We start from the raw sequence: 144,179 nt of genomic DNA, 5'->3' as shown, positions 1-144,179 counted from the left end.
TGAGCTGAAGCATATTCTGTGTTGCAGGTATAAGCTAATCAAAGACTAATTCTGACATCCCCAACCTAAGAAGTACTCTTTTGCACAAACTATTGAAATCAGTATATTTTTATCTACAGAGTTGTATGATGGAGACTGGCACATGGCAACAGCATCTGTGTCCTGGGTTCAGCAGTAGCAGTCATTTTTTCTCCTTCTTAGTAGCTGGTGCAGTGCTGTGTTTTTGACTTTCCGCCTGGGAACGATGCTGACAGCACCGATGTTTTTAGTTACTGCTCAAATGTTTGGTCTGGCCAAGGACTTTGTGAGCCTCATGCTCTGCCAGGGAGGAGGGGAAGCTGGGAGGAAGCAGAGACAGGACACCTGACCCAAACTAGCCAAAGAGGTATTCCATACCACAGCACGTCATGCCCAGGATGTTAACTGGGAGTTACCCAGAAGGGCTGGGAGACTGCAGGGTTGGAGGAGGTATCAGTCAGTGCTTGGTCAGGCTGGGGAGGTGAGTTATCAGTCAGCAGGTGGTGAGGTGTTGTATTCTCTTCCCTTATTTCCTTTATCATTATTATTATTAGTGGTAGCAGCAGTGGTTTGTGTATACCTTAGTTACTGGACTGTAACCTGTGGGAGTTGCATTCTTCTGATTCTCCTTCCCATCCCTCTGGGAGTAGGGGGAGGGCAAAAAGGGGGGGGGAGTGAGAGAGCGACTACATGATTTATGGCTGACTTTGTTTAAACCATGACAATCTGGAATCAGAGTATCATCAACATCTGTCTGGTAATTAATATTTAAACTCAATTATAAAAGCCAACACACAGATATGAGCTATCTAGTATTATTTATGTCTACATCCAAGAAGCACTTTACTCCCAAGGAAACTGAAATATGGGGACAAGACTACAGTGTCCATCTAAATATATGGAATGAACCAGTCATAGTCCAAGTCAGGCATAAAAAGCAGAACTCTGTTTTCCAGTGCTGCACTGCACAATCATAGCTCATAGTCAGATATGACAGCCTCTGGAGTTCATGTTTCTTTTAGCTGAGATAGGCACCCAAGCTGCTTTTGCTACATTTTACTTCTTCTGTCTTGCTGCTTTACTGAACTGTCCTGTGACAGTAGGTTGTACTGAACAACCGATGAATTTGTTTCGAATGTGCTTAAAGAACTGGAAGTCTGTGCAGATACTGTGACAAGGATGGGAAAACTCTGCAGCAAGGAGAAAACTTGTGAAGGACTTTTAAGTAGTTAGATTGTATCTCTTACAAACCAAACAGCACACTAATATAGAATATGGTTTAAAAAATATTTTAACTGTTCATAAATTGAGATGCAAAATGATCTGAATTCTAACATAACTTTTATCCAGTAATAAAATCTGACATTAGTGACTCACCTGTTCACTGCCTGTTCCTTCAAACTTTTAAGAAGATTTTGTGACAGGAACAAATATTGGCTATTCACTTTAAAGCTCCATTCCTCTGAAACCCACTGATGAAAAAGCATAGTGACTCATCATTCTTGTATGTGGTTCTTTAGTGCATAATATTTGTCGATAATGTGTGAAATGCTATAGACTCAAACCAAAAAGAATAGGCCTCTTGTTACGGTCTGTTGGGGTCAGGTTGGAGTCATAAATCGTAAAACACTGGTAAAAATACAGTGACTTTCCACAAGTAAATGAAAAGTGTTTCACCGTTTCATCAGTTGCTGATGCCCCTGGGTAATTAATGACTTGGTTTAAAAGGACGTGTGGATGGATAGAAAAACAAACCTCCCTTCTTGTGAAATATCTGATGGCACTTACTTTACAGGGGTTACACAGAAGTCTATCAAAATAGAGAGAGGAAAATAAATCAACTGCAACATGTGTATAGATTTTCCCACAAAATAATTCTGATCAATGCTCATGAAACTTTCAGTGGAGTTCAACCCCGAGTAGCAATAAATCGCTTCTGACATTGCAGTTGTTTATATATCATTTTCATTGGCTTAATGAAATATATATGTGTATGTTCTCCCTTGTCTGCCCTTGACTCTTCCTAGTAAGTTCATCTTTTTCTAGCCTTCATTTGCTATAACAGCCACCTTAAAGCAAATGGAAAGAAATACAAACCATTTGATAAATGCTGTCAGTTAAACTTCATATTGGGTGCATTCTAGGTATTAGATACATTCTAGGGTTCATATAGCTGCCCAGTCAAGCTATCTGTCCTAATTCTGCTTATGAAAAAATATAAGGTGTCAGTGATAAAAAAGAATTTGTTAGAGAATATTGTTTGGCCATAATTATTCTGATCAGTTTAATAATTATTAGTAGTATTAAAATTTGTAATCTACACAGATTTTAAACTAAAATATGGTCTTATTTTAGGCCTGCAAAGTGAACATTTATTTAAAACTTTTCCAATACCCATCTCTACAGACCCGAAGTTTGTACCCATCTGCGCAGATTTTAAACTACAGTGGGGCTTTTAACTGCTCCATCTTCCCCATTATGGTTTCTTTCCTTTCTAAGTGGTGACCACACATTGCTCAGGTGTGGTGACCACACATTGCACAGTCACATCAACAGAAAAGCTGGCTGCCATTAAAAGTGACAATCTCTCCATTATTCCCTGCTTTGGCTGCATGTCTTGCTACTCCCTTTGGGTTAGTGCTAAAGGCTAAATAGGTAAATGAAAACTGAACCCTTTTCCTTTCCTTTGATTACTTTTCAACTGTTTCAGTGTCCCGGCCCAGCTTGCTGTAGAGATGCAGAAATCCACCCAGTCACAGCATGGAAGGGGAGAGAAGGAGGGCAGAAAGACATATGACTGGGGAGGAGGAAGAAGTGGCAGGAGCTTTATTCTCATGTCTCAGTTTTCCTATGAGAGATATACTTACTTTGCGTTTACCTGCAAAAGCCTTTGTGCAACAAGGCATCCTGTCAAGACCCAGATGTAATACTGAAGTTCTAAATTCAGGTTCTTCTATGTGGCAAGAATGGAGACACACATCAGATTCTTTTGGCATCAGATGTTAAGATCCCCCTTTGATTTAAGTAGAATAAAGATTTCACTTTGGGGAACATGGAAAACAACGTAGTCATAGAGTCATAGAATAGTTAGGGTTGTAAAGGACCTTAAGATCATCAAGTTCCAACCCCCTTGCCATGGGCAGGGGTGTCTCATACTAGACCGTGTCGCCTTAGGTTCTGTCCAACCCGGCCTTGAACACCACCAGGGATGGAGCATTCAAACTTCCTTGGGACCCCCATTCCAGTGCCTCACCACCCTCACAGGAAAGAACTTCTTCCTTCTATCCAACCTAAACTTCCCCTGTTTAAGTTTTAACCCGTTACCCCTTGTCCTGTCACTACAGTCCCTAATGAAGAGTCCCTCCCCAGCATCCCTGTAGCCCCCCTTCAGATACCGGAAGGCTGCTATGAGGTCTCCACGCAGCCTTCTCTTCTCCAGGCTGAACAGCCCCAACTTTCTCAGCCTGTCTTCATAGGGGAGGTGCTCCAGTCCCCTGATCATCCTCGTTGCCCTTCTCTGGACTCGTTCCAACAGTTCCATGTCCTTTTTATGTTGAGGACACCAGAACTGCACACAATACTCCAGGTGAGGCCTCACAAGAGCAGAGTAGAGGGGCAGGATCACCTCCTTCGACCTGCTGGTCACGCTCCTTTTGATGCAGCCCAGGATACGGTTGGCTTTCTGGGCTGCGAGCGCACACTGAAGCTGGCTCATGTTCATTTTCTCATTGACCAGCACCCCCAAGTCCTTCTCCTCAGGGCTGCTCTGAATCTCTTCTCTGCCCGACCTGTAGCTGTGCCTGGGATTGCTCCCACCCAGGTGTAGGACCTTGCACTTGTCATGGTTAAACTTCATGAGGTTGGCATCAGCCCACCTCACAAGCGTGTTGAGGTCCCTCTGGATGGCATTCCTTCCCTCCAGGGTATCAACCGAACCACACAGCTTGGTGTCATCGGCAAACTTGCTGAGGGCGCACCCTTGCTGGTTGCTTTTAGACGTATCTTTAAATCTCTTTAAGCATACTTAAAGTGCTAAGGCTGGAGAAGACTCAAAAAGCAAAATTGATTGGAACCTGTATAATACTATAGTTTTTATATGCTTTGGACACAGTAGCATGGAAAATCAAGATAGTCCCACTGTTAAAATACATTTATGAACACAACCCTCAGTTTTACATTTGAGTGTACAGATGGTTTCAACTGTGATTCTTACTTTGCAGACATGTCTACACTGAAGATTTGGTAAGTTACCTCACAGCAGTGTAATGGTGTGTTGGGTTGACCCTGGCAAGACACCGGGTGCCCAGCCATTCTATCACTCCCCTCCTTAGCTGGATAGAGGGGAGAAAATATAACAAAAGGCTTGTGGTGGGTTGAGATAAGAACAGGGCAAAATTCTGTTGAGGGCAAACCAGACTCGCGTGAGGGAAAGAATTAATTTCATTTTTAGTAGAATAATGAGAAACAAATCTAAATCTTAGAAAGATCTCCCTTCTTCCTGGACTCAACCATGCTCATGAGTTCTCCCCCTCCTCCATTCCCAGCAGCCCAGGCTGATGGAGAATGGGGGTTTCAGTCAGTTCATCACACATTGTCTCTGCTGCACCTTCCTCCTCAGGGGGAGGATTCCTCACAGTTTTCATGGCTATGAGTTTGTCAATGACTGCTTTGAAAAGTTTATGTGAAAGACTGCTCTTCAGATTATTAATACAAATTAGGTACCTTATCGGGTATACTACTCTTTTTCAGCTTCTTTCTGTGTTGGCATAAATGGAACTATCTAAATATATGATAAAAATAATGTTAAAAGCAATGTAATGGAGAGATCACATCGAATAGGATTTGTGAAGATTTGGATTTGGAGCTTGATGTAAGTACTCCTTAGAATAACGATTGTGTTTGGCCCTTTCCCACATGCCATGAATAACTCCAGAAAGAATGATGATGAGATTTTGGAAGTGATCTAAGAAAAGAACCAGTTAAGAGCTGTATGAACAAGGTTGCAAAAATTTTAGCCTATTATTCTTTCAGCACAGAATCACAATATACAGTTCAAAGATCTAATTCCTCAGTGGCAGCTATTTCATACTTTTTGGTTTCTAAGAGGTCCACTAATCGTGATGATGTGAGAGTTTAACGCACTAATGATTGTTCACTGTTTAGGGTAATCCACTGACCTTAAGCAGCTTGAGCTGAAGACACTTATAGTTTGGCACTGCCTGAAGTCTTGGATGTTGAATGGGAAAGCAGTAAGTGCTTCCTTCAATTGTTCATTTCAGACTATCAGCTTGAACTCCTGGCATTCCATCAACATCTGGGAGCAGCTGGCCTATTTTGTCTTGTATTTTGTCTATGTATGTAATGTTGATAGAGTGTTCAGAACTACATTAGTAAGAATGGTCTGGTGACAGTACTGTGCTACATGACCCATGATCCAAGCTCAGTTTCCAATTTTAAAGCATTACATCAGAGGCAAGTGCAGGGCAGTACCACTTTGAGCAGTTCTAGAGACACTAAATGGGCTCTGAAATACCAGTCAACAGAAGGAAAGGAGCATCTAAAGACACCAGCCTAAAGCAAGTCATTATTCTTCAGAAACAGAAATTAAAGAAGTAGTTTTTAATGCTTGGAATAGTTCATTGAAGAAAAGAACCTGTCTGGGTTTGGTTTTTTTGAGGGTGGGTTTGTTTGGTTTCTTTTTTTATATTTAGTTTCAAGAACCCAAATACAGTCTTGGGGGAAGACATGATTCTTTACTGCTTCCATCTCCCTTACAACAGGCCTGAGTTTCTCACTCAGCTTTAAATTCAGTTTGCAAAGGAAAGTGTGCACAAAAATGGGTCTTCCTTTTCAAATGGACATTTAATTTAAAAAGCATAGACCAAGAAGTAATAGAAGCAGAGTTCAGAGTAGCATGTTACTACCCTGTTGAATTTAATAATGTGCTGATCAAGGACTGCATCCCTGAAAGTTTAAAACCATCTTTTAGAAGGTCCCTCAAGTATGCAGAGTGAGGTACCCCCTCTTATTAGATATCCAGACTAGAATACTTGAAAAAGAAGTCTTCTGCACAAAGTCATTAAAGCATCTAAATGTACTAAAATTTTGCCTGATTTTCCCAAGCGTATCCTTTGTTCTAACAACCTACCTACAAAATATGCTTTTGTGTATTTTAACAAAATATCATGTGTCCTCCATCAAATACAGATCACTTTTACTATTTAGATATATGTTGTTTATCACTTATGGAAGTCTCACTGGGACTTCAGCAAAGCTTAACTACATTTGTTTAAGTGGGAGAGAAGACACCATCCCTTTCCTAAAATGTTAACCAGATCTATTTTTCTTTTTACTAACTCATCTGCTCTCCAAAAGCATCCTCAGCCTGCCATCTTTCTTCCTCACTCCCACCTGATATTTCCTTTAGAAAGTGAAACACTTTCCAGCAAAGGTATTATTTTAAAATGTTGAGTATTTATAACAGCATAGTTTTTATTGATTTTGAGGTATTGTTTCGACAGTCTAGAAGAACCTCAGTGTAAATTGATGCTATCTATAAAAGATATTTACTGATCAGTAGTGAATGTGGCATCAGTGGCAAAGAGCACAGACATTGTACTGAGTACAAGACTACAAATGATGTTTCTTTCAAGCCATGAGGGAAAGGTATGATTAGAAACAGATTTTTGCTTCCAAAGGCATCCTACATTTTTTAGTTATTAATTTCTTACCTCAAGAATTTTTCTTCCAGATACAATATGCTGCAGTTTAACCCAAGCTGTCAACTAAGCCCCACCCAGCTGCTCACTCACTCCCCCCTGGTGGTGTGGAAGAAGGACTAAAAAGAGTAAAAGTGAGGAAACGCTAGAGTTGAGATAAAGACAGTTTAATAGGTAAAGCAAGAACCACACACACAAGCAAAGTAAAACAAGGCATTCATTCACCACTGCCCATGGGCAGGCAGGTGTTCAGCTACCTCCAGGAAAGCAGGGTTCCATCACGTGTTATGGTGACTTGGGAAGATAAACACCATCATTCCAAACATCCCCACCTTTACTTCTCCTTTCCCAGCTTTATAAGCTGATCATGATGCCATATGGTGTGGGATATCCCTCTGGTCACTTGGGGTCAGATGTCCTGGCTGTCCCCCCTCCCAATTCCTTCTGCACCCTCAGTCTCCCTGCTGGTGGAGTCGGGTGAGGAGCAGAAAAGGCCTGTGTAAGCACTGCTCAGCAATAACTGAAACATCCCTGTGTTATCAACATTGCTTCCAGCTTAAGGCATAGCCCCATGCCAGCTACCAGGAAGAAAATTAAGTCTCCCCCAGACAAAACCAGCACATGATGTAAGCAGCATCCAGTTCAAGTCTTGCCTCTTTAAACTTGCTATGGAACAGGAAATGTAGTCACTTACAAACTAAAAAAAAATAATAGTAGTTTAAAAAAGAAAGAGTTTTACAACAAGTAGCTGCAGTCTTTAAATGCTAAATTAGACTGAAGTGTATCTGAAATAGCTGCAAACTAAAAAGCATAATATTACTGAAAAAAAAAAAAAGAGAAGGAACTTCCATATTACAAGGATTCACCAAATATTAAAATAGGCAACACAAATTAAAATGCTTCTATCTCTAATTATTTCTCTAAATAGCTCTTCAGTCTCTCTCCCTCCATTATTAATGTATTTAATTAAATAATCCCTTCATAGTAGATTGCAGATTCTCTGTATGAAAGGAATTGCATCCTGTGGGCTTATGAGGTAAGTTGTGAAACCCCGTCTGAATTCTCTGCCTTGACAGCCCAACATTGTCTGATATGTGAGTGCCAGTGATTGGTTTAATCATAAAACCTCCAGACAGCAAAAAGCAGAAATATCTGTTTACATCTGTACCACTATGAAAATCTGTCTTCTGCATATCTTTAGTACTTTTAATGAAAAAGTACCCCTCCATCCACCCTGTCTTCTCTTGTCCTCTGTCCCAAACAATGCTATTGCCACCTACTTTCAGGCATCTGCTTTATAAAAAGTCTACATCTAAGCTGGCTGTCTAGATAACTTAGAGTTCATTGAGAGAACAGGTGTATCTGAAGGCAATTAATGCCTTCTAAAAGCAGACAAATACATGAGGTAACTTCTGCTGTGGAAGTAAATATCTCCCTTTGTTAGTTAAAAAAAAAAACCCTGTACACATAGTTTAGATGTACCTTCAGCAAATTCGCCAATGACAACAAGCTGTGTGGTGCTGCTGACATGCTGGAGGGAACGGATGCCATCCAGAGGGAGCTGGAGAGAGAGACCTATGTGAACCCCATGAAGTTCAACAAGGCCAAGTGCAAAGTCCTGCATCTGGGTTGGGGAAATCCCAAACACAGATGCAAACATGCATGGATAGGGGGATTGAGAGCAGCCCTGAAGAGAAGAATTTAGAAGTGTTGGTGGACACAAAACTGAGTAGGAGCTGGCAATGTGCACTTGCAGCCCAGATATCCAACCATATCGTGGGCTGCATCAAAAGGAGCATGGTCAGCACGTCAGACTCCACCTAGAGCACTGCGTTCCTTCAGCTGTGGGGCCCTCAGCATGTGAAAGACATGGACCTGCTCAGGCTGGTCCAGAGAGGGCCATGCAGATCGTCAGAGGGCTGGAACATCTCTCTTATGAAGAGAGAGCTGGGGTCATGTAGTCTACTGAAGAGAAGGATCCAAGTGGATTTTATAGCAGCATTCCAGTACCTAAAGAGGGCTACAGGAAAGATGCGGAGGGACTCTTTATCAGGGAGTGTAGTGACAGGATGAGGGGTAAGGGGTTTGAACTGAAAGAGGGTAGATTTAGCTTAGACATTAGGAAGAAATTTTCTCTGTGAGGGTGGTGAGGCACTGGCACAGGTTGCTCAGAGAAGCTGTAGCTGCTTCATTCCCGGCAGTGTTCAATGGCGCTTTGAGCAACTTGATCTAGTGGAATGTGTCCCTTCCCATTCCAGGGTGGTTGGAACCAGTGATCCTTAAGGTCCCTTCCAACCCAAATAATTTTTTGATTCTATGATTTATGTCTCTACTGTATATATCTAAAGCCAGGTGAGAAGAGTACTAGTCCTGAATGTTTACAATTTTTTCATTATTTTTTTTCTCTTATTTTCAATACAATATGCTTACATGAATCGAAGATACTCATTTCTTTCTACCTTAAGGATTTCCATAGCCCTAGTACTGCAGCACCTTCACGCAAATCATAGTTGCACTGATTTCAGCAGAATGTGGGTTTGCTTGTACCCAAAGTAGAGGAAGAGTAGCCCATCGGAAAACCTGGAAAAATGCTTATGAGTTTGCTAAACACTGTGTCTGTGAACTGTACAATCCACCACTAAATAGTAAAAGACACTTTTTTTGCCTAACTTCTTTTGTGCAAGGAGTGGTGGTTTGAATGTTACACAGATGGTGGCACAAAAATAGAGAAACGTGGTTATAGTGTGTGGAAAAAGAATGCATGGTTCTCAAATTACAGGTGGAAGTGGTTGTGAATCTTTACAATAGCGGATATTAAACATCTGGCATAAGCAGGTTCATAAGAACTAGCTAAATTCTGTATTTTCCTCAAAAGCATCACTATTGTATCCTGGAATAAGGATGTTTGTTGTGGGCGTATATCCTGGATTTGGTACAGAAAACACAAAACTAATTTCTAGCTATAATCCAAATGGGAAGGGATGAAATGAGCTAGCCAGTGCCCCCAAAGAGACCATGTATCACAGAATCTGAGATGATTTTATAAAACATATGCTAGATTGTGGCATAACTCCAGCTCTGGTGAAATCTACCAAGTGCTAAGCAGTAACTTTCCACTCTTTTACTCCCTTATCATCCCGATTTAGCAAAACTACTAAGGGTTACAAATATTCACACTGTTTGGTCTGTCTTTGAGATGCACATCCTGCTTTATTTTGCAAACCGCCTGCTTTGTTTTGCAAACCGATCTTTACCCTTCATTGTTCTCTTTACAGTTCCCAAGGCTTAGGCCGGAGCAGGGCATTAACACCTCGTGTTTTCTTCACGGTTCCCAAGGCTTGAGCCCGTCCAGAGCAACAGCACCTGGTATTTTCTTTACCGTTCCCAAGGCTCAAGCCGGACCAAGGCGATAACGCCTGGATCCATTTAGTTAACTATTTCTATCAGTCACCCATATTAGATAATATATATGACCTCTTTAGACTGCTCAGCAGAGGATGGGTTGGCTGACAAGTCTGCATGTTGCTCATGATTCACTCTTATTGCCTTTTTCTGCCACTTGTGGGGCATTTACATTTGTTTTTGCAGAGCACTGAACACGTGCGCTTCTATCTACATTATTGCACTTCTGGAGCTAATGACATCTACATACTGGAGCCTTTCTAAAGAAACGTACTCCAGTAGGAGTCTGCTGCATGGTTTTATGAGGCTCTGTCTCCTTTACAATGCTGTGCAAGCTCAGAAGAAGCACTCAGGAGCATTGCCTGTTTCACCCCGCCTGCTCAGGCTGCAGTGACACCCTCACGCAGGTACAGAAAAATTGTAAGAAAAATACAGCAAGATAATACCACAACATTTTTGTGAGTTATTCTGTCACATTTCTGGGAAGAATGCCTGAGAAGCCCTGTAGCACAGGAGCAGACACTGTACGGAAAAGAGAAGTAATCTTTGTTCCCATGGCTTGAGACCAGACTGCTTCTTGGTTTATATAGTGAAACAAGGAGGCACAAAAGTACAAAATGTAATCAGTTCTAAGTAATGTTAAGTTTGATGGCTTTGAAATGGAAAGTAACAGCGGTGCTTGAAGGTAGTCGACATAGTTTCAGGCCCTCAGGACCTCAGTACAAAAGGTGTGAGAAAACCAGAACAGAAGGACAGGACCAGGGGATGGGGAGTATCTGGGACTAGCAGATGTCCAGGGTGGGCACAGATAAACTAACTGATAAGTAAAAGGACAGGATGATTGCTATGTTTGGGGTGTTAATAAACCCATTAAGCTGGTGTAAGCATCTACTAGGGAGTATCCCAGACTAGCAGATGTCCAGGATGAAAGCAGTTAAAATAACTGATAAGTAGAAGGCCAGGATGATTGCTATGCCTGTAATGTTAATTAAGCTTGTTGGGAAAAGTAAACGACCCAAACTCTGCTGGCAAGTTTGTTCCTGGAGTTTTCTCCGAATCAATAGTCAGTGAAGGTGGGGACTTTTTTGTTACCCATTTTGCCTGTGTAGAAACAGCACAATTCATTCCTTTTTTTTAAGTCCTAGTTTAAGCCTCGATGTTAGTCCAAACTGTGATTCCTAACCAATTATATAATCCAGTTTCATTCATGGTATGACTTCACTGTAGCCACTGGCAATGCACTGGCAGCCAAGTCTTCTCTCTCTGTACAAATGCTGTTATAACTTGAGTCTGATCCTACAAATGGGACAAAACCCCCTACACCGGAGTTCTGAATGCCCCTCTTGTGCAGAGAAATGGTGGGATATTAATCATCTTGAGAGCTGAGACAAGTGTACTGGTTACTTAATTGACAGAAAAGAACCTATAAACTGAAAGCTGTCTGGGTGATGCCAAACTTTGGTTTGGATGCTCTCCCTGTTTCAGATTCTCTTACCCATCAATCTATGTGAGTTTGTTCACTAAGGGGAGGGTAACACAGGACTAAGAACCTGGAGCATCTTAGGCTCGTAGTAACACAGGTGCTTCTACAGTAACAAACCACGTGAGTGTAGGGATATTCCACTTAATGGGGGTATTATGCATGCTGCATAGCAAAGGCCCCTTTCTTTCCTGATTGAACACCAAGGCTAGACAACTCAATGCACTTGTGACTGTGATTAAGGTCCCTAGCTCAGTACTCAGTTACAGGGTACACTACACAGCATTCTTAGGTGATAATCCCGGTAATCCTTATCGAAATACTGAAGAAAAAAAAGCTCGGTAAGGAAGGAGAGGTTTCTCAGCTGAAGCCTTTGAATGTACCAATCACCCTTTCATTGCATCTATTGTCCCTTGTCTGGCCTTTTTGATCCACAAAAGTCTCAGAAACATTCTGCAATTAGACCAAACTAATGTTAATTTTTGAGTTTGCACAGCCATATGTTTGTGTTAACGCCTTAACGTTATTCTTGCATTAACTATCTCTAGGGACAGGTCATAACATCTGTGAACTTCATTACCAGTCTGTGTCAAGGGTGGCAGATAATTCTTCTCAGTAAAGATGGGATATCCTCTAAACCTGTGAACAGCAATATGAACAACTGGACACAACGATTTTCATGCTGTCTGATTACAGCTATTATTGGAAATTCAATAGTACAGAAGAATCAGCTGGTACGCAAAACCTCACACAGATTTGTGACAATACTGTGAAACACAGGCATGTGGGCAAGAAATTGTGCATTTTGTTGACAGAGGTTAAGAGTTAATGGCGTATCACTGAACCTGAATTCACTGCTTCAGCTATTGCTGCAGAGCTGGAACAGCTATTTGACCATTAAAGCTCATATTCTAATATTATTTGCTATGAAGGTATTTCATGCTGACTGCACGGGCAATTTAAATCTCTGAAGATATCACCTAGTACTCTCCCTTAAAAAGAGTTTCTTTAGAAAGTCTACATTAGTTTCTATTAGCTGCAAAGGGATCCCAGTGAGACAAAGATAACAGGCTTTAAGTTTCTAAAGGTTAAAATACTGAAAAACATTTCCAGTGGACTGAAAATAGAAGCAAATATAAAATGTTCACTTAGATACAACTGGATATATAGCACAGACATGAAAAACTTTGCACATATATCTTAATCCATCCAAGCAATTGTGATGAATTCTCATTCTGCAGAATCGCTATCTAAACAGATATTTATCTATATGTAATGTAAGCTGTAATGAACCAAACAGATGAAATATATCACAACGCATACATTAGATTAAGTTACTGAAACAAGACTGCTTGCTGCAGTGCTTTATTTATGACACCCTTGCTGATACAGTACTGTGAGGGACTGCCCACCAACACAGAAATCACAAGAAATACCCATTAATTTCATCAAGAACAAACTACGATTACTTACCTTTTTGCTATGCTTTGCCTTCTGGGAGTAGATGTGTCCATGTAGCTGATAGTTTGTTGCAAATAGGCAAGTCACACATTATGAGCAATTAAGCCTGACTGATTAAATTTTCCATTCAAAAGTCTAACCTATCAGCAGACCTAAGGCATGTTTCTGTTCTGCTGCACACAGACAGACACATGCATGTGCAGGCATGCCCATTGTGTGCACAAGGAACAACCTGAAGGTATCCAAAATCCACTCTCACTGCTTCTGTTTTACTAAGACACCAATGCCTAGACAATGCAGCAAGTATATAAACAGAGCAGCTGTGCAAGGTGTTCTGGCATCTCAGAAATTAGGTTATTCTGGCTGCTAGCTGTCCTAGATAAAAACTAGTGCTAGATCTGCCGGCCAAAGGCTGTGTCTTGTCTGTAAGCATTTTGCTAATATTCCTTGGTTGTTATAATGAAATGGTGCTGGTGCTACAAAACATAGATACAAACCACTACTAAAGAAAAATTAAGGTGGCTGAAAATTTACTTCATTTGTGTATCTTAAAGATCTATTTATTATCCAGCCTAGCCAGCATCCAGTGAATGAAGGTTTTAACTACTTATTTAACTGCTGGCAAAGTAGAAATTAAAGGAGACTTGACGCTTGAAAAGAACCAGTCTGTGCTATCTCTCCATAACCAGTGGAGCAGTTCACAGAAACTTACTAGCTGGTGGTAAACTACAATGATGTGATTCATAATTGCATTGTCCTGCATTTTTCCAACGTGGAATTTAAATGGACAAGGCAAGACATATGTAGAGAACAGCAGAATTAATATACCTCACTCAATATGGAAGGGAACTACATAAGTATCTTTGGGAACAGACTGGACAGTGCTTAGCAATAATCTTACCAAAAAGTGCTGTTATAAAAGGCTCTGATCAGCTAAGACAAATGAAAAAAATGCTTGTTAGCAAGGTACTATGGAAAGAACACAGATCCTTTTTTTCTGTTGGGCATGGTGACAAAAATCCCACAGTGCCTTAATAAACACATTTTGAGGAAATATACTTTCAGAGTATTGGTACTGTGTCCAATTAAGCTTTGTGTACTTTTAGAAAGAAGAACTCTTGGAATTCATAGGAAACCTCATCTGTCAATCATCTAGCAAGAAAAAAAAGGAACTTGTAAATCCATGAGATTGGAAATGGATGATTTGGAAGGGTAAATTGCTGCCAGAACTCAACCTGGACAATCTATGTCTTGAAACAAACAGGAAAATTCAGTTTTTTAATTTGTAAACCGCTGTGCTTGTGTCAAGTGAAATGAAACGGCTTCCATAATTTTAACATAAGGATGATGTGTTACACACATTTGCTTGCTCCTTTGCTTGCTAGATGTTTCCATCTTCCCTTGCTTGGAACATATTGTTTGTGTCTTCCGTACTTTCTTAACTTCAGAAGCTGTCAAGACATTTCCTAGTCAATAGAGGAATTAAGTTTTTAAAGAGATAATGCAATATTGGATTTTTTGTTGTTTGCTTGTTTCCTTTATATCTCACACTTACATGGCCATGATGTTTCACCCCTTTTCAAATTAAGCATTGGTTTAATGTTCATTCAATTATTCAGTGCCTGCTTATTTAGACTCCATGAAATCACTCATCCTTGCTAGGTGACCTATAGTACAGCAGCTCAGACTAGGTTTCAAATGAGGACTCTGTTATGGTTTAAGCCCAGCCAGTAACTCAGAACCACACAACCGCTCACTCACTCCCCCCCACCTTCCACCAGAGGGATGGGGAGGAGAATGGAAAGAATGTAACTCCCATGGGTTGAGATAAGAACAGTCCAGTAACTAAGGTATAACACAAACCACTACTGCTGCCACCAGTAATAATAATGATAAGGGAAATAACAAGGGAAGAGAATACAACCACTCACCACTTGCCAACTGATACCCAGCCCAACCTGAGCAGTGACCTAGCCTTTATGGGTAACTGCCCTCAGTTTATATACTGGGCATGATGTGCTGTGGTATGGAATACCTCTTTGGCTAGTTTGGGTCAGGTGTCCTGTCTCTGCTTCCTCCCAGCTCCCCTCCTCCCTGCCACAGCATGAGGCTCAGAAAGTCCTTGGTCAGAGTAAACATTACTGAGCAGCAACTAAAATCATTAGTGTTATCAGCGCTGTTCCCAGGCTGAAAGTCAAAAACACAGCACTGCACCAGCTACTAAGGAGAAAAATGACTGCTAACTGCTGAACCCAGGCCAGACTCTGATACATAAGTTTTAGTTTCTGGTTTAATTTCTGACTGAGCTACACAGCTCCTGAACAATTGTGTGTGATTGACTAAACCTTCCCATTTGTAAGGCTGGTTTATGTTTTTCTGTCTTATATAACCATTGTGAGGATAACATCAACACAAATTTCACATAAAATCTTTGACAGAGCACCATAAGTAACTTCATGATTTTCCAAATTCTTCCCCAGTGAAATGTGAATGAGCACTCTATTTTGGTATTTATGTGTTACTTATTTTTAAAAACTTGTATTCATAACAGCTGATGGTTCCTCTTTTTATTATGTTGACCACTGGTTTTTCAATTTGATTTTATTGCCAGGTGCTGAACATAGTGATTTGCTTCCACTGCACATTCTTTGAGGACCTAGAATATGCAGCCACACCACCTTCTGGTATTAGATTTTGCATTCTTTGGCTCAAGTACTTTACCTTAATGTTTATATTGTATTTTTAGCATTTTATTTTATTAGGCAACTTATCAAGTGATATTATTATGCCTTACAGCCCTTTGTGCTGTTGAAATATAAACTGAGTCTTAAAGAAAAAAAAAAACAAAACCAACCCTTGTAAAAAGGAGCTTGTATCAAAAAACTGTACAGATCAAATTCTTTGGGATCTACTGAAATGAATTTTCCCACACATTTCCTTCACAAAATGACTTGCAGAATGAGAACACCTTGTATAGTAGCAACATAGCAACATACAGTTTCTAAAACAGTTATTTAATTTGCTCAGAGTCTGGATGTGAGATCTACCAAGCAAACTTAGGAGAAAATGGTGCCATTCTTCCTTTATACTGAAGTTCTCCAGTGTAAGTTAGTGAATTACTAACTGTAAATACTGCTGCAGATTCAGTTCTTCCTGGCCTTAGTACCCAGTTTTGTGCAGCAGCATTGCATCTTTAAAACATCTATTTTCAAAACGAGTCACAAAAGCATAGCAGCTATTCTGTCTGCCCTGGCTGGGATAGAGTTAATATTCTTCCTAGTAGCTGGTACATAGAATCATAGAATAGTTAGGGTTAGAAATGACCTTAAGATCATCTAGTTCCAACCCCCCTGCCATGGGCAGGGACTCCTTACGCTAAATCATATCACCCAAGGCCTCGTCCAACCTGGCCTTGAACACTGCCAGGGATGGAGCATTCACGACCTCAGGGGGCAACCCATTCCACTGCCTCACCACCCTAACAGGAAAGAATTTCCTCCTTATATCCAATCTAAACTTCCCCTGTTTAAGTTTTAACCCGTTACCCCTTGTCCTATCACTACAGTCTCTAATGAAGAGTCCCTCTCCAGCATCCCTATAGGCCCCCTTCAGACACTGGAAGGCTGCTATGAGGTCTCCACGCAGCCTTCTCTTCTCCAGGCTCAAACTGGAACTGCTTCTACAGGAGAGACTTAATAGCTTGGTACACTGAATATTCACCCAGGATACAAATATCATGGGCTTTAGTTCCTTCCCTGGACAAGGAAAAGCCCATGTGTTTGAATGTGCAATACCCAGACGTTCAGTTCATAGAATCATAGAATCATAGAATTATTAGGGTTGGAAAGGACTTTAAGATCATCTAGTTCCAGCCCCCATGCCATGGGCAAGGACTCCTTACGCTAAATCCGATCACCCAAGGCCTCCTCCAAACTGGCCTTGAACACTGCCAGGGATGGAGCATTCATAACCTCCAAGGGCAACCTATTCCAGTGCTTCACCAACCTAACAGGAAGGAACTTCTTCCTTATATCAAATCTAAACTTCCCCTGTTTAAGTTTTAACCCGTTACCCCTTGTCCTATCACTACAGTCTCTAATGAAGAGTCCCTCTCCAGCATCCCTATAGGCCCCCTTCAGATACTGGAAGGCTGCTATGAGGTCTCCACGCAGCCTTCTCTTCTCCAGGCTGAACAGCCCCAACTTCCTCAGCCTGTCTTCACACGGGAGGTGCTCCAGTCCCCTGATCATCATCGTGGCCCTTCTCTGGACTTGTTCCAACAGTTCCATGTCCTTTTTATGTTGAGGACACCAGAACTACACACAATACTCCAGGTGAGGCCTCACAAGAGCAGAGTAGAGGGGCAGGATCACCTCCTTCGACCTGCTGGTCACGCTCCTTTTGATGCAGCCCAGGATACGGTTGGCTTTCTGGGCTGCGAGTGCACACTGAAGCTGGCTCATGTTCATTTTCTCATCAACCAACATCCCCAAGTCCTTCTCCTCAGGGCTGCTCTGAATCTCTTCTCTGCCCAACCTGTAGCTGTGCCTGGGATTCCTCCAACCCAGGTTTAGGACCTTGCACTTGGCATGGTTAAACCTCATGAGGTTGGCATCAGCCCACCTCACAAGTGTGTCAGGGTCCCTCTGGATGGCATTCTTTCCCTCCAGGGTATCAACCAAACCACACAGCTTGGTGTCATCACCAAACTTGCTGAGGGCGCACTCAATCCCACTGTCCATGTCACCAACAAAGATGTTGAACAAGACCGGTCCCAACACCGATCCCTGAGGAACACCACTCGTTACTGGTCTCCAGCTGGACATTGAGCCATTGACCACAACTGTTTGCATGCAGCCATCCAGCCAGTTCTTTATCCACCGAGTGGTCCATCCATCAAATTGATGTCTCTCCAATTTAGAGACAAGGATGTCGTGTGGGACAGTGTCGAATGCTTTGCACAAGTCCAGGTAGATGATGTCAGCTGCTCTACCCCTGTCTATCAATTCTGTAGCCCCATCATAGAAGGCCACCAAATTGGTCAGGCAGGATTTCCCCTTAGTGAAGCCATGCTGGCTGTCACCAAGCACCTTGTTGATTTTCATGTGCCTTAGCATGCCATCCAGGAGAATCTGCTCCAAGATTTTGCCAGGCAGGGAGGTGAGACTGACTGGTCTGTAATTCCCTGGGTCCCTCCATTTTCCCTTTCTTGAAAATGGGGTTCATATTTCCCTTTTTCCAGTTCGTCTCCTACAGTGGGTGCAAGGTCTTCATTCTCACAGTCCCTGCGTCTGTCTTTCAAGACTTGGGTGGTTTGGTCAGAGCCTTTTACAGTGAAGACTGAGGCAAAGAAGTCATTCAGAACCTCAGCCTTCTCCAAATCCTGTGTAGCCAGTTCTCCTGAGAGCTTCCTCAGAGGGCCTACATTCTCCCTAGTCTGTTTCTTATTTGCTATGTACCTGTAGAATCCCTTCCTGTTATCCTTAATACCTCTAGCGAAGTTTAATTCTAACTGAGCCTTAGCTTTCCTAACCTGGTCCCTAGATTCTCGGACAACATCCCTGTACTCTTCCCATGCCACTTGTCCTTGCTTCCACTTATTATAAGCCTCTCTTTCCAACTGAATTTTCTTCAGGAGCTCCTTATCCATCCAAGGAGGTCTCCTGGCCCTCCTGCTGCACTTCCTTCTGGTTGAGATGCAACACTCCTGAGCTTGCAGCAGGTGATCCTTGAATATCAACCAACAGTCCTAGGCCCCTCTGCCCTCTAGGGCTGTATCCCGTGGAACCTTCTGAAGCAGGATCCTGAAGAGGCCGAAGTCTGCTCTTTTGAAGTCCAGGTCAGTGAGCTTGCTGCACACTCTTCTCACTGTCCTGAGGATCTCGAACTTGGCCATCTCATGATTGCTGCATCCAAGGCTGCCCTGGAGCATCACATTTCCAACAAGCCCTTCCCTGTTGGTGAGCATGAGGTCAAGCATGGCACCTCTCCTTGTTGGCTCCTCTATTACTTGCAGAAGGAAGTTGTCTTCTACACAATCGAGGAACCTCCTGGATTGCTTGTGCCGGGCCGTACCGTCCTTCCAACAGATGTCAGGGTGGTTGAAGTCACCCATGAGAACAAGGGCCTGCGAGTGTGAGGGTTTTCCTATCTGTCTATGGAGGGCTTAATTGGCAGGTACTTCTTGATCAGGCGGTCTGTAACAGATCCCCACAGTAATGTCTCCCATAGCTATATTCCCTTTAACCCTGACCCACAAACTCTCTGTCAACTGCTCACCTGTCCCAGACAGAGTTCCATACTCTCCAGCCTATCCCTAACATAAATAGCAGCTCCCCCTCCCCATCTGCTGGGCCTGTCTTTTCTAAAGAGCCTGTAACCTTCCATTCCAACACTCCAGTCATGGGAGCCATCCCACCATGTTTCTGTGATGCCTATTATATCATACCCCTGTAGACGTGCACATATCTCTAATTCCTCTTGTTTGTTCCCCATGCTACGGGCATTTGTATAGAGGCATCTGAGCCGAGCTCCAACTGAAGCCGGCTCATTGGCTGGAGCAGCTGGGATATCTCTACATTGCTCCAAGCATTTATTATAGGTTCTGGCAACTGACTGGGTGTGTTGGAATGGAATGATGCCCCCCTCCCCCAGCACATCTAGTTTAAAGCCTCCTTGACCAGTCTGGCAAGCCTCCTACCAAAACTGCTCTTTCCCTTATCAGACCAGCTCCACCAGCCCCCACTAGACCTGGCCTACAAGCTTGGGTCCCGTGTTCAAGGCACCCAAACCCCTGACTATGACACCACCCTTTTAACCAGTTATTAGCCTGGCTAATCCTCCTAGTTTTTTCTTAGGTCCTCCCCTGTATCCTGGAGAATTGGTGAAAAGACTGTCTGAGCTCCAAAGCCCCTAACCACCTCCCCCAGGGCTCTGTAGTCCTTCTTTATGTTCCCCAGGCTACTACTATCTATATCACTAGCACCCACATGTATCACCAGGAATGGGTAATAGTCCGTGGGACTTACTAGAGCAGGCAGCCTTTCTGCCACATCCCTGATCCGTGCCCCCGGTAGGCAACACACCTCCCGTGAGACGGGGTCTGGCCAGCAGACAAGTGCTTCTGTCCCTTTCAGTGTAGAGTCCCTGTCATGGTTTAAACCCAGTCAGGTAACTCGTTCACTCACCCCCTCCTTTCTTTCCCTCCCCCTGCTCCTGGAGGGATGGAGAGGAGAATCGAAAAGAATGCAACTCCCAGGGGTTGAGATAAGAACAGTTTAGTAACTAAGGTATAATACAAATCACTACTGCTACCACCAATGATAATAATGATAAAGGAAATAACAAGGGAAGAGAATACAACACCTCAGCACCAGCTGACCGATAACTCGCCCCCCAAGCCCGACCAAGCTCCGACCGATACCTCCTCCAACCCTGCAGTCTCCCAGCCCCTCCGGCTAACTCCCAGTTACATCCTGGGCATGACGTGCTGTGGTATGGAATACCTCTTTGGTCAGTTTGGGTCAGGTGTCCTGTCTCTGCTTCCTCCTGGCTTCCCCTCCTCCCTGGCAGAGCATGAGGCTCACAAAGTCCTTGGCCAAACCAAAACATCACTATCAGTTCTGTTCCCAGGCCGAAAGTCAAAACACTGCACTGCACCAGCTACCAAGAAGGAGAAACATGACTGCTACTGCTGAACCCAGGACAGTCCCCTACTACTATGACCCGCCGCTTTTTCCTGGCAGCACCAGTAGAGTGCATTTGGTGCTGGTGTTTTGGCTTTAGTCTGAGAACAATGCTGATAACACCCCGCTGTTTCAGTTGTTGCTCTGTAGCACTTACCCTGATCAAGGACTTTTCAGTCTCTCGTGCTCTGCCAGAGAGAAGGGGCACAAGAACCCAGGAGGGAGGACACCTGACCCAAACTAGCCAAGGGGGTATTCAATACCTAAGCACATCATGCCCAGTATATGAACTGGAGGCAGTTACCCAGAAGGGACTGATCACTGCTCGGGTTGAGCTGGGTATTGGTCAGTGGGTGGTGAGCAATTGCATTGTGCATCACTGTTTGTTGTTTGGGTTGTCTGGTTTTTGTTTTGTTCTTTAATATCTGTCTCTTTTTGTTATTTCCATTTTCATTAGTATTGGTTATATATTGTATTAGTATTATAACGTATAGTAGTATATTGTACTAATACGAACACATTAGCATTAGTATTATATTTTATTCAGAAAGTGGGTTTTATGTTTTTTCCAATTCTCCTCCAAATCCTATTACAGGGCATGAAAGGGAGTGAGTGAGCATCTACACGGTATTTTGTTGCCAGCTTGGGTTAAACTATAACAGTGTCTTATGCCACTGCTGTAAAGTTCCTAGATTTCTACCTCTATCTTTGTTGATAAGACCTTAGCAGATATGGTATCTCTACAGGCTGAAGTTTTCTGCAGCTCTGTGATGCATCTTCATCTGACACTGGAAAGCAGACTGACCCCTAAATCCCCAAGAATGACCTAGTTGTGTTGCCCCTTTATTCTCTGTCTGTAAAATGGGTTTAAGTTCCTTGAAGAAAATATGAAGCAGAACTTGAGAATCAGTCTAAGAATGGCCAGGCAATAGGCATGAATCATCACTATAAAAGAATGAAATGAGGAGAGAAAACCCGGGCATGTTAGGTTCTCTATACCCAAACAAAGTAACACAGACTGAAAACAGGGTGCAAACTGACTGGGGGAAGGCTTAGACTGTGTATTAAAGAAAATATTGATGACAGCCACCATGCTAATGTTGCAAAAGATTAATGGAAAACCTGTTCTGCTATTGGGCTTAACATTGTAGTGAGCTGCAAATCACTACCCTAACATTTATAAGGAATTCATCTGCTAACTAGATAGCCGTACAATATTTTTATATGATGCTTTGCTGAGCAACATAGATATTCAAAGATATTGTGACATTTTGTGCGTTCTTCTAGAGAAAAACAAGGTAGTTTTCAGAAATGTCCCAGTAGCTCTGACAATGCTTACTTGTCAGAGGTTTTGAGTATCAGGCACCTTGAATCAGCAGCTTACATAAGAACTACCTCAAATTAGCTTCTCCTTTGAAGATCAAGTACAAAAATCATTTAAATTTTTTTTTCCTGTTTTTTTTTCTCTGCTTGCTTTAAAAAAACTGAAGAGTTCACGACTGGGCAACTGGCAGAATGCAGAAGAATCTCATTCTTCCAAATTCTTTGGAATGATGTTTTTATGTAGGTTAATAAAAGCATTTCTTATGTGATCTTTACCACACCATCAGTATTTACAAGGTCACACTACAGCTCCTCAATAATCAAAAATTCAATTCTTTCTGTGACAGACAGGTTATTTCCTATGTACTGTTTGCCATTGTACTTGCATGAAAGGTTTAAGTTACTAAAGACTTTTGCTTTTAAAGTCATCAGACAATGCAAACTGGTGGAAGAGTAGCATGCAGCTCTAAACTTGCAGAATAAACTACGTGTTATGTAAGAATGACAGTGATTAACAACCTAAAGTCATAACAATGTGCACAAAAGGCAGGATAAGGCTTGCACTTTCTGCATTTGGTTACTGCTTGGATATGCAACAATGACATTTTCCTTATTTATTTTATTGTTAGAATTTTATTTTGCCATACAGAATAAAAGGAAGTACTCACCCTATTACATTTATACATGTTAACATGGGATTCGGAGTTGGAACATATATAGATACAAATATTAGATCTCATAAGTGCATATAAATATTTTAAAATGAGATATAGGCAAACATAATTTGTCATTGTTCACTACAGTTTATTAAAGAAAGAATTCATCTCACTGATGCTGATTTCAAAGCATTATTCATGTGGATTGTTCCAGCAGAAGTCATAAATGACATGAAATACTGAAGAGCAGACAGTAAATTAAGTTCTCTTTGGCCGACAAGTGTCATCATTTAATTTATCCAAAGTAGCTTTAAGTCTATTGACACTGCCACACATAAGTTGTGCTTTAATAAAGACAGTACTTTCCACTCCCAGGAATACAGATGTTCTAGAAAAAAAAAAAGAAGTGTGAGCACAAGTAAAAGTGTTAGATTCAGCTGTGAGAATACAAACAAGCACAGTCAGTAATATAAGGTGAGTCAGGGCACTGAACCGGTATTTGGGCTGATTTATAGCCAGGCAACATACCTGTACTTTCAATCAACAAGAAGTGGGAGCTGCAGGGGCATAATATCCTTGAAAATGAGGCCTTGCATCTACAGCTTATCACCCAGAAACTGAATGTGGTGGACCTTTCTGTGCCAACATTGTCTCTTATTTATTCTTTTATTAATGTAATTTTAATGTAAATTTTGTAGCAAACAGGAATGTTTTCTTTTGGAATAGCCAACAAATGTGCGATCCTTAAACATAATCATTCAGTTACAGTTATTTAGTAAGACAGAAATACTTTATTTGCTTTATTTGAATGACATAATTTTCATAGGGCTATTTTTTACCTCTTGCTGTGTTTGCAGACTAAAAAGCCCTTTCTCAAATGTAGGTACAATGGAAGTTTTCTGTCAAAAGCACAATGGCTAGCATGAGGAACTCCTACGCCTCTTCTGGAATCTCCATGCAGTCTCATTTTTCATCCTTTAAAATAATATTAAATAGCTACAGGTTGGGCAGAGAAGAGATTCAGAGCAGCCCCATGGAGGAGAACTTGGGAGTGCTGGTTGACTAGAAAATGAACATGAGCCAGCTTCAGTGTGTGCTTGAGCCCAGAAAGCCAACCATATCCTGGGCTGCATCAAAAGGAGCGTGACCAGCAGGTCGAAGGAGGTGATCCTGCCCCTCTACTCTGCTCTTGTGAGACCCCACTTGGAGCACTGTATGCGGTTCTGGTGTCCTCAACATAAGAAGGACATGGAACTGTTGGAACAAGTCCAGAGGAGGGCCATGAGGATGATCAGAGGACTGGAGCACCTCCCCTATGAAGACAGGCTGAGAAAGTTGGGGCTGTTCAGCCTGGAGAAGAGAAGGCTGCATGGAGACCTCATAGCAGCCTTCCAGTATCTGAAGGGGGGCTACAGGGATGCTGGGGAGGGACTCTTTGTCAGGCACTATAGAGACAGGACCGGGGGTAATGGCTTCAAACTTAAACAGAAGAAGTTGAGGAAAAAGTTCTTCCCTGTGAGGGTGGTGAGGCACTGGAACAGGTTGCCTGAAGAAGTGGCAAATGTTCCATCCCTGGCAGTGTTCAAGGCCAGTCTGGACAGAGCCTTGGGTGGCATGGTTTAGTGTGAGGTGTCCCTGCCCATGGCAGGGGGGGTGGAACTAAATGATCTTAAGGTCCTTTCCAAACCTAACCATTCTATGATTCCAATAATACTAAAGTGGATGGAAGTCTTTCTACACAGACTTGGGACTAGGCCAGAAAGCTGTGCCCCCCAGCGTGCCTAGGACAAGGATATTATAATTTGCCACTTGATAATGAGCAGAGGGTTATTCTTTGCTATTTGTCATGATGACGGCTTTGGTAATGCTTCCAAAAGCGCTGATGTGACTTGTGTTTAAGATCCTTTCCCTCACTGCAAGTTGCTTCCAAGAACTGTATCAAGTCAGTAAAAGTCAGCGATCTGGAAGCATCGCTCTGCCTCTGGATGGCCAGGTACATGGTATAGTTGCATCTCCCATACATCATGGAGCTGAGAAGACATGTGGGCCTGAAGAGTGTGGCAGTGTAGCTTGGCTGGGTGCACCAAGCCTGTGTAGTGCACCACAAGTCCACGCATAGCTTAGAAACAGCTGTTGGTACTTCTGAAAATGCTGTCATCCCATTTAACCAGCATGTGTTGACTGTTTGCTGTGATGGAATTAAAAAGGCAGCAAAGCATGGCCGCTTTCAACCAGCTGGTCTGGTTTCAAGAGAGCTTTGTGTAAGTGTGCATCTCAGTTATGCTAATTTTCAGCACACATACACAGTGTCTCCTCCAGACTGCAGAGAAGGCTCACTATATTTGGACCACATTGCTCATGTTGCCTAGCCTTTTGCTGGCAGTCTAATTACCGTTAATTACTGTTCTGATACTGTTTATAACACTGAACTGCTAAAGTACATTACTTTTATCTGTTTCCTAGGCTTCTACCTTCAAGCCAACAGCTGCACCAGCAGGCTGCAACGGGCAGGCTTTAGCTTTGCTTTCTATGCATCGCTGACATTACATGGGAGAAGAAAGCACTTTTTGAGGGATCCCGGTTAGCCAGGGTTCGGCTAGCATCTGCGGTCCCAGCCAAATGCCCCTTAAGAAGACGTTTTGGCTACAAACGTTTCTCCACATACCCAGACCACGTTGATGCCGCTGAGGGAGGGAGAAGATGGCCGGGGAGCCCCCCGTCTGTGGCCACAGCGGCGCGGGGGGTGGCGATGGCAGCAAGGGGGGGGGCTTGCAGGGTGACCGCAAGCCCGGTGCTGGAGAGACCGTGAGCAGGGGGGCACTGAGGGGCAGGCGGGGGTGCCGGGCAGGGCTTCCCGCAGCCAACGACTGCGCAGGGCTGGAGGCCACCGGAGCTGCCCCCACGTGCGGGAGGGGGCGAGGGCGGCCTAGCGCGCCCCGTGGAAGGCGGTGCATCCCGCCCTGACGTCACAGCGTCTCCGCACCGTCGCTGCCGCCGTCTGGCATCCGCTGCCAGGTGTGCGAGTGCGGTCAGTGTGCTCCGGTTGCACGGCGGTTGGACCTGAGCAGCTCCCAGCGGCTGCGCTCGGCTCCCCCGGGCTCTCCCCGGCTCTCCCCGGCTCCCCTCTTCTCGTCTCGGCCGCAGCGCCCTGTCCTCGCCATGTCGGTGGCCGGGCTCAAGAAGCAGTTCCACAAAGCGACCCAGGTAGTACCTCCCCCCCCCCAGCCCCTCGGCAGCGGGGTGCGGGGGGCTCCGTGCACACGTGTGCGTGCACGGGTGTGCTGCGTGCGCGGAGCATGAGTGTGCGTGGGCAGTCACGCGTGTGCGCTGCCTGTGAGTGCGCGCGGGGTTTCACTCGTGCGCGGGACGTCTGAATGTGCACGGGGTGCGCACACATCCAGGGGTACGCGTGGTGCGCGAGGAGTTCGCGGGTTTGCGTGGACGTGCCGGAGCGTGCACGGTGCGTGAGTGCGCCCGCGTGCGGGGCGGCTGCACGGGTGACCACGCGTTTGCACGCGTTTCCCCGAATGCGTGTGCTGCCCTCCCGCCCCCGATCCCGGCCGCGCTGCGGCAGGCGGGGAGGGGCTCCCAGAGCGAGGGAGGGGGTGTTGGGCTGCCCCGGGGAGCCAGCGCGGTGCTTCGAGCTAGCGCGGGAGGCAGTCGTGGCAGACACTCGCCGTGGGCTTCCCGTTCTTTTACCGAGGGTTGTTGCCGTGTCTCCATCTGCGTTTCCTGAGTCTAACTGTGTAAATCAACAATAAACACGACCTTCTTTTCTTTCTCTTTATTCCTCTTCTGATTCCAGAGTACGGCTGAAATCTGAATAATGACGTTTGATCCTGTTGCTTTAGGCATGGTGTGATATTGCGGGAAGGTCAGGGTGGATGTTTCACCAGTCTTTGAGTTGTTTCATAATGTAAAATCTGTGTGTTAGTCTGTAAGGGCACAATTTCTGAATCAGGTTCTGACTCAGCGTGCTTTGTCGATAAATCTAAAATAGTTTCACAGAACTCAGGGGAATTTCTTTCGATTTAGAGATTTGAGACCAAAACCAGTGTGGTATGCCTTTTTGTTTGTTAGTTTGCAACTCAGTGCAAAATCCCCCTTTAGTTTCCTACTAATCGCCGTTGCAGGCGTCTTCAGGTAACAGTAAGCGCTGGTAACTGTAAGCAGTATGTAGGTGCCGGCATGTAAGATAAATCTGCCGTTACACCTTCCCACACCTGTTTTTCCTGAATGCAATGGGATATGTCAAGTCCTGTGTGGCCCATGCAGGCATTGAATGAGATTGTGTCTCACTTTTCGTACTACATTGTGCTGCATCATTGGTAAAGAAAGCTTCACAAGAAACCTGTTGTCCTCATGACAGGTGTGGTAAGGAGCAGTTAAGGGCACATGAGCCCATCCTGCAGTGCCCATCTGCTGCTGCTACTTGGTTATTTCTCCCACGGCTACCAACAGTGCTGTCAGAAGTCTAGGAATCATAATTGCTGTGCTGAGTTCTGGTACCAGAAATAAGAGTTACAGTGTCTCTGTCATCCAGTTTTAATAAGCAGACAAGATGAAGTTCACTTTTTGATAATAGAAGTCTTAGTTCTCCATTATTGTAAGCTAATGTGTCCTCAGCAGCAAAGGTAAATAATTTTTTTTGAAGGGAGCATGATGTGAAAGGTCTGTGAATGTTGTTCTGTCCTTCAGATGACACTGTTGCAGTGATTGTGAGCAATACTGTAATTTAGAAGGAAGGAAGAGTTTTAGCTGGCTGGAACAAAAATACAAAGTTCCAGATGCCAGATTTAGCAGCCTGGCATCAGATGACCCAGGAATTTTTGGGCCAAGCCTGACTTTAGCAGAGTGTTTGTAGGCAGGCCATGAAGACACATTCATGTATGAGAATGACTCACAAGTACGTTGCAAGACTGATCTGTTTATTGGCTTGTTTTCAGTATGAGTGAGAAATCCACGACTTAGTCGTGCTGACCTTGCTCTAGAGAGTAATCTTTTTGCCTAGGGATTAATCCCCAGGTGAAACATGGATTGATATTCCCAGTGTGAAGCTTTCCAGATAGGACTAAACAAATGTGAAGTTTTAAAAATTCTGAATTATTCCTTTGGTTCTTATTCATGTAAGAACTTGTGTATGATGTGTTATTATAATAGAGTCCTAAGTCATACTAGAAACAGTTTCAACTTATTTTGCAGGTTGCTGTGTCTTTTAACCCAGTTTAGCATTGTGAAGTCTTGAAGTCTCTGGTTTAATTTCTTTCACGCTAATAACACTTGTTGTAACATTAGTACCCCTTAATCACAGTTTACAATGGATGCCTCATTGTTGGGGCACGCTGTTGTATGGCCCATCTCTAGAAGTGTTCAAGGCCAGGTTGGATTGGGCTTTGAGCCACCTGATCTAGTGGAAGGTGTCTCTGCCCATTCCACAGAGGTTGAAAGCAGGTGATTGTAAGGTCCATTCCAACCACAACCCTTCCGATGATCCTTATTATGAATATAAAATATTATTAATACAAAATACAGTTCCAAATAGAAGTGTAAAGATTTGTGTCACAATTTAAATGCTATAAAAAGTGTGCTTTTTTGGGGGGAGGGGGTGTGTTTGGTTTGTTTTCCATCTGGAATGGGTGAAGCAATCCTCTTTTATACATGTTTTCTACAGTTGCTAAACTCATACTGAAACAAATCAGTTGTGACCATCATTTCCCTTCATCCTGAAAGAGCATGTTGGACTTAGCTCACTCCTCTTGTGGTGTGGAAACTTGTGAACAGGTAAAGGAAAGAGGAAAGAGAGCCATTGGCAGGGTGGCGTGGCTCTGATAGAGCCCAAACAGGCTTTTAGAAACCATTCTCTGTTGGTTTCTCTCAGTGTGGAGTGGTAAATTTTAAGATGAAGGAATGGGAGAAAATTTTTGATCTGTGAATAAAGACTGGTTTTAGAAAAAATACTTAGTTGTGGAGGGGTTTATTTCCATAGCAGGTAGGGAAATTCTTTCTGTTTGTGCACTCTAGCTTGGTTGCCAGATACTGTATTTACATTTGGCATCATTCTCCTGTGTCCTTTTATTGATATTACATAATTGAAAGGGTGAAAAATTGACCTTAATCTTAATTGCCCTTTAGTTGAATACTCTGTAACCCTTCTGGGTTGTTGATGGCTTAAACAGTCTGGTCCAATTTCTAACCCTGTTTCTAAACCTAATAGATGGAACTTCTGCTTTGTGTACAAAAAGATACTGAGTTGGTTTCTTGGGGGGGGGGGGAATTTCTCAAGCATCTGTCAGTGCAGTATCCACTTAGTATACGCAGTTTCCCATTTTATGTATGTATATATAAAGATGGAACACTGATTGACATGCATCTGCAATTTTTTGTGCATCTGTGGAGGCAAATATCTGTGGATGCTATGCTTAAAACGCAGCCTGCATCATGTTTTATGTCTTGACTTCCATTTTCACTGGAAGTATTACACAGTGAAAAAGAAGTGGCTGCTCTTTTTCATTCATGCAAAACAGCATATTTAACATATAAATATGCCCTTCGGCCATCAGCATACTGATTGATGGCATGCGTCATAAAAGTGCTAAAGCAGCATAAACAGGTTTAACTGATGCAGATTTTGCAGAGGTTAACTGTGCAGAAAATACTGTAGTTTTATGTAGCTGTCAAGTGCAAATGTAAGGGAGGTGCTGGGGTTGCCTTACACATTTGTTGTGGAGAACGGAGGGTCGAAGAGCTTGAACGCTGTCACAACCTACTAGTGTGTCAGAGAAGTCTTTGAGTTTTCAAAGTTCAGCAGGAGGGAAGGAGTTGAAAATCTGCTTTGCAGGCCTCAAGGAGCTGTTGTCACTCTGCAAGTACATCTGAAGAGAACTGGCAGCATTTGGTGGGAAGTGCTCTGATGAAGCAAGCCTGTGGCCCTCTTCTCCGTGGAGGTCTGTGATAGCTTCAGGGGCAGCTGAAAACACCTTTACAGCAACTTTTTCTTCTGGAACTAGAAAGTCTTGCTTTGTGCTGCTTTATAGCAATTTCTGTGACTCTTGTAGTCATTATCTTTTCACTTAGTGGTCCCTGATGGACAATGATGATGCTGGTCCTCTCTTAAATATATGGAGGTATGCTGACAAAAGAAAACTGAGCTACAGCATGGTATTATTGTCATGATCTTTGCCACATTTGAATTGTCTAGCCTTCAGTGCTTATCTAATCCTGCAGTTAATCTTGGAGACAAAACAGTAGCTTTTTCTAAACCTAAGGTTATAGCACATGTCATAGGAATCCATCCAACCTGTCACAGAAGTGATACAAATTGAAATAACTTTTTTTTTTGTTTTTTTTTTCCTCCTGGGGAGGGAAGACGGAAATTCATATTTACTGTGCTAACATTTTTCACAAGCTTTCTCTTTATAGAGGCTTTATAGACCTGCATGGGGGAGAATAAAAAGTAAGAATTGGGTGTTTGAAGTTCAGCATAATTTCATTTGTCTGTGGAAGGAAAACTCAGGCAGTTTTGGACAGAATGGTTCATGGATGTGTAATTCTAATCAGTATGATACTGATGATGACATTGTGCCCATGATGGAGGCCATATCTATAAGAGTAGATGGCATTTAAAATATTTTTCTATTATGTAACCTGAAGTTGGGGCACACTGAGGGGCAGCAATCTGCTCTTGCCTCCTTTCCCCATCACCATTCCCCCACCAAAGAAGGGGTGTTATTTCATCCCATCAGAGGTGCTGCTGAGGCAGCAGCAGTGTAATCTTGCTACTGGCAGCCTACACCGGCAGCTTGGTGTGATGCCAGAGAAAGTCTCCTGAAAGAATGAAAGTTCAACCACTGGTTTGGCTAAATGGGCCTGTCACCAGACGAGCGTTGATGAAGTGAATCCACATCTATTTCAGAATAGATAAGTGCCACTAGCTGGGTTCATTGTCAGCAAAATAGCAGGTTTCATATTGATATAATTTCCATTGGGCTGTGTTTTGGTCATGTGTTGCTTGGGTTTGTTATCACTTTGTCAAATGGGGATACCATACTGAATCCTTCATAAGCAAAAGTTCTAAAATGGAGCAAAATGTTGCCTCCCCCCCACTTCATCCCCTACTCTGATGTCAGGAAAGTGTTTTACACTGTTAAAATATTTACACCCTACTCTGCCTTCTTCATATTTTCATGGATTTCAGTTTGATTTTTTTTTTTTTTTAGTAATTTGTGCAATTTATTTATCCATCAATTGTTATTTTTTGACTAAATTTCAGTTATTATTGGGTGCAAAAGCCTTTAAATGTGAAGACAATTTATCTGAACATCTTGAAATAGGGTTTGTTTTTCACCTTTAGTGTTGTGTAGTAGCACTGAGGACACAATTTAAGTATCTTTGAGCACTGGAAATAATTTCTGTTCTGCTTCTGTGGGGAAGAGTGCCACCACAATAAAACTCTCATGAAAATTATTCTTGATTTGATCTTTTATGACTTTCAGAAAGTACAGGACTTGCTCTTTTCAGTAGCACTAGCCAATTATTCAGAGTTCTTTTCCAGTCTGCATGATTTTAAGTCTTCAAGGTATGTGCCAGAAACTTATTTTCATGCAAAATCGATCTAGGTGCAGCAAGCAAGTTAATAATTCATAAGGTATAAATATCAAAAGTAGTGTTTGTCTTTCTGGATGAGTCAGTTAGAGCTTGTTTGTCTTGGAAAGTTAAGGTATCATAATCTAAGGGCTGAACTTGATGTGCTGCAGTTTTACAAGTATAACTCTTCAATGGATGGGGTTTCTTCTGCCAGTAGAACAGCTTTTCAACTTAATTGTTTTGCTTTGGAAAGGGTTCTGAGGACAGCCACCTAAGCCCCATCCTTCTATTGGAATGAGAGTGTTTGCACAGAAATGGCCAAGGTCTAGTGGAAGGTGTCCAAGGGGTTGGAACTAGATGATCTTTAAGGTCCCTTCCAGCCCAAACCATTGTATGATAATTTTTTTAAGATTTGGCTACTCTTTCCCAAAGTTCTCACAAAAGCCTGACAAATTGTAATAAACACTGCTTCTCATGAATAATACTTTATCAAGGAATTTATAGATTTGTTAATATATGTGGTGAGAACCATGCTCTCTTGAAACAGATTGGTGTACCTCCTCTTTAGTTATGGGTTTGCTTAAGACACAAGAGGTTACAGTTTTTTTTCCACAGGGACGCTTCTGGAATTTGCTTTTTTGTGTTGATTTTTTTAACTTGCTAGATGAATGGGTGGAGCACACTTGGCCCTGAGATGTATGAATGTGATTTTCAGGTTTGAAATCAGATCAGAAAAGCACTTTAGGGTGTCTTCTATTTTATTCACGCAAAAGCTATGTCAGCTAGCGTTGAAGAGGTGTGTTCTCATTGAAAGAGTGGAATGTGCATCAGAGCACCATTAAGGATGTGTCTGTCAGCAGTGAGTCTTGAAGAAACCCTAGGTAGTGAGGCTATGTTTTTTACAGTATTTGCTACAATGAAAGGAAGAAGTCATTCCTTGATACATAGCCTTTTGTGCACATCTTGCCCTACACTATCAGGACTGCAACCACTCAACAGAAATGGAGCTGTGGCAAGACTATGGGATATTTCTTCTATGTCTATGCTGGCCAAGTGGTTCAAGTACAGAAGTCCTACTGCTACTATGTAAGTGAAACAGTGCCAGTCTGTGCAATTTTAACCATTGTCCCCACCCACAAATATATTGTTCCTGATTTTTGAACTGGATTCTTTGTTTTCAAAAGGTTTTAAAGACCCCTGGTCAGAGAACAGCTTGAACGAACTTAGGATTTTGTATTTTGACCATGCAATTTTTGGGAGACTTTTGTTTTTGGATCATGATTTAAAAAATAGAAGATAAAATGATTTTTAATGTCAGAAATTCTTCTAATGCATGCAGGGTCTAAATGGTACACCACAAATAATTTTGAGAACAAAAAAAAGCTGAAATTCAGGATTAAAAAATGATAGTTTTTTTTTTAACACACTGTCAACATTCAATGCTAAAGAAGAAGTTGAAGGAAAAATAAATTAAAATGCCCTTTTTTAAAAACCTGTTACCAGTTTGCTGTACTGCCCAAAAGGATTAAAAGAGACACTGACAATTCCCTGAGTAGTGTTAGAGCTATGCTGTTGTTCTTGATATGTCAGCTTTCATACCTGTGCTCCTTGCACTTAATATTTTATTAAGTTTTAATTGTGTGGCTTTTGTGCTTTCATTGAGGCATGCCATTAAACTATATAGGTAGGTAATGCTTTCCATGGGTCAGTTAGATGTACTGTGTTTGGTTTAGCCTGTATTTACTATTGACGATACTGACAACCAGAGCTCAGCATGCACTGAAGCCTGCATATACTGATGAGTGGGGTGAAGAAATGATTAACAGTTCTCGTAAGTTCTTTTCATTATGTGATGGGACATTTATATCCCTGTAATAAGAGGATGTGGTGTGTAGGGGTAACTGCAGCAAATATGCTATTTTACTGCATGTATCATTATATGTCTCTCTGGTTCTATATAGTCTTTGTGATCTTTGCAGTCTTCCATGGTAGGGGCATGTAGATGTAAAAATTTTCTAGGCTGCATGGATCTTTAAATTTTTCAGAAAGCCTTTTTTGTTACAGTTTAACTGTTTGTGTAAACTGGATAGTTTGGGTTTTTTGTCCTTAAATCTTTTTAAATCAAACATCAGCTTCATGGTGTACTTCACTGTCACGTTGCAGGAAGGATGCTTATCTGTGCTTATACACAGAAGGCTCTGTGCCTTCTGTTTACTTGTGTTTTCTAGGGCTATTATAATTTTCTGCGCGTAAGACTTAATGCCATTGCAGAGCAGCATTGCAAATAATAATCTTTGTTCTTTAATATGAGCTATTCACTAGCACAGAATTGTCCAAGCAAAGGACTGCAACCTGAATATAACCCATACTGTATTTTTCCAGGGGAGTGTTCAAGGGGGCTGCACACAGCAGAGGTCCCGGAGGGCATGAGTCGAGGTAACAGCACAGATTGCCTTGCCCTCAGACTGCTATAGCTCATGCTGCAAATAACTAAGGCAAATAGATGTTTCCCAGTGTCATCCTACATATACACGCAGTCCTCTACCTGTGTCCTTGCTGCTCTTAGGACAAAATCACAGTGGAACAGACACTTCCTTTATACAATGCTAACTTGGTATGCAAATTTTATCAGCTCAGTTGCTTGAGTGGCATCATGAAAAGTAGCTTGCAGCTGAGACTAACCCAGCTTTTTGTGTTGTCAGATGCCTTGGCAGTTTGCTGTTTTTAGGGTGATGCTGTATGTGGCAATTACTCTTTCTCTGTTGTAGTCCTGGTTTTCTCTCAGAGACTGTGAAGCTCTTAGGAGCTGTATGAATGCATTACTTGTACTTGCTTTTTTACACTACAAATGTGTTTGTTTTTTAGCAGTTCTGCCCACATAACCCTCATCTTCCCTGCTGATTTCACCTCCACATACTCTGTGGAAAGGCTGGTGAGTCATTCCCTGCTTTCTCTGCATTTGGAGATGGATTTAAAATTCTTGAATCCAATTAGAGTGTCCCTGTAGACATGTAAGCCTTTTTCATTTCATGTTCCTCTGCTGTACTTGTCCTTGTGGTGCTAGCAGTGAAATTACTGCAGTGCATCCCCTATTCACAGATCTGTATATGATATGTATCAAGCACTCCCAGTTATGAGGTTGTGCACATTATACTCAGACAATGGAGATAGATACATGCTTTTGTGTATGTGTCCATTTTTTTCATGTGTCAGCATGGTCAATACTTAAATGTGTATCTCCCACCTCTGGTAATCTTCAGTATCTCTTTGGGCAGACTTTAGAATGAAGTAGTAGGTCAGAGAAGATGACAAGCTACTGCCAACATCTAATTGGTGCAAAATGTAAAAAAAATGGTGTTTCCATTGTATATGTTTGCTTCAAACACAAACAAAAGGGGAAAATGTGGATACTAGCTGCTTTTTGGAGCTGACTTAAGGAGAGCATTATCTCTTACAAATTATAGAATGAAAGTGGCTTTTGAAGTGGTGATTAATATTTTATGTTGCATATCCAAGTTGCAAATTGTGGTAGTTTAATGAGACAGCATTACTATTTTGATACATAGCATAGTCAGCTGTGAACACTTAAAAATCATGAGGTGAACCATTATGATACTGGGAGGCAGGATTAAAAGCATGAGTTTTAACAAAATACTTCTGGACTGGTTTTGTATTGTTCTTGTTTTGAACCTTTGGATGGTCATGTTTCCAAACCTTCCAACAAGTGCAGGGGTGATATGCTCACCTTCAAAGACCATGAAGTAGACATTTTCAAGTAATTATTTGCCTCCAGGCTCTGTAGCTTTTAGGAAAATACTAAATAAAATAGAAAGATTTCAAAATCAATAAAGTGAACTCCCCCATAGAGTAAGTATGTGGCCTTTTTGTTCCATTGTTGGTGTTGGGATAATATCCTTCCCAACAAGTGACCTCAGCCACTTTTCATCAGTCTTTCCCTTGAGTCTTTTCACCACCTTGGTCACTCTTCTCCAGACACGCTTTAATGGTTTGTTGTCCTTCTTATACTGAGGCACCCACAACTGCACCCAGCACTCAAGGTGAGGCAGGGCAGTGCAGACAGTCACCTCCCTCGACCAGCTAGTGATGCTGTGCTGGATGCACCCCAGGACACAGTTGGCCCTTTCAGCTGCCAGGGCATGCTGTTGACTCATATTGAGCATGCCATCAACCTAAACCCCCAGATCTCTTTCCAAAGGGCTGCTCTCTAACATCTTTTATGTATAACCGGGATTACCGCAGATTCCTGCACTCGCTCTTGTTAAATTTCATACAGTTGGTGATTGCCCATCTCTAGTCTATCTAGATCACTCTGTAAGGCCTCTCTATCCTCGAGGGAGCCTACAGCTCGTCCTAACTTAGTATCATTGGCAAACTTAATGTACGTTTGATTCCTCTGTACAGATCATTTTTAAAAACATTAAAGAGCATGAAATTAAGCCCTCTCAAACCCTACTGGTGACTTGCCACCAGTGCATCCATTTACTATAACATTTTGAGCCTGACCTGTCAACCAGTTGCTTACCCAACATGTTATGGACTTGTCTAGCTGTATGCTGGACATTGTGTCTAGAAGATGCTCTTGTGAGACCTCACTTGGAGTATTGTGTACAATTCTGGTGTGCTCAATATAAAAAGGACATGAAACTGTTGGAACAAGTCCAGAGGAGGGCCATGAGGATTATCAAGGGACTGGAGCACCTCCTGTATGAAGACAGGCTGAGAAAGTTGGGGCTGTTCAACCTGGAGAAGAGAAGGCTGCGTGGAGACCTCCTAGCAGCCTTCCAGTATCTGAAGGGGGCCTATAGGGATGCTGGAGGGGGACTCTTCATTAGGGACTGTAGTGACAGGACAAGGGATAACGGGTTAGAACTTAAACAGGGGAAGTTTAGATTGGATATAAGGAAGAAGTTCTTTCCTGTTAGGGTGGTGAGCCACTGGAATGGGTTGCCCAAGGAAGTTGTGAATGCTCCATCCCTGGCGGTGTTCAAAGCCAGGTTGGACAGAGCCTTGGGTGGCATGGTTTAGTGTGAGGTGTCCCTGCCCACGACAGGGGGATTGGAACTAGATGATCTTAAGGTCCTTTCCAACCCTAACTATTTTATGATTCTATGCTAAGGATACTGTGAGAGACAGTATCCGAAACATGCATAATAGATGTGTTAAGTACTACACATCCTCTCTTTTGCATAATATATTTTTAACTATTTATGTTCACAACAGCTGTGCATGACACTTCTTTAACCAGTTCTTAAGACTGTCAAGAAAATTATTCTTGAGTCCCCTACAAAGTTTGTTTTAAATCTCATATCCTCCAGTTCTACTTTGTGAATTGTCTTCCCATGTATAAAACTGCAGAGATGATTAATGTGTGCTGGGGGAATATCTTGATGCCAGTGGAGTAGTCTTACAAAATTGGCAGGCTGCAACTCAGTTCTTCTGCACTGCATGGAGGGAGTGATCTCCATGGGAGGATGATCATGTAGTATCACTCATACTGACTAAAGAGCCTGAAGTAATAAGGAGTTATGGCTAGCTTGGGGGATAGACCAGGCTCAGGGGTACAGTGTCTACGTATGCCTTAGAGATCAACCCAAATCTCCAGGTTCTTAGAGAATGCATGAGCTGGTATTCAGTGCAGGTGATGAAAATGTAGTACTTGGTGAAACATTCAGTTGTGCTTTCAAAGTTTTTATCTAGGCTCAGGGTTTTGACATAAGGCTAGGAAGACAGAATTTGATACTTTGAAGTAAACAGAAGCTTGTGAAATAAATATTTATACATAACTTAGCAAACATTTTTGTATAGGTAAATTCTGTAGTTTAATTCGTTCCAAGTAAAGAAGATGTATTTAAATTTTTAAGCTCTTAAAATACTCATGTTTATTATTATTTTATTGTAATATGTTACAGATTTTTTTTTTTGTTCTGCGTATTTCAGGGAACTAAATAGATTCTTCTTCTGATTCAAGTTCTGCATAGTGATTTACTTTGAACTTGAATTTTCAAATAAGTGATTCTTCCTGAAGCTACTTCTGACATATTTGAAGAATATTCAAAACACAAATACATTAAAAATTTGGTGAGGACATTAAATAATTTATCCAGTGATGATGCGAACTACTGTGGTGATAGTGAGAAAAGCTGTCTGTGATTGTGGCGAAAGAGGTAAGTCAAACTGAGAGGGTTATGGTATGTTCTTTCACTGGTAAACAATAATTGAACAATAATTAAAGCTCCGTTAGGCTTGTGATTTGTTTAAAGTGCAGATATGTGCTTGGGAGGAAGTATTCTCCATATTATTAAGTGAAAAAAAAAATATATGTATGTGGCTTTGTATATTGCAAGGCATACATCTCTTACTGATTTTCCTCCCTGATCTTCACTGATGTAAGCATGAAATACTCCAGTATTTCTTCATTTTGCTGGTGAGGCTACTGGCTGATTTGTCCTGTGGAGGTGGTTCTTGCTAATACGTAATCATGTGATAACAGGAGTAATGCTTTAACACCAGCTACAGAACGGAGCAATTTTTGCTGATTGCTACACATTTTCACAAAACTTTTGTCAGGTGTTCGTAGACTGCAACGTTTATCCATGGGATGTAGAGGATGTAGACAGAAAGTCCTTGTAAGTATTTGATTGGAGCACAGAATTTTCAGTTTGCAATTGCAAGCGTTTTTTTAAGCCTGGGATTCCTTGATTGTTTGCTGTTATTTCTTAAGCAGTTTCAGTTTCTTAGAGGAAAAGAGGCTATTCAGAAGTGAAAGGCTCTGAAAGCAACAAAGACATCCAGTGACACTGCAATCCACACACCGGATATAGCTTTGTGAGAGCAAGGGAGCCTACCTTATGAGCAGTTCTGTCAACTCCTTTCGCAATGGCATAGAGGACCACATCCTCTGGGTCTTTCCCTGAAGTTCTGATGCTGCTCAGTCAGCAAACTCGGGTTTGATTTAGATGGCTAAATGAGGGACCCCTGAACATCAGGGATGCAAGCAGTAGCAGAATTACTGTTGGGGAAAAAAAGAAAGGCACAGCTTTGATGGAGTATCACTCTGCAAAACACTGTGTTCATGAAGCAAGAACAGTTTGAAGGTAAGCACATCAGTGAGGATTAATAGGCGAGACTGCTAGGTGCTGTCTCACTGGCATTTTAAACCAGGTAAGAGTCTTTTTTTGTCCTTCTTCTCAGAACTTCCTGTGGAAGCTCTCTGGTTGCGCAAGTATGAGAACTGGGGATTTAATTTTCTTAAAAAAGGGATGTTAAGTAAGTGATTTCACATAAATAATGGCTTTTTCATAGGAACAGAAAAAAGATATCTTGAAAATTTAAGTTTCTGTTGTAAGCTGTCTAAAAAGGAGAAACAGACATTCAAACACAAATTCTGGGTCTAAAAATTACATATCTTCAGAGTTGGTCTGAGGGAGGAAAATTGCTGATGCATTTCCAGGTGAGGGTGCAGTCTTGATAGAGAATGCTGATACATCACAATAATCCCCTTTATCTTCACGTGAGTAACTTAAGGAAATGGTGGTAAACAGTTAAGAAATGAGTCATCTATAGTAATACACACATATTTTTGACTGTACAGTACAAATTACGTTAACAACATTAGTCTTCAGTCTTGTTTTGTGTGATGAGAGTGTCTTTGTGATGTGGTGATGGCTAAACTTCTGACACATCTCAGGCTCTAACACAGTTGCTGGAACTCATTATCAAAGTGCCTTAGCACATCTAAGCTGTTGCATTGCATGCTACTAGTCTGCAGCAAGCACAATTTCAGCTGCTTTTGAGCACTAACCTCAGCAGAGTCCAACACTGTCAAAGGGATATCTGTTCAAGATAAGTGTAGGAATAGCATGCCTGATTAAGACAGAAGGGGAAATTATTTGCAGGGTACTTTGAAAGTTCAACAACATTGGTAAAATAACAATTTTGTAATTTAACTTTATATAGAAAAGTGAATTTGACATTTCGGTCATGTTCAAAATACCCAAATCTCAGTGTGTGCATGCGTGAGTTTTAGGTACTTGCTATGCCAAGTACCTAAGGGTTAAATGAGGTCTGATTTCTTGCAGTCCATAGGTAGAAAAAAAAGAGAAAAAAGTTAATTCTATTTGTCAAGGGAGTTTTCAAACGAGACAGTAAAAATAAGTACATTGATCTGTTGGCTTTATGGCTGAGACTATATTAGTATATTTATTTTGAGCTTTGGCAGTTTGAGAATCACAGAAGAAGATAACTCAGCTGAAAAGCCAGTACTGACCAGAAATTTGCATGAGTATGTTAATGATGCCTATCTGTGGGACATTACAAGGTCACATTTCTTCTAGGCTTCCCAGGAGCACTGCTGATTTTAAAATTGATCCTTCCCCTGTTCTTTCCTTCGAGCTTACTTGCACACTGATCTGTGACATTGAAACAGTGATGCCTGTTTCAGAGTTTTCAGTCGAGTCTGTGATTTCCAGCATAGAGTGTACTATATGGTGTTGTCCCAGAGTGTATTGTTCCCCTGTGACTTCTCCTTGAAGGGAAGCTGCATTTAGTCTCAGCTCTTGCTAAGCGTTTTTGTTTATTTCTGCTGGAGAAAATGCTCTCTATAAAGAAGCTTGACTGTAGTCGACTTCTGTCTTTCTTCTAGCAGAATACTAATAAGTTTACATCCCTTTTCCATTCAGAAATACTTCAAATATCTGCTACAAGAGGGGGAGTGAAAGGAGTCTTGTATTTCCGTGTTCCATCTTTCTTTTCAACTCTCCTGATACTGATCTTAAAGAAGCACTGAAAAAAAACACTGATTTTCAGGAATTAGCATCACGTGTTGAAAGAAGAAAAGAAGTTCAGACTTTTTTAGAAATCCATCCTGGCATAATCATGTTGCTGTAAGGTGGTGGAAGACAAATCCAATACTGTTCATATATCTGGTTTGGTGGTGTATAAAGACAGCAGCATACGGGAAAATACAGACTGTTCATACAAGTATCAATGTGACATCTGCTTTTCTCTGAAAACAACAGTAGCCTTGCTGAAATAGGCTGGTCATGGTAATAGTATGTTATAGTAATAGTCTCATTTAAGATTGATTTTGCCATGGTGGTGAAGTCTAGTGAAATAATAGGAACTTGAATTCCTATCATGTGACATTAACTGTTTAGTTCTTAAGTCTTTTTATAGTACCTTCTCTAGAGCTCATTTTTGGTTTTGATGGAATTGTATGCATTTCTCACTAACAGGTACTCAGAGGAACAGTTTTAACAACGAAAGAGGAACTTGCCTAATTGGCACTGTTGAACTAGTGGAAAATAGTCACCATTTTCAGCAGTAGATAAAAGATTTAATTTCTGTTTTTTTCCACTAGGAGGTTTATTTTTAAAAAAAATAATACTGTAGCAGTGCCTGGGATTGCTCCGACCCAGGTGTAGGACCTTGCACTTGGCATGGTTAAACTTCTGTCGTGGTTTAAACCCAGTCAGGTAATTCGTTCGCTCACTTCCCCCCCTTTTCTTGCCCTCCCCCTGCTCTCGGAGGGATGGAGAGGAAAATCGAAAAGAATGCAACTCCCACAGGTTGAGATAAGAACAGTTTAGTAACTAAGGTATAACACAGATCACTACTGCTACCACCAATGATAATAATGATACAGGAAATAACAAGGGAAGAGAATACATCATCTCACCACCAGCCGACCGATAACTCGCCCCCCCCCCCGCCCGCCCAAGCTCCGCCCGATACCTCCTCCAACCCCGCAGTGCCCCAGCCCTTCCGGCTAACTCCCAGTTACATCCTGGGCATGACGTGCTGTGGTATGGAATACCTCTTTGGTCAGTTTGGGTCAGGTGTCCTGTCTCTGCTTCCTCCTGGCTTCCCCTCCCCCCTGGAGAGCATGAGGCTCACAAAGTCCTTGGCCAAACCAAAATATCCTTGTTATCAGCTCTGTTCCCGAGCTGAAAGTCAAAACACTGCACTGCACCAGCTACCAAGAAGGGGAAAAATGACTGCTACTGCTGAACCCAGGACAACTTCATAAGGTTGGCATCAGTCCACCTCACAAGTGTGTCGAGGGCCCTCTGGATGGCATTCCTTCCCTCCAGGGTATCAACTGAACCACAGAGCTTGGTGTCATCAGCAAACTTGCTGAGGGTGCTCTCAATCCCATTGTCCATGTCAGCAGCAAAGATGTTGAAGAAGACCGGTCCCAACACCGATCCCTGAGGGACACCACTCGTTACTGGTCTCCAGCTGAACATTGAGCCATTGACCACAGCTCTTTGTGTGCGGCCATCCAGCCAGTTCTTTATCCACCGAGTGGTCCACCTATCAAATTAATGTCTCTTCAGTTTAGAGACAAAGATGTCATGCAGGAAGATAAAGTCCATAAAGTCTTTGTTCAGGGTGTCAGCAATATGTCTGCTGTCATTTCAGTATGTTCTTAGACCAAACTAACCTGGACTTCTTGCTTGTCACAGAAGCCAGGAAATGAAAAGGACTTTGTTATTGTCACCTAGGGCTGTAATTGAAAGTGGTGGGGAAAATTGCACTTGTCTTCAGTGACAGGGCGCTTGCTGAAGGACTAAATGTGGGCTGGTTAGAAATGAAGGAATTTTTATTTCATACCAACTCCCCCAGGCATCTTGTGCCATAGTTTGTCTCTCTCATGAGTTGTGAGCCTGGTAGCCCAGACCCACAGTTGGGGATCTCAATATCCAGGGGAAGCTGGAAAATGGCTTAGGAACAAAGTTATTTAAGTGGTATTTTATTGCATTAAAAATGTGTCCTAATATTTTGTGTATTCTTTGACTAGAAGAGTTAGTCATGCTTTGAATAGTGATGTGAATTGAGACTGCCCAAGGGAAATGGTGACATTGGCAGTGTAAATGTATTTTCCATTTAAACCTCACACTCTTGTAAAGGAATAAAAAGTTAATAACACTTTGCTCTTCGGACATGGCATTTTTAGCATGCAGAGGAAACAGCTACAATTTCTTATGCTTGCTATTCCTTCTTCTTTTCACTACTTATAGTTTGGAAGCAGAAGCACTTGGGAATCTGAAGGCAGCTAAACACTGGTTCCCGCAATGATTCACCAAGGAAAGCGGGTATTTCTGCACTACTTTGTCTCTCTTTGCTCTTCTGGCTATAAATGAATGAACTTCTCACACAACATAACATCTTGGAATGAGAAGTTCAGTTTTTCAGTGTAAAACAATAAATTCATTCTAATATGCATATAAGGGAAAGACTTGTTATAGTCCCAGCCAGAGATCTTGGCTCTGGCTCCAGCTTAAATGGTGATTGTTATTTTAGCTGACTGTTCAGTGCTAAATGACAAACATCCGTGACTAAAGTGCCCCTGGTTCAGGTTAATCTTGGATCCAGAAGCTACCTGGATGGGGTTATGGCCAGTTTACATGCTGTAGAGATAGAGGACAAGAAGGAGCTGTTCTAAGTGCATCAGTGTCGAATCATTCTGTCCATCCCTTCAAAACAAGTTGTACTCTTTTTATTGATGTTTGGCTTCAAACAGGGATAAACCCTGGGACAGTGATAGCAGGAAAAAAGAAATGTCCATTGTTTTTCTAAGAAACACAAGTAGTTCAATTCCTGATGAGCTGTACTTGGAACGCATCGTTTCTGTAGAGGGTTTGTCACTCTCCTCATCTCTAAATAGTCAAATATGCTGTTGAGAGTGTCTCAGCAGCACTAATTAGCATATTCTTTCCTGCTGGGACTTAAAGCAACTATGCTGAACTCTCATTCTTCGAAGAATCAGGTTGGTTTGCATCAGCCCGTTTTTAAGGTGTAGAGCAGCACGTCAGTGTAACAGTTAGGAAAGTGTTAAAGATGTCACTGCTGACACCTGTGACGTCTGTGCCTGCGTGCAGTTGTATGTCTTCTGTCTTGCACTGGGAGCACCCCCTTTGTGCTTGGTGTGATGTGAGCCAGCCTGAGGCAGAGGGATGACTGCGGGGGGCAGCACTGCATCCCCCCACGGAAAACGCTGCCCTGTGGGATCCATGGGGGTTGGGCCCTGCGTGCTGGTGGGCCGCTGGTAGCTGCTCAGTGATTTCAGCACAACACTGGATCAGGCCCTCACTTCACAAATTGCAGTTACTGTCAGTTGTAAGTGCTAAGGGAGGAGGGGGTGAACGAGCTTTGCTTTGCCAGTGTCTGGCCTTCCTGGTCAGTGTAAGAGTATTACAGTGGTTACATAACGCTGCTGTGGCAGCGCCCCAGGATGCACGGGCAGCGGATTGTGTGGCGCAGGTCGCCTGGTCAGACAAATTACAGCTTATGAAGACCTTTTAGGAGGGTCTTGTCCCTACCCTTCTGAACTGCTTTATTGCCAGGTCATAAGATGGTACAAGCTACTTATTCTTTCTATTTGCCTGATAAGAAGTAAGGCTGTGTTTAGTCAGAGGGTATGATAAGCTGCATATGGCTTATCTGCAGGTTACGTCATGTCCCACAGACACAGGCAGGGGACACAGCTGGTCTTGGGCTGGCTGTGCTGGGCTTGTGCTGTGGCACTGCTGTCATGGCCTGTATTTATCCATTTGTTTAGAAACAGCTTTTCCATTTCATATGACCTTTTATAAAAGATGTTAAGGACATCTCCTAAGAAGCCAAGGCATCTAGAATAAAGTAATTTTTTTCATTATTATTTTTTATTTATGGTTGCATACATGGAAAGTGAATAGATGATATCATTAGATAGTTGTTGTCAGTGTTTTGCCATTTCTAAAGTTTCATGAACCTTTATGAGACATGGATTTTACCTGAAATGTCTCCAGTTCTTTTTGCTTAAATACTAAATACTAGTAATTTGTATTATAATTTAAAAATACCTAAGAGCATCATTGTTACCAAAAGCTGACATAATATTCCAGTAACAAAGACTCTGGAATTCTTGGATGTTTGACTTAAAGATTGTCATTAAAATTGAACCATGAAGGGATTTCTAAACTGTTTTCTTTGTGCTTTATGAACCCTGCTGTTTGGTGTTTTAATAGTCCTTTTAATTATAGTGAAATTCAATCAGGTAGTGCTGCAGGTGTTTGTGAACTTTGTATCCCTTCTGCAGTTTATATACCTTATTTCCTTTATTAAGCACTGTTTTTTTTTAAGGCAGTATCAGTGTTAAAAGTGCTCAAAGGCTGCTTACAAGGCTTTTGCTTTTAATTAAAGGAATGAGAACAACAGGAATTGAAAGATTCTTAGGCTAGTGCCATGCTTTGTTTAAAGACAGTTTTCCTGCAAGAAGCTTGTATATGGAAACTCTTTACTGGCTTCTGATTGTAGACCTGTTGTCAAAATGCTGTGTCTGAAGTACGCTTCTCACAGCTACAGCTTCTTATGACACAACACTGCTGTAATGACAGTACAAAGCAAGGAATTACATTTGAGTTTATCAGCCTTGACAATGTCCCTTTAAATGTATGGTCTCTTACTAGTCCCTTCAGTCATTTCTCCTGGTCCCTCATCTACTAGAAAATGGTGCCTCAGATATGTATCATAATACCAGTGTGAATTCTGTGGAATATCAAGGAATCTGAGAATATACTGCTGTAACACAACCAGTTAACCAGTAGACAGCAAGTTACCAAACGTTGCTTTATCCCAGGGTTACTTCCATTGCAGTCATAAGCAAGGATAGAACAGTGGCCCTTGTGTAACTACTTAGAGATGGTAAATAATGTTTCAAGAGCGTTCAGATCTTGCAGAAATTCTTTTCATCATGTTTTGTCAGGGGAACTTTTGATGGCTGTAAAACTAACGTGCATTGGAAAAGCAGAGTATTTAAATGGATGTAGGTTACTTATCTTTAAAGGCTTACCTGTGTGCTTTCACTGCTTATTTATGCCATGAATATGCTTGCTAAGAGTGTCATTTTATTGAAAAGCTTCTGTTATGAAGATACTGTTAAACGTAGTGAGTTTCCAGGGAAGTGCTGCTGGAACTTAAAAATAAGAACTAAGGGTAAAAAGTCATTATCATACTATTAGCTGATTCTTAGATTCAGTCCTAGATGCCAGTTAATAGTGGAAAGACTATTTGTTTCCATTTCTGAATATACAAAAACTTTGCAAGTTACAATTGCACTGAAGTGTTAATTTGTCAAGAATGGACTTAATATGTTAGGTACCAGGAAATGCTTGGCGTCAAATATGAGTAATTGATGAACGCATTTCACCATAAACTGTCTGTAAGTATTTCAGCAGAATCTGGGATCCCATTTATTATTCAGATGGAAAAAAGAAAAAGAAAAACCCAACCCACTAAAATAAGAAATTGGCAACTGTGTACTAAAAAATAGAGATTTTGATTTTAAGCCTATATGGAATCATATCAAACCCTAGCACTTGTACTTTGAATAAAGATTTCTCTATGAAAAACATGGCAGAGAATCTGTCTGTGCCTTTGTACAAGTCAATGTGTCATCAGTTGAGATTTCTGACAGGAAAGTAGTAGATAGAAATTGAAATTGAGACAGCTGGAAAATGGAAGTACGTAGTTTGAGATGCTACACGCAACCTCAAGTAACCCTACTTGAGTAGCTGTTTCCTACTGTAACGCATTTATGAGCTAAATAAGAAAAAAATATTCCATTATCTACAACAGTAGTCCCTTCCCAAAGTCTTTTCCCCACATGGAATGATTCTAGGCAGGAAATGGTGAACCAGTTAAAGAGTTAAATATAGGAAATGTATGCATAATGCTATCAAAAAACGTTGAAAATGTCAAATGCGTGTGCTTTTAATCTCTTTAATTTATACTAATCTGGCACTTCAGAGTAGTAGTTATATTTTGAGAATGAATTGTTATTCTTTAGAATTTAAAATTATGTGTGATTTGTTTGGATTTTGTTTTGCTTGGATTTTTTGTATGTATACGTTTTTGGTGGTGTAGTTTTGGATTTTTGTGGTTTTTTTTGTGGTTTTTGTTATTGTTGTTGCTGTTTTGTGTGTGTTTGGTTTTGGTTTTTTTGTGTTGTGTTCTTTTTTTTTCCCACCCTGGAAAATAGTAGCCTTTTAAAAATACTTCTTTAATGTCCTCAATAGAAAAAAACTGCGCTTAGCAATTAAGTTCAGTGATAGCAGCAGTACTGGATTTCACCAGCTTAACAGTGGTTATCTTTTGAATGATTGAGTAATCCTCAACCTAAATTGAACCCAGCTGTCTTAGCTTGTTATTTAACTGCCGCAGATTCTGGAATAAGCATGTGTTCAGCTGAACCTTCCTGGAGATTATCTGTGCTAGTGAATAGGAAATTGTAAAACTCTGAAGTGTGCCTAACACTACCGGGAAAAATCATTTGCAGTCTAATGATCTGGGTCAAATTTGTAAAGTTGATTCAACTGCCTTCTAATTTTGATGTGTTACGATTATGTCACTAATCTTGAGACTGTTTCTTTACATGTCATCTTCATAGGTACTTAGGTGGGTTTTGTTTTGTTTTGTTTTGTTTTTTTTTTCTTTTTGTAGGAAATAAACATTCAAGACTTTTTGAAGCATACTGAAATTGGCAGAAATGCTGGTCAGTATTTTTCAGCCTTTAGCAAAGTATGTGCAAAAATGTGCTTCAAAAACTAATGCTTATTTCTGAAAAAAGAATGAAGTATAAACTTTGAAATTTCTGTGGTTGACAGAAACCAAAAATCATGGAAAACTGGTTCTCTGTGTCAACTTATATCAAAATGGAAAGACATCAGTAGTTTCCACTCCAAAGGGTTTGTATGATTTGATTTTAAAGCACACAGGAAAGTGCACATCGTTGGAATATTGTGACATGCTTTCTAGTTTTACAAAGGTATAAACACTATTTTTTATTTTTATTTGTGGGTCTGTGAAACCTACCCAAAACATCCATCCATCAAAAGAGATATATGCAATTTAGAACGACTTGCCTTTTGAATGGCTTTTGTTGTTTTCCTAAGTTCTTGTACGTTAATTTCCTGAAAGGATTATTCCCACTCTGCTTTCTAGATTTCTCATGCAGTTTAATTTTGAAATTATATTTTATGACAGGAACTGTGTGGATCTTATGTCAATCCCTTACCAATTAGTGATGGCTTGTAGTTAATTATAAAGTCTTACTTTGCCACTCTCTTATTCAGTTATCAGCTTGCCTGTGAGTCAGGGGCCCAAGAGGATGCTGTCCCTTCACATTTTAGTGGATTCTGAGTTAATTTTCTTCTTAGTTAAAACCATAACTGAAGGACAAGTTAGGAGGAGAACCATACAGTCTTGTCACTTCACACTGATAACTGCTTTTTACTGTCATCGTAACTGGCATTCTTTACCTGATAAGAATGAGAATGGAGCTTGGTATGTGACAGAAGAAAAGACTCAGTAGTAGCCTACTTTTTCCCATGGTGGTTTTGATTTTATAAGCAGAAGTCACAAAGCCGATTTGTAGCATTGTCATCTCAGTGTATCCATACTTAGGTCAACTGTACTGCAATAGTTTGAAAGGTGTTAGATTGTGGGAGCTTCAGTATTTTGAAGGAATGTAGTGTTACATTGAGCATAGAATTACATAACGTGCCTAAATTTCAGTACTTTGAAATATGCTTGTATGCCAGAAGCAACCTGTCTCTGTTGCTTTATGCAGACATAGGTAAGAAAGAAGCACAGCTAATGAGAAGAACTTTTTTTCAGTATCTAATACCAGTATCTCAGACTCTAATAATGGCATGTTGCTGACTTTTATGTCTGAGAGCTAACCAAATCCTTTTCCCTCAGTCTCCCCTCTTGAAAAATTAGCGGGATATCAGTCATTCATCTTGGAATCCAATTTGCAGTAGTAATTGGATGTTGTCCATTGTGCCTCTGAAATAAGTCTTTTACCACTTTCTGCAGAGAAAACCATAGGCAGAAGAAATACTAATGAAATTCCTCATTACATCATGTAATATGGTCATATCATGAAACCACCAGGGTATATGCGGTAAGGAGTATCTGTTAGGTAAGTAGTTTTAATTACTTGCTTATACAACTAACTGTACCCATCCTGAGCTTCCTCATAACTCCTGTTTTATTGCAGTGGTGTAGAGTTTACAAATAGACAGTATCCTTGCACCATCTTCTGATACAGTCATTTCTAAGCTTCTCTGAGGTGCAGAATTTCTGCCATCTAAGGATTTGGTTAAATGTTTATTTTTAATTAATGACAATGAGGAACAAGTTTGAAACATGAATACTCCAGAACACATCTCTATGCTCTAGAGTAAGAAACCTTTTGCCATAGGTACTCTATCAACTGGTAACACGGCTTACCATGCTTCTAAGTAAGGATCAGTCATTTGTTATGTACTGTTTTTTTTTTTTCTTTTTTTTTTGTGCGTGTGTGTGGACTAAAAGTACATTTCTGAGATGCTTGAAGTTTTGTCAAGCAAAATAAAAATACACTGATTGCAGTATTTCAACAAGTGCAAAAAAAAAATTAGTAAGAAGTTGGAATCTATAATAACTCCTTGTCTCATAAAAAACTGTCAAGTTTTCTTGTTAGCTACCAAATTAAGCTGAGATGCTTACAGGTCTGCAGTCATGTTTTCTTAATGACTCATTCTAATTATGCTTACCTTTGTGTTACCTAAAATAAGTATCTCACCTAGCCATTGCTATATATGACATTCATCTGCTTATTATACCATTTCTTCAGTTTGAATTTCTTGCCAGAAGATACATTTTCAGTTGTATAATGGGCCTCTTAGCAATGAATCTTCTTAAATTGTTATGTCTTTAATTTCAAGGGTGAATGTTTGTAACCCTGTTTTAGATGGTAAAAAATGTGCTTCTGAACTGCTTACAGGAGCACAGTACCTGCCTAAGCATGAAGTTTTGAATAAAAATTTAGAATTTCATAGAAATGTGATAGTTGCACAGTGCTTTATAATGTAAATCCAATGTGACCTGAAATGGTAGATGCAGTAGAGAGGAGCATTATATTCTGGTACTAAGGAATAAGAACAGAAAAAAAGTGTCTGGATTGCTAGGCTGGATTCCCCTCTGATTCCTCCTGGTCTGTTTAGATGCAGTTTGCACTAGTCTTGGACAGCAAATTATCACAACTTTTGGGCACAGTCATGTGAATTTTACTTCCTCCTTTTGGGCACAGTCATGTGAATTTTGCTTCCTCCAGACCGAAGAGGAGTTAGCAACAGTTCCCTCCTAGTTGACTTTTAAGTATTTCTGCAGGCCACACTTATTTCCTTGACTGAAGAGCTTTGTGCGTAGGCATTGATGGCAATCAAAATCAGTAATGAAACAGCTGATTGTTATTATTTGGGGCACATCACTGAAAACGAATCATCTAATTACAAGCCATTTTTGTTACTGCATAGATTTACCATTCTCTGGGGCTAGGAGAGGATCTTGAAATTCTCTATGTAATATGACTTCTTAACTAACAAAGTTTTATGAATGTGCTGCATTTTAATGCTAAGAGATGTTTACAATTCAGCTGTGTAGTTTTACTTCACAAAGTAGCTAAAATAGTCTTTTATGCTTTGGTGTTTGTTTGTTTTTTTTTTTGGGGGGGGGGTCTGTATGGTTTTTGGTTTTGAGGGTTTTTTGTGTTTTGTTTTGTTTTTTTTTTTTTTTAGCATCCTAAATGCAAGGATTTATTACTTAACAGTGTTGGGCTTCAAATTTAAATTGAGAAATAAAAATCAAGCAGATTCTTTTCTCCAGTACAGATGGTAATGATACGTATTTTGCAGACTGTTTGTCCTTACAGCTGCATGTAAAAGCAAATTTAGCTGAAATCTGTCCCTGAAATTCCAGAATTCTTGAAATGCTGAAAAATCCTATTCAGCTTACCCCTGGGACAGAATGCATCCAAAATTTTACTGCCTTTTAAAATCTGTCCATGACTTCAGTTCTGTTTCTATGGATAATCAGCTGAATTCTAGCCTTTAGACAACTTAGTAGCTGAGCTGCTTGCTTCTTCTGATGCAAGGGTTCAGAAGAGCTACGGTTAAGAAACTTGGTGTTTATCTGTCTGAAGTGGTCAATGCTTCATGCCTTCCATTTAGTGAAAGATCTGAGCCCATAGTCACTTTGGGATGGTCATCTCTCTTTTTGTGGTGGAGTCATTGTACCACTTCTCTTACCAGGACTTAAACCAGTCATTCAGAAAACGGGAGAATTCTTGAGGCTTCCAAGATTCAACATCTGCATCTCCTATTTTTCTTGTCTTTCAGTCAGCAAAACTGGGATGTTACACCTTATTCCTGAGACAGATTTAACAAATGAACAAGTGATCTTTTGAATGACAGGGAGCGTGGCTGTGACATGTGATGTTCTGCTACCTGGTTTGAGCATATCAGATTTGGAAAATTCCTGTTGGGGAGTTGAGAGAAGGGCAGGGAGTCAACATTTGTAACACCTCTTGCTTAATTTCTTTTACTGCCATATAATATCAATCATACAAAATTTCTATTTAATGGTATCCAAGACTCTCCAAAGAGTTTTAAATGTTAGCGTTATAAAAAAAACCTAACTGAAGCCATAGGAGTGTGTAGCTATTGAACATATTTTTCTCTGCTCCCTTCCCTTAACCAGTCTCTGAGGGGTTGGAAAGCTGCTAATGGAATAGAACCCCAGCTTTGGATGGAAGGTAAAACACAGGAAGAATTAAAAACAAGGCTGAAAATTGACCTCTCTCTGGTGCACATGTGTGGTAGTAGAACTTTAAATGGTCTCCAGATGAGTGGATTGGTACATTTTCCTTTCCAGCAAAACACCATGGACAATTCATTCCACAGGACACCAGGGCCTGCTGGCATGTCTAGGAGCAAAGCAGGTTTTTGCAGTAACTACAGTAAAAAAAACTGGGGGGGGGGGAGGGAGGTGGTCAGGCAGAGGAGAAGGAATTCTAATATTTTAGCTTCCTCACAAGGTTTTTGTGTTCTGGACCAGATGGTTACAATTAACCCTGTGCACTTAGAGCAGTCAGGTTTTGGAGGCATCTGCTGCAGTATAGAAGGGGAGTGAAACTGGGAGGGAAATCAGTTTACAGAATATGCATTAGTGTGCCCAGATATCATAACCAAGAAGGTAGCTTGTCTGTGAAATACAGTCAAACAAGATGTTTATGTGTCTGTTCATATGCTCTTTATCATGCTGGTATAGCTAGCCCCCACAAAGCAGAACTCAACAGCTGTTTTCTCTTTCTGAGGGGAACATGTGTAACATAGCATCTGTTGAGTCTAACTTCACCCACATTTGTCTTTACATTAAGAAGATGCCTGTAATTTCCGTTGCTTCCATGAATATTTGTAGATGCAGAGTTCTTAAAGAAATCACATTTTTGTAAAAAGCTGCTTTCAAGAGGAGAGAAGCATGTGGAGAAAATGGCCTCATGGGGGACCGGGAGATTTACTTGAACAAATCCTCTTTCATACAGCAATAGCATCATTACTTACAGTGCCTCCATGGCAGCATCAAACATTTTTATCTGTTTTTCATAGATGAGGAAACGGAGGCAGCAGGATAAGCAATTTACTTGTGTCAGATTGTAAGACAGCTCTCCTGTGCAAATGCGATTTTTATCAGGTGTGCATTTTACATTAATGAAATGAAAGGCCGTTCTGTTAATGCTTTCAGTGGGAGAATGGATCATCCAGAGCTCCCTCAGGACTTTGGACACAGCATTACTGAGATCCATTTAGATGCAAATAAAACCTGATCATCAGTTTTCTTGGCAAAGTTCTATCATTGCCACTCATGAGCTTCTTACGCAGTTGTTGCTCTTACAGCTTCACCTGTAGAGTTAAAAGAGGAGTAAGCCCATGACATACAAATGGCTAGCACATTATTGTTGCCCTCTTGGACTTACAAAGCCCTTCATAGAGAAAAATATATTGGTACTAATATTTCAGTCTTCATCTGTAAGAGATTATGTGGTGAGAAAGGGAAGAACTCTTACTGATTCTGGTTTAGTTACAAAGTTGAGCTTTTCATTTTTGTACTGTTGTCATGATCACATACACACCTGCACATTTATCGCTGTTTCAGTTAAGCCACATAGACTTAACGTCAGGCAGGATCATTCTAACAAAAGTTTTATTTAAAGACTGTTGCGGGCATGATAAAATCTGGTTTTGGAGGAATGGGGCAGAGACATAAGGATGAAAGCGGTGGTGTAACTATCTCACAGCTACTTACATCTGTATTAGTCAAAATCCCTAGTAAACTATCCAAACACTTGTTCCCTTACAGATCAAAAGATACTGGATTTAGGTGAACAGCTTGTGTTAAGAATGTCTATCTGCTAACTAAACTCTCCATTACCTTTCACATTTGTTCCATTTAATTTCTCGGTGAATATAATCCTCATACATATCTTGCAAAAAGAAAATGTACTTTGTGAAACTCCAAGTCCATGACAGACCCAGAGAAATCAGTGGCTCTTAAAATCCAAATATTTATCTGTGTAAAAAAGAAAAAAGAAATTCTGCAAATACTTGGCATTACATTTCATTCTTCATGTAGCATCTGTAATAAACAGAAGCAATAAATAATCCCCATCTCTTGTGATCCTTCATATTTGTACCTTAAGAAACAGGTTCCCACCTTAAAATATTCTTAAAATAAACACTCAGCAAGTGACAGAAGGATCTCTCTCTTTTGTGATCATGAACTGTATCAGTGAATTTGAAATTAACTAGCAGGTGGCACTGAGAACTCATAAAGAAATCAGTGTCTTGGAAACTGAACATGAGTGAGGTTCCCCTCAAGAGATTGCGTTATGCCTTTCGAATGTGACAATAACAGACCATGATCATAGGAGTTACCTTGTGGTGGAGAGACAATGCTATATAATTAAAGACTGTGTCTGGGTTTCTTTGAATGACAAAGCAGTATCAGCACTTGTCAGCAGAAACTAACTTATTTTTACTTGAGTTTTAAAGAGAATGAATATTCCAAAACAAGTGTGTCAAGTAATTTTAGCACATGCAATATCACAGGAAAGTGTGGTGTATGGCTAATGTTATGCAGAAGGGGCACCTTGAAAAGTATTTGATTTCTTTTGGAGCTGTCTTTAGGAGAATGATTGCACCTGTTTTATTTCAAGGAAAAATTAAAAGACACATCTCCCAAAAAATACTGGGGACTAGTAAGGCGTGTTTTTTCACCACTTGCTCTCATGCTGTGTGTCCTTGGAAGTACTCTTTCTTCTCTAGTACACTATCTTTTGATAGCATTATTCCAGAATAAAAGAAAACTTAAACATTTATGTGGGAAACCTGAAAAGTGTGTTTCACCTCATCCTTTAAAATGTACTTGAACAGGTATGGAAAGAGCATCTGCTCTTATGTTATTATGCACAGCTTTGTATGTATCATTAGATGATTAAGAATTCCATTTTTATTGTTACATTTTGGGATGATTATAAAAAATAGGAGCACTACTTTGTATATTATTCTCTAAGTAAATTATATTTGAAGTTACAGCATTGTTTTCCATGGTTGCTGGCTACTATGGTGGGTGGCGTATTTCCACTGAGGAGTAGGTGACTTCGTATTTGGTCATTAATCCTTCAGGAAGAAGGGGGTGACCTCAGATAGGCTTTTCTTCAAGCTCAGTGAGGCATCCTTGGGAGCTAAATCACACTGGTGTAAGTATAAGGTTTCTCTGCAGCTGCAAGGCACAATGCCGTGGGTCTGCAGCCTCCAGATGGCTTATGTGGATGTCCAGGAAACATTTTAATACAGATTTCAAATGACTGACTGTATGAAAACTCAGCTGAATGGTAGGCAGCATCCTTGACACTGACTTAATTTAAATGTGGAGACAGCAGTTTGCCTGGACTGCAGGTTGCTAGACCCTAACGAGCAGCCTCTTTGCTTCTGGCAGTGAGTGCCAAGCTGCTGCCCCGCTTCACTTTAAGGTGGTATTTTAACTTTAATGGGTAAATGGTCCGTGGCCAAAACTATCTCTTTCTGAGGCAGTTTACGTAAGTTGTATTCTTTGGCATTTCTAATGGAGAATACCATAATAGTGTATATAGCATGAAAATATATTTCATGGGCTAGGTGTAGAACTGCCCATAGCTGTACAGCAATAATGACGGTATGTACTGACGCATTTTTTTGTACCGATTAGTTATATATGGAAAGAAAAACAATTTTGGTGGTGGTGCCTCCTCTTCAGGGCTTTCATGGCTAACTAAGACCCAAGCTTCTCATTTTTATGTGATGCTACATGTCTGCGTTAGCTTCTGGGTCTGGAGCATGTGGGTTTGGCTTTGAGTGTTTTGTTCATGTTTATACTAATAGTATTTTGAGAATCTGTTTTCCTTTGTTGCTGCATTCTTTAAAAATCAACTTTAAAAAGCAGCTAAGAATTTAATGCTGCAGAAGGATATTTGGGATACGGCTAGTACCTTGTATAGTTCTTTACAGTAGCACCAGACCAGATGATCTAAGAGGGCTTCGTAATGCACGTTCTCACTAGAACTAATGTGAAGCTGCATAGTCAAATTGAAAGTGCCAAAGGTAATGGCAGTAAAGACAAATTCAAAGACCAGAAGTCTGAATAGAACCAGAAGTTCTTAGTATTCCTGTGGGATGTGTGGACTCAGTTTCTCTGCTGTAATCTGTCACTTACTTTCTCTGCTGTATATTCTTAAATTCACTTTCATACCCTTTCACTAGTATCAATGGGTATTTTGCACTGATGTGAGCAAATGCCAAATGGTCATTCAAGATGATGGTTTATCAGTGTTCCTTCCTTTGAAAATTAGTAGTGAGAGTGGAGAGAGTGTTACTGTCTTTACAGCATGTTTCAATTAATATAGGTCTCTGAAGATTAAAGGCTTTGTCTTGGACTTTACCTGAAAGAATATAGTACTGATACAGATCTTGAAAGTATGTGTCAAACTCTTACTGTAATGTGCTCAATTGTTGCATGGGTGTTACAGTAAACACGTGAAATATTCTTTTTTTTTATTATTAATTACTCAGCATTGCTGTTTTTCAGTAGTAGATGCTATGCACAGCTGTGTAAATCTTTGGTATGTGAGCTTCGTTTGCCAGGAGCATATATGTGTAAGGCATTTTCCCACTTGCTGCATATTGGCCAGATAATAAGTGTATTTCCAATAAATCAAGCTCCTCTAGGAATTTACGTGTACATTGATTTTAAAAAACAGTTTAGCTTAGCCATTAACTGTTTCTTTTTAATCATACTGTTCTTCATTTTATATTGGTACTGACAGTAATTTTTCCTCAAAGAATTAGAGCCCAAGGATTAACTAGAAAATATCAGTCTGTCTACATGCAGAAGAACAACAGAGTCTTGTTCAGCAATTACAAGTATCTTAGTAATATCTCTGGATTACAATGCAAGAAGATATCTTTTCCTTTTCTAAAAGGACATATTTTTGAATGCATATTGGGAGAAAACTCCTAAATACTACAGTTCAGATAGATACTTTCAGAAATAAACCAGCATCTTCATTCTTATTCATATTAAGTTTTGGTTTGATGTCTTTTTTTTTTTTTTTGCCTGTTTTTGTCAGGATTTTTTTTTTTCCCCCTCTGAAAGGGTGCTGTTGAAATTGTGCAGAATATTAGAGGTCAGAATCAGCTTTGCTTTGTAGCCTTTGCCTTCATCCAAAGTCAGAAGTGGCAATTAAAGTTAACTCTTATGATTCTTGTTTGCTGTTGGTATCAGGAGCATTTACAAGGTTAGAAAGCTAATCAGTGTGAAGATAGATGTGCTGAACATTTTGCCCTTTTGACATATAACTGCATCATCCAGGTCAGAAACAAAAATGTGTAAATACTACCATTCATTGAGATATAAGATGGTAAACACCAAAGAAATAGAGCCTTACCTTCATTTAACATGTCACTAATTCTGTGCTTTGATGGGTTGTTCCCTAAATCTAAACACACAAAAAAGAGGAAACATTGCTGTTGAATGAAACAGCATCAAGCCCCTCCAGCTTAAAAAGCATCTAATACAACATTTTTAGAAAGCATACTGCATCATTAGATTAATCTTTCCATATTCAGAAGTGTAGCTGACCTTTCGGGTCTTTAACACGGAGGTTAGACGGTTCTGGTAGACCTTCCTGTAAAGTCCAACAAGAAGTCTTACTTGCTTGGGAGAGCTTCTGACTGAAGCTGCCTTTGCCATCAGATAAACGCAGGTGGGTCAAAATGACCTACCACATCTTACAGATCTCGACCTTAGGTGATAAATTTTCACCTTAAAATGTTCATCTTTTCTGGGTGTATCTCTGACATTCTGGATGCTGCTGGTCAACATCTTAACAAAGATAATGGTTTTATTGCAGATGTCTAGCAGCCACCTTATTGTAACATATTTCTAGGAATAGAGGTGATGTACTTTCATTAGGTAATAATTACTATTATAATCTTCGCTGCAAATTATATTTGATTTTTTTTTAATTTTAAGATTATTTTTAAACTCTTTATAGAACCACGATATCTCTAGAACACATTTGTATTTAAGCAAGGCTTGTTTCAGTTTGGTTTAAAGTTAACGAGTAAGTAAGTTGTTTTAAATTCATGTTATAAATAGTGCAGCTGCCAATGGTAGGCAGACTCTTACAGCTAGATTATCAATTTCATGTTGGTTTGGAAACCTCCCCAAAGACAATGAAGAATAGTAGAAAGGTCTTGACCTTTCTTTTCATGCTCAAAGAAAACACCTCAAAACTTACGGAGTTGCTTCTGCACAGCCCTTACTCATTGTTCTGCAGGCCACATCTTCAGCAGGTAGAGAGAGATGGGGCTTCAGCAAGGAACAATAACATGCAGCATAAATAGTAACCATCCTAACCAAAAAGTGGGTTTAGGTTCTCTCTGGCTGCCAGATTTCAAGTGATGTGGAAATGGTAGAGCTTAATTAATTTCACGGAAGATACATTCTTAGTGAACTTCAGCTGGCATTTGAATTCTCAGATTGTAAAACTTCTCTTTACTGTGTATGCCCTATCAAGTATCATTAAGAGGAAGAAATGTGAATTGACAAAAGATTTGAAAGTAAATGAGGGTCAGATCCTAAGTATCATTAAGAGGAAGAAATGTGAATTGACAAAAGATTTGAAAGTAAATGAGGGTCAGATCCTAAGGTGAAGTAATGTACCTCACTGCTGTTGGTGAGTAGTCAGCTTTTACGTACATCATTAAAAAGTAATAAGGACTCTGAAGTTGTCGCTTTCAGCAGGGAGAAATCCTCATGACTCATCTTAAGTAGAGTTGAGTCCTCTAAGACCAAAAAAGAAAACATGTCCATTCCTCGAAGTGAAAGCAACAAGAGTTGTAGAAAAATAATATCTCTTCTTTTTTTTTTTTTTGTTTACTTTTGTCCTTTAGATTTATTTCAGTCATGATTTTGTGGGCCTTAATAAAGCAAGACTTTCACAAATTCATAGATGGAAAGTCTGCATGGCATAAAAGGAAAATGTCAAAAGTGCTTGCATGTGGAACACATTACAACAACATCATGCAGTAACAAGTATTTGAAGTGTGATAATTTTTCCAGTTTTTGTGCATTTAAAAAAAATGGGCTTTATCCTGTGTTCCATCATGCTCTTAAAAATGTTATCTTTTTAAATACATTGAGTGCTTTTGCTAGATATGTGGAAAATCAATCCAATTAATTTTTTTTCTGTATAATAAAATTGTAATTGTTTTAGATTAAAAAAAAGGGGCCATCTTCTTACTGTGCTTGCATAGCACCTGCCCAGAGATGTCTTTTTTGTCCCTTAGGTTTTGATGTAATACTATTTTTAAACATAAAATGTTAGTCATATGAAGTCAAGACTTTTGAAGTAACAGTAGCCATGACAACCCTCACTCTTGAGAGTGCAGAATAAGGTGACTCTGTGACTGGACAGCTTATACTGCAGGTGACTGTATATAGTAAAAATAATTGTAACTTCATTAAAGACTGCTTTTTCCAGGTTATGCAACAAATTAGCAGCAAACTGCAGTTCAGGAGATTAGTTGGGCTAAGCTAGTTCCATCAAACAGTAGGTAAAGGAATTGATGTGCCAGAAGGGACTATTAAAAGTGACATGTTTTGTGGATTTTTTTCCCTTTCTTTCTCTTTTAGGTTTTCTCACATTCTGCTTCTGTTTCTTCCTTTTCTCCCTTTCTCTTATTTTTTCTATTTTCTTTCTTTTCTGATTTTCAGTTTTCTGCTCTTGATCAAACACTGTATTTAGTACACACTTCATGGCTGAAATCAAGTAGGCAATTTTGTGCTTATTGACCTAAGTCTTATGGAGAGGAGTGAGGATGACCTGTGGTGGCATTTCTGTTGCTATGCTCTTAATGATGAGACTAACTGAGAATAATACAAAGTCAGGAATGGATAATTTTTTTTTTTTTTTACTTTTTAAAGTTTTTCAAAAAGTAACATACTTTTGCTTTATGATGATGTATTCTCATCAGTCTGTGCATACTAGATTAAAAGAATGTCAGGAACTGTAATTTGCAAACATGAAATACTAAGTTTTCTCACGGTCTCATAGAGTTATTAAAATAAATTACACCATGGTTTTGTAGCACTGGGTTTAGATACTAATGAATATGGTTGGGAAACAACATTATGAAGATTTTAATCTTTTTGCAGGATACAGTTTTATGGTAAGGCAGTTGTTCAGAGAGTGCACAATAAAGCTAAAACAAAGTAAAAACTAGTTGTTTTTTTTTTTTAATGAATAATGACCATTCTGGACAGTGGATGAGAAAATTATAGTGAAGTTGCAGCTACCAGAAAAATCATAAAGGGGCATGTATCGTATATACAGAGAGAGTCAGATTGTTACATAATAATGTCATTTATTGTCATTTTGAATATGTCTCTGTAAATCCTTCATTATCTTTAAAACAATTGTAGGCATGCAGTTTAATTTACATATTTTTATATCTGCAAAATACAAAGTTATATAGACAGTGTTTTAGAAATAGTTGTGGACTGTGTGTAACTGATGAAAAATAAAATTTATTGTTATAGATAGATGTACTTATGGTTACATGATATTATAATCAAAACTTTTAATATATATCCAGTCAAAATTAAAATATTTTTAATTTAAGACAATTGCTTGATTACTTCCCTGAAGATAAAGGAATTTTTACTTTTCAGTTGAACAATAAGAACAGGGCTAGATTTCTTATAGAGTAACTTGGGAGGGAAATAGGCAAAAAATTGTATCCAGGCAACAGCACTTTAACAAGTGGATGGCATCTTAGTTACTTGCTCTACATGAAACCATTTTCTGAACAAAAAAGGAACATCTCATATAAACTACTTGTTCTCTACAGTATTCATATATCTGCCTTTGTGGTAGGTCGAAATGTTCCTCCTTGTTGATACACAGCTAGCAGTTTACGTGAACAGTATCCTTAGAGGCATACAGGTTAAGCTGTGCTGACAATAGCGAGGAGTGTGATGGGCTGACAAGGAATGGCCTCTCTAACTGAATACAAATATTAGGCACTGACTTTCAAATGGCAGGAGGAGATGAGCGTAAGAACCGTCTTTCCTTTTCTGCTTCTGGGGCGAAACCACTATGAAAACCCACTGGTCTTCCCCTGTTGGCATAGCAAAAACTTGGGGTCTCCCTCACCCAGCTCCTGTCATAGTTAGGTCCAGCTGGTGTCTGTCAGAAAGACCCACAGAGGTAACAATCCTGTCTGTGATCCAGCATCTCCAATTTGCTTTTTCTTTTTGTTCATTTATAAAAAATGAGAAATCCAGCCAAGGAACAGCTCCTTGTAATCAGCAAGAATGTGTTGAGGCAGCACACAGGCCAGTTTTGTGTTGCATGTTTGTATTTTACATGAGTGTCGGCAAGCTGACTAATATGATTATGGTGGTACAGTTCATATATTACTTATGTAATTACATTTACTTACTTACTGAACTTGGACATTATCATGTTTTCTTGTATATCTGACTTCACACCTGCATGACAGATCAGTAATTTCTGAATTTGAAGACAATTGTATTGTGAGCATGCAAAAGGTGAGCATGGGCTGCATTGTGTTTGCTTTGAAGGGTGATGTATGTCTCTGATTTTGTTTTTTAATGGTTGCAGATGTGACCACTGTGTTCCTTCCTGTTTGGCGTTGGTACATAACTGCAATTCTGTGACACTTAGATATATCCAAATATACCTATGATGGAGCCATCACTTCTAATACTAGATTTTGTCAGGACTACTAGCTTTTGGTGTGCCTTTTCTGAAATACTTCTGATAAAGTTCTGGTACTTAATTTTTTCATTTCCAATACCATCCCTTATACTTTAAAGTTGTTGGTATTTTTTTTATTTTTTTAACTACAAACTCAGCTGTACCAGCATAAAGGATATCTGTGTCATGTACTAAGAAAGACATGCATGTGGAGGCCAAAAATGGAAAAAGGGTAAATACATAAGATAGACAAAGGAGGATATTGAAAGTCTATGCTTTGTGGTGCTAAAGGTCTCATCATTCTTTCATAAGAATAGCTTAGGCTTTTACAATCTATTGTTTTTCAGCTAATTTATTGAAATAAAGAACACTGATGTTTTTCTGAGTATTTCAGAATGGCTCAGGAAGCTTATTAATCAGCCTGTAACCAATGCTGGAGTACAACAGTGGGAAAAAACCTGCATATAATCAAGTTATATTTATTGATGGAAAATCAGTATACTTCTCCATTAATGATTCTAACATGATAATGCAAAATATCCTATAGTTCTTAATGGAAAGTGGAATTTCCATTTTTTCATATGTTTTATACCTGCTTGGGAGCACTTTATTTTGTTGGTTTGGAAGAATTTATCTTTATTTTATCTCTTCTCTGAAATGTTTTTTTGAAATTCTGGCTCACTGAATTTTTAAGACAAAGCCACACAATGAACTAACACAGAAGATTTGTTAATGATCGGGTAACAACCTCTATTTAAAAGTTGCTAAACTTCTATCATGTCAAAAGTGATAACGTGGAAGTGTGTCTCTTTGTAGAGCTATGCAGTGTGCTGCACTTAGCAATCCCATGTCAATCACACTTTACGGATTCTGAAACATTCAGGGAAAATTGTCCATGAAAATAGAATCACAGAATCATAGAATAGTTAGGGTTTGAAAAGACCTTAACAGCATCAAGTTCCAACCCCCCTGTCATGGGCAGGGACACCTCACACTAAACCATGTCACCCAAGACTTTGTCCAGGCTGGTGTTGAGCACCACCAGGGATGGAGCACTCACAGCTTCCTTGGACAACCTGTTCCATAGCCCCATCACCCTCACGGTAAAGAGCTCTCACTGTAAAATGTTTTTTTCATCTCAATTTACCTAAAACTGAGTGGAGAATAGTTGCTAAAGTAAGGCTCTCCAGAACCGAAAATTGACTTCTGGTTGTCCCTGCCCCATTTCTGACAGTTCTGAAGTTCTGAAAGTTTGAAGCATCCATCACTGCAGAGTGTTTGCATCGGGGACTTCCACTGCCCAGCTGCTGTCTTTACTTTGTAACTCTATATGCAGTGATCACATCACAGACTCAGGCTTCTAGAGTAGTAATTTGCGACCTTGGTGGGCAAGGTTCTGTTTCTACAGTGTACAGAGCCTTGGAGCAAGAGCTGTCATAGCTTACTGGGTTGTATGTTTCTTCAGATAAACTACTCTTCTGTGGCATGTATGACACCTATGAACTATGCAAAGTTGTGAGGGAGATCTGGGACCTCCATCACTGATAATCTCACAAGACAATTTGGTCTTTGATCTAATTGGAAACTTCAGCAGAGGAGGGACAGCAGAGCTGGCCTGCTGCTCCTGGCTGGGGAGCTGAGGAAGTGTACTCTGTATAACTGGAGTTTATGGAAGTCACACTGAGCCTTGCAAATAATGAATTACAGCAGGGAAGCTGAGAAATAGCAGACTGATAAATCCCTGTCTCAGGACTTCCCTGCCAAACAGGCACATCAACTTGAAATCACAACAGATTAAAGAGTTCTGCTCAGTGCCATGTTAGGCTATGGAAAAGCAGGTCTTCTAGAAAACAAAGCAGAATTTAAAGCCTCTAGAGGGCTGAGAATCCAGTGCCACAATTAGCTAAGTCACAACGTTTTTGTAAGGTGAGAACAAGGACTGATAGTTTCTGAAAGCTAAGTTCTCTTTGGTATAAAGAACAGTGGATTTAACACTAAAAGTCTATGCTATAGAGAGCAATAAAGCACTCATCTGTCTTGGCTTTTACGTCTTCAGCTGTCACAGTAGGTCTCTGTAGGCAGTGGACTTTCTGCATAGAATGTGATCATAAAGTTATTTCTCTTTTGCAGATAGTGGTAGGAACAAATTTATGTTGTATTTTCTGTATCTGCTTTAAGAATGCTCAATGGTTATAATCCTTACACTCATGCTAAAGCAGTGTGAAATGATACAAACTATGTACAGGAGAAAAACATGGGAAATTAGTCCTGTAGGTTGAACTGATCATTTTATGTTCTGTTTAACATCTTTGACAGTGATGTGGACATTGGTATTGAGTGCACCCTCAGCAAATTTGCCAATGGCACCAAGTTGTGTGGTTTGGTTGATACGCTGGAGGGAAGGAATGCCATCCAGAGGGACCTTGACACACTTGTGAGGTGGGCTGATGCCAGCTTTATGAAGTTCAGCATTGTAAAGTGCAAGGTCCTGCACATGGGATGGGGCAATCCCAAGCACAAATACAGGCTGGGCAGAAACTGAATTGAGAGCAGCTCTGGTGAGAAGGACCTGGGGGTGCTGGTCAATGAGAAACTTAATACGAGTTGGCTTCAGTGTGCGCTCACAGCCCACAAAGCCAACCGTATCCTGGGCTGCATCAAAAGGAGCGTGACCAGCAGGTTGAAGGAGGTGATCCGGCCCCTCTGCTCTGCTCTCATGAGACACTGCCTGCAGTACTGCATTCAGCTCTGGGGCTACACAAGAGGCATGTGGACCTGTTTGAGTGAGTCCGGAAGAGGGCCATGCAGATGATCGGGGGCTGCAGACAGGCTGAGAAAGTTGGGTTTGTTCAGCCTGGAGAAGGCTCTGGGGACTGTTTAACAGTCTTCCATACCTAAAGGGGGCCTGCAAGAGCACTGGAGAGGGACTTTTGCAAGGGCATGAGGTGAGAGGGTAAGGGGGAATGTTTTTAAGTTGACAGAGGGGAGATATAGTTTAGATGTTAGGAAAAAAGTCTTCACTATGAGGTGGTGAGGCACTGGAGCAGGTTGGAGAAGTTGTGACTGCCCCATTCTGTGATTCTGTGTTGGAAGAAATTGCTTCAGGAGAGCTGTGTTAAAAGGACATACGACAAATCGATTAACCTAGGATAACATAAGACCTGTAAATAGGTTTTTGCATGATTTATTTTACATGATAGGATATTAAGTGACCTATCTGAAGGTCGTTAAATAACTCGGCACTGGTAATGAGGTTAACAGTTTGATTTTTAAGTCACCAGCTTGTTTCAAGGTGAATTGTATAGGTGGAACTAAAGTAATGATGCTTTTATCATAAAGTCATAGAAAGATTAGGGTTGGAAAGGACCTTAAGATCATCTAGTTCAAACTCCCCTGACATAGGCAGAGATGCCTCACCCTAGACCATGTCAGCCAAGGCTCTGTCCAACCTGGCCTTGAGCACTGCCAGGAATGGAGCATTTACCACTTCTTTGGGCAGCCATTTCCAGTGCCTCACCACCCTCACAGTAAAGAACTTCTTCCTTATATCTAACCTGAACTTAACCCTGTTTAACCCATTACCCCTTATCCGATCACTACACTCCCTAAAGAAGAGTCCCTCCCCAGCATCCTTGTAGGACCCCTTCAGATACTGGAAGGCTGCTATGAGGTCTCCACGCAGCCTTCTCTTCTCCAGGCTGAACAGCCCCAACTTTCTCAGCCTGTCTTCATACAGGAGGTGCTCCAGCTCATCCTCGTGGCCCTCCTTTGGACTTGTTCTAACAGTTCCATGTCCTTTTTATGTTGAGGACCCCAGAACTGCACACAATACTGCAAGTGTAGTTTTATGAGAGCAGAGTAGAGGGGCAGGATCACCTCCTTCAACCTGTTGGTCACGCTGCTTATGACATAAGCATATGCTTATGTCATGTATATGCTTATAGTTGGTTTCTGGGCTGAAGTGCACATTGAAGCTGGCTCATGTTCAGTTTTTCATCAGTCGAGTCCTTCTCCTCAGGACTGCTCTAAATGACTTCTCTGCCCAACCTGTAGCTGTGCCTGGGACTGGCCTGACCCAGATGCAGGACCTTGCACTTAGCTTTGCGGAACTTCATGAGGTTGGCATTGACCCACCTCTCAAGCGTGTCAAGGTCCCTCTCGATGGCATCCCTTCCCTCCAGCATGTCAACTGACATAGCTTAGTATCATCAGCGAACTTGCTGAGGGCTCAAAGGAATTGCTTCAGAAATTTGCTCTTGATCCACTGCACAGCATTCTGCTATCCTGCTTATCCTTGCTCAGAGAAATGATAAAACAAAACCTACCACATACAGAGAATTAATTAGTCTTTTAACTTCCAGGAGGAAGTTACTTGTGAACACAGGGTGAGATAAGCAGCTTATAAATAAGCTTCTGCTGTTACCAGTCTGGATGTATCTAGGCTGTTGTAGGATTTGTTTCCCCAAAAAAGCAGTCTCTGTAATAGTTTGTCTGAGTCCTCAATTGAAAAAGAACAAAGTGTTATTTCTAATGTGCCTGTTTGCTAGACTTTCTGTTCTGGTGTGTCAGAAATGTTAAGAGTTCATTACAGGGTTTTGCCTGTGCTGCGTTAGAAACCAAATCTGTTAATGCATGACTTCCTGTCTCTTTATGATATGATTTTTCTTTAATGTGATATAGTAGTGTACAATTATATCAATACCCTGATTCCACACGTGGAGAATGTGAGCACTGTTTTTCAGCTATGTTCCCTGTGGGCCAGTTTCATAAATTGAAATTGATTGCTAATGAATTTGCAATGAATAATGAATAAGCAATATTGTTTCTAGATTCAAAGTTTGTTTGATTATTTAAATGGATTGGTATTGTCAAGAAGAATCTGCTAATGTTTTGCTTACACTGCAGATTTCAGAATACATTGTTCTTTTTTGCGTTTTCCACATAGACCTTCTGGTGTTTCTACCTGTTGATAGAATTGTCCCTTACTGAATTAATTGGTATGTGAACCAGCATTTTCTAGACTTTCTTGGGAATCATAGAATCATAGAATCGTTAGGGTTGGAAAGGACCTTAAGATCATCTAGTTCCAGCCCCCTGCCGTGGGCAGGGACTCCTTACGCTAAATCATATCACCCAAAGCCTCATCCAACCAGACCTTGAACACTGCCAGGGATGGAGCATTCACAACCTCCAAGGGCAACCCATTCCAGTGCCTCACCACCCTAACAGGAAAGAATTTCCTCCTTATATCCAACCTAAACTTCCCCTGTTTAAGTTTTAACCCGTTACCCCTTGTCCGTCACTACAGTCTCTAATGAAGAGTCCCTCTCCAGCATCCCTATAGGCCCCCTTCAGATACTGGAAGGCTGCTAGGAGGTCTCCACGCAGCCTTCTCTTCTCCAGGCTGAACAGCCCCAACTTCCTCAGCCTGTCTTCATACGGGAGGTGCTCCAGTCCCCTGATCATCCTCGTGGCCCTCCTCTGGACTTGTTCCAACAGTTCCATGTCCTTTTTATGTTGAGGACACCAGAACTGCACACAATACTCCAGGTAGGGTCTCAAAAGGGCAGAGGGGCAGGATCACCTCCTTCGACCTGCTGGTCACGCTCCTTTTAATGCAGCCCAGGTTACGGTTGGCTTTCTGGGCTGCAAGCGCACACTGCCGGCCCATGTTCATTTTCTCATCAACCAACACCCCCAGGCCCAGCTCCACAGGGCTGCTCTGAATCTCTTCTCTGCCCAACCTGTAGCTGTGCCTGGGATTGCTCCGACCCAGGTGTAGGACCTTGCACTTGGCATGGTTAAACCTCATGAGGTTGGCATCAGCCCACCTCACAAGCATGTCAAGGTCCCTCTGGATGGCATTCCTTCCCTCCAGGGTATGAACCGAACCACAGAGCTTGGTGTCATCAGCAAACTTGCTGAGGGCGCACTCAATCCCACTGTCCATGTCAGCGACAAAGATGTTGAACAAGACCAGTCCCAACACCGATCCCTCAGGGACACCTCTTGTTACTGGTCTCCAGCCGGACATTGAGCCATTGACCACAACTCTTTGTGTGCGGCCATCCAGCCAGTTTTTTATCTGCCGAGTGGTCCATCCATCAAATTGATGTCTCTCCAATTTAGAGACAAGGATGTCATGTGGGACAGTATCGAATGCTTTGCACAAGTCCAGGTAGATGACGTCAACTACTCTACCCCTGTCCATCAGTTCTGTAGCCCCATCATAGAAGGCCACCAAATTGGTCAGGCAGGATTTCCCCTTAGTGAAGCCATGCTGGCTGTCACCAAGCACCTTGTTGATTGTCATGTGCCTTAGCATGCCATCCAGGAGAATCTGCTCCAAGATTTTGCCAGGCAGAGAGGTGAGACTGACTGGTCTGTAATTCCCTGGGTCATCCATTTTCCCCTTCTTGAAAATGGGGGTTATATTTCCCTTTTTCCAGTCATCAGGAACTTCAGCTGACTGACATGATTTCTCAAATATGATGGCCAGCAGCTTCACAACTTCATTTGCCAGCTCCTTCAGGACCCACGAATGGATCCCATCAGGACCCATGGACTTGTGCACGTTCAGATTTTTAAGATGGTCTTGAACCAGTTCCTCTCCTACAGTGGGCGCAAGGTCTTCATTCTCACAGTCCCTGCATCTGCTTTCTAAGACTTGGGTGGTGCAGTCAGAGCCTTTGGCAGTGAAGACTGAAGCAAAGAAGTCATTCAGAACCTCAGCCTTCTCACCTGTGTAGCCAGTTCTCCCGAGAGCTTCCTGAGGGGGCCTACATTCTCCCTAGTCTGTTTTTTATTTGCTGTGTACCTGTAGAATCCCTTCCTGTTATCTTTAATACCTCTAGCTAAGTTTAATTCTAACTGAGCCTTAGCTTTCCTAACCTGGTCCCTAGATTCTCGGACAATATCCCTGTACTCTTCCCATGCCACTTGTCCTTGCTTCCATTTATAATAAGCCTCTTTTTTCAATTGAATTTTCCTCAGGAGCTCCTTATCCATCCAAGGAGGTCTCCTGGCCCTCCTGCTGCACTGCCTTCTGGTTAGGATGCAACACTCTTGAGCTTGCAGCAGGTGATCCTTGAATATCAACCAACAGTCTTGGGCCCCTCTGCCCTCTAGGGCTGTATCCCGTGGAACCTTCCGAAGCAGGATCCTGAAGAGGCCGAAGTCTGCTCTTTTGAAGTCCAGGTCAGTGAGCTTGCTGCACGCTCTTCTCACTGCCCTGAGGATCTCAGATTCGAGCATCTCATGATCGCTGCATCCAAGGCTGCCCTGGAGCATCACATTTCCGACAAGCCCTTCCATGTTGGTGAGCATGAGGTCAAGCAGGGCACCTGTCCTTGTCAGCTCCTCTATTACTTGCAGAAGGAAGTTGTCTTCTACACAATCGAGGAACCTCCTGGATTGCTTGTGCCGGGCCGTACCGTCCTTCCAACAGATGTCAGGGTGGTTGAAATTACCCATGAGAACAAGGGTTTGCAAGCGTGAAGCTTTTCCTATCTGTCTATGGAGTGCTTAATTGGCAGGTTCTCCTTGATCAGGCGGTCTGTAACAGATCCCCACAGTAATGTCTCCCATAGCTATATTCCCTTTAACCCTGACCCACAAACTCTCTGTGGCCTGCTCGCCTGTCCCCAGACAGAGTTCCATACTCTCCAGCCTATCCCTAACATAAATAGCAACTCCCCCTCCCCGCCTGCCGGGCCTGTCTTTTCTAAAGAGCCTGTAACCTTCTATTCCAACACTCCAGTCATAGGAGCCATCCCACCATGTTTCTGTGATGCCTATTATATCATACCCCTGTAGATGTGCACACATCTCTAATTCCTCTTGTTTGTTCCCCATGCTACGGGCATTTGTATAGAGGCATCTGAGCCGAGCTCCAACTGAAGCCGGCTCATTGGCTGGAGCAGCTGGGATATCTCTACATTGCTGCAAGCATTTATTATAGGTTCTGGCAACTGACTGGGTGTGTTGGAATGGAATGATGCCCCCCTCCCCCGACACATCTAGTTTAAAGCCTCCTTGACCAGTCTGGCAAGCCTCCTACCAAAACTGCTCTTTCCCTTAGAGCAGCTCCACCAGCCCCCACTAGACCTGGCCTACAAGCTTGGGTCCCGTGTTCAAGACACCCAAACCCCTGACTATGACACCACCCTTTTAACCAGTTATTAGCCTGGCTAATCCTCCTAGCTTTTTCTTAGGTCCTCCCCTGTATCCTGGAGAATTGGTGAAAAGACTGTCTGAGCTCCAAAGCCCCTAACCACCCCCCCCAGGGCTCTGTAATCCTTCTTTATGTTCCCCAGGCTACTACTATCTATGTCCCTAGCACCCACATGTATCACCAGGAATGGGTAATAGTCCGTGGGACTTACTAGAGCAGGCAGCCTCTCTGCCACATCCCTGATCCGTGCCCCCAGTAGGCAACACACCTCCCTGGTGACGGGGTCTGGCCAGCAGACAAGTGCTTCTGTCCCTTTCAGTGTAGAGTCCCCTACTACTATGACCCGCCGCTTTTTCCTGGCAGCACCAGTAGAGATCTTCTTTACCAGTGCATCAGCCGGCTGTTTCTGGCTCGAGTGCGTTTCCTCTTTAGCCCCCTGCAGGACAGCAAAGCGGTTCTGCGTGGAGACAGGGGAATTAGGGGGAAGCCCCTCGCTTTTGGTTGTCCTTTTCCTTCTTTTTTTTTTTTTGTTTTTTTTTTTTGTTTTTTTTTTTTTGACTAATTCCCAGCTTCCCGGGTTAACGGTCACCTTCTTTCCTTCATGAAGTAGCGGTGAACCTCGAGGCGCCTGCACAGTTTGGGCCTGGAGCAAGCATTCCTGCTTCCTCTCAGCCTCCCTGACATCTCGCAGTCTATTAACAGCATCCCGCAGCTCAGCCACCTGCTGCAGGAGCACCTCCACCGGGGAGCACTGGGTGCAGCCCTGCCCATTGCTCACCCTCCCCTCACCAGACCAGTGCAGGCACTCTCTACACTCCGAGCTCTGCACTGCAGCCTCCCCTCTCATCTGCTCTGCCTGGGTGCCTACGCTGGCCACCGCCGGGGCAGCCAGAGCAGAGCTGCCAGACCGGGCCCTGATCATGCGATGAGTGCTCACCATCCCGCGCAAACCGCCTCGACCCGCTCTGCTCGCCTCCCTCCTGCTCGCTCGCGCTCCCTGGGGCAGGTTTTTACCCACTCAGGGCTGATGCCGCTGCTCCTGGCTCCGCCCTGTGTGAGTCAGCTGCTCGCTCGCGTCAGCTGAGCTGCTGGCTCCTGGGCAGGTCCTGTCGAGGACTTGAGGCTCCCTTGGTGGCCCTCACCGCTCTGAGTTGAGGCTCCTGGACGCGGATCTCCCCCCAGCTCCGGTGTTAAAGGCGTCCTCTCTCGAGCTACTCACCTCAGCAATTGACTGAATGTAACAGTCAATTTACAGTTCTGTAAAGAACAGTACTAATTATTTTTGTTTCAGCAGTCTTACTATACGAGGTAATTAATTAGTTTCTCATTCCTTTTATTCCAGTAAGTTATACTATTTTAACTTCTGGAAATGAATCCTGCACTATTCATTCATCTTTAAAGGTTTTCAGGGTCTTGTTCCTGAGAATAGCAAATTTGGGGATCAAAAATCATGGTTTAGTATTTTTAGTTATATATTAAGTATTCTTGTGGCTAGACAATTAATATAGAATCATAGAATAGTTTGGTTTGGAAAGGACCTTAAGATCATCTAGTTGCAGCCCCCTGCCTTAGCCAGGAACACCTCACACTAGACTGTGTTGCCCAATGCTCTGTCCAGCTTGGCCTTGAACACTGCCAGGGATGTAAAAAAACTTAGGAAAATTAATCCAACCTGTATATTTAATTAAATAAATAGCCAAACAAATTTTAACCTTAATATCTATTAAAAAAAATTGGAATTCAGTACCCATGAAACTGAAGCTACTCTGACCTAAGTAATGAGATGCCATTAGAGACTTCCTAAATACTAAAGAATTGGTACAGGATGCCAAAATGAGGAAACAGTTGTGATATTCTGGAGGTGTTGGTATGTGTTATGTGTGAAGTCTCTGCATCATTTTGTTACAAAGGCAGTGTTTTACCTGTCAGGAGGTAAAGCGAGTGTTTATTGTGACCCTCACTTTCCTATCAGTCTTCAGCATTTGTGTTGCAAAGTGGAACCACAGCCTTTACTTTTGGAACTGAAGCCCTGTGGATATACAAACTGGTCCAGAGTTTGCAGGTGTTTTCTGCAGGGCATGCTGTACAATGTGTCCTGCATGTGGGATGTTGGAGCATGTGTATGTGATGATTTGGAGTTATTTAATGGATTAGCAGTCACCTGGTTTGGAACACTAACATTATCTAAAAGTTCTTTCTAATATACTCTAGGGCTGAAAGTGCTCCAAAAACTATAGTGGAGTTAGTTGTAAGATTTTAAATATGTCATGGAGAAAAAAGGTGGGGAAGATTTTTTTGACTTGGAACTCTGGGTTGGCATTTTTGTGTTTTCCTCTCTTCACTTGAGAGGAAGGGGTATGCTTATAATCAGGTTAATTGCTAATCACAATAAACAGAAAACCCTACCAAGCATCAAGGAAAGATCAAAGGAATGATGATGGGCAGGGATACTCCTGTACCATAGTGCAAAGTACGCAGAGTGAGGGACTTGGCATAAAGAACACCAAATAAAACCAGAGACCATTAGAGGTGAATGGCTGTTGTATTTAGTGCGAAAGCTAAGATGATCTAAGGAAAAAACTTTGACCCCTGTTGTGGTTTAAACCCAGCCAGCCAGCTCGTTCACTCACTCCCCCACCTTCCCCCCCCCCCCCCCCCCGCCCCCCGCCCCCCCCCCCCCCCCCCCCTTCCCCACTCCTGGAGGAATGGGGTGGAGAATTGAAAGAATGCAACTCCCAAAGGTTGAGACAAGAACAGTCCAGCAACCAATGTACAACACAAATCACCACCACTACCACCACCGACAACAATGATAAGAGAAAATAACAAGGGAAGAGAATATGATACCACCCACCGAAAAATGAATCTGACCCAGAAGACACCATGTCCTTCCGGGTAACTCCCAGTTACCCCCCACCCCGGGCATGACATGCTGTGGTATGCAATACCTCTTTGGCTAGCTTGGGTCAGGTGTCCTGTCTCTGCTTCCTCCTGGCTTCCCCTCCTCCCTGGCAGAGCATGAGCCTCAAAAAGTCCTTGGTCAAGGTAAACATTACTTAGCAACAACTGAAAACATCGGTGTTATCAGCACTGTTCCCAGGCTGAAAGGCAAAACACAGCGCTGCCCCAGCTACCAAGAAGGGGAAAAATTGACTGCTACTCTTAAACCCAGGACAGTATCCACCCTTTATTCCATACCATTCACGTCTTGCTCAGATCCCACATTTTCAGTATACCATCTCTCTCACATATATATACATCCACATACACACACAGACAGAGAGAAAGAGATCATTTCTTAGTGCATGGACCAATCCCTATAATGCTGCTGAGTCCATTCAGTCCATGATGTACGGTTCCATCTCTTGTAACAGTCTTTCAGGGCAGGAAAGGCTGTGTGCAGTGTTGGATCGTTGCCTGCTGATGCTGATCGTTCCTTTACTGCAGAACTCATCCGGTTCTATCAAAGTTCATTCTCTGTTGGGATGATGGCTGGAGGGAAGTCAGGGCTAGTCCCTGGTGACCTGGAGACATCTAGTTGATGGGCTATAAAAGTATTACACAGCAGGCAACAGCATACAATTAAGTTCATTGGCTGTTTTCCCCTAAAATCAAATCCCCTTGAGGTATACATTGGACCTCCCCATCTTCCCGCATTACCCACCAAGTATATCCAGGTCCCTGAGCAAAAGCAATCCCACGAGTGGGTTTGCCTTTACCTGAAGCAGGAATAACCCAGACTGTCTTCCCCAACAAATTCTTCATGTGCACTACAGGAACTTTGTCCCCCTCTACAATATGTAAAAGTTCTGACTGGGCTGGGCCAGCCCTGTTGGCAGATCCTCTGGTGTTGACCAACCAGGTGACCTTCGGTAAGTGTGTATCCCAATGCTTGAAAGTTCCCCCACCCATTGCTCTCAGTGTAGTTTTTAACAGCCCATTGTACCGTTCGATTTTCCCAGAGGCTGGTGCATGGTAGGGGATGTTATATACCCACTCAATGCCATGCTCTTTGGCCCAAATATCTATAAGGTTATTCCGGAAATGAGTCCCATTGTCTGACTCAGTTCTCTCTGGGGTGCCGTGTCGCCACAAAATCTGTTTCTCAAGGCCCAGGATAGTGTTCCGGGCAGTGGCATGGGGCACAGCGTATGTTTCCAGCCACCCGGTGGTTGCTTCCACCATGGTAAGCACATGGCGCTTGCCTTGGCGGGTTGGTGGCAGTGTGATATAGTCAATCTGCCAGGCCTCCCCATATTTATACTTCAACCATCGTCCTCCATACCAAAGAGGCTTTAACCGCTTGGCTTGTTTAATTGCAGCACATGTTTCACACTCATGAATAACCTGGGCAATAGTGTCCATTGTTAAGTCCACCCCTCGATCACGGGCCCATCTGTATGTTGCATCTCTGCCCTGATGGCCTGAAGTGTCATGGGCCCACCGGGCCAAAAATAATTCACCTTTATGTTGCCAATCTAAGTCCATCTGAGCCACTTCAATCTTAGCCGCTTTATCCACTTGTTGGTTGTTCTGGTGTTCCTCAGTGGCCCGACTCTTGGGTACGTGAGCATCTACATGACGTACCTTCACCACCAGGTTCTGCACGCAGGCAGCAATATCTTTCCACAGTGCAGCAGCCCAGATGGGTTTACCTTTGGGTTGCCAGTTGCTCTGCTTCCATTGCTTCAACCACCCCCACAGGGCATTTGCCACCATCCATGAGTCAGTATAGAGGTAAAGTACTGGCCACTTTTCTCGTTCAGCAATGTCCAGGGCCAGCTGGATGGCTTTCACCTCTGCAAACTGACTCGATTCACCCTCTCCGTCAGCAGTTTCTGCAACTTGTCCAGGACTCCATACAGCTGCCTTCCATCTCCGATGCTTTCCCACAATACGGCAAGAGCCATCAGTAAACAAGGCATACTGCTTTTCACTTTCTGACAGTTTATGATATGGTGGGGCCTCTTCAGCACGCACCACCTCCTCCTCTGGTGACATTCCAAAATCTTTTGCCCTCTGGCCAGTCCATGGTGAATTCTAGAATGCCTGGACGACTGGGGTTTCCTGTTCGAGTTCGTTGTGTAATTAGTGCAGCCCATTTACTCCATGTAGCATCAGTTGCATGATGTATAGAGGAGACCCTGCCTTTGAATATCCAGCATAGCACGGGCAACCGGGGTGCCAGGAGGAGCTGTGCTTCAGTGCCAATCACTTCCGAAGCAGCTCGAACCCCTTCATAGGCTGCCAGTATCTCTTTCTCAGTTGGGCTATAGCTGGCCTCAGATCCTTTGTATCCCCGACTCCAAAAGCCGAGGGGTCGACCTCGAGTCTCCCCTGGACCTTTCTGCCAGAGGCTCTGGGTAGGACCGTTCTCCCCAGCTGCAGTGTACAGTACATTTTTTACATCTGGCCCGGTCCGGACAGGTCCAAGGGCTACTGCATGAACTATCTCGTGTTTAATTTGCTCAAAGGCTTGTTGTTGCTCATGGCCCCATTTAAAATCATTCTTCTTCCGGGTCACATGATAGAGAGGGCTTACAATCGAACTGTAATTTGGGATGTGCATTCTCCAGAACCCCACTGCACCCAAGAAAGCTTGCGTTTCTTTCTTACTGGTTGGTGGAGACATTGCTGTTATCTTGTTGATCACATCTGTGGGGATCTGTCTACGTCCATCTTGCCATTTTATTCCCCAAAATTGAATCTCCTGTGCAGGTCCCTTGACCTTACTCCGTTTTATGGCAAAACCGGCTTTCAGCAGGATTTGGATTATTTTCCTCCCTTTCTCAAAGACTTCTTCCGCTGTATCGCCCCGCACAATAATGTCATCAATGTATTGCAGGTGTTCTGGAGCTTGCCCCTGTTCCAGTGCAGTCTGGATCAGTCCATGGCAAATGGTAGGGCTGTGTTTCTACCCCTGGGGCAGTTGGTTCCAAGTGAACTGGACACCTCTCCAGGTAAAAGCAAACTGTGGCTTGCACTCTGCTGCCAAAGGAATTGAGAAAAATGCACTGGCGATATCAATCGTGGCATACCACTTGGCTGCCTTTGACTCTAGTTCATACTGAAGTTCTAGCACGTCCGGTACGGCAGCACTCAATGGTGGTGTGACTTCATTCAGGCCACGATAGTCTACTGTTAGTCTCCATTCTCCATTAGACTTTCGCACTGGCCATATGGGGCTATTAAAGGATGAGCGGGTCCTGCTGATTACTCCTTGCCTCTCCAGTCTGCGGATCAGCTGATGGATGGGAATCAGGGAGTCTTGGTTGGTGCGATACTGCCGCCGGTGCACTGTTGTGGTCGCAATTGGCACTTGTTCTTCGACTTTCAGTAACCCCACAACAGAAGGATCCTCTGAGAGACCAGGCAAGGTGGACAGCTGCTCAATTTCCTCAGTCTCCAAAGCAGCAATGCCAGAGACGGACAAATCATGGCAATGTGCTGGGGCTTGGCCTATGCTTACAGGGCCTTGTTCGACACTATCCAGCACCTTCAAAAGGAAAAACACGTCGCTGGATCTGAGGGCAAAACAACAGTCAGCACAGCTACTCCAGCTCCAAGTACAGCAGCTACACCACCCCCACAAGGGCTAATTGTTGGTGGTCCTCCTTATGGTTTGAACTGGCGGCAGAGGAATACTGTATTTTTTTGTGGGGAACTTTTGCACAACTTAGTCCATTACCAGTCTGTGTCGTTTAAAAAGTTACAGTTGTTTCTCAGACCTGGAGGCTCCCCATCCACTGTGTGCAAGAATAACAAGTACAAGCAAAATTATTCCACTTGCAGGAAGTCTGTGAAACAAAACCTATTGTAATGTGTTGCTAAGACCGTTGCCAAGTGCTTAGCTGAAGGTGGGTCTGCAGATGTTAAAATGCTTTTTCAGTTCAAGGTCTTGCAAAAATTCAGTTTTCTTTCTGTTGCTAGAAAGATCTCTTGCACCATAAAAATAAACATATCAAACATTTTAGATAGGGAAGAGCTAAATAGAGCATGCAAAACCAGTTCTGTTTCAGATTCCAAGTGTTACTGTAACTTTCATTTCGTCCTCAAAGGAAAAATATCTTATCTGATGGTTTATTGAACTCACTTCCTGTGCAACTAGACGAAGTACTTTAGTAATTTCTCTTCACAAAAGTTCTAATGCTAGGACTGCAGAAAGATAGTGTTACTCATGCACATCTTTTCTTGCTGTTACACAGCCAGCCAGTTCACAGAGGGATTAATCTGAAACAGAAATAAGCATTGAATCCATTCAGGATGTATTTGCTTGCGATATAATCCACAGCCAGTGGCTCTAGATACTGCTTGGATAGAAAAAATGTTTTGGGTCTTTATGAGACTGAAGAAAAATAATAACTTTAAACTTTTTTTAGGTGGTTATTAAAAAGAGGGAGAGTTCTGTTAAGGACATGGAAAAGCGTTTTAACACAGTATTTACTGTATTTAGGTCCGAGTTAAATAACAAATGATTGCTGCTTCTTCAACAAATACTCTGTTGTATCTGACTGTTGTAATAGCGCAAAAAATACTCATCCGTGTCAAGAGCCCTTGGGATTTTTTGTAATAAAAACCGTTATTCCTGGGTCTGTGGCAACACACCCTTTCTTACGTAGCTTCTAATCAGTAGAACTGTTTTAATTCATCTGGTGCCTCTCTGGAAACCTTAACTCAGTCACAAAATGAAATCTGCAGTGTAAAGTATATGAAAGATTCAGCTCTGCAAAAGATCCTCCCATAGGTTTGAGAGTGCTGCGTCAGCACTATTAATCACAAAGATCCTTGTGAAAGTACGAGTGACACATCTTTCTGCTGGCTGGAGTGACTTGGTTGTGTCCTTGATGCTACAAGTTTCAGGGCAGGCTGCTTAGAGCTAGCGCATGACTTGGTTGTGTCCTTGATGCTACAAGTCTCAGAACAGGCTGGTTAGAGCTAGTGCTGTCTTTCAGCTAGCCAAATTCAAACCAATCCTTTCTTATTACTCTAGACATTGTGATGCCTGGTGCAGAGGTAGATCCAGATCTGTATTGAACCTGTAAGTGGAGCATAGACCTTCAGTTTATGAAGGGAGGTACCAGAATAATTTGGCTTTTGTTTATCTTCCCCACCTGCCCCCTGCGGCTTTGACCCTTGTTTTCACTAGCTTTACAGTTCTGTTCTCTGTGATTTTCACTTGTACTTTTCAGTAGATGTGCCTTTCATTTCAGAAGTAAGAAAAAGTAAAATTTTAATGTCTGTTTCTTGGAAGCAATATTATTAACAACTTTACTGGCAGTTTGAGATCTGTAAAATGACATTATAGGTTAGAGAAGTATTGTGGAACTGTCCTTAAACCTAGCTTGAGGCGTTGCTCAGGGAACTGACAAAGACAATACCCTGAGCGTTTTAACATCTGAAGAGAAATTGGATGTTACAGTGAACTCCTTTGAGCTGCTTGTTTTCTCCAGAAGTGGGACTAAAGTGCAGTCATAATCCATGGTGGAGAAAAAAAGGAGAAAGGAAAGAAATAGCATTATATCCCACACAAAGGAATACGTGCGTTGTTTCATTCTTCAAGAGTCTGACCTGTCCCATTTCCTGATCTTCTCTACCTCTCTGGCTGGTTTGTACCTCTTCCACTTTTAAGATGACTTCCAGCTTCTGTTTTCCTCTTTTTCTCTCTCTTTTCTCTCTCTCTCTCTCTCCCCCTATTTTTTTATTTTTTTGTTTTAAAGGGCTTCCATGTAAAAAAAGCATAACACTGTCTGGCAGGTCAGCTGTTAGTGACCTGAAAATCTCTAAAGCCTTCAGTCTTTCAGATCACATCACCTCTGCTATTTCCAGGGCACTGAGAGTATTAATCAGTGCATGTGAAGTCTTTGCAATGACGTGGTTGATAGCACTAGATCATGATCAGCGGCAGTCTCTCCATCAAAAATAGTGCACTTCAGCCATTCTGGGACCTTTCCCAGAGATTATTAACTCTGGATAATGATTTCATTATATGAGCCAGTGGTCTCTAAAAGTAGGCTTGAAACCAAACACATTTTCCTTTGTAGGGTTAAATCTGAATTAAGGACTGAAGTGAAAGTCAACAATAACTCTGCGAAAGGTAAACCTTTTGGGAGGTTTTAGGGAGAATTACTTGCACAAAGCCTGCATATGCTCTTTAATTGTCTGCTACAGGATGACATTTAGCATCTACTGCTGTTTTTAATTTTTGTTTTATAGCTGCTCCCTGAGAAGTCTTTATATATAAAGTTCTAAAAAGCTTTTCAGTGTTAGGTGTTAGCAGTGTGATGAACTTGCAGTATATCAGTGGTGTGTCCAAGAAGAAAAAAACCTACCACCATCTGTAATGAGGCGAGAGGAGTGTCGTGATTATAAAACACAGCTCAAAGATAGCATTCAGTGAGTCATAGCTCTACCACAGTGCATATAGCTGATGTAGGTGAAGCTAAGCTGTGTACAGAGATATATCTTACAATTTTTCAAATGAGGGATTAGTTTGTCTCAAACAGAACTGGAGCATCATTAATCCTGAACCATCTTCAGGCAACCATAGTAATTCTTACCATGTCTCTAATAGCTGCAGCAGACTATTAGCATAGTATGTTCTGTGTCTTTAAACTGTAGTGCTTCACATAATGCTGGTATTCTCCAAGAAAATAAGATCTCTGTATCAATGTCTTGAATATCAGAGAATAGTTACAAGATATCCCTGTTGTCAGCAGTAGCTGACTAACTTGGCAACAGCAATTAAAGGCTGTACACCCTTATGTGATTCTTCTTTTCTTTTAAATAATTAAGAGTATATATTGTGACTATACACTGTATGCGGTTGTCATCTCAAAGTGTAAATAGAGATCCTGTATAAAAGACTAAATGCACTGTCATTACATACATGTTTTACAAAGGAGAGTACTATTATTACCCTTTCTCTGAGAAATTAACATACTGACAGCTGAAATAAGGTGCCCAAAGCAGTGCAGCACTGGTGACTGGCTAAGACTTGAGACAAGTATTCAGAGTTTTCTTCCTTTTCTGTAAAAGTTCTCTCTTTATTGAGTTCTGATTTGTTAAAAAGCATTCTGTCATGTGTCTTTGCAATGTTATATTTGATGAAAATTATATAAAATGGTCAAACTTTGCAGCCAAACAATCTGAGGGTTTTCGTGCATCTTTTTATTCTGTCTCATCAGAATAGCAAATTGGATATTTCATGTGCAGGACCTTCAGTATTTGTCGTTTCTGTTCATTTAGTGTCACTCCTGCTGCATATAGATTGTCCACCAGAGATGCAGTTGGTAAAATTTTCCAATACCTGGGATCACTGGCAGATAGTTCATCTGGTTTTGTACAGATATTTAAAGGAGAGAGACCTGTGGGAGGGAAGTGTCTGCACTACAGAGAAGCTGGCGTTTGAAGAAGGAAAGATGGGTAGGTAAGTGGCTGAGAAGAGCACTGGGTAACTGTGGACACTAAAAAAGCTGCAGGGGAAACTCAGGAAGAAGAATAGAGTTCAGCTGTCATTAGACCTTGGATTATTATTTTACCAGAAGTTAGTGGTACAGGATAGTCAGACAAGGAAGCTGCCTATAGCTGAAAATTTTTAGGCCTGAAGTGGGCTGAATGTCAAATACTCTTGCATCTTTTACAGAGTCACCTTTTAAAAATACCCTGTGCCTCCTATTTGGAGTAAGAAGAGGTAGGGCAGCAATTACTTCCAACAGTGGTGAAGTTTGTGCACAAAAAAATGTATCAGGATCAATTTCGTAGCAGGGCTGGAACTGTTCCAAGATGCTTTGAAAGTTATCCGCAGAGATTGAGCATTTTGTTTTTTGTTTCTCTCTGCATCCCATTGTTTTTGTTCATGGCATTGCATAAAGTCTCTCTTGTGACTCATGGCTCATCAGACATCTTCCTAAACACTAAAACAGTCGTGGTTGACCTGATAATAAATTGGACAAGCTAGTAACAAATGCTACTTGTGTGGGAAGTGAGAGAAAGATTGTTTGTGTAAGGCTGAATTATGATATCTCAGGGAATGCTGCTCAAATCCAAACACTGGAGAAAGCCATATCAGGTTGAATACATGGCTAACAGAATACCTGGACCTTCTCTGCTCTTTAGATGCCATTGAGAGTACTGGTATTAAAACAGACCAAGTTGTGGTGTGTATAGTGGTTTTAAACCTCTCTGCAGCTATACTGGAAATATATTTCTTGCTGGGGGAGAATTTTTTATATAGACTAAAATTGAGCAATTGTAATAAAAAAGTGAAATAAGTTCTGAATGAAGGCACATTTTATTTCTGAGTTGTTGCAGTAAACCTGTATCTATACTGATTTCTGTGCAGCAATGCTTATTAAATACGTTGTCCAATTCTCTATATGATGAATACTGTTTCCTCACTGTGCAATCCTTATTTAGGTCTAACACAAGAATGGTGTTCTTTTGTATGTGAAATTGGTGACAGATTTTAAAAATAAAGCATGTGTCCATTGCTTTGCTTGAGTAAATGTGTTTGCATGGCGTAGGACCTTTCTTGGCATGAATTCACCATTTCTTCAAATAGTGCTCTTTTAAGAAAAACAGCAAAAAGGTTCACTCTTCACTGACTTGAGCAGCCAGTCTTACCTCCCAGCATTTTCAAAAGACATCACTATTGGAGAGTACAACTTTTAAAAAGTTGGGGGTTTTGTGTTTCTTTATTTTTTCCTTCAAGTGGATTGTAGCAATCTCAGATTATTTTTTTTTTATTTTTTTAATGCACACTCACAGTTTATAAATCAGTACAAGATGACATATTGTGCTTCTGAAACTTTATGTTAACGTATGGTGCTTGCTGACTAACAGCCTTGAAGCTAGCAGATTTCTTTTTCTGCATGCATTTTGAGATGATGCTTTCATAGGTCTGCACTGCAGTTGTGGCCTAGTGTACTAGGTGTACTGCTGTCTGAAAAGCTTTCCTTCTCTAAATAATTAATTTGAGCCATGCTAATTTAGGGAACCTGTGCCACTGGCGTTGCTACTGAAATTGGCCTAATGCGGAAGTCAGCTTAGTGAGCCTGAAGACAAGAAATTAGGTCTGGTTTATGCATGCATTACGTGCATACCACAGCTGCTCACCTGCCAGGAAAGAAAATCTCAAATCCGTGAGACCTGCCAGTTTCATTGTAGCAGAGAGCAATTAAAAGTTAGCTTAGCAATAGCCCGCACACTGAAAATTGTATCCTTCATCTAACAACATTTTTTTAATAGAAAAATGGTAGTAAATGTATGCAGTCTAAAGAAATATTTAGGTTTTTTTTTTATATGCACGTATAAATCAATGGAAAGTCCTGAGCAGTTTCTACAGCAATAAATAATACTTCTGCCTCACATTTTATAAAATATAATATGATTTGGTATGCTGCATTTCTCTGCATAGTGTTCAGCCAGATTCTACTGGGAACACAGTCTGAAGTTTAAATACAAATGTTTAGTATGCTTTTTGCAACCATCAGCATGCTTTTCATGAAGTACATAAAATCATCTGTGCTGATGGGCTTTCCCACAGATTACCACAAAATGCTGTTGCCTTTGCAGCTTGTAAGTTAATTGCATTGGTCAAAATTTTGTTTCCATAGGGCAGAGGTTTGATCTGATTACTTAATGGTATTGATTTAGGAATGCAGATGTATTCCTTACAAATTAAAAATGCAAGTTTGTAACTTGAGTTTTAGAGTATTTACATATTCTGCAAATTGATGTGAGCATTTGCGTGCTCTTTTTTTTTCCCCAGAAAATCAGCTATTCAGTCACGGCGTTTTCTAAACAAATAAATAGTTCTTGTAGTAATTTTGCAGTTATGATCATTTCAAATACAGATCTTTCTTTGCAATTTGCTTTCTCTACCAAGAGAGTCTTAAATTTCTCTGAGCTTTCTTTGCTGATGCATCCCATTCTTGGTTTAGACAGACATCATCTAATACATCCACTGTGGTAGGATGTACAAAATCAGGACTTTACCAGATCTACGTTATATATACTGATTGCAGTGTATATATATTCCACAGGCAGCCAGGTCCCCGATAAAGATGATGAAAAGTTGATGAGATTCCAGGGCAGACCCTTGAGGAAGTCCAGTTGCTACTATCCTATAGGTAGAGTATAAACCATTAGCCATGACCATTACCCATTGTGCTCAGGGGTGACTGCCCTGTAAGACCTGCCAGGCTTGCTGCACTCCTTTTACCATCCTTTACCACCCCCTGTGGGACCACATCTACCATGTCCTCGAACAAGCTGAGGTCAGTTACTCTCTACAGCACTGTGCTATGCTCTTGTTGATATGCCGGCTTTACCAGATGTGGTTGGATATCTTTGATGTGGGTCTGCATTATGTAGTACAGACATACACATGTGCCTCAGCAGTGACAGCCAAAACACGTTCGTCACTAATCACAACTTTGCAGCTTTGTCAACATCCTTAGTATGAGAGCAAGTTTTCTTGTGTCTGTTGGTCAAAGGTTTTCCATGAGGTAATTAGGCATGCAGAAATGAAGATAAAGCACGAGGGCAGGATTGTCTAGACACCAAGATTTCACTTGCTGACATGGACCTTAAAAGATTTTATGCATACCACCTGGGGTAAAACGCGGCAATCCTGTGCACTGCAGTGGTGCATTTGTCTAAAGGCTCTATAAACCAGAAAAACCTGCCTGAATAACCTTTGCAATTTTCTCCGCTGGAAAGGCCGACAGAAGTAATGGAGAATTATTATTCTGCTGTGAGTGAATGGCACTTAGTTTATCCTTTGTAAAGGCCCATCATTTCAAAGTACAACCTTTTATAGATACAGCAGGCTACCATGAAGTAATTTAAACATCTTATTACAGAGCAGTTAAAATATGTAATTTATAACTTGTGGTTACATACAAAAGAAAGCAAGATTGTCTGTGTCTTAACTGTAACAAGCTGTAATGAATACCAGAATGCATTTGCCTGAGTAAGTAGTTAATCGTTTAACTTCTCAAAAGCTATAGGTGAATGGATTTTTAATGCGTAATTAAATTAAGAAATGCTGTATAATAAAGTTCATGGATCATGAAGAATTTTTCTTGATATTTTTGCTATGCAAACAAATTGCTTTTCTTTTGTGTATTTAGTTACTGCAGCTCTTTCTGGTACCTTTTGAAGTGAATGAAACTTCACTGATGCCATGGTAAGGCAAACAAGGCCTGGTTTTTTGTTTGTTTGGTTTTTATTTATGCTTATGGAGGGATTTACACATTCTGCACTTGTAATGTTAACTTTTACCCTTCTTACCTTACTATTTTAGCCTGCACATATTAACTGCTGACTTAGTTTGCAGTGTTGTCGATATCATGATAGGAAAGGATCTTGCAAACCAGCTTGTCATCAACCTCCAGAGGAAGGTGTCTTTCACAGAGTTTGTTAAAAAATCAACACGCCTAGAAACTCTCTAAGCTATAAATTAGTCAAATTACAGCATGATTTTCTTGCCCTGTGTGGCATTTCAAGATCACAGAAAATTTCCTAACATGCATGATGCTGGAAACAGTTCTGAGGCAGCAGAGAATTTTTTGTGGATAAACCTGAGAGTAGCTACTTAAATATGTGCTGTTCTGTTCACACACATTTTTCTCATGAACTAGATTACCTTAATTTCTTCTTTTGGACTTCTTCCACTTTGTGTGAGTTCCTTCTTCCTGTCCCTCACTTCCAAATTTTAATTGAGCCAAGCATATTTTTTTTACTGAGGGACTAAGCTGTGAGGTGTCAGAGAACCACATTTTAGGGTCTTCAGTCTCACTCTTAAGTGAGCTTACAGGATAACTTATTATGACCTGATTTGAAGAGAATTTCAGTTCTGTCATGGAGAAAACGTTTATCATGTCATAATGAAACTGGTAGAATCCTGTCAAAAAGAAGCCTTTTTGGCCAGTTGGCATTATCTGTCAAACTGTTTGAGAAATTTCTGAACATGTCTAAATTCACTTCACAGTAATTCTGTACTGGTAGTTACTATTTCTGGTTATCATTCACATGTTCTAAACTATAAAAATCTTTCTGCAGTTATTAAGGGCATTGATCTTGTGGGTTCCCAACTGCCCTTACAAAGGGCATTGAATAATCAGAAGCTATTACGTAGAAGAGATTCCAGGGAAGAAAAAGACATCATCATGCTATGTCGTTTGAATTGTTTAAACAGAGCTCAGATTAGTCATCTCTTTGATTGTCTAACACAAGATGCCCAGTGTCATAATAGCTTCCCTTTTTACTGCTTTTGTCTGCAGTTTTCAGAAGGCTGTGTGTGATGAGGGATGCAAGAGGGCTTTAGTTTTCAGATGTGTCCTTGGGCAGTGTGATGCTGGAGAAGTTTCACTGCATTTTGCCTGACAAAATGAAGGTATACCTCTCCTCAACACTAGTGCCTAGGCAGTGTCAAGCCTATAGTCTTTATAGACTGAAGTAGCATAATGGTATATACTCTGCATAAAAATAGTCTCAGCTTTACCCAGGCAGACTTACAGCTCAAATATGTGAGGGAAAAATTGAGAAAAATGTAGCTACTACTCTTCAGGCAAAGAACAATGACACAGGAACTTTAGCAACCTCATTTCAAGAAATGACTAGCTCTGTCAGCGTGTATACTTAGTGCATCTAGTCCCAGTCCTGCAGTCTCTTAGAGGTAAAATTTCTTTGGATTTCAAATAGGATTTTTTTTCCTGTGTCAAGACAGCAAAATTGGCAGATTGTTTTGTGTTGATTTATTTTTCCATCTTCAAATTTTGTGATGATTATAAAATTTATTGTTGGTAAGTTACTCAGGTCATAATGTCCTTACTTTAAACTGGCTGTTTTGGTGTTTCTTTTTACTGATACACATTATAAGAGAAGAAAACACTCATTAGGTTTCTGAACTTTAAAAAATGCAGTCTGTATCTGTTATCTTGCCAGTTGCCAGTAGATGCTAGAAATGTATTTCCTGCCAGGCTCAGCAGTTGCAGTGGTGACTTTTGAAAGGCTAAGAGAGCGGGGGTTGTTCAGCCTGGAGAAGACACTGGGGAGACCTTAGAACAGCTTTCAGTACTTAAACGGGTCCTACAGGAAAGCCGGAGAGCAACTTTTCACAATGGTTTTAAACTGACAGAGGCAAGATTTAGATTAGACATTAGGAAGAAATTCTTCACTGAGATTGGTAAGACACTGGGACAGGTTGCCCAGAGAAGCTGTGGATGCCCCATTCCTGGCAGCGTTCAAGGCCAGGTTGGACGGTGCTTTGAGCAGTCTGGTCTAGCAGAAGGTGTCCCTGCGCCCTGCCAGGGAAGTTGGAACTAGATGAGCTTTAATGTCCCTTCCAACCCAAACCATTCTGTGATTTGCAGTTCTAACTATTCATTTTGCTCTATTTGACAGAAACAACTTCATGTGTTAAGGGAAAAGTGAACTGGAAGAACCCAGCTTTGCAAGAGAACATTATACAGAAAAGAAGAATTAGAAACTTAATCAGTTGCTCCTTCAGATCAGTACACTGTTTGTCGTAAGAGCAGTTACATGCTTTTTTGCATTAAGCACAGTAATTCTTCGATCTTCTCAGTAATTCAGATTAGCATTATTCCACAGAGTGTCTGTGCTGTGGTAAGATAAGCTTTAGAATGAAATGGAAACTGTAGAGCAGCAAAGCCTTCTCATGGTCCCACTTTTTTGCTAAATAAAATAGGTCATAAGTCACACAAGTGGAGTGCACTGCCAGGTTATCTCAGCAAAGAACTCCAGTTGTACTGATACTGAAACCATAAAAATACAAAGTCAGGGTGGCTCCTGGCAGAATTGATTCATGGACAGATTCTAGTGTGTTGTGCACTGATCGGAAATGATAGCCATGGTTGGGTGGCCACCACGTCACGAGAGCTGATAGCAATTTTTCGAACAGTTTCACTGCTAGATAGTGCTTCATGTTAGATAGTGCTTCATGTTTTTGGTGAAGAGCAGGAGATGGTGCATAGCTGGGGGTAGCTTTTCTTCTCTTAGAAAGACGACTTTGGCCTGTGAATTTTTGGCATCTTTAAAAGGACATGCTGTTAGTCTTTATTTTCCTAGTCCCCCCCCCCAGATTCTGTCCCCTTTCAGAAGCACAGTGGCAGTACCAGTTGTCTTACTGAATATTTCTGTGGTGCTGTGGTGTTCTCCAGGCTGCTGTTTCCACACCAATGCTAAGCCCATGGCTTTTTTTCCCATGTGGCTCTTTTGAAAGTCTGAATACAGGATTCAGTGGGTCATGGCCCACCTTGTCTTGTCCCCCATACTGGTAATGGAGAACCTGAGACTTCCCTGAGGGTAAGAAGTGGGTAAAAAGTCTTTCTTGAGAACACCACTAATATGTGTACCCATACAATTTTTTTTGATCTGCTGTGATTTGTCAGATAGTGTGTACCAAGCTTATTTTCACAGTGTCACTTGTTTGTGGTGTTCTTCTGGCTTTTGAAAAGTGCTGCTAAATTTGTATGTCAAAAATCTTTCCATAGCTCTTGTTTAGTGTTTGTTCATGCTTATGTTGGCATAGGGTAGCTGGCATATGAGATTACTGGATCATAATCAGAAGGAAAACCATGACTGATTTGTAGATCACATCATAGCTCATGCATACTTTAAGGAGAGATGTAAAACCAGTTTATTATTCTGGGTATTATAATTTCACACAGTAGCTAAGGAACTGGGACATTGAGAAAATGTTATTCACAGGTTCATGGTTATTCACAACATGGCTTATCTGTTGTCCACCATTTTAAAGAATTTCAAAGTAAGTGACATATTTGGTATAACTGAAGTATGAAAAATGAGATATTGCAAAAACTTGTATGACTTCTTCTCTGTCTCCCTATTCCCTTCTTCAGTTCTAGATACTTTTCAACCAGTAAAATCCTCAGTTTTGCATTGCTAATGGTGAAGGAAAGAAATATTAGCACTTGCATGTCTTCATTTAAATATGTGTATTATATTTATTTATGAGGTTTTATCATTTAAAAAACCCAACCAACCAAACTTCACCTGTACTCAAATGTATTGTAATGCCTGTGTTAGGATGTGACTACATGATGTACACCTATGCTGCAAATTTCACACCAAATTAATGTTGGCAATATAGAAGCTCAAGACACAAATAGTTTTTATTCTTAAACAGAAGAAACGCATTTTCTTTGGATACTGTAATGCCATTATCCTGTAAAGCTAACTATTAAGAATGATTCCCCTAGGAAACCAGTGGCATACTGTCATGGTGATAGTATTGGATTTTGTGTAATTTCCAGTCTTCCACATTTGCACTTAATTTAGAGGATCAAAATGCCTTCATTTGAATATTTAAGATGTTCATAGTTAAAGTGTTGCTATATTTTTACTCATTCCTTCTTTCTCACCTTCCATGTGCAAAAGTAGGTGTAATTCAGCATGCCTTTATGCTGCTGCTTTTTTAAATTCCAGCAGCCATCTTCAAGTCTTAAATTATCCTTATCTTATTTAATCTAGCAAAACAGAAATGTTAAACTGTTTGAATTCCACCTTGCTGACTCCACGGAGAGACCAGGTGCAGGCAGGTCACCAGGCTTTGCAGAGTGAAAACCATTTCTGAACAGGGTTGGAAACAGCATTGTTCCAATTGTCAGCGGCATACTCCCAGTATTGGAAGGCCTGCTGGAGCCAGGGTATTTCTAGCCTTAAAGGAGGAGTTTTTTCAGAAGACTCCCTAGCATAGGCAAAGCTTTTATGTATTCTTATTAATCAATTACAGTGGTGCTTAGAGCAAAGATACTTAATGGCTTTAACTGTGGACTACTGCACTTACAGTTGTTAAGTACGATTGTTAGTATCAAACAGCAGCTGATAATAATGAAATGCAAAACCACTACAAGGTTGACATATCATTAAAAGTTTCTCTTTCAAAATGTCTGACATTACTGTTCTGTTTTGGGCTGGTATTCCTGAAATCTCGTCTCCTTTGGACACTCTCCAGCACCTCAATGTCTTTCTTGTAGTGAGGGGCCCAGAACTGAACACCGGATTCGAGGTGCAGCCTCACCAATGCCCAGTACAGTGAACAGACGTTCACTGCCATGGCCCTGCTGGCCACTCTGTTGCTGATACAGGCCACTCTGATGCTGATGGCCTCTTTGGATCAGTACTGCTATCCAGCTTGGTATCATCTGCAAACTTCCTGAGGGTGCAGTTTATCCCCTCATCCCGATCATTGATACGAACAGAACTGGGCCCAATTCTGAGCCCTAGAGAGCACCACTTGAGACCTTGCTACCTGAATTTAATTCCATTCATCAATACTGTCTGGGTCTCGGCCTTCTAGCCAGTTTTTTACCTATCAAAGAGTATACCCATCCAAGCCATGAGCAGCCCGTTTCTCTAGGAGAATGCTGTGGAAAGCGGTGTCAAGGGTTTTACCGAAGTCCAGGTAAACAACATCCACAGCCTTTCCCTCGTCCTCTGAGCAGGTCAGGTGCTTAAAACCTCATCATTTCTGCTGCTTTAGCTGATCCTGTCTCAGTAAAGCCAGTGGTAATTTTTCTGGTGATTTCTGTGGTAAAAGGTCAGCTCTGGAAGCACTCGCATGGTTGCCAAGAAGCAAGTTTTGCTGCTGTTCTACCAAGAAAATTATTGGTACTTTGCAAACATTCTTAACTCCAAGGCATGGTGGCTCCTGGGATCCCAGCTGATTAATCCACCCTTCTGCTGATGTGGTGTAGGGAAAATGCATATATGCTGAAATCTGATCACAAGTGATTAAATGACTTGGCATAGGTCATGCTCAGTCACTGAGGCACCCCACTGGAAAAAAGCTGTAAAGCTATTGGTGTAACAGAGACCCATCCGTAGATGAGCAGAAGTGGTGTCTGAAGCTGTCTGTATGGGTATGATATCGCTTGTAATATGGGGTTTCCTCATTTGGTGGCTTTCTACCAGGCTCTGAGGATACATGAGTTTACAGTATCTTTAAAACTATGACATGTAGTGCGCCATCATAAGCAGGTAACAGTGAAAAATCTGTGCTGCTCAGAGTCTCCGTAACCTGAAGGTGGTATTGAGATGAGTTCCAGGGGCTTCTGACTGCCACTGATTTTTTTGTGCAGGCTTGTCTGGGATCTTCTGTAGATTGGAAGGTGCCCTAAGACAGGTCAAGACTAGCAAAGCATATTTACACACTTCAAGCCGATCTCCATTGTGTATAATTAATTTCTGCCTGTATGTCACTTTTGGTTAATAATTCAAACACAGTATTTTAAAGCAAGAAACAGCAGTGTTAAATATTTAAGATTTCTGGAGAATTACTTTTTACATTGATTAAGAATACTTCCAAGGCAGTGCAATAGTTTATTCTCATATGATGTTAAAATTACAGGGGGTATAACCTGGCAAAAACCAGCTGAATTTGCATTCTAATAGGAACATTTGTCTGTGAAATTTGAGGTATGTATGTATTCTGAAGCGCAGAGCTTCGGCTTCTGTAAAAGACTGGAAGACTGATTGTAAAAGACCTTAAAAGACTGTAAATATCTTGAGATGGTCAAAGGTGTAAATATTGACAATTTTTGAGCTGGTCACAGGTCCTTTTACCAAGCCAAACTTTTTTTTTAATTTCATCTGTATTCCACCATTCAAACCAATTGTGAGTTACCATTAGGAAAAAAAAAGAAATAAAAAAAGCTTATTTCATTGTTATTTCTCAAAAATCTCTGTATCCCTTCAGATAATGAGACACTGCTTTGTAAATTCAGTAAAAAAAAAAATAGCAAAATATTTTAATTTCCCTTTGTCACAGGACCGTTCTTAAAGCATCAGTATCTTGAATTGCAGCTAGTACCACAGACACGTATTGTTAGCGCATCTAAAGCAGAGTTTGTTGTGTCGATCCATGATGTTTTATAATCAGTCTTGGCAGTGGTCATGAGATGCTTAGTGAGATCATTGCTACAGTACAGTTTGTTTCCGGGGGGGGATATTATGGTCATTTTTCTCATTTCTCTGGTACCTCTAAGCATTTCTAAGTGGGAGAGAGCAGTGGGCTCAGCTCTGCTTTTTCTTGATAGAGGCATGTTTGTGTAACTGCCTGGACTTCAGGGACGCTGCTGGTGAATCGCAATAGTGTCTTTTAGGTCACAGCTGAGTCTGGGGTCTCTTTTTCATGCAGTCTTTGTTTCCTTACATTTAAAGTCTTTGTCACTGGTAGCGGATACACACAATGGTGAAAGGAGGAAAACTGTCGTCTGCAAATTAAAATATTAATCCACTAGGGCTGCGGCTGGAAGGGGCAGCTCCTTCTCCCCGCCAGGGACTCTGACAGGGTCCCCCTGCTGGCCTTGCTGCAGATGGAGAAGCAAAGCTGCATCTGCCCCTGGCCGTTGCGCTGTGCAGCATGCTCATACACAAAACAGTGTCAGCCTAAGTGGTGACCTCTGTGCCATTTTCTTCTTTTATCTGAGTATGTTTCATTCTGTCATAACTCATCCAGTCCCCTTTCTCTTCTCCTTTCTCATTTGCATACATCTCAGAAGTGGAAAAAGGCATTTCAGTCAATCAAAGGCATCACTTCAGAGATACCCAGAGCTTGTCTGAGTGCTACTGTTCTGCTGTAGTGCTCTCCTGCCCCTGGTAACAGTGCTTTGTAACATACTGCCTTTATACAGTAAGGCACAGAATGTGAGTTTAAGGAAAGGGCATTCAGCTTAGTTTATGTAGTGTTCATGTAAAAAAGTTAAAGCTTAAAGCAGACCTCAGCAATTTCTAAATTCTCTGCTATCAGACTGGAAGTAGTGGATAGCTTTGGGTTGCTCCGTATATAATTAATAAATTATCAACATTGCCAATAGCATAAGAAAATATGCAGATAATTTGGACAGGCACTTTTTTGTGCTGTACAGACTGCAACATTTTAGGCATATGGCAATAGGCACGCCAGAAATAAAATGTACATCTGTACCAGCAACAGCATATAGACATGCTTTCCTTCACAGAATATCTTTAACAACCTGCCTTTGCCACACAGAAATTAATTCACTGTCAGATTCCAGTAAATGCACTTTCAAATTCAGAAGGGAAAAATTCACAATAATGCAGTTTCTACAGCTGTTAAACCAATGAACAGTATTTAAGCCGTGTTTTGATTTCTTGGCCTCTAGCAGCTTCTGAATGTTCCTGGCATTCCCACATTTCCAGATGTTAAGGACTAGACTGCACCCAGCAAAAGGCATGTAGACTGGTATACGTTATGCAGAGTTATGCATTATGCCTTAAGTGGGATTTAATTGCTGCAAATTTCTTGTGCTGTTATTTTGCCATTTTGAGGGGTCTGAGTATGCCCTATTTATTTCTGCTGAACTTAAAATTTATTCATGTACTGAGAAAATTAAATTACAATGCCCCCAAAGCTTTAATATTCCGTTAAAATGAGTAGTTGTTTTGCTTAACAAAGTCATGTGTAGTGGAGTCTGCTTTACCAAGCAACACTACCTCGTGTCACTGCTTGCGTAGTACTGATCAGATATTTGGATTTATGTTTTGTGAAGATCTTAGCAAGGTGTAAACTGTGCCCAGGTGCTCCTCACTTGCCATACCTGCATGTGAAATGCTCAAGCATTTTTCAGAACTGGCATTCAGTGCATGTAAGTTAGCTGGATCAGTAGCCAAGACTGAATGTTACTCTTCATGAGGAGTGAATATGAACTCTGCCTCCCAGCTGGCAGCTGAAACCAGTGCTGCAGGAAACAGGGTTTTGTGTTGAAATGTCATAGGTGAGCTCCAGGAGGCTGGTGGCATAGTTAAGAAACTATGGGGTGGTTTAAGCCACCTGTCACCTCTACCCAGATATATCTGCTCTGTGGTGAGGCACGCTTCTATGTGCCAAGTGAAGCAGTAGGAAGGCAGAGATCATTGTTTCTGCTGAACTTAGGACCCATGTAGGTGGGGCTAGCATGTGTTAATGTATGTAGTTGAGGTAAAATGAGTCATACTGTACATGGGCTCCAGATTAGGATACTAGCTGGATGGATATATGCTGCTGTCTTTCCCTCTTTTTGCCTTTCAGATACACAGCTTACCTGCCTGAAAGTGCAGCATTTGAATTTAACACTTCAGTTCTATCTACCAGAGGAAGCATCTTCCCCTTTAAGCTTAAAACAAATTGCTTTGGAGACAGAGAAGTATAAAGGTGTGAACGAATGCATAATTTCATGGTTTACGCTCTCCTTCTAAAATACGAAAAACATTATTTATTCATAGTAACGCAGTGTGACAGCTCAAGAGCTGGCAACTGATAGCGTTCCAGAGGAGAAAGCTGGTACTGAGCACCTCTAGAAATCTGAGAATCCCCAAAACTCTTAGCCTTCTGGTATTAGTTTTTCCCCTCTCTGAGTTTCCTTATTGCCACCCAGCTGATTGAGCCACTTGCACTGAAGAGATACTCACGCAGCTACCAATTTTTTTGGCACTCAGTGAAACAAACAGAGCACAGATGTCCTCTTTCTCAGTGGCCCTGAAGCATAGGGCAGCATTCCCAGTACTGCTGTGTGGAGAACCTGTAATAATTGTGGGTCTGAATCCAGATCCTTTTGCACAGGAGTGAAAACCTTGGGAGCATCTTATTGCCTACAGGTCCACTGAATGGAGTAGGTTATGCTACTGTTGTCATAAGACGAAGTACCATGTGGGAAAAGACAACATACGGGAACAGATTCTCTGCTCTTTTTCTGTACTGAAAAAAAAAGCAGACATTGGCACATTCAGCTAACACAGCCACCTTTTTAATGCCAGTTTCTTCCCTGTTTCTCATACTGGTAGCTTGCTGGGGACAGTGTTAAAAAAAGCACACAGTGTTCTGACAGTCCTCAGCTCCGTCAGCTTTTGAGTTCTTGCCAGTTTCTATTTGCCAGCTCTTGAGGCCACTCAGAACTGCAAAGGTGCTGGGGTTGTGACCAGCTTCTGTCTGAACTTAAACTTTACAAAGAACAGCATCCCAAAGTGTATGCTTGGTAAAACGTGAAACTTCAGTAAATAAGTTTAAATGCATGAAACGGATTATCTTGGTTATTGTGGGTGCATTGCAGTGTCTCAGCTATCAGCACATCTCTGTTACTGGAACGCATGATACTGATTTAAATTTTTGTCTGCTCTAGATTAAAATTTACCTCATCTGTCATGGTGGGTGTCTCTGCAGTGCAGGGCACTACTACACCAGCACTTCATCAGCAGTTCTTCCCCTCCTCTCACCCTGCTTTATTTCACTTACCAATGGACAGCCTCCAATGTAATGCAGTGGCATTGCAGCAGAGACTCTGCAGTAACTCCTGTCAGTGCAGACGCTTGCAGCATACTTTCGTATCATGTGCTAGTGCTGAATTTGAATGACTCCCTGTGATGCTGGAACTGCAGGAATTCTGCAGTGTGGTCCTTGCTAGTAGTCAGAAGCAAAATACTATATCAGACTGGTTGAAGAAAGGATTGATACAGACACCCTCCTCCCCTGCCTTCCCCGCCCCCCCCCCCCCCCCCCCGGACAGCTTTAGCAGAAAATGAAAAAAAAACGAAAAGGCAAACTGGGGATTGGTTCTTAATGAGGAGAGTAAGAATGCAGGATAGGTTCACAACACGTATGTATAACACTGCATCAGTGCTGGAGGTTGGGATACTGATCTGTTTTTATTCTTCTTGGGGATAAATAGTTCCACTTAAGCTGTATTGTGTTACTGAAGATCCTATCCCCCTTCATGACTTGACAAGCTTTATCAATGGCTTTGTCTTTGGCATACAACGCAGTTCCTGTGTTGTGTGTATGTTACATCTATAGCCAACTTCCCTGGCTTTCTGATGTGCCTTTAGGCTGTTTGTGCAGCTATTAACAGGGCTATGTGCCCTGCTACTAGCTGCTATGAGGACTAGCAAGACCAAGCTATTGTGTATATATATAAAGGGTAATTAGAAGATCCTTTGTGAAAGATTAAGGCAAGCCTTTTAGAGTCCAGTCATACCCTTCCCTTTTCTCTAGAGTTTCCAAAACTCGGTTCACTTCCTGATCTTTGAATAGTGTACTCTTTTTGTTGACATTCTGCATGCAACAGCAGAGTCAAGGGAACTTTTAAGGGAGAATAAACCTACCCAGCCTGTGGCTGGTGTTGTGGAACAAGCTAGCCAACAGGGATTTCTAGCAGGAAGAAAGTTATATCAGTGCTCTCGGGGGAGGGAGTATATTATTTCCTGATTAAATATATCTGATGAGTGACAGAAGGGAAAGGGAAAAGGAAAAGATAATCTCAGGCTTGTCTGGCAGATGCTTACCTAAACCACATCACAAACATTTGTTAGATACACTCCTGATGGCAAGCAGTAGCAGGTGCAAATGAATGCTCACAATTTTCCCATGTGGTAGGCAAGTGTATTTCTTCATTCTGCCAAGGAGAAAGCAAAGCTTCCATGGCATAATCAAAGTCTCAGTGCAAACATGAGATAAACAGTGGAGTTCTCTGGAGATTCCTGGATCTCTCATTCTTTCCCTTTTGCATTTCACACTGTCTTCATGACCCCTTCATGACCTTGGTAGCTGTGTTTCTCAGTTGGAGTCGCTGTGCTCCTCAATTCTGCAAGGGAAGGATCCTGTGCTAATGAGCTCCAGACTGCATTGTGGACTGGCCTTGTAGTCATCCCATTGAAGGAGAGAAATTTACTGGTGAAACGTAAATGGGCATTACTGTATCTTAAATGTATATTAAGCTTGGATCCTATTTTTGTTTTACTGCCGAAGTGACTTGTTCTACATTCTCATGTCATGTCCTGTTGACAGTCATGATTTTGCGCAAGGTGCTTACAAATTAACAGAGAAATAGAATAAAATTCAAAGAATTTTCAATGCAAGAGACTGGGTGATAGCTTTCCTCTCTCGTGAAATCGTTTGTGTTTAAACGTGGGGTTTTGCTCTAACAAATTAGTGCAATGTAAGTGTGAGGCTTAGCAGGCATTTCTGGCTTCTGATGAGATTTCTCACATCTGTTGAGTTTCCTGTAGCTCTCCAATGTAATGATACTGGATCATTTGGTAAATCAGCTGTTCCGTAAATGCTTCATCAAGCTTTCTCTACCTCACTGGAAATTACACGTCAATTTCCTTTCCAGTACAGGATAAGGTGTTGTGAACCACACTTGATATTTTCTACAGCCTCTTTGTGGTTTTGAAGATAAGCTACCTCCAGACTAACCTGGAAAAGGTCCTTCTTTTATTTTATATTCTGGTGTTACTTGGAGGAGTCTAAAATACAGCTAATGTACATATGCTTTTGAGGTGGATTTTTCTTTTAGTCCTTATTCTGATTTATCTGAAATCAGAAAAACTTCTCTCTTGATGCTATGCTAAATACTTCCTTTGGCTCAAGGAAATATGCTTTATTATCTGCAGAGAACCAGGGCTATGACCATAAACATTTTCAGATTTCACATGTGTTCTGAGATAACAATTTCTGATACCATAAATGCCAAACTGTGCAGGATCAAACAGAAAAATTAGTCTGGAGGTTTTGTCTTACTCTAGCATGTGAAGTGACAGAATAATAATAATAATAATAAAAAAAAATGCATACTCTTGATAAGAGACTGTGCTCTTTATAAATGTTCTTTTCCAAATGTTTTCTCCTTCTGAAAAGCCTACAGTGTTGGCAAACCTTCACTAACTGTACAGACTTTTGTGTGGTGTGGGGGAAAAGATGTAATTAATACCTTTTTGTGCATCAAAAATATACAGATCTTTTTTACATGTAACAATGTCATGTTTTACAGTTGAGTTCTCAGTATTTTATGTGACTGAGAACAAGTGCTATGTGCTTTAGAGCAAACTCCAATTTTATAAAGATACATTTCCACCTAGGCAGAATATTAACATCTGCTGGTCAGAATGCTTCAGTAGGGGCAACAAAAGCGGCATAAATCCTACAATCAGGGGAAGAAAGAAACTTGTTTCTTTCCTGGTAGACCATATTAAAAAGGCAGGGTTTTTGACTGACAGGATCTGACAGGTTTTAAAGACTGACAGGATCTGAAATATAAGCCATAGGGACAGGAGTATGGTTCGGTAGATGGATTTCACATGAAACAAAAAAACTAGTAGGTCTTAGTTATGGAGCCATTTGTTCCATTTTCATATAGTTGTGCAGTTAACCTTATTTTTTTGTAATGCTGTGTCATCATTCAGCATGTCACATGGGACAAAAATATGCTTGTGCAATCACTACGAATATGCTGAAAATTCCAGTTACCTTTTATAATACACACTGATAATCACTTGTACAATATCCCACACAGCAGTCCTCTAACTGATAATGGTATCAGTCTGATGCTGCTGTATGTCACTATTTGCAAGATACTAATGTAAATCAAATGTAGATTATATTAATACTGCATTGTACTAGAGTGCCTTCTGAGCAACTCACAGTTCAAACTGCTACCAGAAAGCCTAGCACAGTACAAAAATGCAGCAAGATCATCATTAAACTACAGATAGTAGTCACCTGATACTGCAGCTCTATTAATTTCATGAAAGTTTGGCAGCATGTACAGAAGGCAGTTTGCTTCTATACGGAAGCAGAAAACCAGCTTTGAATAGATTGCCACCACAATAGACTGCCCTCACCTATGATGCAAACTGAATGCCCTGTTTGCAAAGCAGTCACACCATGGTGAGACTGAGAGAGTAAGTCTCTTCTCCTTTATGGCATGCATTTGAAATAGCTCCAAATACAGAGCACAGCAGCACTTTTACTCAATGTTTGGATGTTGAATCTTATTTTTCATTAAAATATGCTGATATTTTAATGATAATTTTGTTGCGAAGGCTTTTTGGGGGCAAGATGGAATGGGTAATCAACATTAGGAAGAGAATGCATGATCACAAAATAAGTAAATAATGTTGGCTGTGGTATCGGATTGGGTCTTAATTCTTCCATATGACTGGACTGAGATGTAGTATTACCATTTTCCAGGACAACTTAAAGGGTCTAATTTTCATTCTGCTGTTTGGTTCTTCTAAAGCAAGAACCAAAATGTTGAAACCTCAACTCAAATGATATGGCAAAGGACAGTTTGTTTTCTGGCTAGCTGTAATTGTTACCTGGCTGTGTTAGACTTCTTCTGAATCTTCAGAGCAGGAGCAGATCCTCAGCTGATGAAACTGGCATAGCTTCATGACCTGTTATAATCAAATCTGGCAATCTTAGAGAATGGTAAGAGCGGTAGCCTTAATTAAATGCTTTAACAGTTGATTTGGAGGATGGATATAAAAGGGCTGCAGAATATCTCTAAATCTAGTAGGACAGTGATGGACATAGATGTGGGCTCTGTTGCAAATTAAACTCTGTTTAGACTGCCTTTCTCAGGCCCACTGCTCCCAACTGCCCACTTTAGATTATGGCCTTGCAAAGAGATTTTCCCTGACCTAAGAGGCAGAAACTTTTGAGGATTTTTTTTTTCTTATATTTGAACCCTTAATTTGAGTTCTTATTTCTGACTGCTGAGTTTAAATTTTCAAGTGGGATTTTGTTTCAGCTCTTTCCTGTGGTCTGTCACTGCTTTCCCAAACCCGAGTTTTGCCTGGATAATGGAGGTGAAGGTACTTCTTTGAGGGCCTATGGTGTAACTACCTTGAAAGATGAGTCACTCAGCTCCAGAGCTGAAGGCTTTACAGCTCATCTCTTCTTTGATTCACCTCTGTTGCCTGTAACAGTACTTGACCCAGAGCTTTACAAATGAATTTTCTTGCTAGCACATAGTTCCGTTAGTAACCTTAAATGAGTGACTCACGATGGTGATTATGAGGCTAATTTTGACAAAGTGACCAAAAATCTATAGCATGTTTAGAAGAAAAGGACGACTTGCTGTCCTGGGTTCAGCAGCAGCAGTCATTTTTCTCCTTTTGAGTATCTGGTGCAGTGCTGTGTTTTTGACTTTCAGCCTGGGAACAGCGCTGATAACACCGATGTTTTTAGTTGTTGCTAAGTCATGTTTACTCTGAGCAAGGACTTTGTGAGTCTCATGCTCTGCCAGGGAGGAGGGGAAGTTGGGAGGAAGCAGAGACAGGACACCTGACCCAAACTAGCCAAAGAGGTATTCCATACCGCAGTACATCATGCCCAGGATGTAAAACTGGGGGCAGTTATGCGGAAGGGCAAGATCACTGCCGTGGTCAGGCTGGGTATCGGTCGGCAGTTGGTGAGCAGTTGTATTCTCTCCCCTTGTTATTTCCCTTATCATTATTGTTATTGGTGGCAGCAGCAGTGGTTTGTGTTATACCTTAGCTACTGGACTGTTCTTATCTCAACCCATGGGAGTTACATTCTTTCAATTCTCCGCCCCATCTCTCCAGGTGTTGGGGGAGGAAAGGTATGGGGGGGGGTGACAGAGTGGCTGCGTGGGTTTTTTTGTGGGTTGCCAACTGGGCTTAAACCATGCCACCTGACTTTTTGACATAGCAGTGACTATTCCAACAGACTAAAGATCTGCATTATAAATAGTGCCATACATTCCTCAGCTAAAATAATGATGAATATGGAAGGAAGGAGTAATTGCTATGGTTTGTAGATGTCAGATGGGAACTTTAGGGCATCTGTGGGGATTACAATTGCAATTACTTTGCAAATCCTCATCAACTATGAGAAAACCTCAAAGTGATGAGAAGTAAAGCTACAGCTGAAAAAGGGCTGGAACCTTAATTACCTTTGGGGATTTTGTATCCTTTTAGAGTTGAACTTTAGTTATTTATAATCTGGTTTCAATATGTAAGTACTAGTGTATTTTCATACTGTTGTTTTCAGGGACATGAAAACTTGGTAGAAATCTGAATAGGAGGTCTGTTTGCAGAAGATTTATTCAAGGGCTGGTGAAGAAAGCCTCTGATCTTCTATGATTTATTTTTCTACCATTTTTTCACAGAAACTGCAAATGAATAGCACCTTTCAGGACACTTTGCCACTGCAGAATTATTCCTAACAGCGCTGAGTTTGAAATCTGTGATTTTTTTGTGGCACTTCACTAACCTCTGCAAGGCAAAAATTCAGTAATATAGACCATGCAAACTCATCTGCGTTCAGAGAGTGTCTGCATGGGTTTGCACATCTCTTCTGTACAGGAAAAAGGGATAAGTAAAAGTCTTTGTTTGCTGTTTGGGTTTTGGGTTTTTTTCATGATGTTTTAGAATACCGGTCTCATTGATGCTCCATTTTGGCTACTAATTTGCCAGGAGCTGACAGAAAATAAACAGAGCTGGTAGCCATTTCCTATAATTATAGCCTGCATTAGTAAATGCTTAGCAATGCTGCACTTGCAGCTTTGTTGGAGTGAACTGGAGTTTGAATTTAAAATTAACCAATTGTCTGGGCTTTATTAATGGCATTTGAATAATGAACTGAGTCTTCCTCCTTTTATGCAAAAAGAAGGCTAAAGAAAAGTTAACACAGTGGTTGAAACCAGGAGGAATAATGGCAATTTTTCTTCTGTTTCTCCTTTTTTATTGCAGGAGTCACTTCATTGAAATCAGTAGATACACTTCATTACAATATTCTAAAGATGATTCACAGGCACCTAGGAAAGTTTGAAGAATTACATGGCGTTCAGTACAAAGAAGAACTATAAATGGATAGAAAACAGAAAATCATAAATCTAATGAATTTCTTATGACAGCCCAATGAAAGATCAGTCCATTCACTGGATCATATGCACCTGACTTAGTTGTGGAATTACACCACTACAACACTTTGCGACTGACAACTCAGTTGCTATAATCCATTTTGAATGGTGCTGCATAGCAGTTACTGTTCAAATCTGTTACTGTCACTTTCACTGACAGTAAGTGGAAACTCAGTTCATTGTGTTCCACTGAATCAGGGAAATGAAACAGTAGCACAGGTTCATTTTCCAATTAGTTTTCAAACTGAGTATTTTATAAAAAACAGAGTATTTTCTAAAGACATGAAACCAAAGATCCCTTTCGTTCTTTCTAATAGAGCTGTCAAATGGGTATTTTATATATAACTCATGTGAACCTCAAGGTCTTTCATGGTCAGTAGAGTTTTTTTGTATCTATCACTTTTATTTAGAAACTCAATTCTTAATGGTGAAGGTTTGGTAGTGGCTTAAGTCAGTTATGTTTCTGAGAGTTCTTAGTCATGGGGTTATGGGTGCCTGTTGTCTTCTGAGTCGCTGGAGTCCAGCCTTGGAAGCTTCTTGCTCTGTGCTTAGGAATGATTATTACTGTTGGTGTTGCATTGGTACACATTGGGCAAAGCAGCTGGGCCATTTTTCAGCTCTGATGAGAAATTTTTTATAGCCTTTCTTCCTTCCCCAGTTTATTCTGTCAGAGCGCCTCCTTTTTTTGTGAGCACATGTGACCATGGATATTTCTGTCTGCTGACTACAGATTCGTCATTGATGATTAATTGCTTGATAAGTTCCAAGATACAAACAGTCATTCAACAGAGAAATAGAGGTGTGATCTTGCAAAGACATGATATAATGTACTTCTGACACCAGCAGGAGACTGGGTCTCTGAAACTTAAGCGGTAACATCTTATTTTCTCATTGTGTAATTTAAAGTGAGTTTGAAATAAGTTTTTCAGAAAGAATAGTATGTCTGACTGTTGTAATAACTTACAAAAAACCCCAAAACATTTCACCAGGAAAACATGCTAGATTTTTCAGTTATTGCTGAATGTGGTTTTTGTTTTTTTTTTTTAACTGCAGAAAGTGAGTGAAAAAGTAGGAGGTGCAGAAGGAACCAAGCTAGATGATGACTTCAAAGAAATGGAAAGGGTAAGTCTAAATTCGTTAGGGTATATCCACTATTACCATTCAGTTTCCTTTCTAGGACAGGAATTTCAAAGTTTCTGTCCCTGGATCACTCAAATAATATTTAAAGACTAAACTTTTATTCAGCCAGACTGAGCTTTATATTTCTTATGTGTGTTTTTTTTCTAACCAAGGCATATGTAATATATGGCACTCTTTGTAATGCCGGTATTTCATTCAGAGATTGAGGCAGACATCAGCTACAAATTAGCTTTGGTCAAAACAGCGTACAAGTTCTCTGAAAAGGAGTCTGCCTACATGATGGTAATTTCACTGGTAAAGGGTGCCTGGAATTCTCAGCTCCTCAAGCATCAGTCAAGAGGAGCGAGAGTTGTCTGCCAAAGGGGATTGACAGTCACAGTGTCATATTCACTCGCACGTTCAGAGATCTTGTTAGGCACCCTCCACTGGCGAAGTTACATGGGTAGATCGGGTTAACCCCAGCATACTGCCTGGTGAGGCTGGCAGTGGTAGCACTGAGTGTTTCTGTGGAGGAGGCGGGGAAAAAGCCACAGCTGGGTGTGATGGTGATAATATTTCAGTTGGAAGGATAAATATGGACAGTTTTTTTCTGGCTTCGACTTTGAAAAATCTTGTAATACAAGTTACTGCTAGGTGACTTGTAGGGTAGGTATGTGTTACATAACTGATCGAGAGAAACAGAAGCTATTTGCACATTTATATAGTGAGATGGGAAAAAAGCTTGGATAAAAAAATAAAGGAGAAGGGCATATACTTTGTACTTCTCCCTGTGAAAGTACTGCATAGTTGGTTTCTCCCCTTCTGCCCAGCTTCCTTTTGAATGTGCCACAAGTATAGGCACTGCTGTCAAAACTGGAAGATGTTAACAAAGATTCAGAAAACTAGTCCAAGGTTTAGGGTGGAAAATAGGACACTGCAACAGCCAGGGGTGAGTCCCACGTAGTGGTGGTGGGTGGCATGGGTTGGCAGCCCAGGAGGTGAAAGCACTGAGAGTTGAGAAGAGAGTGGAGTAAACTCATTGCTTTCCTCCACACTCCCCGCCTGGCCCTGTGTTCCCTGCCAGCGTTTCTGCAGGCAGTGGCCACACTCCTTCTGCCTGTCCCTGGCCTTCTGTTTCCCCACGCCCACTCTCCTGTGCAGCCTCCTAGCCATTTCTGGGCTCTCTACCAGGCAGTTCAGCTACTTACTCACCCAGGGCTGGCAGACCTCTTCTGCTGCTTTGTGTAAAGCACAGGGCAAGACCTGGCAGATGGCAGTGGCAAGAGGAAATGGGAAAGATGTCACTCACAGTGTGCTGCAAACAACCTGGCTCAGGTGTTCTTTTTTAAAGTAGGAACTTGCCATTATGGTAAAGGAGTTCACCCTGTGGGACACGAGGTACCCTGCAGAGAAATGCAATGTGTCTTTATAAATGCAGAGTACAGAACAGGTTACAGGGATCCCCAAACCTGCCAAAGCAACATTTTTTAGTTTGAGGCCTGATTCTGAGAGAGAGAATAGTTGCATACTTTGCTATATGCAGCTTAGGAAGCTGATGCAGAGTACGTCTTAAGAAAAACAAGAATTCCTATTACAGTAGAAGAAAGTAAAAAACCTTTTCAGGTTTAAGTATTTTAGATTTCTAAATATAAATTAACGCCTTCATGGAGTCAGCCAGGGGAAGTCAATGGCCAGAGTGTCTCTGCTGGTAGGTTTCTTGAAACTGGAAACTGAGTGATACCGAGTCTTCCTTTACCCAGTTTTACTAGAACTTGCTCTGAAAGAGTTACAAAGCTCATTTTATTACTGGTGGTTGGTTTTGATTGACATAGGCCTTCCTCTCATTTTGTCAGTTTTTTTTTTTTGGGGGGGGGGGGAATCAAAGATGGCTAATTCTTCAAATAGTTTTTAGTGACTGGTCTATCAAAAAATTTTCCATGTTGTGGATGTTTCCCAAGGTTATGGAAAGTATCAGCACCGTACAATAAGTCACATCAAGTTCCCAACACATCCTGAGGTACTCTGTACTAATGGCCTCACTTAAGAAGATCTGCTATGAACTGAAGTGGTGAACTCATACTTTGGTAGTTTTCCTGATACTATCACCATTCTGGTAGTGGGGCAGTTCTCAGGGACACAGAAATTAAGTCAAAAGAATTTATAAGAATTTATTTTTAAAAGAAGAAAAAAGTCTTCCTTTTGCTTAACATGTCTTTTCCTGTTTCTTTTTGTTTAACTCTCATTTAGAAAGTGGATGTTACCAGCAGGGCAGTTATGGAGATAATGGCAAAGACAATAGAGTATCTTCAGCCCAATCCAGGTAATGTAATTTCACAGTCTTACAGTACTTGCAGCACTTTCTGAAAACACTCTGTCTCACCAATATATATAGTCTGAATGATCTCATGCTCACTGGTGCAGTCAAGATCAAGACAAAATTGGTGAAATAGGTGTATTTACTTACAGACATCTGAATGTCAACACTGTGAGCAATGTGGGACTCCTTGAGAGCTGGAGGTGGCTATGGACTCCTCAGGGGAAGCAGGGCAGTGCCTGGCAGCCAGGGCAGATTCCACTGCTCTGGCCAGGCAGTGGGGGGTACTGGTGCAGCAACAGCCCTGGGCATCAGGCACCAGCCTGGGTATGGGAACAGGATGAGGCCGTCAGCCTGCAGTTGGGGATCGGGATCAGGCACAGTGAGGGTGTCTGCATGAGGCATTCTGCAGTCCCTGTGTGAGGGAAAAGGAGCAGGCAGTCCTTGCAGACGATGGGAATAAAGACAAAGCTGTGAAGCAAATTCCTCCAGGGTGCAGGAGGAGGCATAACAAGGGCTTTCACCAAGTCCTCTAGGGATTTCCCATCCTCGTCAGAGTTACTAAGGAGGGAGCTAAAAGGCAGCATGCAAAAGAGCTGTAGAACTGGAGAAAAAGGGAGATAAAAGAACATAATCCAAGATGACTAATTTGAACCTTCACAATAGAAATACATGAATGGTTTCTATGAAGGAAGGTTTTTTGTGATTGGGCTGAGAGAGTGGTGCATGCTCCTCTCTTGGCAGAGGATCCGTAGAAGGAGCAGGGATCTGGATGGAGCTCTTGTAATCATGTAAACCATTAAAGTCAAGAGTAGTGATGTAGGAGCGTAAGGGTTCAATAAGTCAATGGTGTCTCCGCTAATGGGGTCAACATATATAAAGTGAAGGTAAGATGGAGCCCTCTACCTACCATAAGTATCTTAGAGTCTCATGGAAGTACAGACCAGATTTTCATTCACTGTAAGGAATTTGTTTCCTCATAGCTGGAAACAGAGGGAAGGAGGATAATTTGATGATGTTGCCAGCACATTGAAAAAAGGAAGAATAATATTTACAAGTGCAAGAACTGCTAGAAAGAAAATAATGATGACTAGAACAGTTTCTATGTCAACAGATGAAAAAGTGTTTATGACTTGACTCTGCAGATTCATTGCTCATTGTCAACAACCACTCTGCAGGAAAAGCCATAGGATTGACAAATGTGGGGCTAGTGATAAAATTGTTAAGTACTGTGAAGCTGCTGTTGTGCATCATCATATAGACTCAGTAATAAGCTTTGGCTGTTTAGTGCTTCTCTGGCTGCCTTCCTGACATGTCTGAGTGATTACAATTGCTGTGAATCATGAAGGAGGCTCACAGTAACAACAGAAAGTTGAATTTCTGGAAGTAGCTAAGGGTGTGATTTCAGGCATCTCAGGCTGAGGCAGGTTTGCAGTGCCGCAGAAAAGAGCAGTTTCCATGCTCTAGCTCTACATCTCTTCATCTTCTTGTGGCATGTGCAAGTAGAATCAGGAAACTAAAACTGTAATAGGCAGGAGGAAGATGTAATTTCTTGCATATCAAATGAGATCATGTTACCCATTCCATGCTGCGCAAAGATAGCAGATGGAGTAAGAGGAAAGTAGGACTGATCCTTTTCAGCTCTCACCTGATCTTAGATTGTTTTATGCCAATTGCAAAATGACTCTATAGTGACAAGAATTGTGTGGAAAATCACTAATATTTTCAGTAAAATAAAAAAATTCCTTTTTAAAAATCTCCCTACTATCTTGGTGTTTACTTGGGGCACCAAAAATGCTGATTTCCAGTATATCCTGTTTACCTTCTCATTCTCATAAAAAACAGAAGCATCATTGGGAAAAGGGAGAAATGTAATGAAAAAAAAATAATTATTTAACATCAGTATTTAACAGAAGATTGTCTTTAAAAGTTTACCTGGGTTTTGCAAGGAGAAGAATGTTTGGGATGTACCTGTTCTGCAAACAGGCAGGGTACTCAACAAAACAACCATACGTTAGCTGTATAACGTGCACAGTTTATTAAACAAGCGCACTAAAGTGAATAAGCACACTAACGCAAATCAGGTTATGTATCTCTATAGTGAATAAGTACACTACAGCAATTCAGAGAGATACATACATAAATAAAGCACAGAGGAAAATCAGGAATGCATCAAACAATCGCTGCATAGCGAGAACAGAGATTAAGAAGAAATATATCATCAGTTACCACCAAATCATCATCCAAGCCCACACTTCAAGCTGGGAAGCCCTGCTGCAGCCGATGCTGAGATTCTGAGGTAACTGGGAAGATTCCTATGTGATGCATACACCCATAGGTAAGGCTTTGGAATCAGCTACAAAAGGGTCCTGCTGTTATACCCTTAGAAGAACAACCAGCTTTATGCCAGCTCGGTAATTGTTTACTCGTGGGGCTGTGCAGTTTCTCGTGATCTCACTGTTTGTACCGAGAGCTTTGGCCAGGCTCCCCAGTACAGCCAAGTATGAAGGTCGTAGAACAACTGTGCACCTATGTTTTCCTGGCTCTTTCCAACAAACTGTCATGATGAACATAAACATATATGCTCTACTGAATATACTTTGGTGAAAAACACTTTGTTAAAGTCTCTCTGTCATGAGCAGGAATCAACTGTCAGGTAGGTTTCCATCTATTACAGTAGCCAATACACTCCTTGATAACAACATGTGCCCTGAAAACATCAATATTCTTGGATAACATAGTACTGCAGTGCTAAAGATAATTAGCTTATTGGTGTTTTGAAGGATCAATAAATGAAGTATTCAGCATTGCCTAACTTCACTAAACAATTAACAAATGCTGGAAAGAAAAGGGAAGCGGTAAGGAGAAAGGGTAGGGAAAAGAAGGGAAAGGATATTAGAGACAAAGGTGAACTTATTGTTGGGCTGAGATTAGTGTGACTGAAAAAAATAGCGTGAATGAAAAAGCTTTGTAGACCTACCAATTAAAACAAACAAACAAACAAACAAACACCCACCCCCAAACCTGAAAGTAACTAAAATTGGACATGTTGAAGGCTCAAAGACTTTCCATTCAGATGTACGTGACTGTAATTTCAAGGAAAAGAGGGTGAATGATGAACAAGATTGAAAATACAAAGAATGATCAGTTGAACCTACTGCTGAAGTTTCTTTCAAACTCTTCTGGCAATATTCTTACGATTTGCCATCGTGCTGTTAACACTTCATATTAAGGTGAATCATTGGTGACACCATGAAAACCAATGTAAAGGAGAGGGGCCACAACTGGAAAAAACCCAAGTATTCATGTCACTTCCATGTGGTGTTTTGTGGATCTCTGCCTCTCCTCGCCCAGATAGAAACATAACTTAGGGAAGAAAGCAGATACAGTACCACAATAAAGGAACAGAAATGAAAGGGCTCAGACAGGATTTTGAGATTGACTGAGCACAAACACCTCTGCTCCCGTGGAAGTTACTGGAAACAACCTTAATAGAAGAAAAGTGGAATGAGACCACTTAGATGTATTCTGAAATTTCCTACTAAATCAGGTTTCTGATGTAATCATTATTAAAGGATTAGATGAATCATTGAAGCTTGAATTTTTCATGCATGCCTTTCTTCTATGATTTATTTCTTGCCCTTCCCTAATTGTCCTTTCATCTTTCTTTCTTTTCTGTCTACTCTTGCTTACCTGTCCAGAACATAGCCACTTATTTATAGTCACTCTTTTGGGAAAATCTTTTTTATTTTATTACTGAAAATACTCTCATTTGTTCCTGTTTTAACTAAGGTTGCTGACTTCACTACCCTGTCTGATTTTGTTTGCATTTTAGTTTCTTTTGCACTTCTGTATTTTTTAATTGCCACCATAACTTTGATGCCATTTTTGAAAGCCAGACACTTCATTAAAATGCAGTTGCTTGTACTGAACAGTCAGCCAGTCTGCTGATTGTAGTTTTATAGTGAGTTGAAACAGAAGGCATCAAGAAATACAGATGCTGAAAAGCATGATCTGGTGGCACTCAAGGGTAATGAGAAAGCTTACAAAAACATATTTACTGTATGTCAAAAAAATAATATGACATTTGCTTGATTTCCCTGTGTCTGTTTCTATGCTTGTATGTTACAAAGTGAAACATACTCAGCAACAAGAACCCTCTCTTGATACACAAAAAATTAAGAGCAAGCACTTGTTGACTCCAGACTGCTAGTGTTATGTTTTGCTGCAGAAATGTGTACAAGGTTGAATTTTGACCAGTGAAATCATCACATGGAAGTGTGACCTACTAATGTGTTGTAAGCAGAAATACTAAGAGCAACTAAGTCAGGCCTTTGCAAAAAGGTAGGTAGATGCATTTGTAGCTGCCCCACTGTAGCACACACAGTAATGTAGGTAGAAACGCTCACTGCATCAGCTTTGCTGGCGTTAGGATTTAGCTGGCAAAATTTGAAGTCAAGTGCTGTTAATTAATTCACTCTCTGCAGGCCATTCACAGTCTATACTTGCAAAAATTCATTAAAGCACATCAGCAAACAGATTTGTTCTTTTATGTTTGCTGTCTTTGTTTTCATCAATTATGATAATTGTGTGCTTTCTTTTAATCTGCATTTGTGCATCTGAAATAAAATACAAGGCTAAAACTACTCTGAAGTAGAGTTTCCCCAAATCCCCATAAAAAGCAAGAACAATTTCAGAGGTTGTTGGACATCATGTTTGGGAATATAGGTTTTATTTAATACTTCTTTCAAACATTTAAAACATATAGGGCACCACAGTTTATTCTTGGATTAAATTCCAGTTTAGTCTGAAGTTTTCTTCAAAGCAAGGCTTGCTCAATCTGCTGTCCATCTGGTACCTGAGAATTTTAAGATAGGCTTTGGGGAATTAAAGGTTCTTCTACGTGAGTTGGAGCACCTGTTGAACGTGTTATCTTGGAAGTGTTCCTGGGCTTTCTGTGTCTAAGTGATTTCAGGGGAAGCTTTGACTTAAAGTTCAGGACAGAACATCCTCTCTGGTCTACAAGCAGAAGACAAACAAAGTCAGATCAACACCACTTCATTCCTTTGCTCTAAAAATAATAGATGAAAAACAAAGCATAGTCATAAACTTACATACTGTCCTTGAAATAACACTGTAGGTAGCTCATAGAAATCTAAGGAGTGCATTCCTCTCTGTGTAATCAAACTGTTGCATATTTGTAACCTCTGTCACTTGCCTGCTTCAGCTTCCAGAGCTAAACTCAGCATGATCAACACTATGTCAAAAATTCGAGGCCAGGAGAAGGGACCAGGTTACCCTCAGGCTGAAGCCTTGCTGGCAGATGCGATGCTGAAATTTGGACGAGAGCTTGGAGAAGAATGCAACTTTGGTAACTTTATTACTTCCCTTTCCATAATAATGCAATAAAAATGGTAGTAACATTTAATATAACTTTCATTATTGAAGTGTTGTGCTCTTACAAAGAACAGCTTCTGCAAGAAGCATGAGAGTTATGCTTCATCAGACTTCTCCTTTAAGGAGAAACTAGGAGTAGGCCTGTTGAATATCTTTCATGGATTTTGACTAGAGATTTTTTTATTGTGGATGAAAGTAGAGTTGTTTCCATTTGAACCCATATCCGTGTAGGCTTTAGGCACTCTGTCATGGAGTACACTACTGAGGATGTATTGGGATTAAAGATATATGTGTTCAGAAATTGTAATATTGTCTATGCATGTGTACAATAAAACCCTTTGTCCTCAGAATCCTTATAATAAATGTTATTGTCATTACAGGCAAAGAATAAAGGCTGATATATTTTTAATAGACTTAGACCTTTTTTATGATGAAATTCTACACTTTAAGGTACTAGTGAATACTCCTGTCTTATCTGTCAACCACTCCTCCCTCCAAGCCTTGAATAAGTTTATAGCTGCCCGAGTTAGAAATGTTAAACTGAGACTTAACACTGTGTTCTTCAACAGTAGAGGTCCAACTAAAAACAATGACCTACATGGCCGGATCCTTTGTTCTGTACTTTTCTCACACAAATTTCCTGGCCAAATTTTTATACAGCAGTAATTTTTATACAGCAATAATTTTTATACAGCAGGACCTTCAAGTCTGTGAAAATTCCATTTCCTATTTAAATCTTCATAACGTGTTCCTCCTGATATAAAGACATCTGCAGTGGAAAAGATATTTTCTTGTTTGTTTTATATAATTTACTAGTTAGCTTGGCAGGTGTAGGTTGATTTGTGCTAAAGACTACTGATTTTTTTATTGTTTGCCTCGCATTTGCTAGATTTCAAACACATTTTTAAAGGGAAAATGAAGAACTAATAGAATTTAGTTTTTTGCAAATCACTGTATATCCCCTGATGATTGCAGTAGCATGCAGCAGAGTACATAGGACAACTATTTTCATGTCCTTAACTAATAGCGGCTATTATGGCTGGTTTGTCACTCTTCATCTGGGTCTGGCAAGCTCTCTAGTTTTGCAGTGCATTCCTGATATCCCCTGCTTGAGAGACAAAACTCCTGATTTCTCACATTTCTAGGTTTTAAGACCATTTGTATTCTTGGAAAATGTGTGTGTGTGGGAAGGGGGGTGTCCCACCAACCTATATCTCAAACCAGGAGGGCATTTTTGAGCCTCTTGTTTTTGTTTTTAGGCAGAGGACGTAAATTTGTCCAGAGTGGTAATATTTATGGCCTTCAATCTTGGAGGAAAACTCAGAAAGCAGCTAATTGCTCTTGAAGTTTATGAACTTGAATGAAATCAACAGTTTCATAAAAAACTTTCATTAAATAATTCTGTGAAATTGTTAAGAATTTTTATATTTGATATTGTCACCAGTCTCACTGGTAGAAACAGGGAGCCCTAAACTTGCATTAGACCTGTTTTCCTATGCGCTTTAGTGTCTGGTGATGGCAACACTGGAGCAAATACAGATAATTCTCTTTTAGTATGTTTGCTTCACCAGAGTGAGGAATGAATAGAATACAACCCTTCCATGTGGTGTGGAGAAAGCTGTCTTGATGCAGCATAGATCCTCAAGTTCAACTGTGTTGCAAGGCATAAACTCTGGGGACTTCTGACGTGTAAAATCCATGTCCTTTCATTGTATTAATTTTTATTAATATTTCAGTGTATTAATACTCTTTGATAAACTTGGGAAATGGTATGACTCAGTTTCATTCTAAGGTGGTTTGTAACTTTATTTCGAAACAAGCTGGACATACATTCTTTCAGGACCAGCACTTGCAGATGTCGGAGAAGCTATGAAGGAGCTTTCTGAGGTCAAGGACTCTCTTGACATGGAAGTAAAACAAAACTTCATTGACCCACTTCAGAATCTGCATGACAAAGATCTTAGAGAAATACAGGTATTGCCCTCAATGTGGCATTTTAATAATACCAAATGTGCAGACTGTGTATATGTTAAAAGTTTTACGTTAGTCGTGTGGTTTAAAATGGGCTTTCAGAATTAGAGATGATCTGATTATAATCTCTTTTGACTTGAGTTTTACTTTTCAGTTCTGTCGCAAAACTGCTTTTAATAGAGTTTTATTTTAAACATGTTGGGAAAAAATGTAGTGTTCAGGTAATTGTGCATCAGTGTTAAAAAGCTATAAACCCGTGTATATACTATACAGATGGTAGTTGCAGTTACACATTCTGCATGGCCTTTTTTTAATGTTAGACAGCAGCACACCATCACTTCTTAAATGATATGTAAAATGACCTATTTCATTGATCTGTATTTTTTGCCTGTGGGGAAGCGTTGATGCACAGCAAACAGCACACGCTTGCAAATGTTAGTGAACTACCTGATTACAATGCAGTATAAGAGAGTTGGGGAGCATCCTTTATTCTTTGCTTGTGTTTGTGTTCTTGTTTTTCAGCATCACCTAAAGAAAATGGAGGGTCGACGCCTGGATTTTGATTACAAGAAGAAAAGACAGGGCAAACTCCCTGATGAAGAACTTCGCCAGGCTCTGGAGAAATTTGATGAATCAAAGGAAATTGCTGAGTCAAGCATGTTCAACCTTTTGGAGATGGATGTGAGGTCCCTTGTCAATCTTTGAGCTGAATCTGAAAAAGAGCAGTGAAGGCAATCTAAAACAGTCTAAAACCAGAAAGCCTTATTAAATACTTCACAACACAAATTCCTGTCATTGTACAATGGGGAAGCACTTGCTTCCTTGTTCGACTCAGTGGAAGGCTCTGAAACTATAGTAATGTACAGCATGCACATGTAGGACTTCTATAGGTAGCTGAATTTTATAGGTAGCTGAGCTAAAGAACATAAATTCTTTGTAGCATCATTTGTGCTTCCTGTGTAGTGTTACTTAAAAACCAGTTTAACTTCCTTCTTAGAGCTGTATAAATATAAGTCATGACTTTTACTTACTTAGTTGCGGTTTTAAGGTTTGAGCCAAGATGTTTGCTCAGGTGTGTGGGCTCCTGAGAGGATTGGTAAAGATCAGAGATGACGAACTCGTATCTACATGGTCTCTGCTGTAATCAGCTGCAATAGTGAATAGGAAAGCTGAAGTTAATATGACTTCTCAAATCTGACCCTGCAGCTTATTTTTTGCTTACAGACTCGTTTAGGATTGAGCATCTATTAGGTATTTTAAATCTTCTGTTTATAATTAATGTTGAGATTATAAAATCAGGAAAGAAGAAAAATTTATTTCTTTTGGCAGAAAAAAACATTTCAGCTGAAATCTGTGTTATAGAATACCTGGTCAAAAGAAACTCAGTTTAAATATTTCTATTGAAGTAAATGATTTGATTTATTTAAAGTTTAAATATACACCTAATTTAATTCTTTATTACCAGATTGTGGTGTAGGGGCCATGACTAACCTGAAAATATTTGCATGCTAGAAATTAAATGTAGCTGTGCTGAAATGAAAGAAGTATACCAAGATTGTAGTTTTAATCCTTGTAGTGACATCTAGTGCTATGGGGTCAGGTAGTGCTGGCCTGCATTATACCATTGCTGCATTGGGTATTTTGAAACTGCTAGCTATTGCATTCCCACACAAAAGTTTTGGGTTTTTCTTCCCTCATGAAGTAGAATACTATCTGCCTGCACTACATATACTCTGTATCCAAGAGTATGTAGCATCTTCATGTTTTGGTTTGCTTCACAGGCCAGAAGCATGACCATAGTCTCTCTGGTTTTGTGCCCCTCAAAAGCAGGGAGGGAAAAGGTGTATTGTGCTCTCATTACAGTCTCATTTTTACTTCCATAGTTTCTGCTGAATGAGGTAGGTCTGTAGGCTGCTGTTCATTGCAAATCTGCCATGGAGCTCATCAGCAGCGAAGAGCTGCAGTTACCATTCCAGATCAGGTCATAACCAGACATGGGTATGAATAAAGACTGATATGTAACTATTTACAAACTACAAATGTGAAAAATCAACTTTTTAGAGAGATAAGTAAAACTGCCTTTTCAGTGTCACTGAGACAGTGGTCTTTTCTCGCTGTTGCTGATCTGATGTTTTGTTGTCAATCCTCAGATTGAACAAGTGAGCCAGCTTTCTGCTCTTGTACAAGCCCAGCTGGAGTACCACAAGCAGGCCACACAGATCCTACAGCGAGTTACTTCTAAGCTGGAAGATAGGTAATGCACTTTGTGTAATTTTGTTGACTGTTGGGTTGCGTTTTTCTGTTTTACAGAGGCAGTAAACATGAGTAAAATGCAAAGCTGTTGCCTTGTGCAATGTGGTAACTGTATGTATATGAAAACAAGGATCATTTCATTCGGCAATTGGAAGCTGAGGTTTGTATGTTTTAGAGATACATATACGTCTTAGTATGACTGAATGAGAACTGTGTTCAGGAAAGCATGTCAGCTCAGAAAAGATGTGATTTAAATGAAAGCAAGTGCTTATAAATATGGGAAGTCAGTGGGACTTACAACTTTGGATTCCTTCCCATTCCTGCATGCATTCATGACGTAGTCCTTCCCAGGAGAAGATGTTAAAGATTGATTGTTACAACTACGTGAACAACTTCCCAAGCCAGGTAGTGAGACCCTTGTCAGTTGCCACCTTAACTGGATACTACTTTTTTCCAGCTTAATTACCAGATCAAACTTGATACAAGGCTCATCCTAATTTACCTCTTCCATCCCCTTTTCTGGAACTGCAAGTGCCATTTCAGAATTGGTACAATATAATATCTTTCTAACAGAATTTTAGAATATTTTAGAACTTCCTGTTTTTTTTTCCTACCCATAAAAAACAGATTGTACCCCCTTGAAGTGAGGAAAATAATGTTTGTAAGAGTTCATCAGTTTCCTACACACATGTTCTTCTTCAAAGAAACAAAAAATCCAGGTGTCGTGGTTTAAACCCTAGCCAGACAGCTTGTTCACTCACTCCCAGTGAGTGATGCCAGCACCGCCCCCCCCCCCGCTGGGGCTCTCCCCTTCCCCACACCCGGAGGAACGGGGAGGAGGATCGAAAGGGTGCAACTCCCACGGGTTGAGACAAGAACAGTCCAGCAACCAATGTACAACACAAATCACCACCGCTACTACCAACGACAACAATGATAAGAGAAGATAACAAGGGAAGAGAATACGATACCACCGGCCAAGAAACGAGTCCCACCCAGATGGGTATGACGTGCTGTGGTATGGAATACCTCTTTGGTCAGTTTGGGTGAGGTGTCCTGTCTCTGCTTCCTCCTGGCTTCCCCTCCTCCCTGGCAGAGCATGAGGCTCAGGAAGTCCTTGGCCAAACCAAAACATCATTGTTATCAGCTCTGTTCCCAAGCCGAAAGTCAAAACACAGCACTGCACCAGCTACCAAGGAGGAGAAAAATGACTGCTACTGCTGAACCCAGGACACCAGGAAAGATTGGTTTAGTTCACATACTTCTAGAAGACTCTTCCTTAAAGCTGCATATAATTCTCAAGAGCAGATAATGTTCACATACTGTGTGAAGGCAGTTTTTTAATCATCCATGATTCCTTCCAGTTTTCTGATGTCATTAGTGCAGATCTAGTTTCTGGTACTGCTGGGTCTGTCAGTGTTTATTTTCTTAGAGCACACAGTCTGTAAAACCTCATCCAATTCTAAGTCTTAACATTTCTTTGTGATTGGGAGCAGCATTTGTTTCTTAGGTAGGCTGCCCAGAAGGCTGTTTCTGAAGGCAGTTTGCAGTACTGCCTGAACAGCTCACACAGGGTGATTTTCAGCACTTCCAAATGAATGATGCAGTTCACTTTACAAAAGAATCCTTGGGAGCAGATGAGATGTTCTGTAGTCCATAAATTATTCCGTACAGCAAACATACCTCTCTGCAACAGATTTCTCTTCCTGTATCAATTCAGATAATCCTTTGCACTTTTGAAACTTCTGCTAAATGTTCAGTATCTTTTCTTTAAGTTTCAGCTCTGAATCATTTTAGCTTTTCAAGAACCTTGCATCAGACTGCTGTCACAAATCAGCTGAAGTAAATCTTTTGCATGAACTTATTATGCCTCCCTAATTGTAAAGAGTGTGCTGGCTAAATAATCCACTGGACACAAACTAGAGCACTGTGATATGCTTATGCCAGGGATTAAGAAGGGATGTAGAGATGTTGCTATTAGAACTACTTGTCTTTTCCTGCTGATGGTAATGGTACATAGGTGGCAAAGAATGCATGGCCCTGGGTTTTGGGGGTTGTTTTATGACAAAAAAAAAATATATAATGCTTTAGTTTTAAGCCAAGCATATTTGTTACTGATCATTCTTAGTGATGTCTACATTCTAGATACTTTCTAGATACTTTTTCCTAGATACTTACTAAAAGATGTAAATGGAAGTTGTTTGTACTGTTGTTTGGCATGGACAATATCTTGTAACTGCTGAGTTACTGTTGATACTGTCCTGTTTAGTATATTGTCCAAAGAATTTTAAGAAAAAATGAGTTAGGCTGAGAAAAAACATCAAAAATTTAAAAATACACTCAAGTGTTCCTGAGCCCTTCAGATTAGGCTTTAAAACTTCCTTCAGGAACTGCAAATGCAAGAATTTTCATTTAACTTGTGTGCATTAATGGAAGGCATAAGGTTCCTTAAAATGCCATGATTCCAGGAACTGGGACTTCAGAAACTTAGCAAACATTGGTAGACTTGCAATAAAGTAAATGAAATCTGGAAGGTCAGTAAAGGCTTTTCTTTTTAAACTCTCCTTTCCGTCAAGCAAAAGGATGCTGCAGTTTTCAAGAGAGAGTTCTGTGACAGAGCAGCGGGAAGCAGGGATGGTTTCCTTGGAGATGTTTCTTTTCTTAAGAAACATGGCTGATGCTGAGCTTTTGGGTAATTTTTAGCAAGTCAGTAGAACTGTTGCCTTTTAGTTCATATCTGGTGTTTGTTTCATGGTGTTTCATTAGGTATAATGAACTTAAAAGTATTTCTTGCTTCAAAACTTTGCTGTTTTGAAAAAGTAATTTCTGTTAATGAGTGAAACACAGCAAAGCCTTTTTAAGTTTATTTTGACAATTCATGTTAACTGTTAAAAACATTAATTTATGTTTCTACTATGTTTACAGTTTTGTAAAGAAGAAAAGTGATCTCTGGGAAGTGACTAACATACGTAGTATTTTGGACAGTACGGAAACCCTTGTCATCAATACCAAAATTGATTAATTTAAAAGCAGATCTTTTCAATAGATAAATCAAAATGTGCTGCCAGCAGCAAGTCTAGGGCAGATCTAGAGAAGGTTAGAGAAACCAACTTGTGCTTTAAATATGGAGGTCTTAGCTCGAGTGTTCTCCCATGTGCGGTATTAGAAATATATGTGGCAGTTGCTCTGCACAAGCTGCTCTGATTCTGTCATCATCCTGTCCCTGAATTTTACCTTGGAATCTGAAAATGTACCCTTTCTTAGAAATTTCAGATTTCTCAATTAGAAAAATAAGTTGAAATTAATGATGCATAGTATTTTTATTTTGAGAGTCAGGAAAACTGGAGTTCTGTACCTCTGTGAAACAAGTATTCCAGATTACAAATTAACTAAATCTGCAGCTGAAGTCAGTACATTCCCACACAGTCTCCTCCTAAAATGACAAGAGTTGGCATCAGCCAGCTGAACAGTTAAGGCTTGCCAGGGATGGAAGCAAAAATCATGCTAAAAATTGGGGCAGAGATGCTCATACAGCACTTCTCCAGGCATGGCTAATCACGTAACAAGTTTTTCCCCTTTAGTAGCGATTTGTTATTGTCAGGCAAAAGGAAGCCAGGCAAAATGCTAGGTTCTTAGAGGGAAATTAAAATTAACAGCCTCATGGCATAGTCACATTGTGTGTTTTTTTGTAATTTAAACTAATGCTGTAAATAAAAAATTACTACAAATGCCCAAACTTGTTTAGTCTGAATGAGCAGTGCATCAGAACTTCAGCTGTGGAAATAAAGAAGTTTGGTGCATCTCATCTGTTAACAAGAAGCTAATTCTTGACACTTCATGTTTTGGCAGAATAAAAGAGGCATCATCTCAGCCCAGGAGAGAATACCAGCCCAAACCCCGTATGAGCCTGGAATTCACAACTGGTGATAATACTCAGCATAATGGAGGAATATCCCATGCCACTACACCTAAACCATCAGGTAAAAGGCAGTATCAATATGAGGAGAAAACCCAACTTTGAAGTTTTGCTACAATGCTGAATTTCTATGCTTTCATCTAGAGATTAGTTCTTTCATAGTGAGAGATAATGAGAATGAATATAGTATAGGACAGAGCTGTTAGAAATGTTTCTTTGTTTCTTTGTGATTTGCTCACATCCTCAGGCAGGAGAACAGGAATGGATCATCCACTGCTTTAAATGTGTCTTTGCATGAAAAATTTCCTTAGTCCTAGAAGCTCAAAGAGATGCGGCCTTACTTAAATTCACTTCAAAATATAGAACTTTATAAAGACATCTAGGAAACCGGAAGAACAACAGGACATTTTCTGTGAAAATGCAGAACCCCGAACCATTCCAAAGCCCCTATAACCTTATCCTGCCTTTTAAAACCAGGTAGTACAACAGGAAGAGCCTGAAAGTGAAAATCACTAAAAAGAAAAACAAAGCTATCAAAGTTATTTTCTTTGCCCGACTGAGAGCAGTGCAAGCAAGATTAAGCATTTATATGACTGTGCATAATTAGTATCTTAAGGAAGTGTCTATTTCATATCAGCACATACTAAAAAAGCATTATTGTTTGTTTCTCACAGTAATGTTTTTTTACTCCATGACATGTGAGAGCTGTCCTCCATACAGATCCTGACCTCAGTTATTCCAGTTTACTTCAGTGACAATTGCTAGCACACTCCACCTTGCAAGACTGGATTTTTTTCACTACATCTTTAATCAGGGTTTTTTTCCTTCCAATCACATCCTGATGTTTGATGTTCTCCCAGATACAGGCAGAAACAGTATCTCCATGTGGCACCTGCAGCTGGAAATTGTCTTAGATAATCATGCAAGTTCTTCGTAACCTATGCTAATGCCAAGGGTGATACAATGGAGATTCCTTGTACATGAGCGTGGGTTTGAGTCTTGCACGCTAAAGCTCTCCTCATACCACCAGTAACTGTCACCTTCACTTACATGACACACTGTAATGAACACTTGTCTGTGCTAAGGCAGGGCAGACTTATGTTCCTGTGTGTCTGCAGCATTCATATTTTCCTCTTCAGAGAGCTGTATTTAGCACTTTCTTCAATGGGGGTTCTTTCTTTTGAAGTGTTCAACAGTTCCAGAGAAACGCCTTCTTTGAAATGTCTTTAAAGTATTTTTGGGTTGGTTCATTCAAAGCTGCAGTCTGGTCATTGGAATTTATTTGTTAAGGTCTTCTAAATTTCAGCTCATATCAACAGAGACACCAAACACACGTTGTAAGGCTTGTTGATGCCAGCAAGATAGTCTTCATGACAAATAAAGCAAAATACACTTAAGTGATAGGTAAAGGAATGAAAAAAGTTTCACTACAGAATTTAATAAATTAAATCTGGTAATTGCTCTACTAAGATCTATAGAAGTGGAATATGTTTGTCCTAAAATATCTCAAGCATGGGCTTTCTAGCCACAATGAGGTTGAAATGAATATCCAAGAAGTTAAAATCTGAAACTTACTCATCCTGAAGCCAGTATACATGAAATAGCTGAAATGCTAACTAGTCTTGGGGGTGGAGGGGATATTTATTAATTATATGTAATGTCCAAAAATCTAACCTAACTAATAACTTATTCGTTAGCTATTCTAATGGATTTATTTTCAGATGTTCATGAACTAACATATTAGAAAGCTTTTAATTTCAAACTTGTTTTGAATCTGCCTTGTGGTGGCCCTGCAATCAAGTGTTTTGTGAGGATTGGGAGAAAAGGTCTTTGAAAATCTCATATTAAAATTCAGAGGATTAGGAGCATACAGTGGTTTACAGTGTAACTGTACATTTCCAATAAAAGGACAAGGACACAGTTACAACTTCGTTGTCATTTTAAGCTGCCCCTTAGGCTACTTACCTGAGGCAAATAGACAAAGCATCTCTGTGCCAGTAAAGCTGGAAATATATTACGGCTTTTGCTTCTCTTTTTTTTTTTTTCTCCATATTGCTTGTGGCCATGCTTTTAGGTGTGGGCTTCATTGTATCTTCATAGAATCATAGAATAGTTAGGGTTGGAAGGGACCTTAATATCATCTATTTCCAACCCCCCTGCCATGGTCAGGGACACCTCACACTAAACCATGCTACCCAAGGCCTTGTCCAACCTGGGCTTGAACACCACCAGGGATGGAGCATTCACAACCTCCCTGGGTAACCCATTTCAGTGCCTCACCACTCTTACAGTAAAGATTTTTTTCCTTATATCCAATCTAAACTTCCCCTGTTTAAGTTTTAACCCGTTACCCCTTATCTTTGTTGTTTCAGGATTCTCAGACATCGACTGGTAGTCACATATGAAAATGAAAGGCTGCCAAAAGCTAATAGCTATCTCCTAAATAAGTTTAGCAGTTCAAATTTAGATGTTACCAGAGAACTGTTGTTGGCATATGAGTGACAGCAGAAACAGCAACACCAGTAGTAGGTACAGTGGTAAAAATGATACAACTGTTGAGATTTTTAAGCACATTTTTTCTTTGTGTTTCTTCTCCATAGGTGTTCACATGGATCAGCCATGCTGCCGAGCTCTGTATGACTTTGAACCAGAAAACGAAGGGGAGCTGGGATTTAAAGAGGGTGATATCATTACCCTCACTAACCAGATTGATGAAAACTGGTATGAGGGGATGCTTCATGGCCAGTCAGGTTTCTTCCCCATCAATTATGTTGATATTCTAGTTCCGTTGCCCAATTAGGATGGCTGATCCACCACTTGCGACCCAGATAGTTGTGCAGTACCACTGCTTTCAAAATGCTGCTTCTTACACCTTACAAGTGAAAACTGCAGTGGATAGAGTTACTGATTCCCACTGAGCATCTTTGGTTTGTGTGCTGTCATACTACATGGTGGTGATGCGTGGTATCTTCTGAGCCAGTATAGTGTGGGTTAGTTTATTGGCCCTGCTGGCCTGGTGGTAACCAGAGGCATTATGGAGTTGAAGCTGGTAAGATGATGGCAAACAAAGCAGGTAACTCATAGTGAAGTAGCAGGAGGTTTTGGGAAGATAATGCCTATCACCATTGTATTACTTTTGAGTCTTAGCTCTCTATAAAAAGAAGAGTTCTTGCTGTTTGATCTTTCCCTTCCTAATGATGCAGTTCACCCAGGTCTAACATTGACTAACCAGAATTGTATCTTCCAACCAAATTGGCTTATTCTCAGAGAGATGGCATAAATGTAGACCTGGTTTCTCAGAAAGTGAACCACTGTACTGTGTGTTCTGCTGATCTCTGCTCATTCTTATAGTCTTAATTATTGTTAAAAGGCCTATTTCCATCCACAGGTAAACTGTAAACCATAAAATGGGGATTCCTGTAGTAAAAACCTTGGACACAAACCACCTGAATTTGCCCTTCAGGTACTTAGAGCATGCTCACCAAAATGCCAGTAAGAGGGCAAGATGGGGAATAAAACTGGCATTTGTTAACTGTTTTTTGTCAAGTCTTGGCACAAAATGATGCTGCTTAAGCACCAGATACCCTTTGTAAACTCATTCACTGGGGAATACAATAACCAACCAAACATGCCACTCATTTAATTTGTTTCTGTCTACCATGTGTTCTTCGAACATCATTTGTGCACATTCTCTCCTCAATGAGGACTAAATGAAGCGTGTTACCTTTTTGAGTTGACCAATTAAAGACATGTGGCCATATATGCAAAAACATTTCCCCCCATATGTTTAGTTGGTTCTCTTGTGTTCCTCCTTCCTGCACTTTGTGTGTACAGTGCTGTGCCTAGCTTCTTGGCATTCTTTTGGTAATGGTTGCAGAAGTTCTGTTAGTTTAGTTATCCAGAGTTCTATTTATCTAAATTGTACAGTCTCTTCCAGAAGTTTAATGTGCTGCTTCGAATGTGCCACTTCAGTACTGGATGATGTGAAGTGAATACAATTCCCTACTGCTTAGTGCATAAACTATATTATGGAAAGTATTGATATTTCAAATAAATGCTGAGAGAATAACTAGGATAATGTTGTGGATTATTTCTTTGTTGCTTTCAAATCTGTTGTGCTGACTTCAGCAAAAAAAAATTCCTCATTTCCTGCAAATGTGAAAAATACTTTTTTTGTCATTCAGTCAGTTAAAACTCATACATATAACGATCCTCCTGAACAGACACTGAGCACATAAAGTTAATGTCATGATGACCAGAATGCAATCTTGTGGATGCAGTTTGTTTCTCATTAAAGAATGCTGGTCTTCACAAACCCCCTAGTAAAACGTAAAGGCATGGTAACTTAGAATTATTTTTCTTTCATATGACACAGCATTTTATTTTATTTTATATTATTTGTTGTACACATACTGTGGTGGGTTAGCTGTGGCAAAGAGCCAAACACCCACCCATCTGCTCACTCGCTGCTCCTCCTTAGTGGAAGGGTAAGAAGGCTCATGGGTTGAGGTAACGACAGGGAGATTGTTTACCAGTTACTGTCACAAGCAAAACAGATTTGACTGGGGGAAAACTAATTTATTACCAATTAAAGTAGATTTATGTAAAAAGGCAAACATTAAGATAGCACCTTTCCAGCCACATTTCCCAAGCTCAAATTCACTCCTTCACTCCTAACTCCTAAGCACTGCAGGAAGATGGGAGGTTTATGGTCAGTGCATAACAGCTCCTCTCTGCTATTCCTTCCTCTTTGTCATGGTTTAACCCCAGCCAGCAACTTAGTACTGCACAGCCACTTGCTCAGCTGCTCTTCCCTAATGGCATGTGGACGAAAATCAGAAAAAAAGGTAAAGCTTGTGGGTTGACATAAGAACAGTTTAATGGTTGAAGTAATTAAAAAAGAATATATAAAAAAAGGGGGGGGGGGGGGGGGCATGGGGAATAAACTGGGCATGACATGCTGTGGTATGGAATACCCCTTTGGCTAATTCAGGTCAGGTGGCCTGTCTCTGCTTCCTTCAAGTTTCTTGTGCTCCTCCTCACTGGTAGGGCATGAGACTGAAAGCCCTTGATCAGCATAAGCGCTACTGAGCAACAACTAAAACATTGGTGTGTTATCAGCGTTGTTCTCAGACTAAAGCTAAAATACAGCACTGCACCAGCTGCTAGGAAGAAAATGAACTCTATGCCAGCCAAAACCAGGACACTCCTTACAGTTTTGCCTTGTTCCAGCAGTGGGTCCCTGCTAATGCCTCCTCAGCATCCTTTATTGACCTTGGTGTTCCCCCTGTTATTTCTCACTCTTATTTTTCCCCTCCTCATCACTCTGCCCAGTGAGTTTTACCCTTTTTCAAGTTTTTTTCTCTGAGGCACCACTGTTTTGCTTGATGGGCTCAGCCATGCGCTGTGGTGGGTCTGCTGGGTCCAGCTGTGTTCAGCATGAGGCAGGTCAAGCCTCTCACAGAAGCTGTCCTGCAGCCCCCATTGCCAGCACCTTGTCACATAACCCCACAGGCCTAGCAAAGGGATGTCCCTATGAACACTGACAGAGACTCTGACAGAGCCTCATTCACGGCTCAGTTCAAGGTCAGGTTGGATGGGGCACTGAGCAACCTGATCTAGGTAGTTAAAGATGTCCCTGGTCATTGCATGGGAGTTTGGAGTAGGTGACCTTGAAAGGTTCCTTCCAACCCAAACTATTAACGATAGATGATTGATAGATAGATAGATAGATAGATAGATAGATAGATAGATAGATAGATATAGATATAGATATAGATATAGATATAGATATAGATATAGATATAGATAGATGATAGATAGATAGACAGACAACTCCCATCACTTTTCATTACAGTTCTGGGCTAAATCCTAAGATTGGCCACAGTTTAGTTTCTGTAAGTGGTGACTGGAAGTCTGTTTCAAACCAGATGGCCCTGAAGCTTCTAACAGATGCATTAATGGTGATCTACTACAGTTAACTGTGTTACATTTAGTTAACTGTTAATTTTGAAGGCTTAGCAGTCACTCTTCCCCCTTGCACGCCTCTGTTTTATCAGATTATTATTTTGTAGTGTCTGTGGAAGGCATGCAAACATAGGGCAACTATCTTAGGGATAATTTTACATGGTTTAAAGCAAAAGGATAACTGGTGTGCAGTGCTGCCTCACTCTGCTGAGTGTGATTTTTTAGGTGTAGGGAAATGTTTGTCTTTCAACAAATGGGGACAGAAGGAATGCGCAGAATAGTCAAAAACTGTTACATGCCATCAGTCGATGACATGGGCGCAGGCTTGACATGTTACGAAATTCTTGGCATTTCCGCAGTGCTCTGTTCTCTGTATAGGTAATCCCTGAAGAACACTTCATTGCTCAGGTGGTAAGACCAAAATCTGACTTGGCCAAAACAGAGATTACTGTGGCTGATAAAAGTCTGCATCTAAAGCTTCAGTGCTAGGATGAAGGGTGTTATTCATGGATTGGAAGAAAGCAGAAGGCTGTTTGCTTTTATGTCTCAAGCAGTTCAAAGCTTTGGTTACAGAGCCCTGTGACTCTGTTCCCTTCTACAAGCACTTACGACATGTTGATGGAGGCAATATCCTTTTTTCACTGTCAGATTTACAGTTTCTATCATCCTGCTTCCTAAGGTGTATGTTTTCAGAAACATTTCAGAAGTGTGGCATGGGTTCCTAATTACCAATCTTGGCTGTAGAACTGCTTTTCCTTTTCACAGAGGAAATGAGGAAGTCTTCCAGCACTGGGCTGTCAGCTGCCAAATATAGCTAAATGTTTTAAGTTTGATGGTTTTCTGTTTTGGTTTTATTTGTTTGGGGTTTTTTTTTTTTTTTTTTTTTTCAGTTCTTTTGAGCCCTAAGGTTTCATAAAGCTTTCACCTTCTTAGACTTTCTCACTTATTGCAAAGTGAAACTGTGAAAAGTACAGCAAAAAACCCAACAGTTTCCTGAACTATTCCATTTAAATAAAGAAGTGATTGAACCAAATGAGGGTGGGATTTTTCCTCTTTTAAAACAGCCTGTTTGCTCCAGAAAGGAAAAAGATTGTAGTCAGACTCAGAATTTTGTATTTGGATCTTGTCTTAGAGATTATACAGACAACACTTCCTTTACAGGTAATCTTACAGCTTGTCTCACATGAACTACATGGGCAAGACTTGAAAACTGTTATGTGGACTTTTTTCTTGGTTTAAGTCTTTCATGGTTTAAGTCTTTCAAATCTTTATGGCTACTGCTATGTTGAGCACTAGTTCTGCTCCAGAATGTATCCTAGGCTTGCTGTATCTACAGGCTGAGGAAACTGGCTAGACTCATAAAGGCAGGGTCTGTGTAGGTCAGTGTGCAGATGGGTCTTCTTCCCAGCATAGAAATAGGGTGATGGGCAAATGAACTAATGAATTACGGCAGATTTCCAGGTATAAACACCATATAAACTCGAGTGCATTCTATAGAAATTAACTGGATCTTCATTTTCTGTGAAGAGCAGTAGGTTGTCTTAGACTTAAGCTCAGAATTTCTAGAATACTCTGTAACTATCTTCTTACTTTTAAACTCGTAGCAGTCTGATAGTTCAAACACAGACTTGAAATTTCCAGAAGGCTTTGCTGTCTTTTATTACCATTTGGCCTAAAATAATTGCAGAAGATTGGCTCAGCTTTGTGATATATTCTTGCTGTGCACCGTAAAGTACAGATAAATTCTATGCTATTTACCTTTAATAGTACCTCCTTGGAGATAAAGCACAGGGGAGCAGGTCAAAGAAGCAGCAGCTTCTGCCATGCCTCCTTACAGCTACTGGTTCTGGAAAGCCCTGGCAGCTCTGGGACTCAAACACAGAACATTAGCACAGAACATTAACCTTTCATATGCTGCTGGGGCAGACAGTGGACAAGCTGAAGTCCCCACAGTAAGAGCACTCTCCTGGCCCGAGGCAAATTTGGTAGGGTAATGGCAGCCAGCCTTATGCTCTTATACTTGTGCCTTTCACTCTTACCTTTTGTGAAGCCTGAAGTTGAAAACAAACACTAACAAAGCAGGGAAAGAAAAGGGAGCTTGTCCGTGAGCTGGAAGGCTCCAGGAGAGGCTTGGGAAGCTCTCAGACAAGATCTGCTTTCCTGGTACCTGCAGAAACACACTGGTGTTTCTTTGCTGGTCACTGCCTGAAACTGGAGGATTCAGGAATTTACCAGATCACCCTCAACAGTGCTCATCTATGGGACTTTCCTGTCCCTCAGTGGTCACTGACCTGTGTGGCAGACACTTTGCTGCAAATTGTATCACCAGAGTTATTTTACTAGCTTTTCTAATGATCCCCATAACCACTCTGTTGCCTTCCACACCAGAGTGGCAAAAGGTTTGCTGAGAATATGGAGAATGGGTGCAGAGAGAGGCTATGGCTCCAAATGGGGATCATTTGCTTGCGCCCTGGGGACATCCCTGGACTATGGTTGAGCACAGCACCCCACAGCTAATTCCCTTTTTTTCTCCCTGATATTGTAAGCACCAACACCAGGCACCATGGGCCATGAGAAAGACATCTCAGGGGTAGGGCCTGGCATTTCCCATTGCTGAAGTACATGAAGTTCCTGTAAGCCCATTTCTCCAGCCTGCTCTGATCCCCCTGAATGCCAGCAGAGCCCTCTGTATCAGCCGCTCCTTTCCTGTCTTGTATCATCTGCAGAATTATGGAGGGTGTACTCTGCGTTACTTTTCAGACTATTAGTCATAGAAACATAGTGTCATCAAATGGTCTGGAGTAGCTAAAACCCCCTACCCTGCAATGGGCAGGGACATTTTTCACTCTATTACGTTGCTGAAAACCCAGTCCAACCTGAGTTTGAACACCTCCAACAATGAGGCATCCATAACTTCCCTGGGCAACTTGTCCCAGTGCCTGACCACCCTTACTGTAAAACAACCTCATTCTTACATTCAACCTGTATCTACCCTTTTTCGGTTTAAAACAGTTGTTTCTCATCCTGTCACTACAGGCCCTGGTAAAAAGCATCTCTGTGTTTTTATTATAAGCCCTCTTTATATACTGAAAGGCTGCTATAAGGTCTTCCCTAGGCCTTCTTTTCTCCAAGCTGAACAACCAACTCTCTCAGCCTCTCTTCATAGGAGACATGGTCTTCTGACCATTTTCATGGTTCTCATCTGGACTAACTTTGGTGCAGATGTTGAACTTTACTTCTTCAGCATGAGAGAAGGAGGAGGCCTCTGACAGTCCTTTTGCAGTAGGCCGAAATAGCTTAGCAGCTCACAGTTACTATAATGAAAACTTGAGCATCAGAAAAAGACATAGTATGTTGATAGACATCAGCACACATCAGTGGTGATGTCCAAAGGAGAGTGCAGGTGCATCATCTTCATCAATCCTACATCAATCTTTTAATCCAATGTTGTACCGACGTCCTGTGTGATGAGTGGGATAGAGGGCAGGGTAATGCTGAGCCAGCGTACCAGCTCCTGCAAGTTTGTAAGCAGCCGCTTTAAAGCTGGGTCTTCAAACAGCAGAATGAATTACAGATATAAACTAAATAGAAGGCAGCTGGACTGCTTAGGCCATCATTTTAACACTTCTGAGCAGGAGGATAAAAAGCCTGGTACACCACATGGAAATAAGTGAGACCCACAATGACCATTAGAAAAGAGCAACAGCTGCTATGCTTAGTTATATGTAAAGCTGAGGAAGCTGCTTAAAAGGAGGAAGCTTCCAGAGGCATGGGACATTATAGATAAATTGATCATGTTCTCAACATTCCTTCTCCCAGAAACTGCTCTTTGCTTTCACTTTATCATGAAGTTATTTGCTTCAGCCTGGAATTTTAGCAGGGTCTCATGGGGTTCCCAAAGTCACTGAGGGAACACCTTATACCTCTTTCCAAATCCTAGGATGGACTCAGCATAGACTTGATTTCCAGTGCTGGCAGGGAATTGTTGCCCGAAACAATTGCATGAAGCTCTCAGATTTTACACTGTAGACTTGAAAAATTTGTTCGTCTTGCTCTGTACAAATTAATAGTCAAATAAAAAATTCTGCTTTTACCCAAGGCCAGTATTAATAACTCTAACCTTCTGTTGAGAGTCTGAAAATGGAACTAAGCTGAAGGTATCATCCACTAAATAGTGGGATGACGTTTGGCAGCTGGGGGTATTAATGCACTGCAGTTTCATAAATAGGTGTCTGGAGGTCACAACTTTGGCATTTCACTAGACTGTGAAGTTAACTATAGATGTGGTCCTTCATACCCTCATGTCAGAGGGCCTATCAAGTACTAGTGCAACCAGCATCAGTGGTTCTTTTACCATTCTTCTTCTCAGCCTGAAAAAGTAATAAATAATCCCATTATTTTATATATTTTTCATTTCTTTATTTCTAAAGGAAGTTTGTGGAATTCCAAAATTCCCTGTAATCCAAGAAAAGCTCTCACTTATTGCTGCTCTTTGCAATACTGCAGTATGAAAAAGTATGAAGAAACAAGTCTGCAGATCTGGCTTGCAGCATTGTATACACACTTCTAGAGACTACCAGGGGGTGAAACTGGAGGCACAGACAGCTATTAAAATACTCCTCCTGAAGGTTAACAATCACCTGCTGCACCTCTGAGCAAGAATTTCCAGTTTCCACAAGAAGCTTCTTACTTGGTGTCTCAGGTGAAAAGCTCCCTCTTGACACAGTGCAACTGTCAGTCCTGTTTCTAAACTTAACAGAGGCCAGCAGCCCACTTCTGTCATAGCTCCCTGGAGCAGTGAAGGACTGTGCAACATCAGGAATTTCATAATCCCTGTTGAATGTGTGGGCCCTGATATGCTGTAAGAAAATGCAACAGGACATGCTTTTCTTCTATTTTCATACCCCTGGAAAGCATTTTTTCAACCGATGATGCATAGCACTGCAGCCCCCTCTATTGCAGTATGAATGTGGTTTTGTCTACCATGCAGTCAGCAGCCACTGGATAAGCCAATTTCTTAATGCCGCATACAGCATATGCTGCCATCAGCCTTTCAAGACGTGGGAGGGATACAAATCTGTTTTAAAAGTCCAGCATGTTCCAATCTAAACGCATCTGGTAATCTCTTAGATTTCGGGCCATGTTTCCTGCAGGGTTACAAGGATCTGGGTTTTGTTACTGTTTGGTGTTAATACCGTAAGCCAGTAGAGGGCCCCTTGGCATTTAATTTTAACTTTTAAATAGATACCTTTCCGTTCTGAAATTCAAAGTTATAAAGCATACTGTTAGCAAACACAGAAATTCCTATAATGGACATAGTGCAAAGCTAATTGTGGAAACCTGCTTTTTCAGTATCACTGAACCCTGAACAGTAAAACTTAGGAAAACTCCAAACACCCCAAAAGCCCAAGCTGTGGAAATTGCTAAAGCTCACCTTACCTACTTTCATGTTTCATATTTTCAAAATTTAGATGTTTTTTCATGTGGATCTTCAGAATGGGTTAATAAAGCACACATAAGGATTGAATAGTAAGACAGCTTTTTAGCACCCACATACCCACATCACCCATCTGTCCTGAATAAAATTATTTTTGGCTGTCACCTAGCTGCAGATCCCTCCAGCACAAAGCTTTATAATATCTATCATACCCACACATACTTAGATGTAGCGCTTAGATGTAGCTTTTGCAGATGCTCACCTTCAGAAAACATAAAATAATAAAAAAAATCAGAATACCTTCTGAAATTGTTCATTCAAGCATAAACTATTCATCATGAAGAACATCTGTCAGCCTTTAGCTGGGAGGAGAGGTACACTTACTTTGGGCCAAACTGTCTCAAGGAATATATTAGAATATGAATGTTTTGACAGTTCATAGCAGCTTTCATCTGAAGTTCCTCAAATACTTTATGTATATTAATTGAGGTTCCTTCTTGTAGCAAAATCGTTTTTTATTGTACACCGTTTACATTTGGGCCCTTGAGGCATACATGATTACATACTTTCCAAAGCGTGTCCTGCAGTAGCTAAGTAAGTGCCTGATTGCTCTTCACTGTAAAATGACAGTAATTTCAAATGTGTTTTATTTTGTTTCTCTAAAAATGTATTAGGAGTAAGAGGAGGTGTGGGAGCTAATAATATCTAAGGTTTTAATCTGTAACTTGACTGTAAGAGGTAAGTGCAAGAAGAATGATCAAAAAGTGTTTTCAGGAGTAAAGATGGGTTCTCCAGAGATAAAAGTTACTCATATTGGTAAATAGCTAAGCTGAAAGTGCCTGTTAAAAAGTGCTGAAACAAGTACTATTCATGTGTAATCTGAAAACCACCCTCAAAAACATAAAAGAGTATCAACCTTATGCATTACATGCAAAAGAAGACATTGTGTGGGACAAGAGGATAATAACCTGAGGCATTATGCACTTCGTACAGACAAGGCAGAGAAGACTCAGCATATCAAAGCTACAGGAGCAATGATGGCACATCACTGCCATGTGTGCCCTGCATGGTACCACCACAGAGCTGAGCTAATGTTATCAGCAATGCCAGTGCTTTGTAAAATGTGCTTTTGACCAAAACCCAACAGAGACACTTTTTCCTGAGACTTTCATCATGCTTGCTATTGTTTTGATCCTTTAAAATGAGTTTAAAAGAAAACAGTCTCGGACAAACAGAAACAAGGGTGTGTGTGTGAGTGTGTGTGTGTGTTATCTCACTGGAATAGAAAAATAAGTAAGGAACACCAGGGTGGGGATAGAGCTCCATAGATGATAAAGCTTCTGGTTCCACCTGTACAGTGCTGTTGCTGTAAAGGCTGACACGCTGTACTGCAGGCATGACAGTGTCAGCACATTACTTTGCAAGCATCTTGAATGTGCAAAGTAGGAACGTTTTGTTGGTGAGCTCTGGAAAATCCCTTCTAGTAACCAATTATTGCTGTCTTTATTCGTGGGTCCTTTCAAAGGATCATTAGGGACAGCAGCTGCTTCAGCTAGTACTTTGTTCCTGAAGACCTAGGGAAGCTCTTTAAAGTTAAACCCATCAGGATTACAAAACAGAGATTTTCCAAGGACTAGGCAGTCCTAACGTCAATTTATTTGGATATTCTGTGTTGTGACAGATTTCCAAAACTTACAGACAATGCAGTCAGCAAAATATGATAAAAGCAAAAAATTTTCATAGGCTGTTTAAGCTTTCATTCCTTCCCAAATGTTTAATTTGGTACTTTTGTCTCCAAAATATTTTTTATTTGCTGCTAAAGTATCGCAACTTTTGCCCTGATTATAAGTAAGTTACTAAGTATAGTTACCCATGGCTGACAGACAAGGAAGCAGGCAAGAACTGAGGGGGATGATCAACAAGTGGCAGGAGAAGCACCTGAAACTGCTGGAAAGGTCTAGTGTAATATCATTGTGTATTGGTTTCAGACAGCATAATAGTTTGGGAAACCTGGTACATGGACATCTGGCACCACGCAGAAGCAGAGGACCCCAGATGGAATGAATAAAATGTTTCCCAGTAAGCCCTTATGAAGACACCACCATGGAGCAGCTGGAGAGTGTTGCTTTTTCTGCAGTTTCAATTTTCTGTCACAGAATCAGTGTGAAAATACTCCATATTACTATGTATTTTAGTTGATTGAGTCCACAGAAACTAGGAGGAAACAGTTAGTGACTTCCTGCTCCACTTAGATGTACACAAGTCTATGGGACTGCATGGGTTACATCCAGGAGTGCTGAAGCAGCTGGCAGAGGACCTTGCTAAGCCACTCTCCATCATTTTATCAGCAGTCCTGGTCTAGTGGGCAGGTCCCAGAGAATTGGAAGGTAGCCAATGTGATGGTTAACTACAAAAAGGGCACGAAGGAAGACCCTGAGAACTTCAGGCCTGTCAGCCTGACCCCAGTGCCAGGGAAGGCCATACAGCAGATGATCCTAAGTGACATCATAAGGCATGTGCAGGACAACAGAGAGATCAGGCCCAGTCAGCATGGGATCCTAAAGGGCAGGTCCTGCTTAACCAAACTGATCTCCTTCTACAATAAGCTGATCTGCCCGGCTGATGATGTGGACATCGTCTATCCGGGCTTAAGTAAAGCCTTTGACACCATCTCCCACAGTGCTCTCCTGGAGAAACTGGGGTCTCATGGCCTGGGTAGGATAATTCATCACTGGGTTGAAAACTGGCTGGATGGCAGAGCCCAAAGAGTGGTGGCAAATGGGTCACATCTAGTTGGTGACTGGTCACTAATGCTGTCCCTCGGGGCTTGGTATCAGGGCCAGTTCTGATTACTATCTTCACTGATTATCTGGATGAGGAGATTGAGTGCACCCTCAGTACATTTGTGGATAACACCAATTTGGCTGGGAGTGTTGCTCTGGTGGAGAGTAGGAAGGCTCTGCAGAGGGATCTGGACAGGCTGGATCAATGGGCTGTGGCCAATGGTATGAGATTCAACAAGGCAAAGTGACAGGTCCCGCACTTGGGCCACAACAACCCTATGCAACACTACAGGTTTAGGGAAGGGTGGCTGGAAAGCTGCCCAGTGGAAAATGACCTGGGGATGTTGGTCAGCCAACTTGTGCCCAGGCAGCCAACAAGGCCAATGGCATCCTGGCTTTTACCAAAAATAGCATAACTAGCAGAGCCAGAGAAGTGATCATCCCCCTGTACTGTGTTAACTCTGTGTGTGTCTGTGTGCACACACGCATATGTGTGCATGTGTGTACAGTCATTACCTAACGCAGCCTGTCCCACATTTTTGGCCACTTAATAAAGTCAGCTCATGCATGTCATGTTACCTGGTGTTCCTTTTCCCACATGACATTATATTATTAGCAAAGAATAGAAGTTACCTTGCTTCAAAGTATTTTCTCCCTCATTGCAAGGGACTACAGCTTACTCTTTCTTTCAAAATGGATTCTGTAAGTATCTCAGCACTGGAGACTCTTTTGTTTGGTTTTGGTAAGCTCTTGGTTTTTAGCCAATATGAAGAGTAAAGAGCTTTAATGTTCTGCACTCCAATACACTCTGAAGTAAAACGACTGCTACCTTCTCTCAGTTATACATTTCATATGTCATGTTTTACACAGGTTTCAGTAAAAAAGAAAGTATATGAAACCTTAAAAATATAGTAAAATTTCTTGTTTTAGAAAACAGTAGTTTAAACTTTCATACTCTTCAGGTATTGTATTCTGAGTTGGTAATTTAAAAAAAATGTCTCTGGAAACAATTTGTAATTAAAAAGTCATGACATTTTTTTCTGATAAAAACAGTATTTGGCAAACAATTTTTAATTAGCTTTTGAGTATCTCTATAATTCAGAGATGTCACCTAGCTACAAGAAGACTTCTTTGGCCAAGATTAAGATATACTGGGTGTTATGGTATCTACAGCTGTTTTGATATGCAAAATTGGTGGACAACTTGCACCATGTCTTTGCTGCTGTACTCGATTTCCAGTCTACAGACCTGAGGCAACAGCCTCTTTTTTTTTTTTTCATGTTTATATAGAGGATAAGTTTTGTTTATGTAGAGGATGCACACCTAGTTGTTGAGGAGTTTGTCCCAAAGGAGGCAATTTTGATGATGATAATGCAACTTCTGAATCTCTATTATCAAGTTTATTCTTTGTACATTCTTTTTTCCTGTCAATAGATCTCTCCCGCGTATTCACTGTGAACACCAAGGATCTGCTCATGTTCCAGATGTGCCTGAAAATAGCTACACCTTTTCACCTCTTTTGGCTACATATCAGAATAGCCTCTGTAACTTGTTTGCGTTTGGCCTCATATACTTAACATGGTGTAAAACTCCATGGAGCTTTTATTTTTGTGGTAGATGTTCAGACACCTGGGATCCAGCCAAACAGCAAAATGAGAAGAATCTTGGTGAGGAAGAAGGAAACACTATTTGTGTTTGGAAATATTCAACAAGTTGCTTGACATTTTTAATTTCTACTCAGAAAACACCTATTACGGAGTTTTATTTACTTGATCATTAAGACACTGAATGTCATGTTTCTAAGAATTTCAAAAGGGGCTCGTGAAAAGGTAAATTTGAGCCATAAAGATTGGAGGCAGGGAGCCAGTGGTAAGAGTTCAGGAGGAAGAAATTCAGAAGGAAGCTCACATTCTCTGCCTCCATGCCTCCACTGGCACCAGGCAAATACTCACCCAAAGCCGCTAGGATCATCAAGAAAAGGACTGTGAAGAGCCTCTTCCTTGTCAAGGTGATGAGCCCTTTCCTGGAAAAGAGGGAGCTTGGCTGGCAGCAATGATCCAGGGCAGAGCCTGTGTCACATGTGACCGTGTGGACGATCTGCTCAGCCTGGGGGCAGACCTAAAAGAAGTAGTAGGAATCATCTAGCCAATGATTTTTATTATCATTAATATCGAGAGACAATAAGCAAGCAGCACTGGGTGTGCCGGGGAGTCTTCGCTCCGCCCAAGACGCACAAGGGGAACTTCTGGGGATAGTCTCTTATACTTTTTGGTTTCACGGGCTTCTTGGGTTTCAGCCAATCCTGTTGTCTTCTTTTCCCGGGCTTCTTCGGTTTCAGCCAGTCCTGTTGTTTTCTTTTCCCGGGCTTCTTCAGCCAATCCTGTTGTCTTCTTTTCCCGGGCTTCTCCACCTGTTGCTGGGGTCTTGTCTCCAGGTGAAGAAATACTATGTCTGTCACAAGTCTGACCACCATCTTAGCCCCCATAAATTCCACTCCTTATGTGTTTATTTGTTCAGTGCACAGATTTCACAACGTTCTGTAACAGGACATATCTCTAAGTTACCTACCCCCCTGTTTTCTAAGAACATTCATGCAGTTTAAACAATGAACAAAACATTCCTTTGCACAATATTGCGGTTGACCCAGGGGAATTATTCCCTTATTTCTTCTTCCTCCTCACTGTGGTATTGACAGGGACACTTAGCATACCCTTTGCACATAGCACAATGATCACAAGGGATTCCATCTCCACACAAAGTGCAATGATCACTAGGACCCCTGAGTTGCTGACACGATGTAACTCACATGTACAACCTCAGCAATATGAGGCTCAGGAACTGAAAGGCCAGTCAGTGGATGGTCAGAAGTCCATCTGCTGCAGAAGTGGTGGCAGGGTCAGAAAAGCATAATCCCCATATTACGATCACCTCTGTGAGGCAGAAAAGATGGGTTGTAGTTGTAGGTGATTCTCTTCTGAGGGGAACAGCGCGGCCACTATGCTAGGCAGACCCCTCTCATGCAGAAGTCTGCTGCCTCCCTGGGGCCCAGGTTAAGGACATTGTCAGGAAACTGCCAGCCTGGTATGGCCCTCGGGCTGCTGGCTGTTAGTGGTCTTCTATGGGGGTGGTGATTACGCTGCGACCCGTAGTCCCAAGCGTGATCAAAAGGGACAGTGGGTAAGGGGGATCTGGGATACAAGTTATTTTATCCTCTCCAGCTGTGGGCAGTGACATTAGATGGACCAGGTGGACTCGGTCCTTTGGTACATGGCTCCATGGCTGGTGACACCTCCACAGTTTGGAGTATTTTGATAATGGGATGGCTTACATGGCACCAGGTTTACTGGTGTCGGATGGGATTCACCCCTCTCAAAGTGGGAAGAGTGTCTTTGCTCATTAAACTAGACATGATAAGGGAGGGAGGTGATACTAAGTTTTCCCATGACAAGCTGTGCGACAAACAGTTGACTTGTGGAAAGGTGAATTTGAGCCATAAAGATTGGAGGTAGGGAGCCAGTGGTAAGAGTTCAGGAGGAAGACAGTGTCCAGAATCTTGACTCCGATTTACTGGCTGCATCAAATTCTCTGCTAGAGCCTGCATTACAGTATATGATGTCTGATGAGTCAAACTTTCTTTATTGTCTGTCCCTTTGAAATACTTTTAAGTTTTCCTATATATTCTGTGCATCTTAAAATCAGAATTATTATTCAACTGCATTCCAGACTTCATGGAATTTTTATGATCTAATCTTCCTTTAAGGTAAAACCAATGTTTTTTTTTTATTTCAATGATTCTGGCACTGTTCACTGCTGCAAAGTACTGAGCATTGTCTTTCTATTCTGCCCATTTATTTCATAACTAATGAGGTGGATTTGTACTCAGATTTGATGACGCTCCCTTTGTGTACTCTCTGCATACCTTAATAACACTTGTTAATCAAATAGCAGTAATACCAGTCCTGGTAGAAGACCTGCTGACCGTGTGATAGTTACTACAGCATTTTCTGTCATTGCTCTAAGCACAAGATTGCTGTGCTGTGCCTAAAATTATTTTGGTGGCACCAAAACCACGGAATCTGTTACAGTGTGCACCAATTCAGTCATTTAGAAAATAACACTGAATTTATACTGAAATAGTGGACATCATAGAAGGCAGCTAGGTTGGTCACACACAACATGCCCCTGGTGAAACCATGCTAGCTGTCTGAAATCACCTCCCTGTCCTGCATATGCAAAGACTATTTTGGAGGCCAGTAATTAGCAGTGTAGCCCAGAAGTCAATACTGGGTCCAGTGCTGTTTTAACATCTTCAGGAATGGTCTGGATGGAGGGGTGAGTGTACCCTCAGTAACGGCACACAAAACTGAGAAGAGTGGCAGATACACCAGCAGGTGCCATCCAGATGGATCTCAGCAGGCTGGAGAAATGAGCTGACAGGAGCATCATGAAGTTCAACAGTAAGAACTGCACAATGCTGTACCTGAGCAGGAAAAGCCCCGGGCACCAATATATCCTAGAAAGCAGCTTGGCAGGACTTGGGGGTCTCGGTGGACATCAGCTTGACCACGAGCCAGCAATGCGCCCTTGCCATAAAGAAAAGAAATGATACCCTGGGCTGCATTAAACAAAGGATTTCGAGCAGGCCGAGAGAGGTGACCCTTCACTTCTACTCAGCACTGATAAAGCTACATGTGGAGTCCTGTGCCCAGTTCTGGGCTCCTCAATACAAGAGATGCATGGATGAACCGGAGAGAGTTCAACGAGGACCACAAAAATGAGGAGGGGACTGGATCATCTCTCCTACAAAGAAAGTATGAGAGAGACTAGAAAAAAACAGGTGGCTCGCGAGGATCTTAATAAAGTGCATAAATGTCCAAATGGACGGTGTAAAGAGGACAAAGCCAGGCTCTTCTCAGTGGTGCCCAGTGACAGGACCAGAGACAATGAGCACAAACTGAAGCACAGGAGGTGCCCTCTAAAATGTCAGGAAACTATTTTATTGTGAGAGTGACTGAGCCCTGGCACAGGCACAGGCTGCACAGAGAGGTTGCGAATTGTTCAACTTTGGAGTTATTCAAAAGCTGTCTGGATACAGTCCTGAGCAAATGATTCTGTATGACCATGCTTGAGCAGAGGCACTGGACCAGGTGTCGTGCGGAAGGGACCTCCAACCTTAGTCAATCTGATTCTCAGCTTACTGCCATCCTCTTGCAGCAGACAGCTGACCAGATGCTTTTCTTCCCAGCATTCCTGACAGAGTCTTCCATGGAAAATGAAGCATGTACCAGTGAAGTCTCATTACCTTACCAACAAAAAACAGCGGCAGTGGAATTCTCAAAAAAAAAAAAAAATCCCCTATCCTGAAGTATGAATTAGCTGTATGACAATGTAACTGTCCACCTGAGCTTGCCTAGTCCCACATTAAATTCAAAGGCAAATGAGGAAAGCGACATGGACGGAGAGCTAAGTACCCAAGCTTTTCGCACAGAGCTGTACCCACTGGAGTCAGGAGAAGATTCCATTGGTTTTCAGGCCTCCTAGACTTAGCAGAGTAGCAGGAACGATGGTGGGAGTGTTGGACTTAGGCTTCAGAGTTTACATCAGTCTGAGAGTAATGGGTGTAGGTCCGCAGCCTTGCAGACTTGCTGCTGAAAACGTGGAGCTGAACTGGGCGAATCTCTCCACGACAAAGATATTTGCATGTGTAGTAGTCAGATAGAAGCTGACTGTGTTTTGTTGTTTCAAGATGGGGAAATGGCGGCTTTCTTAAAGTCGAGCAGAAGACAGAAGGCGAGGGCTGTGCCTGGGAGCATGCGTGGGCATGGGGAAGCTGAGCCAACATCCTCCCCTTTGTGGCAGTAAGGCTGCTCAGGCCCCATCACCTCATGCAGATTTGGCTGCACCCTGTGCGGGGCCCCACTGGACCCTGTCCCCAGAGTCAAGGTGCTGTGTGAATGGAATGGGCCCGTGCTTTGATGATCATGACCCACAAAAGATTTTGTCAAGGAACTAGGCAAGAAAAGGCGATGGGAATGTTGTCTCCTTTTGGTCACTTAAGAAACATTCCTGTGGTGGAGAGAAAGTGAAAAGCTTGAGGAAGGCCTTGGCCTGCGAAAAGGCAGTGTTTGGCAGCTGTGAGAAGGCCACTGATATGACATTGCTGTGCCCCAGACTAACGGCCAATCACTCTCCTCCTTTCTCCATTTTCCTCTTTAATTCTTACTGAAGTGAGTTCCTCACATCTGAAATCTGGCTGATGGCACTGGTTCCATCCACCTTCCCGTGCACCTGCACTCGATAAATACAGGTGTACCCCGGTTTTCCCCAGTTGCTCTGTACGACAAGCTTCAAGAAATGGAAGTCTCTCATCTCATCCTGCAAAGAACCCAGGGTCACTCCTGGGGTGTTGGGAGCGAAAGCAGGCTCCGCCCGTCTTCCTCTGCCAGCCAGGTCTGGCTCCAGGACCAGCTCCTGCACTGGCTAAGGTGGCAGCTTCTCCCTTCTTCCCCTCTCCCACCCTCGCACCAAAGGACCCCTGCTCCCCTGCAGATCAGAAGCCAGGCCTCAGAGAGCAAGGCAGGTGGCTCTGGAAACCTGAGGCTTGATGGCCCCAGAAAATGGGTCCTGGGGAAAATCCTGCTGCACTGTACCTGCAAAGGGAAGGTCTGGATAACCTCTTCCTGTGCAGTGTAGGTGAATGTCCCAAGCGGAGTTTCATCTTCGCCTCCTTCATTCAGTCCCTTGGAGATAAAGCACATGGGAGCAGTTCAGGCTCAACACAGCCACAAGGAAACGCTCATGCCAGATCTGGGAATGTGGTTTCCCTCCAGCTCCTGCAGCTCCAGCACAGTCTGATGCAGGATGCAGTAGGACTGAGTCTCCCTGTCGCGTGTTACTCAAGAGCCTAGAGGTGCTGGGCAGTCATGGCAGTCAGGTGAAGTTCCCAATGACTAGAAAAAGGGAAATATAACCCCCATTTTCAAGAAGGGGAAAATGGATGACCCTGGGAATTACAGACCAGTCAGTCTCACATCTGTGCCTGGCAAAATCTTGGAGCAGATTCTCCGGGATGGCATGCTAAGGCACATGAAAATCAACAAGGTGCTTGGTGACAGCCAGCATGGCTTCACTAAGGGGAAATCCTGCCTGACCAATTTGGTGGCCTTCTATGATGGGGCTACAGAACACACAGTTGATGTCATCTACCTGGACTTGTGTAAAGCGTTTGACACTGTCCACATGACATCCTTGTCTCTAAATTGGAGAGACATCAATTTGATGGATGGACCACAGGGTGGATAAAGAACTGGCTGGCTGGCCGCACACAAAGAGTTGTGGTCAATGGCTCAATGTCTGGCTGGAGACCAGTAACGAGTGGTGTCCCTGAGGGATCGGTGTTGGGACCGGTCTTGTTTAATATCTTTGTCACTGACATGGACAGTGGGATTGAGTGCGCCCTCAGCAAGTTTGCCGATGACACCAAGCTGTGGTTCGGTTGATACCCTGGAGGGAAGGAATGCCATCCAGAGGGACCTCGACCTGCTTGTGAGGTGGGCTGATGCCACCCTCATGAAGTTTAACCATGCCAAGTGCAAGGTCCTACACCTGGGTCGGAGCAATCCCAGGCGCAGCTACAGGTTGGGCAGAGAAGAGATTCAGAGCAGCCCTGCGGAGAAGGACTTGGGGGTGTTGGTCGATGAGAAAATGAACATGGGCCGGCAGTGTGCGCTTGCAGCCCAGAAAGCCAACCGTAACCTGGGCTGCATCAAAAGGAGCGTGACCAGCAGGTCGAAGGAGGTGATCCTGCCCCTCTACTCTGCTCTTGTGAGACCTCACATGGAGTATTGTGTGCAGTTCTGGTGTCCCCAGAGGAGGGCCATGAGGAGGATCAGGGGACTGGAGCACCTCCCGTGTGAAGACAGGCTGAGGAAGTTGGGGCTGTTCAGCCTGGAGAAGAGAAGGCTGCGTGGAGACCTCCTAGCAGCCTTCCAGTATCTGAAGGGGGCCTATAGGGATGCTGGAGAGGGACTCTTCATTAGAGACTGTAGTGATAGGACAAGGGATAATGGGTTAAAACTTAAACAGGGGAAGTTTAGGTTGGATATAAGAAGGAAATTCTTTCCTGTTAGGGTGGTGAGGCACTGGAATAGGTTGCCCAGGGAGGTTGTGAATGCTCCATCCCTGGCAGTGTTCAAGACCAGGCTGGACGAGGCCTTGGGTGATCTGACTTAGCGTAAGGTGTCCCTGCCCATGGCAGGGGGGTTGGAACTAGATGGTCTTAAGGTCCTTTCCAACCCTAACTGTTCTATGATTCTATGAAAATGCACTGAGCAGGACGTGGGGTGACACCATTCCACATGTCCCTTGAAATGTCCCGTCAGAGGATGGCAGTGCTTGGGAGCACCAGAATCTGAGCAGATGCGCAGAGACCAGCAAGTCCCTGTTACAGCTTTCCCACACAGCCGGGTCGCAGCCCCCCAGGGCTCAGCAGACTCACATAGACTATGAAATTTCGCGGGGCACTGCTGATAGTCCTCAGCGGAGAGTCTGTCTTTAAGGTGTGCTGTACGGTGATGGCCGTTGGTCGTACTTTTGCAGGCAACTGGATTAGCACCTCACTCTCAGACCCTTGGAAAGGCCAGCAGTATCCCGGGGAAGAATCAGGCTGAAAGCAGAGGACAAGAGAATGAAAGTGAGAGTGTGATGTGGCCCACTGCTCTCCTGTGCAGCCAGAACCATAGGCGGCACTGCACCTGTGGGAAAACCTCAAAACGAATGGCATTTGTCCACTTCCCCATAAATGGGAAGTGAATGGAAGTGCCCACTCATCTTCCTAACCGGGGAAAAAGGAAAACAGCTTGTCAGCGGGAAACATCTGATACCTGCACCTGAGTCAGGCCTTTAAAGAAACCTATCTTTTTGCACAGCAGCTCTGAAGCCTCTCCCCACCCTTCACTGTCCAGTCAGGAGAGGGACAGTCAAGCTGTGGCAGGGAAATGGGGAAATACACAGACATGACCTGGGACGGTGAGCAGGAAGCTCGGCTCAGCACAGCCACTTCTGCGGCCAGCTGCTGTTTTGAAGGGATCCAAGCCCTCTGTGAGACCTCAGGTGTCAGGCACCCGACCCGTGCCATGCCCTTGAGCAACACCACTGGCCTGAGGGGAGATAGCCCAGGGCTTGCAACCGACTCTGTAAGAGGCAAGAGAAGCAGCACTGACAGTTTCTGCTACTCTACCTGCACAAAGGTATCCAGAATGGGTGGAATACGCAGGAACCAAAACATCCTGCAGAGCCATGCAGAGCTGCTGGATGATCTCTGCAGGTTGATGGCAGCCCCTGGAGGGAGAAGAAAGGAGAGTGCAGGAGGCTCCATGCTCTGAGGACCTGGTGGCTGCAGGCTATTTCTAAGGATGTCTGCCAGCCTCCGTATGCAGCACCACACCTTTGTGGGTGCCCCAGGAAAACAAGGTGATCCCCATGCCCGGTGACAGCATTTCTCTCTCAGACACACAACAGGAGGTCTGTGAGTGCTGGGAGACAGCAAACCCCAGGAGACCTGCTCGGTCACAGTCACGCTCTTGCATCCCGTGCTTTTGTTCCATGTCCCTGTGCCTCAGAGAACTGAGGCTGCCACACAGCCTCCTTTTGGGAGCGCTAAGCAGGAGCTCAGTGCGATGACAGCCCTGCCTTCCTGGGGTCATCCGTACTTGTGCTTTTCACAGCCCAGCCAGACATCTGTGTGATTGCAGACATGCCTTCTCTCAGTTGCTGAGCTTCCTGGGGAAAACACAACCAACCACGTCACAAGCTGGCCAGAAGGGTCTTTACGGTGGAGAAGCACAACCAGCATCCCCCGGCAACGGATGGGGTGTGTGGGCTGAGCAAGAAAAGCCCACCAGCTGCCCAGGGAGGGCCCGGCCCTCTTTCCCAAAGTGCAGGATCACCTTCTTCGCAGTGTTGATCTCTGCAGCCAGGCTTGCCAGTTCATCTCTCAGATGTTGCATGTTGTCCATTTTTTTCCGCGACAGAGCAAGCATATTTCTGCAGTCAGCGGGAAAGCAGATCTTGTCAGAGAGTTGCCCAGCCCCTCCCAAAGCCTCCAAGCTTGGGAGGAAGAGAGGCAGCAAAGCTCCAGCCTTTTTTTTTCACTTTCCCTGGCTTGTGAATACTTCCTTCCCCTCCAGGTTTAGCAAAAGGCCCAGGCAGGAGCACAAGATACACGCTCTGGGCACTGTGAAAGTGAATGAAAATAGCAGGAGCTCATCTGCCGCTACCCCATGAAACGTGTTGCGTGCAGGTCAGGAGAGAGGGGAGGACTCTTACCGAAAGGAGTACAGGTCAGCTGCAGACTCCCCCAGCAGTACCTGAAAGGAAAAGGCTCTCCTGAGTCCCCAGAACTGCCAGGGCTTTCCAGAGTCATGGCAGAAGCTGCGGCTGATTCTCTGTGTCACTGCCTGGAACTGGAGGGACTGGGCTATTTACCCATGCACCCACCTCCACCAGTGCTCCTCTGTGGGACTTTACGGTCCCACAGCTGCAGTCACTGACCTGTGGCAGACCTCCTGTCTGCAGCATCCACATCACCGTCGAGGTCCCACAGAAGGCACCAGCTGTAATTCACATCACCAAAAGAGGTATTATACCAGGGTTTCTAATGATCCCTGTAGTCACACGGTCTCCTCCCACAGCAGGGTGGCAAGAGGCTGGCTGAGGACATAGGGATGCAGAGAAGGGTTGGTACTACCAGTGGAGACCCTCTCCCCATGCCGGAGGGCTCTGCACACTCCTAGCTTCCAGGTGTGCTTGGAGCCCCACAGCTACACACCGTATCTCCTCCCATCTGTGGTGAGCATCATAGGCTCTGCACCTGTTTCAGCTGTTGGCTCTGGGGCTGGTTGCATCATGGACATCTCAGAAGCTCCCTGAGCTTCAGACATGGAGGGGTTGGAAGGGCCCCACCAGCACCTCTCTCTCACTCTGAAGCTCGCCTTCTCTGCCTCCATGCCTCCACTGGCAGCAGGCAAATACTCACCAAAAGCCGCTAGGATCATCAAGAAGAGGACTGTGAAGAACCTCTTCTTTGTCAAGGGGATGAGCCCTTTCCTGGAAAAGAGGGAGTTTGGCTGGCAGCAATGATCCAGGGCAGAGCCCTGCACATGGGGGATTTTCTCTTACAAGCTGAGGAGCAGTAATCTTGAAGTAGCCAGAAAGCTCCTGGCGGGGAGCACCACCAGCCCCACTTTCCTCCACCAGCCTCCCTATGCTCGCCCTGAGCCCTCCACGCTCCGTGTCCCTGTGTTGTTACTGAGCACGTGCTGTACTCACATGGTGGCGATCCCTGAGCAAAGGCACCTCTGCAGGAAGACCATGGCCGTTACCACACTGCAGAGCAACCCTGGGCAAAGAAATCAGAGAAAAGCCTCAGGATCCTCCTTGAGTACATGCCAGATAGCTGCAGGCAGGTGGGTGCTGTTCCCACGCAGTCCCTCTCCGGGGGTGAGGCAAGGGCTGTGGCTGTGGCCTCCAGAGGGGAAGCTGAGAGTGTGGAGTGGAAGGCCGGGCAGGATCCCCTTGCAGGCAGGGTACATATGCCGTCCCTGGGGAGGGAGGGTGGCACGAGTCCTGGGGTGCCCCCTAGGAACTACAGTATCCCAGCTCCTTCATCGTCACATAGCCACAGTGAGCCCAGGCAGGAGGATGGTGCTGGTTCTGCAGCGCTGTTGGGCCTGGCCAAGTCGGGCAGGCTTGGTGCAAACGGGGGGTGAAAGGCAGCGCTGAACTCACCCTCACTTTCTGCAGCAGTGCAGTGGGCAGACCTTTGCCCTTGGGTGCTCCGAGCCTTCGAACAACTTTGCCTGCTGCGGCTAGCTGTTCTCCCTGGCCAGGCAGCCGCCCGTGCTCGTGGACGAGCCTTCCTCTGCACCATCCTGGTGAGAAATTACGCCTTCTTCAAGCTGCAAGGGTTTGTCTGTGCGGGCAGATGAGCTCCTGAAGACGGCCAAGAGACCGCCTTGCCAGTGGCACTCAGCCTGCAGAACGCTGTGAGTTCCATCTGGGCCCACAGTGCCCAACCTCACAGACTCTCCCCCTGCGTGGTGTGACGTCATAGTGTGGCGTTAGATGAAGCACTAGGGTGGGTGCAGGGTCTGGGGTGTGTGGAGAAAGACTCCACAGCTCACTTGGTGCTGTGTTTTGCGTATCCTACACCTTCCTGGGGCAAGATGTACCCTAGAGGTGAGCAGTGGGTCCAGTGTTGTGGAACAGGATTCCTGCCCCTCCTAGAGAACTGCGCCCAGGTCTCCACTCCGCAGTACAGGAAGGATGCAGAGCTACTGGAAAGAGTTCAACAATGAGCCAGTAAGATGGCAAAGAGACTGGAGCACGTCTCATACGAGGAAAGGTTGAGCTTGGACTGTGAGCAGGAAGCTCGGCTCAGCACAGCCACTTCTGCGGCCAGCTGCTGTTTTGGAGGGATCCAAGCCCTCTGTGAGACCTCAGGTGTCAGGCACCGGACCCATGCCATGCCCTTGAGCAACAGCACTGGCCTGAGGGGAGATAGCCCAGGGCTTGCAACCAACTCTGTACAGAGTATTTTTTATCTCAGTCATTCTAGCACTGTTCACTGCTGGAAAGTACTGAGTATTGTCTTTCTATTCTGCCCATTTATTTCATAACTGGTGAGGTGGATTTGTACTCAGATTTGATGACGCTCCCTTTGTGCACCTCAGCAAAATGTGTACTCTGTGCATACCTTAATAACACTTGTTAATCAAATAGCAATAATAATACCAATCCTGGTAGAAGACCTGCTGACTGTGTGACAGTTACTACAGCATTTTCTGTCATTGCTCTAAGCACAAGATTGCTCTCTCAGACACACAACAGGAGGTCTGTGAGTGCTGGGAGACAGCAAACCCCATGAGACCTGCCCAGTCACAGTCATGCTCTTGGGTCCTGTGTTTTTTTCCATGGGGAGCGCTGAGCAGGAGCCCAGTGTGGTGACAGCCTGCCCTGCCTTTGTCCGTCTGTACCTATGTTTTTCAGAGCCCAGCCAGACATCTGTGTGATTACAGACATTGCGTCTCTCATTTGCTGAACTTCCCTGGGAAAGACATGTACAATCACATCACGAGCCAGACAGAAAGATCTTTACAGTGGAGAAGCTCAACCAGCATCCCCTGGCAAAGGATGGGTGTGCGGGTTGAGCAGAAAAAGCCCATGAGCTGGCGCAGGCTGGATGTGGTTCTGAGCAACCTGATCTATTCGGAGATGTCCCTGCTCATTGCAGGGAGGCTGGGACTAGATGGCTTTTGAAGGTCCCTTCCAACCTAAACCATTCCGTGATTCTATGAAGCACTAGAGTGAAACTAATGTAAATATAGATAAGGTATGATTATCGATAGTGATCTTTATCTGGTGTCTGCCTGATGTGACCAAGGATTATGCTCAGGATTTAACCAGCTATCAGGTTTGGGATAAAGAAGTAATCCAAACGGGTCCCTTTTAGATCAGGAAATAGAGATTTTTGAGACCTGTTCTTTCTGCTCAGTTCCTATGTTTCTTTATAGAGAATGTTTTTCATTTGGCTATAACTTTTCTC

General features: G+C 41.9%; 2 protein-coding genes across 6 annotated transcripts; one reads left to right on the top strand and one right to left on the bottom strand.

The window, feature by feature from the left end:
- Positions 1-25,847: 25,847 nt before the first annotated feature.
- On the top strand, positions 25,848-120,467 carry SH3GL2 (SH3 domain containing GRB2 like 2, endophilin A1). Its single transcript, XM_062609000.1, has 9 exons — positions 25,848-25,948; positions 100,473-100,541; positions 102,786-102,858; positions 108,080-108,223; positions 110,090-110,223; positions 110,743-110,901; positions 112,371-112,474; positions 116,323-116,453; positions 118,990-120,467. The coding sequence occupies exons 1-9, from the start codon at positions 25,904-25,906 to the stop codon at positions 119,187-119,189; spliced, it is 1,059 nt and encodes a 352-aa protein (XP_062464984.1). The 5' UTR covers positions 25,848-25,903; the 3' UTR covers positions 119,190-120,467.
- Positions 120,468-136,455: 15,988 nt separating this feature from the next.
- Positions 136,456-143,756, bottom strand: LOC134158744 (SUN domain-containing protein 5-like). 5 transcript variants are annotated; one of them, XM_062608988.1, is made up of 5 exons: positions 140,022-140,932; positions 139,815-139,915; positions 139,074-139,241; positions 137,227-137,316; positions 136,456-136,951 (listed from the first exon to the last, which is right to left on the bottom strand). In XM_062608988.1, the coding sequence occupies exons 1-5, from the start codon at positions 140,278-140,280 to the stop codon at positions 136,796-136,798; spliced, it is 774 nt and encodes a 257-aa protein (XP_062464972.1). In that variant the 5' UTR covers positions 140,281-140,932; the 3' UTR covers positions 136,456-136,795. The 5 variants fall into 5 exon arrangements, with proteins under 5 accessions (XP_062464972.1, XP_062464970.1, XP_062464971.1 ...); XM_062608986.1 differs by having other exon boundaries at positions 136,456-137,316; positions 140,022-140,356; positions 140,524-140,932; XM_062608987.1 differs by having other exon boundaries at positions 136,456-137,316; positions 140,287-140,356; positions 140,524-140,932.
- Between the last annotated feature and the right edge of the window lie 423 nt (positions 143,757-144,179).

This window comes from Pezoporus occidentalis, unplaced genomic scaffold (assembly GCF_034315485.1).
Source record: "Pezoporus occidentalis ecotype Australia unplaced genomic scaffold, CSIRO_AGI_Poc_V1 ctg133, whole genome shotgun sequence".
In the NCBI taxonomy this organism is placed as follows: Eukaryota; Metazoa; Chordata; class Aves; order Psittaciformes; family Psittacidae; genus Pezoporus; species Pezoporus occidentalis.
The sequence above is the reverse complement of the archived record's forward strand: the minus strand, read 5'-3'. Positions and strand labels throughout refer to the sequence as shown.

What these genes read in the sequence shown, in the direction of transcription:
- SH3GL2 (XM_062609000.1), top strand. Translation starts at nt 25,904, where the DNA reads ATGTCGGTGGCCGGGCTCAAGAAGCAGTTCCACAAAGCGACCCAG. An exon ending in AGTTCCACAAAGCGACCCAG is followed by an intron (nt 25,949 to 100,472) that starts GTAGTACCTCCC and finishes TTTTAACTGCAG; the next exon opens with AAAGTGAGTGAAAAAGTAGG. An exon ending in GTATCTTCAGCCCAATCCAG is followed by an intron (nt 102,859 to 108,079) that starts GTAATGTAATTT and finishes TGCCTGCTTCAG; the next exon opens with CTTCCAGAGCTAAACTCAGC.
- LOC134158744 (XM_062608985.1), bottom strand. Translation starts at nt 140,280, where the DNA reads ATGACCCCAGGAAGGCAGGGCTGTCATCGCACTGAGCTCCTGCTTAGC. An exon ending in TTCTGGATACCTTTGTGCAG is followed by an intron (nt 139,242 to 139,814) that starts GTAGAGTAGCAG and finishes CTCTGCTTTCAG; the next exon opens with CCTGATTCTTCCCCGGGATA. An exon ending in CGCGAAATTTCATAGTCTAT is followed by an intron (nt 137,317 to 139,073) that starts GTGAGTCTGCTG and finishes TTTATCTCCAAG; the next exon opens with GGACTGAATGAAGGAGGCGA.